The sequence below is a fragment of the Ovis aries genome, chromosome 3 (assembly GCF_016772045.2).
Source record: "Ovis aries strain OAR_USU_Benz2616 breed Rambouillet chromosome 3, ARS-UI_Ramb_v3.0, whole genome shotgun sequence".
NCBI classification, from domain to species: domain Eukaryota; kingdom Metazoa; phylum Chordata; class Mammalia; order Artiodactyla; family Bovidae; genus Ovis; species Ovis aries.
Window position 1 is genome coordinate 56,809,652 of NC_056056.1, and position 144,179 is coordinate 56,953,830.

Sequence of the window (144,179 nt, forward strand, 5' to 3'; positions counted from 1 at the left end):
TCCCTGGTTGGGGAACTTGGATCCCCACATGCCACATGGCAAGAGTTAAAAAGAAAATTACATTTTTGTGTGCCTGAGTTTGTGGGTTAGGATTCACTCACACAAAGACTAGATAAACCTTCTTTGTTTCAGTCTCCAGGTTAAGGATGGTCTCTCATTTCATTCTTTTCTCATCAAAAACATTCATCATAACTTTCATTAAATGCCTTAAAGAAAAAAAGTGTTTTTTCAAATATAGCATATTAATGTTTTCTCTTCTAAAACAGGATGTGTACACATCTATATACACTTCTTAGTGTGCTAGGGTATCATTTATCTCCTTTATACCACCATCTACAAAGACTATTTACCCAAACCCTCAGTATAGTTATTTGATAATTGAGTAGTAAATATTTATTTTAAAAATCTTATTCAGTTCAGTTCAGTCGCTCAGTCATGTCCAACTCTTAGAGACCCCATGGACTGCAGCATGCCAGGCCTCCTAGTCTATCACCAGCTCCCGGAGTTCATCCAAACTCATGTGCATCGAGTCAGTGATGCCATCCAGCCATCTCATCCTCTGTCATCCCCTTCTCCTCCTGCCCCCAATCCCTCCCAGCATCAGGGTCTTTTCCAATGAGTCAACTCTTTGCATGAGGTGGCCAAAGTATTGGAGTTTCAGCTTCAGCATCAGTCCTTTCAATGAACACTCAGGACTGATTTCTTTTAGAATGGACTGGTTGGAGCTCCTCGCAGTCCAAGGGACTCTCAAGAGTCTTCTCCAACATCACAGTTCAAAAGCGTCAATTCTTCAGCACTCAGCTTTCTTCACAGTCCAACTCTCAACATCCATACATGACCACTGGAAAACCATAGCCTTGATTAGACAGACTTTTGTTGGCAATGTAATATCTCTGCTTTTGAACATGCTATCTAGGTTGGTCATAACTTTCCTTCCAAGGAGTAAGCATCTTTTAATTTCATGGCTGCAATCACCATCTGCAGTGATTTTGGAGCCCAAAATTAAAGTCTGACACTGTTTCCACTGTTTCCTCTTCTATTTCCCAGGAAGTGATGGGACCAGATGCCATGATCTTCGTTTTCTTTTTTTTTTTAATCTTCGTTTTCTGAATGTTGAGCTTTAAGCCAACTTTGTCACTCTCTGCTTTCACTTTCATCAAGAGGGTTTTTAGTTCCTCTTCACTTTCTGCCATAAGGGTGGTGTCATCTGCATATCTGAGGTTATCGATATTTCTCCCAGCAATCTTGATTCCAGCTTGTGCTTCTTCTAGCCCAAGCAGGGTGACAATACAGCCTTGACATACTCCTTTTCTTATTTGGAACCAGTCTGTTGTTCCATGTCCAGTTCTATCTGTTGCTTCTTGACCTGCATATAGGTTTCTCAAGAGGCAGGTCAGGTGGTCTGGTATTCCCATCTCTTTCAGAATTTTCCACAGTTTTTGTGATCCACACAGTCAAAGGTTTTGGCATAGTCAATAAAGCAGAAATAGATGTTTTTCTGGAACTCTCTTGCTTTTTCCATGATCCAGCAGATGTTGGCAATTTGATCTCTGGTTCCTCTGCCTTTTCTAAAACCAGCTTGAACATCTGGAAGTTCTCGGTTCATGTATTTCTGAAGCCTGGCTTGGAGAATTTTGAGCATTATTTTACTAGTGTGTGAGATGAGTGCAATAGTGCAGTAGTTTCAGCATTCTTTGGCATTGCTTTTCTTTGGGATTGGAACGAAAACTGACCTTTTCTAGTCCTGTGGCCACTGCTGAGTTTTCCAAATTTGCTGGCATATTGAGTGCAGCACTTTCACAACATCATCTTTCAGGATTTGAAATAGCTCAACTGGGATTCCATCACCTCCACTAGCTTTGTTCATAGTGATGCTTCCTAAGGCCCACTTGACTTCACATTCCAGGATGTCTGGCTCTAGGTGAGTGATCACACCATCGTGATTATTTGGGTCGTGAAGATCTTTTTTGTACAGTTCTTCTGTGTATTCTTGTCACCTTTTCCTAATATCTTTTGCTTCTGTTAGGCCCATAACATTTCTGTCCTTTATTGAGCCCATCTTTGCATGAAATATTCCCTTGGTGTCTCTAATTTTCTTGAAGAGATCTCTAGTCTTTCCTATTCTGTTGTTTTCCTCTATTTCTTTGCACTGATCACTGACGAAGGCTTTCTTATCTCTCCTTGCTATTCTTTTGGAACTCTGCATTCAGATGGGAATATCTTTCCTTTTCTCCTTTTCTTTTCAATTATTACTACATAAATATGATTCACAACAAAGCAGTATAGCATATATCAGAATTACATTTCCTTTCTTGATCAAATGTTTTTCCTGTGATTAGTCATTGCTTCATATTTTCCTTACTTAGTGTTCTATCAATTCATTCTGAAGCTTTCAAGCCTCTCAATATGATCAAATTTATTATCATGTTTAATTACTTTCTGTTTTCATTTTTATTTTTTAACAACTTGTTGAGGTTTAAAGACAATAAACTGCACAATTTAAAACACTTAATTTGAGAAATTGTGGCCTATGTATATACACCTGTGAAATAATCACCACAGTCAAGGAAATGAACAACTTCATTCTGTTCTTTAGTAAACCCTCCTCCCCACTTTTGCTTAAATTTATGCTTCTTCCCCAAACAAACAGTGATCCTCTTTCTCTCACTATAGATTAGTCTGCCTTCAAAAAATTATATAAATGGAATCACATATTAAAAAAAAAAAAACACACAGGGTGGGGGCTTCCCTGGTGGTCCAGTGGCTAGGAATCAGGCAGCATAGGTTGATCCCTGGTCGAGGAACTAGGATCCCACATGTCCTGGAGAAACTAAGCCTGAGAGCTGCAATGGAATATCCTGTGTGCTGCAACTAAGACCCGATACATCCAAATTAATTAATTAAAAAACAACAGGGTGTGTAGCAACACATTCAGAGATGCATGTTAAATCAGCATTTGAAACGTCTTCCTAGATAACACAATCTACCCAGAATCAGTAGTTCTTCCAAATAACATTTCTGATACACAAATAGAGTGGAGAAGAAAGCTCAGTTAAATCAATTTGCTCTCTTTGGTAACGATAATGATCTGGACAGATTGCTACCATACACAGAAACTTCTCAGTGTGGACTGCTCTACCCACCCAAGAGTATTTTCTCTTGCATGCATGCGTATTAAGTCACTTCAGTCATGTCCTACTCTTTGTGACCCTATGTACTGCAGCCTTTCAGGTTCCCCTGATTCTTTAGGCAAGAATACTGGAGTGGGTTGCCATATCCTCCTCCAGAGGATCTTCCCAACCTAGGGATCGAACCTGCATCTCTTATGTCTCCTGCATTGGCAGGCTGGTTCTTTACCACTAGCGCCACTGACCCTCCATCTCACCCCATTTCACACCCACTCCAAGTTTCCCTTGTGCACCTGGTGCTTGAAACTTCATTATTTTTCCTTACCCTACATACAGCCCTGACTGGGCGATTATATAATAACCGTATATACTTATATATATAACTAGATATGATTACATATTATCTATATATAATTATTATTTTATTTTCTTTTTAGAGGATAGAAAGAAATATGAGATACAGGGCTAACCACTTGAATGTAATGAAAAATAGTTAGCTTTTATTGGGTGATTACTATGTGCTAGGTTTTCCATTTATTAACCCTTTTAATCCTCACAGTCCTATGAAAGAGGTGCCATTATGATTCCAATTTTTTAAAATAAGGACAATGAGGCACAGAGAGGTTAAGTAATTTGTGAAGCAAGGCCACACACACAGAAATCCAACTCCAGAGGCCATGCCAATAGTAAAGACTCTGGTTTACTGCCTCCCATCATGTGGGTCTCATTTACTGATATTTATATATCAGTTATTTACTCTGATTATAATACTACAAGTTAGACATCATCCTCATGAGAAATTTGTAGCCAACTATTAAATGGTAGCGGTGGAATTTTACTCTCAGAAAATTTTCCATCAGACTGCTAGAATGCAAGATCAATAAACGCAGATTTATTTTTTTTAACTTTTGCTCATGGCTGTTTCCCCAGCACTGAGAACATTGACTAGCACTTAGCAGGTACTGAATATACATGTGTTGAATAAATGAAGGCTTCCACTGCTATTAGTGCCAAGACAAGCAACAGCTGCTGTCAGGAGATCCGAATCCCTTACCCATGCAAACAGTCTTGGTTTCATTGTGCAAGATCCAGAGGTTTCTCACACCATTTGTGGCTCAGGCACTTCAACGTACATATGAGGGAGAGTTACACTGCAAGGAGATCCAACCAGTCAATCCTAAGGGAAAGCAACCCTGAACATTCATAGAAAGGACTGATCCTGAAGTTCCAATCCTTTGGCCACCTGATGATGCGAAGAACTGACTCATTGGAAAAGACCCTGATGCTGGGAAAGATTGAAGGTAGAAGGAGAAGGGGATGAAAGAGGACGAAATGGTTGGATGGCACACCAACTCGATGGACATGAGTTTGAGCAAGCTCTGGGGGTTGGTGATGGACAGAGAGGCCTGGTGTGCTGCAGTCTATGGGGTCAAAAAGAGTCAGACACAATTGAGCGACTGAACTGAATTATATGATATACATCTACTCATCTAATTGCCATTTTCTTCCAGAAAGGGTTTGAGGCAGTTTTCAGTCTTATAACCAAAGAGAAATTTAAAACTGTGGCCAAAAAAAAAAAAAAAAAAAAGATGAAGATGAAGACAAAGTAGAGCCAAGAATGGGGCTCAATAATTCCAGGCCTAAGAAACTCAGTGCTTGCTTTGTTGTTCAGTCGCTAAGTCGTGTCCGACTCTTTGCGACCCCAAGGATTGCAGCAGGCCAGTCTTCCCTGTTCTTCACTATCTCCCAAGGTTTGCTCAAATTCGTGTCCTTGAGTCAGTGATGCTATCTAACCATCTCATCCTCTGCCACCCTCTTCTCCTTTTACCTTCAATATTCCCCAGCATCAGGGGCTTTTCCAGTGAGTCAGCTCTTCACATCAGGTGGCCAAAGTACAGGAACTTCAGCTTCAGCATCAGTCCTTCCAATGAGTATTCAGGGTTGATTTCCCTTAGGATTGACTGGTTTGATCTCCTTGCAGCTCGAAGGATTCTCAAGATTCTTCTCCAGCATCAAAATTAGAAAGCACCAATTCTTCAGCACTCAGCCTTCTTTATGGTCCAACTCTCACATCCGGAAATGACTACTGGGAAAACCATAGCTTTGACCATATGGACTTTTATCTGCAAAATGATGTGTCTGTTTTTTAATATGCTGTCTAGGGTTGCCACAGCTTTTCTTCCAAGGAGCAAGTGTCTTTTAATTTCATGGCTGCAGTCACTTGCTGCAGTGATTTTTGGAGCCCAAGAAAAGAAAATCTGTTATTGCTTTCACTTTTTTCCCTTCTATTTGCTATGAAGTGTTGGGATCAGATGCCATAATATTAGTTTTTTGAATGTTGACTTTTAAGCCAGCTTTTTCACTCTCCTTTTCACCCTCACCAAGAAGCTCTTTATTTCCTCCAAATTGAAAAAACAAAACAAGAGGCTTTTTAATTCCTCTTCACTTTGTGCTTTCAGAGTGGTATCATCTGCATATCTGAGGTTATTGATATTTCTCCTGGCAATCTTGATTCCAGCTTGGTATTCATCCAGCCCAGCATTTAGCATGATGTACTCTGCATAGAGGTTACATAAGCAGGGTGGCATTATGCAGCCTTGATATACTCCTTTTCCAATTTTGAACCAATCAGTTGTTCCATGTAAGGTTCTAACTGTTGCTTCTTAACCCACATACAGGTTTCTCTGGAGACAGGTTAGGTGCTCTGGTATTCCTGTCTCTTAAAGAATTTTCCACAGTTTGCTGTGATCCACATAGTCAAAGGTTTTAACGTTATCAATGAAGCAGATGTAGATGTTTTTCTGGAATTCCCTTATTTTCTCTATGATCCAACAGATGTTGGCCATTTGATCTCTGGTTCCTCTGCCTTTTCTAAATCCAGCTTGTATATCTCAAAATTCTCAATTCATGTACTGTTGGCTTTGAAGACTTTGAGCATAACCTTACTAGCATGTGAAATGAGTGCAATTGTACAGAGTTTGAATATTCTTTGGCATTGCCTTTCTTTGAAATTGGAGTGAAAACTGACCTTTTACAGTCCTGTGGCCACTGCTGTTTTCCAAATATATCAGCAAATTTGGAAAACTCAGAAATCTCAATAAAAGCTTTAAATTGGGTGGTGGTTACAAGTTCAAGGTCTAGGGTCAGATAGACCTGCTAGTTACTAGGTCTGAGATCTGGGTCAACTTACTTGAAACTGCAGTTTGTACTCATTGCTATGGCTACTGAGAAAGTTTCTACTTGTCAGCCATCTTTGAGTCAGTCTTTTTAAATTTTTCTACCTGAAGGGAGTTCTGGAGTGGCTGAGCCTGTCACATGGCAGCAACCTGGCTGCCAGGGGCAAAGCATCTGGCCACCTTTCAGGTTCTACGTTGCTCCCTATTAAAGTACATACATTGGGAGATGTTTGTACATACATTGGAATACAACTAAATGACAGTTAGTATATATTATATATGGTGGTGGTGGTGGTGGTTTAGTTGCTAAGTCGTGTCTGACTCTTTGTGACCCCATGAACTGTAGCCCTCCGTCCAAACTCCTGTCCAAGGAATTCTCCAGGCAAGAATACTGGAGAATACTGGAGTGGGTAGTCATTTTTTTCTCCAGGGGATCTCCCCAACCCAAGGATTGAACCTGGGACTCCTGCATTGCAGGTGGATTCTTCACCAATTGAGCCACCAGGAAGCCCTCCATATATTTTATATACACACATGCACACATACATACATACATACGAAGGAAAAAATTAAGATGAAAAAGCTAAAAGTGGGTACCTCCGGTAGGATGGTAGGATTATGGGCAGTTTTTTTCCTATTTGTGCCTTTCTATCTATCCCAAATGTTTACAGAAGTCAATAGAACAGCCACTGGGCTGACTACACTCAAAAAACAGATAATAACAAGTGTTGACAAGGATGTGAAGAAATTGGAACCCTTATACACCATTATAGAGAATGCAAAATGTGCAGTCACTTTAGAAAACAGTCTAAGTTCCTCAGACGATTATAGAATGACCACAATACCCAGCAATTCCACCCCCAGGTATATTCCCTATAGGAATAGAAGTACGTGTCCACATACACACTTGCGCATTATGAATGGATAAGCAAAATGAGGCATATATCTATGGCGGACTATTATTCAGCCTTAAAAAAGAAAGAAATTTTGATACATGCTACATGAGTGAAATTTGATGACATGATAAATGAAACATCAGTCATAAAAGGATAAGTATTGTATGATTCTGCTTAAATGAGGTGCTAAGAAACAGGCAAAGTCACTGAGACAGAAAGTAGAATGGTGATTGTCAAGGGCTGGCAGGAGGGTAGAATGGGGCATTATTGTTTAACGGATACAGTTTCAACTGGGGAAGATAAAGAAAAGTCTGGACATAGGTAGTGGTGGTGGTTGCACAACAATGTGAAAGTACTTCAGATTTCATGCTTCTGAACTGTACACTTAGAAATGACTAAGACGGCAAATTTTATGTTTATGTCTATTTTATCATAATTTTAAAAATAATTACCAGAAGCTTTTAAAAGAAGTGGATATAAAAGAAATACTCTTTTATAAATGTAAGCAAATTATTTTATACACTTAAAATTCTACAATAATTTAAAAATGGTAAAATGGTAAATATTCATTACGTATACTTTATCACAATGAAGAAAAAACCAGACACGAATGTTCACAGCAGCACTATTCACAACAGTCAAAAAGTAGGAACAATCCAAATGTCCATTGACTGATAAAGGGATAAACAAAATATAGTCTATCCAGGGAGCTTCCATGGCCACCCAGTGGTTAAGAACCAATGCAAGGGCATTGGTTCGATCCCTGGTCAAGGAACTAAGACTCCACATGCCACTGCTGCCGCTGCTAAGTCACTTCAGTCGTGTCCGACTCTGTGCGGCCCCATGGACCGCAGCCCACCAGGCTCCCCCGTCCCTGAGATTCTCCAGGCAAGAACACTGGAGTGGGTTGCCATTTCCTTCTCCAATGCATGAAAGTGAAAAGTGAAAGTGAAGTCGCTCAGTTGTGTCCGACTCTTGACTGCAGCCTACCAGGCTCCTCCGTCCATGGGAGTTTCCAGGCAAGCGTACTGGAGTGGGTTGCCATTGCCTTCTCCGACAGGCCACTAGGTGCAGCCAAAAATATATAGATAGTATGTCCATACAACAAACTGTTATTCAGCAATAAAAAGGAACAATGTACTGATGCATGTCACAACGCTGATGAAGCTTGAAGATGTTATGCTTAAGACAAAAGCCATGTATGGCATAATTCCATATACATGAAACAACAGAATACACAAATCTATCTATAGGAAATGAAAGCGGTGCCTGGGGCTGAGGAACCTTTCTCCTGGGGAGTAAACGTAAATGACTACCCACCCCAGGATTCTCCAGTGGAGTTCTGCTGGCTATGTTTCTTTTGGAAATGATGAAAACTTTCTGATTATGGTGGTTGCCCAACTTTGTCAATCTATTAAAAGCCATGAGTTGTACAATCTAAACAGGAAAATTGGAGGGTATGTGAATTTTGTCTCAATACAAGTGTTACTAAAAACAGTAAATGGGGTGGGGGCGGTAGAAGCAATCTTAAAAGGCATGAGCAATTTTAAATAATTTTGAAATGCTGAAAGGTAGAGACACAGATTAAATAATAAAATCAACCAAAACAAAAATTAAAACATTCAAATCTAGGGCTGATCTCTGTTTGAGACGCCATATTCATAAAACAGCTTTTGGTTTCATAGGGCACTGGGAATTTGCCCGGTGTGAGGTTTCTGTGGTCTGAATGTTTGTGTCCCTCCCAGTTCATATGTTGAAATCCGAAACCCCAAGGTGATGATATTAGCAGGTAGGGGCCTTTGGGAGGTGACTGGATCGTGAGGATGGAGCCCTCATGAATCGGATTTAGTGCCATATAAAAGACATCCCACAGAGCCCCCTAGCCATATAAGTACACAGCAAGAAGACAGGTATCTATGAACCAGGAAGCAAGCCCTCAATAAACCCTGAGTCTGCTGGCTCAATGAACTTGTGCTTTCCAGCCTCCCAGAATGGTGAGACATAAATTTCCATTGTTGGGGCTTCCCTGGTGGTCCAATGGTTAAGAATCCATCTGCTAATGCAGGGGATATGGGTTTGATCCCTGGTCCGTGAGGATCCCACATGCTGCAAGGCAACTAAGCCCATGTGCCACAACTTCTGAAGCCTTAACTACCTGGGGCCCGTGCTGAACAACAAGAAAAGCCACCGCAATGAGAAGTCCCTGCTCTCAGAAACTAGAGAAAACCCACTGCAGCACCTAAGACCCAGCAAGGCCAAAAATAAATAAACATATAAATAAATACATTTTTTAAATTTCCATTGTTTATAAGCTACCCAGTTCAGTTCAGTTCAGTTGCTCAGTTGTGTCCGACTCTTTGCAACCCCATGAATCACAGCATGCCAGGCCTCCCTGTCCATCACCATCTCCCGGAATTCACTCAGACTCACGTCCATCGAGTCAGTGATGCCATCCAGCCATCTCATCCTCTGTCATCCCCTTCTCCTCCTGCCCCCAATCCCTCCCAGCATCAGAGTCTTTTCCAATGAGTCAACTCTTCACATGAGGTGGCCAAAGTACTGGAGTTTCAGCTTTAGCATCATTCCTTCCAAAGAAATCCCAGGGCTCATCTCCTTCAGAATGGACTGGTTGGATCTCCTTGCAGTCCAAGGGACTCTCAAGAGTCTTCTCCAATACCACAGTTCAAAAGCATCAATTCTTTGGCGCTCAGCTTTCTTCACAGTTCAACTCTCACATCGGTACATGACCACTGGAAAAACCATAGCCTTGACTAGATGGACCTTTGTTGGCAAAGTAATGTCTCTGCTTTTGAATATGCTATCCAGGTTGGTCATAACTTTCCTTCCAAGGAGTAAGCGTCTTTTAATTTCATGGCTGCAGTCACCATCTGCAGTGATTTTGGAGCCCCAAAAAATAAAGTCTGAAGCTACCCAGTATATAGCATTTTGTTCTAGCAGCCTGTAGGGACCAAGACAGAGGTCAAGTGTCATGCAACCATCCTAAGACTAGTCCCAGACTAAAGGCTTCCTGCTTAGGGACTTCCAAGAAAGCTGGCAGAAACAGCAGCTTCCCTAGGGAAGAGCATGCACTCAGGAGGCCTATGCTGGATTGGGACACTCATAATGTTTTAAAGATGCATGAAGTTTCATATCAAAATCTCATGTGCCTCCACCTTTCAAAAAAAAAAAAAAATCCATATACCCAGATGGGATGGAACAGGGTAGCAACCGCCTCCTGTGTAAGGCATGGCTCTCACATCTTCCAAAGTGTCCCACTGCCACTCTTACCTGACTCCTGGTGGCTACTTTCACTTGCTTTACCTGCCTGGCCCCAAGGTGCATCCCAACCCCTCAGTTAAGGTTTCTAATGGCAATGAGGGAAGGGAGTCAGCTTATCAACTCACCTCTTTGACTTGAGAGAGAAAAGAGAGAGGGGATAAATCTTCCTGTGGCTTCTTTTCTCCTTTAAAAACTGTTCAGCCAGAGCTCTAATACAGAATTGTTGCATTTGCATTCTAGTCATCTTTATGAGCCATCTTCTCATTTAGACCACGAAACCCTGAAATATCCTAAATATTCATATTTAAAACTCTACATATTTTCTAGGCAAATACCTGCCACACAGTGTTAATCACTCAGTCATGTCTGACTCTTTGCAACCCCACAGATTATAGCCCACCAGGTTCCATGGGATTCCCCAGGCCAGAATACTGGACTGGGTTGCCATTCCCTTCTCCAGAGGAGCTTCCTGATCCAGGGATCAAACCCAGGTCTCCTGCACTTCAAGCAGATTCTTTACTATCTGATATTTTTTAAGTCAAATTTTAAAAATGCTCCCCAATTCTTGGCTAAATCTGAACTGTGAATCAGTAAAGAAAAGGCTTAGTGGGGAGAGAGGCAAAGGACAAAATTCCTCCCTGGAGGGAAAACAAGTCTAGATTTCAAAACTACCGGGAACTGGGTTCCTTGAACCACCTTGGGCTTGAGTGTGCTACTGCAGCAGGACATCAGTGAGGTTTAGAGGGTACCAGGGCTTTCCTGGTGGTTCAGCTCATAAAGAAACTTCCTGCAATGCAGGAGACCTGGGTTCAATCCCTGGGTTAGGAAGATCCCCTGGAAAAGGGAATGGCAATCCATTCAAGTATTCTTGCCTGGAGAATTCCATGGACAGAGGAGCCTGGTGGGCTATATAGTCTGTGGGATCAATTGCAAACAGTCAAGACACCACGAAGCGACTGACATACTGAGACCCGCCCTGGTGGTGACCTGTGGTTGTTACACTTTGGTTTCAGTTTTAAGCACGTGGCTTAAAAGGGGACTTTCCTCATCAGAGCAGGAAGGTTTGACAGCGGGAACAGCCCCACAGCAAGGACACAGGGAGCTGAGTTCAAACAGCTGGGGAGCAATAAGCCTAAGATGCTCGATTGTCCACACAGCTGCCAGCAGCTGGAACCAGCCAGGGGCCCCTGAGATCGGAGACTCGGGACATGATGCAGACCAAACCCTGAGGCTTGTGAAAGCACGGAGCCTTTTATAGGGGGTGGAACAGGAAATGAAAGCTGACATTAGACTGAGCAGCTACGGGTAACACTGAAAGTTCAGGCCAAGTCCACGTGAAGAAAGATGCCCCAGGTGGCCTTTCTGTTGCAGGATAAAGGGATCATTGCATTAGACTCACCCAGAGCAATAGCTCACCCTCCCAGAGACACAAATTGCCACCCCCCTCCCCATCCTCACCTTAGGAAAAGAAGGAGAGGGATGTCTTTAAAAAAAAAAAATGAAAATAGACAATATATTGAAATTTTAAGTGATAAAAGTACACACTGCGGGCTTCCTTCATGGTCCAGTGGTTAAGAATCCGCCTTGCAATGCAAGGGACACTGGTTTGATTCCCCTTTCAGTCCCAGAAGATCCCACATGCTCCGGAGCAACCAAGCCCATGAACCACGACTACTAAGCCTGTGCTCTAGAGCTTGTGCCTTGCAACAAGAGAAGCACCTCAGGGAGAAGCCAGTGCACTGCCACAAAGCGTAGCCCCCACTTGCTGCAACTGTGGAAAGCCGACGTGCAGCAACAAAGACCCAGCACAGCCAAAAGCTCATAAAGAAATCTTTTTTTAAAAAAAGTACACACTGAAACGTCCCTCTCATTGTCCCAGTTCTTCTTCCCAAAAGAACTGTTTCTTTTGTTTCCTCCCAGAACTAGTTTACACATATACAAGACACATATATATATATGATTTATCTTAATATACTTAAATATATATATTTTTTTCTTAAAGTGTAGCTTATTATAACACAGTTCAGACTTGCTTTTTCACATCTCAGTGTGTCATAAAGAGTGTTCCTGATCAGGACAAATACAGCTCCTCTTCGATTTTATAGTTGCATAGGCTTCCTTTGTGTCGTTGCACCATCTCTTTTATTCACGTTGAACATTAAGATAATTTTCAGTCTTTGTTATTACTGACAGTGGTACAGTGAAAAAAACCTGTGCATAGGTAACTTCTTACGCATACAAAGAAAGATACATTCCCGGAAGGGAAAATTCTGGGAAAATTTTTGCTCCTTACTGTCAAATTTACCTACACAAAATCCATGCCAACTTTATCCCCCACTTGCAATTCAGAGCACATGTGCCAGGCAGGAATTGAGATGATTTCAACTGTGCTGAGAGCCTGCCCAGGCAGCTCAGCCCCAGGGGAACAGGGGATTCCTTCCTTCCTAAACTCTTCCTTTATGACTGGAATATTCGCAGACATCCAAAGCCAGATTGGGTCAGTCTCCCCAGCTCTGGCCTGTGAACCCCACAAGAGCTAAAATTGGGCCTTATCCACCTTCGCGGCTCCAGGGTTTGGTCCTGAGCAGGTGATCATTAAATGTTTATTAGATGAGTGAAGAAATAAATAAATTGGGCTCCTAGCTTCCATCTAGGAGGAAGAATTGGAAACTGCAGAATAAGGACTAAAGCCGTATTAACCTTAAGAGATTTCTTGACTCTACAACTTCCCCAGGTTTAAGGGTTTTGTCTTTGCATCTATATTCCCCTAGAGAGATAAACATTTAAATATCAAAACCCCTCTATTTGGCTGTTGCTGAGTCACATCCTTTATAATAAACTGGTGAAGACAAGTTAAGTGTTTCTCTGAGTTCTATGAGCCACTCTAACAAATTACTGAACCTGAAGTGGAGGGGTGGCTAAAAAAAACCCGATGTACAGGTTGGTCAGGTGTACACTTGGGAACCTGGGCCTTGCTACTGGCATCTGAAGTAGAGGCATGCTTGCAGGACTGAACCCTTAACTTATGGGATCTGACACTAACTCCAGTAAGTACTATCAGAATTGAATTGAATCGTTGGACACCCAGCTGGTGTCTGGAGAGCTGGAGAATTAATTGGCTATTGTGAGGAAAACACCCACACACTGATGTCAGAGAATCCTAAGGAAAAACAGCTCAGGCCACCCCAACTCCCTGACCAGAAAACCTGGCATGATCTTAGATGCCACACCACAATGCCCACCCTTACCGCAAACCCTGCACAAGACCTTGCCAAGTTGTCCTGATTCAACCTCCCAAATAGCTCTCATCCCCTGTCTCTACCTTTTATTCATAGATTTACTTATCCAGTTCAATATTTACCTTTTCTGTGCCAGGTTTTATGCCAGGGATTGAAAACCAAAGACTAATGAGACCTGGCCCCTGCCTTAGGAAGATTTAAGAACAAAAATACAACCATAAAGCAATGAGTTTCATGCAGAAACAAAGAAATGCTTAAGGCCTCATGTAGCCCAGAGCAGGAGGCCAGCTGGGAGTGGTGGGAATGTCAGTGAACGTTTCTTTTCTTTTTAAATTATTTATTTATTTATTTTTGGCTGTGCTGGGTCTTAGTTGTGGTATGCAGGATCTTTGTGGTTGCAGAATGAGGGATCTAGTTCCCTGACCAGGGATCAAATCCAGGCTCCCTCCATTGGAAGTGCAAAGTCTTAGCCACTAGACCACCAGGGAAGTCCCTCAGTAAACTTTTCTTAGTAAGATGATGCCTGCATTTTAAAGTTTAAAGGAGAACTGGCTATACCAAGAGAAGGGAAGGGGACATAGTGAGTAGAGTAGGCAGCTTTGAGAATGAACCAGAGGTAAAGGCAGCATGGACAAGAGATCATTAATGGATCTCTCCACCCATTCTCCTCCACCAGAAAATCTCTCTAAAGCTCAATTTGACTTCCTGTCTCCCCTTCCTGATCTGTGGCCTCCTCTCAGCCTCACCTCTGTTCATAAAGTTCTCAGGGTGCCCTTGACAGTATTTCCTGTCTCTGGACCTTCACCTCTGCTCTTCTGTCTGCCTGGAATTGCCTACCCTGCCTTGGTTGATGTGGCGAACCCCTCTCCACACTTCAGAGTGACTCAGCTGTGACTCAGACGTGACGTCTTACACACAGATCCCCTCCCACTCGAGCTCACCTCTGGGATGCACGTATTCAGGACTTCGAACCTCATTCATTCACAAGTTCTCCTTCCTGCTCCAACCGCGGGGCTATAAGACCTTCTGCACCCACTGGCTGGCCCACAGCAGTTCTTCAGCAAATGAGGAAAAAAACAAGGGCTTCTGACCAGTGAATATGCAGCTGATGACCCAGAAAGCAGAAGCTGCTGGAACATCCCTGAGACCATTTAGACCTAGAAGAAGTTTGATGTCAGGGGGAGGCGAGGGGGGTGTTGTGCTGACTAAAGGAGGCCTGAGTTGAGGCTGATACTTCGGTCTTCAGCCCTACCTCACCACCTAGCTCCAGACACAGACTGGTGCCTTCCTACAAAGGTTCTGATCTGTCTTCTCAGCCAGCCTGCCTTCTCTTTGTCCATGGATCCCTGTAGACTCTCATGTATAATCATGAGATGCCATGCCTTAGACACACTGCGTAATGGAGATTGTGTGGTTAATATAGTTATGAAACTTGTTCTGTTTTATGTAGCATACAAATGTATTTGCATTATGACTAAGACTAGTAAAATTATTTTGTTAAAAAAAAACCCCAATGAATTTTACTTAATTTCAAAAGCAAAGCTCTCTCAGTCCACAACTTTCAACAAAGTCAAGAGGGCCTTTCCTGGAAGTCCAGGGGTTAAGACACTGAGCTTCCACTGCAGGGGGCATGGGTTTGACCCCTGGTCAGGGAACTAAGATCCTGCACGCCAGGAGGTGCAGTCAAAAATAAATAAATACATAAAGTCAGGAAAAGAGCTCATCTGTTTTAACCTCCCACTTCCCCAGTCCTAATCACCAGGTGTGACAACTTTAAACAGTTGGATATGTGTCTTGGAGACTTTCTGACCCACACAAAGGTGTGTGCAATTTTACCCCTTCTCCCCACAAAAATATACACATATATATTTAAATAACTTGATGGAAATCTTTGTCAAAACACCTAATTCTATTTGACTTTTTTTAACAGCACATAGCCACATATCATATCAGACTGTCAGCAAACCATGGACTCCAGGCAAAGACAGCCCAGCACCTAAATAAAGCTTTACTGGCATACAGGCAAGCTCATTCGTTTACATATTGTTTGCGGCGGGCTTTGCACTACAGTTGCTGAGATGAACAGTTGCATCAGAGACTATGGCCCACAAAGCCTAAAACATTGCTATCTGGTCCTTTGCAGAAAAAGTGTGCAAGGAATTCTTTGGTGGTCCAGGGGTTAGGGCTCCATGCCACTGCAGAGAGCACTGGTTCTATTCCTGGTCAGGGAACTAAGATCCTGAAGCCATGCAGCATGGCTAATAATAATAATGATTATTAATAATAAAGGGTCTCTGAGTTGACAGACAGGAGTAATTGCCAAAGTCCTTGAGATCTTGTTTACATGAAAAAGAACCAGAACACTCACCAAAAAGCATCAAACCGCCCTCCAGAGGCCAGGATTAGGTGAAAACTCAGGGATATAAAACAATGAAAAAGAGATACTAGCAACTCTTGGAGATGATGGAACTCTGGCCTACTCTTGGAGATGATGGAACATAACAGAGCCCAAAAATAGAAGGAAACAAAAAGAAAGTTAACAATTACCAACCTCACACTAGACATGCAAGCTGAATACTCTATATACAGGCATGGTGTTCCAAATATTAAATAACCATATGGCATGGACATCAACCAATCAGAACAGACACAGACCTTGCTGTTGTTAGCTGTCTAGTCACTAAGTTGTGTCCAACTCTTTGTGACCCCATGGACTGAAGCAGGCCAGGCTTCCCTGTGCTTCACTATCTCAAGGAGTTTGCTCAAACTCATGTCCATTGAGTCAGTGATGCTATCCAACCATCTCATCCTCTGTCACCTCCTTCTGCTCCTGCCCTCAGTCTTTCCCAGCATCAGGGTCTTTTCCAGTCAGTTGGCTCTTCACATCAGGTGGCCAAAGTATTGGAGCTTCAGCTTCAGGAAAAGTCCTTCCAATGAATATTCGGGATTGATTTCCTTCAGAATTGTTGGTTTGATCTTGCAGTCCAAGAGACTCTTGAGAGTCTTCTCCAGCACCACAATTCAAAAGCATCAGTCCTTCAGCACTCAATCTTTTTTATGATCCAGCTCTCACATCTGCACATGACTACTGGAAAAATTATAGCTTTGACTGTACAGAACTTTGTCAGGAAAGTGATGTCTCTGCTTTTTAATATGCTGTCTAGGTTTGTCATAGCTTTTCTTCCAAGGAGCAAGCATCTTTTAATTTTGTGGCAGGCCTTATTCATCAATAACTGGTATCACTGACCAGTGTGAGCTGCTGAATATCACACTATCCATATTAACTCCAAATTTAATCCCCCCAGTAATATGCCACCTGACAGCCAAGAAAAGCAACCTTAAGGAAAAATATCAACCCACACAAAAACTCCTCTTCCTTCCAAGAAGCCTCAGGGATAATCCCTTCCCCTTGGACTGCCAATGAAGCAATGATCAGAAGTTGTGCACAGTTTCAGACTGTACTGGGGAATATAAATATATGTGTGTAGAGTTAAAGTTATACATTGTTATAGGTATTTCCCCACAGATGATATACTAACAGCCAATAAATGTATGAAAAGATGCTCAAAATCACTGGCAACAAAGACACAGTAAGGTGTAGCTTTACACTTACTAGGATAGCTCTAGTAAAAAGGTGCACAATGACAAGTGTTGGTAAGAATGTGTGGACACTGGAACCCTCATATACTGATGACAGGAACGTTAAATTTTGCAGCCACTCTGGAAAACAATTTGGTAGTTCCCCAAAAAGATAAACCTAGAACTACCTACCATAAATGACCTAGAAAGCCTACTCCTGTGTATATACTCAAGACACATAAAAATGTGTCCACACAACAACTTGTACACAAAGGTTCAGAGTAGCATTATTCAAGTAGCCAAAAGGTGGAAGCAACACAAACATCTAACAACGTGTGAATGGGTAAACAAAATGTGATATATCCACATAACAGAATATTATTCAGCCATAAAGAGAAACAAAATCCTGATAAATGCTACAACATGGATAAGACTTGAAAACACTGTGCTAAGTAAAAGAACAGACACAAAAGGCCCCACACATATTGTATGATTCAATTTCTATGAAATGTCCAGAATAGGCAAATCCAGGGACTGGAAGTAAATTACTGGTATCCAGGGGCTGAGGAGGAGAAGGCAATGGCACCCCACTCCACTACTCTTGCCTGGAAAATCCCATGGGCAGAGGAGCCTAGTAGGCTGCAGTCCATGGGATCTCGAAGGGTCAGACATGACTGAGCGACTTGACTTTCACTTTTCACTTTCATGCATTGGAGAAGGAAATGGCAACCCACTCCAGTGTTCTTGCCTGGAGAATCCCAGGGACGGGGGAGCCTGGTGGGCTGCCGTCTATGGGGTCTCACAGAGTTGGACACAACTGAAGCGACTTAGCAGCAGCAGCAGCAGGGGCTGAGGAGAGGGGGAATTTAGAGTGACCGCTAATAGACTCAGGGTGATGAACTATTCTAGAATTAGATGAGATGGTTGCACAATTCTGTGAATAAGTAAAAACTAGTAGGTTCACCCTTTAAAATGGTAAACTTCTTGGTATGTGAAGGAAATAGTTTAACAGCTACACATTGTTATATCAATAGACTTCATTGTGGATTCGCTGTAACTGTTCGTGCCAAAGATTTCCCTGTGCAAGAGAGAATTTTGGTACATTCCACCTGAACCTTCAGTCCAGCTAATCCTGCTAGTTCCTTTATGAAACCAAGCTCTGTGCTCAGCCCTGCTACTAAAGGGGCCTGATTTAGCCTCTGGTTCTCCCTCCTGTGGGCCCCACGTCACACACATCAGACCCAGCCCTCTGGCTTTCTTCCTGTACACACCGCCCTACTCAGCCAGGCTGCCACTCTAGTGGGGACAAAAGTTAGAGCCACTCCAGGATGGGAAATAACCTCATTAAAGAAAGAGACAGAGGGGCTTCCCTGGCAGCCCAGTGGATTAGACTGTGTGCTTCCAAACCGGGAGGCCTGGGTCTGTTCCCTGATCAAGGAACTAAGACCACACATGCCACGTGGCATAGCCAAAACAAATTTTTAAAAAATAAATAAATAAACATGATTTTAACATATGAACAAGGTCAATTAAAAAAAAAGAAAGAGAGACTAAGAGAGAGATTGAGGGGGGAGAGGGAGATGGAGAGGAGGAGGGAGGCAAGGAAGGAAGGTCCCAGGTTACTGGAAGCCAGATCTTGCTATGACTCATTTACTTATCTTATCTGCTGCATATTTCTTTTGTATTTTATCTTTCCTTCTCTCCCTTGAACCCATTCATCCATCCATTCTGCATGGTTCTTGTGGTCCAGGCACAGAACCAGGTCCTGAGGAAGCTGCGTGTGTTCTCTTTCAGGCTTGCTCCTCCCTTTGGTGAAGCATCTCCTCCTTCTCTCTTTCTCTTTTTGAACCTGCACCCCTGCATTAGAAGCACTGAGTCTTAACCACTCCCAACTCACATCCAGTGGCCATGTGGCCTCCATAGTGGTGTTTCTCTGTTCCTGGAATCTGTCAGCAATGCCTCAGCAACTCCTGACAACCTGAAGCCCATTCCTCCTGTCTTCCTATTTCAAGGCCCGTGTTCACTGGAGTCCAGATTCCTGCCTAAGAGACACCTCTTGCCCACAGTCTATTTATAGTGAAAGAAGCCAGGGGATGTTAGGCGCTCTCCAAGTCACCAACTCACCACCCTGTCCAAGGTCATTAGGGGAAGGACAATTAACCTTCAGTCTTCATCCAGACGGAGGATCGTCTGTAGTGAGGAAGAGGAGAGATGACTTCATAGGGGTACAGGATTGGATAAAAGGGTCATTCATTACAAGCTGAGAGCAAAGCGGAAGAAACAGACCAAGAGAGAGCACTTGGTTTGTGAAAGGTCAAGGTGAGTCCTACAATCCAAATGCATGGAACAGAGTTTGAGGCAACATGGCGGGGGTAACAGGATGTCCAACTACCTGGACAGTAGGCTTTTTTTGGCTGAGATGCAACGCTTGAAGATCTTATTTCCCTGACCAGGGACCGAACCTCGGGCCCCAACAATGAAAACTCTGAGTCCTAACCACTGGACTGCCAGGGAGCTCCCACAATAAGACTTTTTTTTTTTTGGCTGTGCTGAGTCATCACTGCTGCATCAGATTTTTCTCTAGTTTCTGTAAGCAGGGGCTACTCTCCAGCTGCAGTGCACAGGCATCTCATTGCAGTGGCTTCTCTTGTTGTAGAACACCGACTCCATGGCACATGGCCTTCAGGAGATGCAGCCCCTGGGCTCTAGAGCACAGGTTCAATAGTTGTGGCGCACGAACTTAGTCGCTCCAAGGCATGTTGGATCTTCCCAGATCAGAAATCAAACCCATGTCTCCTGCATTGGCAGGCAGATTCTCTACCATTGAGCCATCAGGGAAGCCCAGATTATTATTTTTTTAATTAATTTATTTATTTTGGGGAGCACGTGGGATCTTTGCTGCAGTGGGCAGGCTTCTCTCCAGTTATGGCATGTGGGATCTTAACTCCCTAACCAGAAATTGAACCCATGTCCCCTGTATTGGAAGGTGGATTCTTAACCACTGGACTACCAAGGAAGTTCCAGGATTATTAACTGCCATGTAGGTCTTCCTCTTCTGGGGCCAAGCCATGCCTAGTTTAATTATATGATGATAATAACAACAACCTGGTTAGATGGTTAGGTAACATCACTGTTAATCATAATTAACAGGAGTCTGAGCAAACTCCAGGAAATAGCGAAAGATAGAGAAGCCTGGAGTGCTGCAGGCTGGCATTCATTATTTAGGGTTTGAAGTAGCTCAGCTGGAATTCCATCACCTCCACTAGCTTTGTTCATAGTGATGCTTGCTAAGGCCCACTTGACTTCACACTCCAAGATACCTGGCTCTAGGTGAGTGATCATACCATCATGGTTTTCTGAGTCATTAAGATCCTTTTTGTGTAGTTCTGTGTATTCTTGCTACCTCTTCTTAATATCTTCTGCTTCTGTTAGGTCCATACCATTTCTGTCCTTTATTGTGCCCATCTTTGCATGAAATGTTCCCTTGGTAGCTCTAATTTTCTTGAAGAGAGCTCTAGTCCTGCCCATTCTATTTTTTTCTTCTACTTCTTTGCATTGTTCACTCAGGAAGGCTGTCTTATTTCTCCTTGCTATTCTTTGGAACTCTGCATTCAGATAGGCATATCTTTCCTTTTCTCCTTCACCTTTGCGTCTCTTCTTTTCTCAGCTATTTGTAAGGCCTCCTCAGACAGCCATTTTGCCTTTTTGCATTTATTTATGTTTTAAAATAAATATTCATATTTATTTCTTTGACTATACTGGATCTTGGGGCTTCCCAGGTGGCGCTAGTGGTAAAGAACCGGCCTGCAAATGCAGGAGACATAAGAGACGTGGGTTCAATCTCTGAGTCAGGAAGATCCCCTGGAAGAGGGCATGGCAACCTGCTTGAGTAGTTTTGCCTGGGAAATCCCATGGACATAGGACACTGCTGAGCTACATTCCATAGGGTCTCAAAGAGTCGGACACAACTGAGGTAACTTACCATGCACAGGTATACTGGGCCTTAGTTGTGGCATGTGAGATCGAATTCCCTGAGCAGGAATTGAAGCTGGGCCCTCAGTATTGGGAGCACTGAGTCTTAGCTACTTGACCACCAGGCAAGTCCCCCAGCATGGTAAATTTAATCCAGTTCTACATCCAGAGTTCTTAGGGCTGCATACGGAGTAAGACTGGGGTCTAGGTGTATTGAGGGGAGGGGTGGGATGAGGCACAGATCTGGATGTAGATCAGAGATGAGGCCAGTATGGATTTCCAAGCCTGGCTTTCTCATGAGTTCTGACGTGGTACTGCCTGGAAGAACAAGGGCAGGAGCCAAAAGTGGTGTTCAGAGTCCAAAGGGAAAACACAGGAGAGAGCAAGACGGAACAGTAACACCTTAAAAAAGGCCAAGCGCAAGGATGCGGGATTGTGGAGAGTGCAAGAAGTGATTTCAGGAACACATAGGCACAGTGGGTGGCCCTGGGCCAGAGACTCCTGGGGCCAGATTATTAAACAACGGCATGGCGAACAGCAACAAGAGAGCTCAGGCAACAACCCAGCTCCTAATGTGCTCCCCAGAATGAAGGTGTGCCCTGTGGGCTGCACAGCAGGAAGGGACGAGGCAGAAACCAAGTATCAGAGAGCAAGACAAGGACAAAGACATTCTGAACGGAGAGAGGAGAGAGTCTTGGAGAAATTCTCCTATGACCCTTGGAGCAGCTCAGATTTGGTTTTCTGCCCCCTGGGAAGAGGATCCTGATGACAGCACCTCACACACTGGTTCAGACATAGACTGGGTCCTCCCTCCCTCCTCTTTCAACCCCATGACCTGGGCTTGGGAAGGACTGGCTCAAGAGCTGGATGCAGGGAACTTTCCTGGCAGTCTGGTGGTTAAGACTCTGCGCTGCCAATGCAGGGGGGGAAGGTTCAATGCCTGGGTGGGGAACTATGATCCCACACGCTGTGCTTACTGAGCTATTACTGTAGCCCAAAGTGGTGCTAATCATGACTCTTTAGTTTGTTGTTGCTGTTTAATCACTAAGTCATATCTGACTCTTTGTGACCCCACAGATTGTAGCCCCTCAGGCTCCTCTGTGCGTGGGATTTCTCAGGCAAGAATACTGGAGTGGATTGCCATTTTCTTCTCCAGGAGATCTTCCCAAACCTGGAATCAAACCTTCAAATCTGTGTCTCCTGCATTGGCAGGTGGATTCTTACCACTGAGCTAGCGGGAAGGCCAACTCTTTAGTTACAGTTCATCTATCCAGACTTTCCATTCTTTCTTCCTTAAATGAAATTTCCCTTTTACAATTTTTATCAACTACAACCTCTACAAGAGCCTTTGTTTTAGGCAAAATGACAAGCATCTGTTAATAGGATCATTATACAGGGGAGAAAAAAAAGGTTAGGTTGGTTTTTTTTTTTCTATTCTTGGGAGGAAAAAAAAACATAGATATTTGTCAAGCACTTCAGGAGTGGGACCTTTGTATACTTGTTACTCTTTGTTAAAATTTGGTTTTTGTAGGTTTCAGTCACTGAGATTTGGGGGTTTGTTACTGCAGTGTAACTGACCTTTTCCTGATTGATCTAAGAGTACAGAGAAAGGGCATCAGGACAGGTTTCACAGAGATGCTTGGGAAGATGAAGCCAAGGAGCAGCAGAAAACAGAGAAGGGGACATTTTGGAGGTGGGTGGGGTGTAGAATCACAGAGCTACACAAGCCACTGAGGTGTGATGTGGCTGTTGTATAGGACGCAGAAAGGAAGTAGGGAGAGAGAGGCTTCAGGGAAACATAGTGGCCAGATGGCAACAAACTTTAAAAATACACTAAGAAGTTGCAGAAAATGAGGCTCCAACAGAGGTTTCACTGAGTTAAACCTTAGTAGGATATATATTGGAGAAGGCAATGGCACCCCACTCCAGTACTCTTGCCTGGAAAATCCCATGGACAGAGGAGCCTGGTAGGCTGCAGGCCATGGGGTTGCTAAGTCGGACACGACTGAGCGACTTGACTTTCACTTTTCACTTTCATGCATTGGAGAAGGAAATGGCAACCCACTCCAGTGTTCTTGCCTGGAGAATCCCAGGGATGCGGGAGCCTGGTGGGCTGCCGTCTGTGGGGTCACACAGAGTCGGACACGATTGCAGCAACTTAGCAGCAGCAGCAGGATTATATATATTAGGAAAACAACCAGCTGCAGAATAGAAAGAGAATAGAGTGGGAAGAAGAGCAAAGACCAGTTGGGAGGTAACTGCCAGTTGAAAGTAAAGAATCCACCTGCAGTGCAGGAGACATGGGTTTGATCTGTGGGTCTGGAATATCCCCTGGAGCAGGAAATGGCTACCCACTCCAGTATTCTTGCCTGAGAAACCCCATGGACAGAAGAGACTGGAGGGCTGTACTCCATATGATCTCAAAGAGTCAGACACTACTGAAGTGATTTCAGTTCAGTTCAGTTCAGTCGCTCAGTCGTGTCCGACTCTTTGCAAACCCATGAATCACAACACGCCAGGCCTCCGTCCACCACCAACTCCCGGAGTTCACTCAGACTCACGTCCATCGAGTCAGTGATGCCATCCAGCCATCTCATCCTCTGTCGTCCCCTTCTCCTCCTGCCCCCAATCCCTCCCAGCATCAGGGTCTTTTCCAATGAGTCAACTCTTCACATGAGGTAGCCAAAGTATTGGAATTTCAGCTTTAGCATCATTCCTTCCAAAGAAATCCCAGGGCTGATCTCCTTCAGAATGGACTGGTTGGATCTCCTTGCAGTCCAAGGGACTCTCAAGAGTCTTCTCCAACACCACACTTCAAAAGCATCAATTCTTCAGCGCTCAGCTTTCTTCACAGTCCAACTCTCACATCCATACATGACCACTGGAAAAACCATAGCCTTGACTAGATGGACCTTTGTTGGCAAAGTAACGTCTCTGATTTTCAATATGCTACCTAGGCTGGTCATAACTTTCCTTCCAAGGAGTAAGCATCTTTTAATTTCATGGCTGTAGTCACCATCTGCAGTGATTTTGGAGCCCCCCCCCCCCCAAAATAAAGTCTGACACTGTTTTCACTGTATCCCCATCTATTTCCCAGGAAGTGATGGGAACAGATGCCATGATCTTCGTTTTCTGAATGTTGAGCTTTAAGCCAACTTTGTCACTCTCCTCTTTCACTTTCATCAAGAGGCTTTTAGTTCCTCTTCACTTTCTGCCATAAGGGTGGTGTCATCTGCATATCTGAGGTTATTGATATTTCTCCCGGCAATCTTGATTCCAGCTTGTGCTTCTTCCAGCCCAGCATTTCTCATGATGTACTCTGCGTATAAGTTAAATAAGCAGTGATAATATACAGCCTTGACATACTCCTTTTCCTATTTGGAACCAGTCTGTTGTTCCATGTCCAGTTCTAACTGTTGCTTCCTGACCTGCATACAGGTTTTCCAAGAGGCAGGTTAGGTGGTCTGGTATTCCCATCTCTTTCAGAATTTTCTACAGTTTATTGTGATCCACATAGTCACAGGCTTTGGCATAGTCAATAAAGCAGAAATAGATGTTTTTCTGGAACTCCCTTGTTTTTTCCATGATCCAGCATATGTTGGCAATTTGATCTCTTGTTCCTCTGCCTTTTCTAAAACCAGCTTGAACATCTGGAAGTTCACAGTTCACTTATTGCTGAAGCCTGGCTTGGAGAATTTTGAGCATTAGTTTACTAGCATGTGAGATGAGTGCAATTGTGCGGTAGTTTGAGCATTCTCTGGCTTTTCCTTTCTTGGGGATTAGAATGAAAACGGACCTTTTCTAGTCCTGTGGCCACTGCTGAGTTTTCCAAATTTGCTGGCATATTGAATGCAGCAGTTTCACAGCATCATCTTTCAGGATTTGAAATAGCTCCACTGGAATTCCATTACTTCCACTAGCTTTGTTCGTAGTGATGCTTTCTAAGGCCCACTTGACTTCACATTCCAGGATGTCTGGCTCTAGGTGAATGATCACACCATCGTGATTACCTTGTTTGTGAAGATCTTTTTTGTAAAGCACAAATTTAGAGTAAACTGATGAAGGCCTAGATTAGAGAGTGACAACATTTCAAGCTTTTTTTACCAGGCAGTCTCTGTCAACACTACTCAGCTCTTCCATGGTAGCACAAAACTCACCAGAGACAATATGTAACAAATACAGATGGCCATGAGTTTCCTAGGTGGCGCTAGTGGCAAAGGATCCAGCTGCCAGTGCTGGAAACAGAAGAGAGGGCTGGAAAGGTCCCCTGGAGGAGGAAATGGCAACCCACTCCTGTATTCTTGCCTGGAAAGTCCCATGGACAGAGGAGCTGGTGGGCTACAGTCCAATGGGGCCTCAGAGCATTGGACACGACTAAGTGTGCATGCACACATACACACACAGACACACGGCCATGTTTCAATAAATCTTTATTTACAAAAAAGGAAGTGAAGTGAAAGTCACTCAGTCATGTCCGACTCTTTGTGACCCTGTGGACTACAGAGTCCATGGAATTCTCCAGGCCAGAATACTGGAGTGGGTAGCCTTTCCCTTCTCCAGGGGAGCCTCCTAACCCAGGGATTGAACCCAGATCTCCCACATTGCAGGTGAATTCTTTACCAGCTGAGCCACCATGGAAGCCAAGAAAAAGGAGTTGGGGACATATTTGGCCTGTGGGCCACCGTTTGCCTAGGCTTGACCTAAAGTAATAAGAGGACAGCTAGCATTGAGACCCACCATGTAGCAGGCAGTTTTCAAACATTATTGCTGATTCTCCCAAACTTGCAGAGAGGGATTATTAGCTCCATTATAAAATGTAGAAGGAAACTGAGGCTGAGAGATGCCCAAGGCTGGTGTATGGCAAAATCAGGATTCAAGGTCAAGTTCAACTCTAGAGCCCAGGTTCTCATCCCATGCCACCTAGAGGCAGTCAAGAAAGAATGGGTAGGGGATAAACAGGGCTTGTCATTTCTTTGTGCCTGAGAGACTTCATTCACTCAGTCATTCATTCATCCATTCATCCCTTCAATAGGTATTTTGCTTTATGCTGTTTGTGAGAGTTCCCTGGACTGCAAGGAGATCAAACCAGTCAATCCTAAAGGAAATCAGTCCTGAATATTCACTGGAAGGACTGATGCTGAAGCTGAAACTCCAATACTTTGGCCACCTGATGCCAAGAGCCAATGCACTGGGAAAGACACTGATGCTGGGAAAGATTGAGGGCAGGAGGAGAAGGGGACGACATAGGATGAGATGGTGGGATAGCATCACCAATTCAATGGACATGAATTTGAGCAAACTGTGGGAGATAGTGGAGGACAGAGAAGCCGGGTGGGCTGCAGTCCACGGGGTCACAAAAGAGTCAGACATGGCTTAGTGACTGAAAAACAACAAAACATTTGTGAAGTACTAGGGATTCAATGATGAATGGGAGGTGATTTCTGTCCTTGAGTATCAAAGAGCCTAGCATTTGAATCTATAACTAGACGTGAGTATGAAGAAAGGGAAGTGTGATTTATCAATAAGATCAAGGAGGTAAAACATTTAAGTCACTTTCATCCTGGGCTTCCACCAGGTTCTCCCGTCCCTGGGATTCTCCAGGCAAGAAACTGGAGTGGGTTGCCATTTCCTTCCCCAGTGCATGAAAGTGAAAAGAGAGAGTGAAGTCACTCAGTCATGTCTGACTCTTACCAACCCCATGGACTGCAGCCTACCAGGCTTCTCTGCCCATGGGATTTTCCAGGCAAAATTACTGGAGTGGGGTGCCATTGCCTTCTCCGCTAAGCATCCCTAGAGTCCTCTAATTCTTTGGGATCAGAAACACCCAATATTTTTATATTCTAGCATGAGCATGTAGGTGGTTTACCATGAAACTATCCAACCTTATGCTTCAGGGTCCCTGGCTCCCTAAGACCTTGTGTCTAATTTTGTATTTCTTTCTTAAGAGTCACCCCTCAGAAACAGGCAGGCCTCAGGCTCCAAAATCTGGATCTGTCTTTGAGTGAATGTTTCTCAGAGCCAGGTCTATGAAACTGTTTTTAGGAATTACCAGCAGCTAAAGATCCTGGTTTGGGCTCTCGGGGTTTCTCTCAAGGCAACTAAGAACCCGGGAGCTGCCCTCAATGTCACAGGTGTGGCCAGTTCAAAGTCATTCCTATTACATTCATTCTTCACTGAATATCAGCTGGTTCCAGGCTTCCCTAGTGACTCAGTGGTAAAGAATTTGCCGGCCAGTGCAGGAGACACAGGTTCAGTCCCTGATCCACGAAGATCCCCCTGGAGTAGGAAATGGCAGCCCATTCCAGTATTCTTGCCTGGAGAATCCCATGGACAGAGGAGCCTGGCGGGGTACAGTCCATGTAGTCACAAAGAATCAGACATGACTTAGCAACTGAACAACAACAACAACAAATAGTTGGTCCTTCTCCCTTTGCCTTTTAACTCAACCCGGGGCCACTAGGGGGTGGGGTGGGCAGCAAGCAGTGGTTTCTGCTGGCTCATCGTTTAGGAATTCGAGACACCCAGGAATTAAAAAATCCTCCCAACAACCTCTCAGTAGGCCACTGGGGCAGGAAAGTGCACAGGCAGTCCAAGCGGTGCTGGGGGTGGGGCTGAGGCTGTGCGGGAACTGAGGGCTACTAAAGCCAGGCTGCTGGCCATCACAGGGCTTACCAGGCCAGGGATATTTGTCCAGCATATCCACAGGTCCAGAGGAAATCAAACTCTGAAGAACTGGCTATTTTACACTCATCTGAGTCATTGTTGTTGTTGTTCAGTCGCCCAGTCATGTCCGACTCTCTGTGACCCCCTGGACTTGAGCATGCCAGGCCTCCCTGTCCCTCATCTGAGTCATAAGTGGCTCAAAACTAGAATGTTATTAATGTGAGAACAGGAGGCCTAATTGCAAAATAATTGGCTCTGATCGTTTGCTCAGAGTCCTCTCTCCTTACCAGGCCAGTCCCACAAAGCGTTCCTAATTACAGGCTGGGAACTGAGTGAGTGAAAATGATGCTGAGACTCTTCAAGGGCAGGTACTATGCTTGTGTTGCCCACCTTTACCTCTCCAGCAGCGGGTATAGCCCCTGACCCATGGGAGGTGCTCCATAAAGACTTGTATAAAAGAAAGTGGATGAGCTGTTATCAGAATATACACCCATTTCTCCTAAGATGAATTGGCTGTCCTTTGAACAACTCTCTAAATGAACAGCTCTGACCAATCAGAACATCTTTGTCCTTGGACAGTGTGGGAGACACACTATAATTTCTAACCTTGTGGTCACCCCTCTTCTGGATTCCTCACAAGCCTTTTGTTATGACTCATTGCCTGCTGAGCATTCACCTTATTAACTGTTACATTCCAGAGCTCTTTTCCAGAGCTTGTTTTAACTCCTTGATGGGTGTGGCGGGGGACAGGTGACACTCTTGAGAGGCCCGGCTGCCGGCGGCAGGGGCTGACTCATCCATTTGGTGTGGATTGCACTCACTTTGCTTTCAAAGGGTCACATTTTCTGACTTTCCTTACAGCTACTCATTCTCTTTAAGTCCCATTCTTCCCAAGATCTTCCTAGGTGAGGTCGTGAGGTTTTTAGTTAGCATATGATTTTTTGGCAAAGTTGAAGCAGAAAGGTTGTCATGAAGAATTCAGTGGTCTGTGGGGATAAACCATGATGTGAGAGGAGCAAGTGTGGGCCTGGGGATCAGGATGCATGGGCTTGTTTTGGACATATCAGTCATTTCACAAATTAGCACCCAAAACTCTCCGTCGTGGCCAAGTACAGGGCTGTGCTCCCTCCCTCCCAAGGGTGTCAAGCTGGTAAAAGGGAATAGTTTCATTGTAACCATGGAGAATTACAAAATGAATTGGGAGCACTTTGTGGGGCTAGTCTCCAACTGTGCATGATGGCCAGGATCCTCGTGGGTGTTCTTTCGAATTCAGATCCTTGGTCCCCACCACTCAGAAATTCTGATCCAGTAGGTCTGAGCAAGTGTTCATCTGCCCCCCCCCCCCCCCCCTGCCACCCCCTACACACACAAACGAAAGTGATTTTACTGAAAGTGGCCCTAGCACGCCTGAAGGAAGGGGACAGGAAATGGTTCACAAGGGCAGGGGTCTACTGTTGTTTTTTAGCTGCACAGCAGGGTGCAGCTTGTGAGATCTCGGCTCCTCCACCAGGAATTGAACCGGGGGCAGTGAAATTGCTGAATCCTAATCAGTAGGCCATCAGGGAACTTCCTCTTTGCCTGATTTTTAAAGGAGGAAGAAGTAGAAACTTACTCGGCACAGAGACACAAAATGGTGTGATGTTACCTTTACCTTTGATTTTGAGAAAATGAAGGCCAAGAGACACAGCTCTACCTAAACTGATTTTAGTTCTTCACCTGGGCTCCTCCTCTCTCCCACTTAGGCACAGACAGGAACAAACACTCACACGCATACATCCTATTCCCAAGCCTCTAAACACACTGGAGTCTCCTCCATTCCCCAAACCGTAAGAACTGCCCCTTTCACTCAGGACCCCTCCACTTATCACCTTCTAGTTCCCATTTCTTTCTTTTTAAAATATTTTATTTATTTGACTGTGCCAGGTCTTAGTTGCAGCATGTAAATTCTTAGTTGTGGCTTGTGGGATCTAGTTCCCTGACCAGGGATCAAACCAAGGCCTCCTGCATTGGGAGAAGAGTCTTAGCCACTGGACCATCAGGGAAGTCCCTCCCATTTATTTCAGTGAGAAGCTTCCTTAAACATTTAAAAAAAAAAAAAAGAAACAAACAAAAGGGCAGGAGGCAAAAGGGCCCTTCTGATTCCAAAACCAGTACATGTTCACTTTAGAAAATTTCAAAACTCAATGGAAAAGGCCCTTCTTAACCACACCATAAACTCTCAAGACACTGAACACTTAGCACAATGGCAATTCAATTCTTTCACTAGAATGTAAAGGCCTTGAGAATAACGACATGATTTTCTTTTTCATCCTTGTATCCTTAGTAGACACAGAAGAATCCCAATAAAGATGTATAAATTGAACAAATAACATAAATAATTTATATTATCCATCCAGTCTTTACCTATTTGCTTTACTAGAAAACAAAAATGACATTGTGCTATAAATACATCATTTAGAAGAGGATCAGTGTATATTTGAAGTCTGACTTTCTTATTGAAAACATACCACAAATATATTTCTAGCTGCTTCGAGTTTGGATAAACCATAATTTATTTAGGTTGTATTCAATCTTAAATATCCAAAAGAACATTGTGATAAATGTCCTTGTATCTATAATCTTTGCATGTATCAGTCATGATTTAAAGAGACCAAGTGGGTTCAAGTGGGATTGCTGTACCAAAGATTGGGCAAAACTCTACAGCTCTTTGAAATCCTGTTTTGGAATGGTAGTAATAATTTATGTGAATTTCTATTAATAAAATAAACAAGACTTAAAAAAAAAAAAAACCTGTGGTGGGGGGAGGACTTTATATCAGATAAAGTGGTCAGGAAAGGATTCCCTAAGGAGATGACTTTAGGTTAATGCTGTTCCGAGAAGAACAAGGTACAGACATTCCAGGGACAGGAAAGAAAGGAAACTTCTCTGCAGACAGATTGAGGACAACCTAAATAAATTATGGTTTATCCAAACTCAAAGCAGCTAGAAATATACTTGTGGTATGCTTTCAATCTGTCTAACATGAATTATATAGTGGAGGCAGACCCTGTCAGGACTTATACCTTGGTAGGAATTTGAGTGATTTTAAGAGATGAGGACATTGAAGGTAAACCATTTGAAGGGCTCTAAGCTGTGGAATGAAATTAAAAGACGCTTGCTCCTTGGAAGATAAGTTATGACCAACTTAGACAGCATATTAAAAAGCAGAGACATTACTTTGTAAACAAAGGTCCGTCTAGTCAAAGCTATGGTTTTCCAATAGCCATGTATGGATGGGAGAGTTGGACTATAAAGAAAGCTGAGCACAGAATTGATGCTTTTGAACTGTGGTGTTGGAGAAGACTCTTGAGAGTCCCCTGGACTAGGAGACACAATCAGTCAATCCTAAAGGAAATCAGTCCTGAATATTCATTGGAAGGATTGATGCTGAAGCTGAAACTCCAATACTTTGGCCACCTGATGCGAAGAACTGACTCACTGGAAAAGACCCTGATACTGGGAAAGATTGAAGGCTGGAGGAAAAGAGCACGACAGAAGATGAGATGGCTGGATGGCATCACCGACTCAACGGACATGAGTTTGAGTAAACTCCACGAGTTGGCGATAAACACGGAAGTCTGGCGTGCTGCAGTCCATGGGGTCGGCTGAGCGACTGAACTGAACTGAAGCTGTGGAATGGCTTCCCGAGTAGCCCAGGAGTAAAGAATCCGCCTGCCAATGCAGGAGACACGGGTTCAGTCCCTGGGTGAGAGGATTCCCTGGAGGAGGAAATGGCAACCTACTCCAATGTTCTTGCCTGGGAAATCCCATGGACAGAGGGACCTGGTGAGCTACAGTCCATGGGAGTCTCAGAGTCAGACCAATGACTTAGCGACCACAGCAACAATAAGCAGTAATATATGATCCATCTGTGACTCTGAACTATAGCTCTAGTAAGAAAATATATCATAATATAACAAAATTGGGACTTCTCTTGTAGTCCAAGGTTAAGACTCCACGTTTCCAATGCAGGGAGTGTGGACTCTATCCCTGGTCGGAGAACTAAGATTCTCATGTGACATGTGGCCAAGAATATATATATGTATATAACAATGTTTAGGCTTCCCTAGTGACTCAGAGTTTGGAAAAGGCAATGGCACCCCACTCCAGTACTCTTGCCTGGAAATTCTCATGGAGGGAGGAGCCTGGTAGGCTGCAGTCTGTGGAGTCACTAACAGTGGACATGACTGAGCAACTTCACTTTCACTTTTCCCTCTCATGCATCGGAGAAGGAAATAGCAACCCACTCCAGTGTTCTTGCCTAGAGAATCCCAGGGACGGGGGAGCCTGGTGGGCTGCCGTCTCTGGGGTCGCACAGAGTCGGACACAACTGAGCGACTTCACTTTCACTTTCGTGACTCAGTGTTAAAGAATCTGCCTGCCAATGCAGACCAGGGTTCGATCCCTGGGTGGGAAAGTGCCCCTGGAAGAAGAAATGGCAACACACTCCATTATTCTTGCCTGGGAAATCCCATGTACAGAGAAGCCCAGTCCTTGAGGTTGCAAGTCAGACATGACTTAGCATCTAAACAACAAGATAACAGTGTTTACCTCTGGCTGGTAAATTTCTAAGTGATCTTTAGTTTTTTCTCTTTACACTTTTCTGTATTGGCCAGAATTTCTCCAATGTGTACGTATTACTTTTATAGTTTCAGAAATTTAGTCAAAAAAGGAAAAATACAAACTAGAAGTGCAGGTGGTAAAGAATCTGCTTACAGTCTAGGATACCCAGTTCGATCCCTGGCTTGGGAAGATCCTCTTGGAGAAGGAAATGGCAACCCACTCCACTATTCTTGCCAGAAGAATTCCATGGACAGAGGAGCCCCTGGGCTACAGTCCATAGGGTTGCAAAGAGTTAGACTGAGCGACTAACACACACACAGAGTGGCACAAAAGAGAGAAAGGGGTATGAATTTGTGATCAAGAGACAAGTTTCACTCTGAGCCTCAAGGAGGGAGGGTAGCAGCCTGGAATGGTTTGGTTGCCATGGGAATGAAAAGGGATGAATATGACCAATGTTTAATGGGTAGAATCCACTGGTGACTGACTGGCCATGGGAGATAATGGGAAGTCTAGATGATGGCTGGACTTCATCTTGGGTGACTGACTAGGTTGATGGTGACTCTGCTTAATCCAACAAGGAATCCAGGAAGAGCGGAGACATGGGAGGGAAGATGAGAATAGTGTCACAGGCAATGAGACTGGCCTGCAGCATCAAAAGCCAAGCAATCAGATGAATCAGGTTATAACGCTGAGGAAAAGGAGCTACAATTATTTTAAGCTTAACTACGAAGCGAAAGAAACAACTGGGTGGTAATAAGAGGGAGTGTTGAGTTGGGGTGTTTCTCAGAAAGGGGAAGCAGACTAACCAAGGCTGACTACTTCAAAGTATACATGTCAAGGAAGTGGCTGAAGGAGCCTGATCTGAGATGGGGTGAAGTGGGATCCTAAGCAGAGGTGGGATTGAACTGGAAAAAGGACCTCTCAGTTCTTCCGGGATGGGAGTGAGAGCATGAGGCAATAGGATAGATATGTACAGATTCCTTTGGGGGTTCACAGTGGGAACGGGAAGGAGTTCTTCCTTTGTGAACTGCACTCCCCCTGTGAATTGGGTGAGGTTATCTACTGGGGTTATGGATAGGTAAGTAGTTGACACCAGCTGGTGAAGGTCTAAAGAAATCTGAGAATAACAAAGGGTGCTGATCAGATAAGAAGTGCTCAATGATACAGAGGTCAAACTGTAGCTGAATCCACTAGATTCTTCTAACAGATTCCCCCCTCCATTGCACAACCCCCGGCTCCAACTCCGTATCTTTCCAGCATATTTTACATTGTGCTCTGCATGCCAATCCAACATAGGTGGTGATGGTGTGCGGAATCGTGCAATTGATTCAGGATTGGGAGTTTACCATCTAAAGAGTTGAAGGTCATGAATGAGAAGAGTTTTAGCTGACAACAGGGAACGCACTGGTCAAGCAGAGAATGGGGAATTTCCCTGGTGTTCCAGTGGTTAAGAATCTGCCTTGCAATGCAAGGGACGGGTTTGATCCCTGGTCTAGGAAAATTCCACATGCCGTGGCTCCACTAAGCCTGTGCAACACAACTATTGAGCCGGCACTTCTAGTGCCTGTGCTCCTCAACAAGAGAAGCCACCACAATAAACCCAGGGACCACAACTAGAGTAGCCCCGCTCACCTCAACTAGAGAAAGCATATGCACAGCAACAAAGACTTGCCACAGCCAAAAAAATAAACAAATCTTTTGAAAAAAAGAAAAGAGAATGGGGTTAAAGGGGAAAAAAAAAAGTCAAGTGGAAATATCAAAAGATTGAGGGCCTGAAGCAGTAAAAGAATAGCTTTAATTCCAGGGTAAGAAAACCAGGTGAGAAGGAAATAGCAACCCACTCCAGTACACTTGGCTGGAAAATTCCATGGATGGAGGAGCCTGGTGGGCTATAGTCCATGGGGTCGCAAAGAGTCAGACACGACCGAGTGACTTCACTTTCACACTTAAGAAAACCAGAAAAGTAGGCTGTCACAATAAAACAGGAAGTTGTATACTCGAGTCTGGGTGTGGTTCAGAGAGAGGAATGGGTGGCTGAAGCACAGGTGCACGTGGTTAGATTGTTAGAAACCAAGGCATTGCAAGGCTGTGCTTGAAAATACTAGGGTAGCAGGGTCTTAAATGAAAACTGAAAAGTTGGAGGCCTCTACGATTCTTGTCTAGTGACTGCGAGGTCAGTGGAGAGCACAAAGCAGGGATGCAACAGATAGCACCAGCCTTCCACTCCTTTCCAGGCCTCTCCTTCCGCTCCTTTCCAGGCCTCTGGGAAGGCGGTGGAAAACTGTTGGCAGCAGGACCTCTGAAACACATGGGGGTTCAAATCCTGCCTAGGTGTGTGGCCAAGTCAATTCACTTTGTGCCTCACTGGTCTTAGGAGTAAAATGGAGATACAATAGCACTGACAAGTAAAGTGCTTATCACAAGGCCTGCCACGTGTACCAGAGCACTACTTGAATGTCAACATCATTGTCATTTCCTACTTGAACGAAGGGGTTGTAACAGTTTCTAAGGCACAGACTCTCAAACTGTTTGGTCTCAGAACCCCTTTTTGCTCTTAAAAATTATTGAAGACTCCAAATAACTGAAAAAAAACCCAAACATGTATCTACTGCCTATCTACTGCATTTTAATGAAAATTAAAACTAAGTAAAAACTTGATCATAACCCATTTCCTAGTATTTTTAAGAAAAAATAATTTTTCAAAGTAAAAAGTATTTTACATCTTTGCAAGCAATATCTTTAATGGCTGACTTAACTGAAGACAGCTGGATTCTCTCAGCTGCTTCTGCCTTCTATTGAGCTGTGCTGTTTCAAGTATTAATATATAAGAAAACCCAAGCAACTCACGGACCCTTTGAAAGGGTCTTAAAGACCCCGGACCACACTTTGAGAATGGTTACTTTAAGCTTTTATCCAACTTCATTTTTTAAATTTTGGCTGGGCTGGGTCTTTGCTGCAGCTAGTGGGCTTAGCTGCCCCGGGGCTCGTGTGATCTTTGGGATTCTTAACCACTGGACCACCAGGTAAGTTCCTTTCTTCCTGCTTTAAACCATTCATTCATTCACCTATTCAACATTACTGGATCCCAGCGACAGAAAAAAATCGTGTGACTGCCTGTCTTGGAGGAGATTAGCTAAGAAACAGATGAAAACTAAAAATTAGGCATAGCATAAGTGAGCATAGGGGAAGAACTTGCTGGAGTGGTGGGTCTGAGAGGCAAGAGAAGGCTTAAGAGAGTACAAGCAATTTGAATTTAGGCTTGAATTTTCTTGTGCTCATTTAAGCAGAGGGAACAGCACATGCCCACGACCAGAGGCAGGAATCAAGACAGTACAACAAAGCACAGGTTTAGTTAGCTACAATTTACACAGAAGTAGAATGTAATAATCTTTTACGTCTATAGACCTGTAAGTTGTGACAAAGGTATACAGAAAACACTAATAAAACCAAGACAATACGCCCATCACTCCAGTAAATTCTATGTATCCAATGCCCAACCCTCACTTTCTCAGCTGCAGGTAACTATTAATCTGATTTCTGTTTTTAGTTTGTTTTTATTTGATTTTTGGCCATGTCACACAGCTGGTAGGATCTCTCCAGGGACTGGACCTGGGCCATGGCAGTGAAAACCTGGAATCCTAACCACTAGGCCACCAGGATATTCCCGAAGTTTTTACTTTATAAAATTAATTATACACTCACAAGAAGTTACACAGAGAGCCCATATACCCTTACCCCAGCTCCATCCAATGGTAACATCTTACAAAACTACAGAACATATCAAACCAGGAAACTATTCTGGTTTCACCAAAGTTTACATGCATTAGCTTGCTTTAAGGAACATAATTGGGCTTCCCTGGTGGCTCAGACGGTTAAGAATCTACCTGCAATGCAGAAGACCTAGGTTCAATCCCTGGGTCAGGAAGATCCCCCGGAGAAGGGAATGGCTACTCACTCCAGTATTCTTCCCTGGGAAATCCCATGGAGAAAGGAACCTGGAGGGCTTCGGCCCACAGGGTCGCAGAGTCAGACAAGACTGAGTGACTAAACACCAGGAGGTGATACAGGTATGCTTATCTGGCACAGTGCCTGTAACTTAAATTCAAGAAATAATTTCACCATTTTTATTATAAAGGGAAATTTGTCTGACCACCCTGACTTGTAAGGTTACTATAATTTTTGAACATGCCTATCATGAATGTTTTGATGTATGTACATTGCTTCCCTGGTGGCTCAGATGGTAAAGAATCTACCTGCAATGCAAGAGACCCACGTTTGATTGCTGGATCAGGAAGATCCCCTTGAGAAGTGAATGTTACTCACGCCAGTATTTTTGTCTGGAGAATTCTATGGACAGAGGAGCCTGGTGGGCTAGTCCATGGGGTCACAAAGAGTCAGACACAACTGAGTGAGTAACGCTTTCACTTTCAAGGAACATGTGAGGATGTGCTGACTTCAGTCTTGTCTGACTCTCTGCGAGAGGTGAGAGGTGGGTTCTTTACCACTAGTGCCTCCTGCAAAGCCCCTAATACGGATTTAGAGATGGAAGGAGAACTCAAGGAAGTGCAGGAAAAGGACTGGAGAAGACATTTCTGAACAAACATCATTTGATGAACAACTTGGTATGAATGTTTACATTAATCCTTTGGCAAATGGAGTCTCCTATATGGCAGGAGAGCAAGCGGTTGTTTTAACTGAAGGGCTGACTCTAGTTGAACTGAGGAAATGTTTCGTCCAGTCATGAAAACCCTGAATAATCATAATATTCCTGCTTACTCTTAACAAAGAGAAAAAAAAATATTTTAATCTGATTCTTCATTTTCTTACTCTTGCCTGATTGAAAACAATAACTGTCAAACATCTGATATCCCTTTCAGGTTTAGACAGTCATCTGTATGCAATCCTTAATAGATTAGCTAACAATTTCCCAAACCGAAACAAACCCTTACTCCTTCCTGGAGTTTAGTTGTATTTCTGTCAGCTCTCCTACCTGCTCCAGCATTTTGTCTGACTATATTATTGATAGTGCCTTAATCTCTATCACATTATATTTACAGACATCGTTTACTTATCACAGGACTATGGGATGTTACTGTCTTTTCTTTTATAGCCCAAGGGTATTAATAGTTTGGTATACCTAAGATCACACACACAATACTCTAAAATGCGTAGAAAGTCACTGGCAGGAGACAATCATCAGATGGCTGGATGGCATCACTGACTCGATGGATGCGAGTGAACTCCCGGAGTTGGTGATGGACAGGGAGGCCTGGCACGCTTCGATTCATGGGGTCGCAAAGAGTCGGACATGACTGAGTGACTTAACTGAACTGAACTGATCCTTGATGGAAGCCCTATTTTTTTTTTTTTTCCCATGCCACAGGGCATGTGGGAAATTAGTTCCCCAACCAGGGATCGAACTATAGTCCCCAGGCTTGGAAGCATGGAGTCTTAACCACTGGACCACCGGGGAAGTCCCTGGAAGCCCTATTCTTTCTATCCCACCAAACCCCATTATGGCCTTGATGAACCTTTTCAAGCTGTTCGAGACTGGACTCAGGCAAAAGCTCCATACATGCGTTGTAAATAGTTCTGGTGACAAAGTCCTCATTTAAAGCGGTGTTTGTTTAAACCTTAGTTTGGCTGATCATTAATTACCACCAAACACACACAAGCCCTTGGGTAGAGCTGAGTGACGGAATATTTCCTTGCCTTTAAGACGAGCTTTTTATATCTTTGAAATCAAGATACCTCTTAAATCAGATTTAAGAAATACTGTAACAAACTGCTTTTATTGTGTCCCCTGCTAGTTTATATATACTTTAGCTCTTAATTCACCAAATACTTGCTGTTATTATTATCTGTAATCACGCCCATTTTTTTTAACACCCATTTTAAAGATGGGAAAGGCACAATAAGGCTCTCATCTTCTCCAGGTAACACAGCTAGTAATGGTGGAAAGGAATAAGAATAATCCCAAAGCAAGAAGTACTTTAGAATCCAATTTAGGTAGACTTAGCTAAAGGACACAGTTCTGGTTTTTGCATACACAGAGACACACACACAAAGGAATTTCAAATATAAAAGGGTAAATTAAAATAACAGTAAAAAACCAAACAAAAGACAAGGAAACCGGGACTCAGCAAGGTCAATGAGCTTGTCCAAGGTTATACAGAGGATATCAGATCCAGAATCCGTGGCAGATCTGTCTGGATTCCAAAGTGCGGCTTCTTTCCACCAAACCACGCTGCCAACAGACACGTGGTTAAGGGGATGCATACATATTTGATGAATAATGCCTGAAAACAAAGTTGACAAGGATGATGATAAAAATATAAAAGATAGATTAAAAACGGAAAAGTAGTTCAGGATCTGGAAAAAAAAAAAAAGAATTACACACACAGACACACACACCCCAATAGTTTTCAAAGCGGAGCACTCAGGCTGAGCCAAGATGCTGGAACAAACTGCGCGAGGGCCGCCGGGACACCGGGGCAGGCGGGAGCGGAGTCTTCCACCGGGATGGTTCCCAAGGAGCCAGACGGCCGTGGGGCACAGCAGCCAAGCCCAGCCGCCTCCCGCGCCCGTGTCCTCCCGATCGCGCGTCACCGGGCCGGGCAACGTGGGACAACACCCGGAGGTTAGCCGCCTTTCCTGCCGGGGCTCTGGTTTAAAAAGAAATACAAACACGTGTCCCCGGCCGGTGCGCAGCCTCCCGTCGGGGTTGAGAGCAGCAGGGCGCTTCCCGCGGTCGGCCCGACCACCAAGCTCCCGAAGGCGGGAGCCTCCCGCGGTCCCAGCTCGCTGCCGGGAAGCACCTGCCGTCGCGGTCGGCCCGGCCCAACGGCGAAGCGCCTAGGGCTCGGTTCCGCGTAGGCCCCAGGCGGGGCTCGGGGCCGCGCGGGCCGGCCGTACCGGCGAGCGCCGGCGCCCGGGCATTTCCTCTTCCTCCCTACGCGAGGCGCGGCGGCGCGGCGGTGGCCAGGCCGAGGCCGGGCTCGGGCGCCCGACCGCGGCCTGCCGGCGAGCGCGGCCAAACGCCGCGGCCCGAGTCGCCGCCGCCGCCGCCGCCTCCGCGGCGCCCCCGCCGCGCCCTCCGGCCGCGGGGCTCCGGGCAGCTGGGCCCAGCGCGGGCAGCGAGAGGCGGGGCCGGCGTGCGGGCGGCGGAAGGAGGCGGAGGAGGAGGAAGAGGAGGAGGAGGCGGCGGCCGGGAGCCGGGGAAGAGGGGCGGGGGGTGGGCCGGGGGAGGGGAGGAGCGGGGTTTGCGGAGCGCGGCGCCGCAGCCGGGAGCCGGCGGGCCCGAGAGTGACCGAGTCACGGCGGGCGCCGGCGGAGCCGCGGCGTCGGACCCGCCTCCTGGAGGAGCTCAGCCCCGGCCAGGCCCGGCCCCATTCCCGCCCCGCGCCGCCTCCCCGCCGCCGCCGCCGCCGCCGCCGCGGGAGCGCTCCCCTGCCCACCCCGCCCCCGCGGCCGAGCCCGGGAGTCGAGTGGGAGTCGGCCGGCCGGCGCGGGCAGCGCCGGGACCCCACAGGGGACACTGCAGCCGGAGCCCGGGAGGGGCCGCGCCGCCACCGTCTGAACTAGGATGTCCCGACATGAAGGTGAGAGGAGCCCCCGCCCCCACCCCCACCGCCCGGGCCTCGGCCTACCCCGCCCGGGCCGGGCGCCGCGGAGGGCGGCCGGGAAGCGGCGGAGACTTCGGCCGGGCCCGAGGCGGGCCCGACGGGCCGGGCCCGAGTGCGAGCGAGCGAGGGCGGAGAGCCGCGGCGCCGCCGCCGCCACGGCCGCGGCCCTGAGCTGGGCCTGGTGCCGGAGGCGGGGCGGCCGGGCCGGCCGGAGGGTTTGCACTGTCATGGGGCGGGGGAGGGGGAGGGGAGGCGGCGGGGCCCGTTACCGGCGGGAGCCCGGTCCTCGGGACTGATACCGGACGCCGCGGCCCGGACGCCCGGCCCCGGAGCCGCGGGGCCCCGGCGCGGCCTAGAGCTCCCACCGTCCCGGAAGGGCCCGGCGCGGCCGCCGAGTGGGGCCGCTGACGGCGGCAGGAGACCGAGGACCCGACCCGGGACTCGGCGGGTGAGTCCGGTCGCCGGGAGACGACGGGGAGTGCCCCTGCCTGCGGGCGACCGCGGGGCGGGCGGGAAGGCTCTGCGGTCGGGGAACGGGAAGCCCCCGTCGCCTGGAGCCCGCCCCGGCCTCGCGGCTAGGCCTCGGCGCGTCCCTGGGCTCGGGTAACCCAAGTTCCCGGGGCGGATCCGGCCCGGCCGGGCGAGCAAACTCACTGCTCGGTCACTGGGTCGGAAGGGGACTCGCTCCCGGCGGGCGGCGGGCCCCTTGCCCGGCATGCACGGTCTCCTGAACCAGGTTTTAGTAAATGACCGTGGTGAGGTCTGGTAGTGGTTAGGGGGCGTTTGGGACTTTGTTTTGTGATTTTAAAACATGGGGGTACAGTTGCAAATCAGCAGACTGTTCTAGTCCGATCCCAGAGCACAAAGAGAAAAATGTTTAGGGCCGAGGTCTAGGCGTTGAGCTGATAAAAAAATAAGTTAACTTTAATTTGCTGCCATATGGTTTAGAAAAGGGGGAGGGGGTTGTGTTTTCTTTGTTTCACTACCACAGGTCTTTAAATAAAAAGTCTTGACGAAACTTGGCGGAAAAGTTTATCCTGGTAAGGTTAATGCAAGATTGTAGAAGTGGCTTGAAGACATTTTGTACTCTTGATGTTAAAATCCTATATAGGTGATGTAGGAGTGGAGAAAGTTTAGTGAGTCAGATTCGTGCGTGTGCACCACAACGTTGCAGAGGTATTCTTAGGGAAATACAGGCCTTAGAATTTCAAGATTGAAAAACTCAGATTGATCAAAATTATATTTAGAGCAAGTTTCAGGATTTGCATTACTAATTACAATTAATTTGAGATTGACTCCAATAATATATTGTGTCCAAGGATTCTGTATTCTAAAATCACAAAACCGATAGGAAATATACTGTATTTTCTTCACTTACTGTGAACTAGTGTTGGACAGTTTGAAATAATAAGGTACATAGGCTCATAGAAATATTTAGAAGCTATGCCTATTCCCCTTCCCCCCTTTTTTTTACTTAATGAAACATTCCTGTCTTGTAATTAAAAATAAGTTGTAATTAAAATGGTAATCAAATTTTAATTTGGGATGTAAAGTTTATCTTAGACTGAAGTCGTGTGTACATTGACCACCTTCAGGACAAAATAAAAGTGAGCAATGGCTGTAGGCTCTCTTACTCATAAGAACTGGGAGAGTTAGAGTTACAGAATCATAGCAATGGAAGAAGGGTGTTTGAGACCCATTCTCCTTGCTTCAAGAAAAGATCTGGATAGTTGCAGACTGAGTTTTGTAATTGAATGGTATCCTGGGAAAATTCCTTTACCCTCAGGAATCCTTCAGAGAAATTAAAACCCCACAGTGTGAACATTCTTGAATGTAACACAAATTCTGTACTTTAAGCCTGTTTTCCCGTTTGGTCCTGTGGAAAGACATGTGGTCATGAAACTTATATTTACCTTTTAGTTACTTGAATATTACTGAACCCCTCAGCACAGGAATAGCGCACCTTTTCTGTAACTTAGAGCATGCCAGATGTTTCTGGAAAAAGGAACATTCCTACCATACATCAGTTGAAGATTTATAGTACAGTATTTGTCAAACAATTACTTTTTAAGGGTCTAACTAATGGCCTAAGGCAGGAATGACAATCTCTTTAAGAATCACACTTAATTTATTAGATATATGGTGTGTGGAATTTTAGTTGGGGCTGCCAGTTATTATCATTGGTTAGAATTTAACGTATCAACAAATGTAGAGATTGACACCCTCGTAGTGTAGTTCTTCTCTCATCCTTTCTTCTTTGGGCCAACTAATCCCATTTCTTTAGTGGTAGGATTTTTGAGCTCTTTTAATCATCTGTCCCCCTCCAAATTCTCTGTAGTTCCCTTTTCCTTTCAGTAGCATTACCTAGAACTGGCTGTAGTAGTCTGGGAAGAAATCTGAACTGTGCTACAGGCCTGTAATGTGCTTGCCCTGTGCTTCCGTTTCAGTGCTTCTGTGTGCCAGTGCTTTGTTACTTTGTCTTTGGGCCCACCCTAATGAGTTGCACTATATTGTATGTAAGGATGTAGCTTTGGACAACAGAACCCCAAGGTGGACATCTGTCAAGCTTTAGCCTGTACTTTGCAAAGCAGTGGACTACCTCAGAGAAACAAGGTGCAACTGGAAGCACAGAGAAATGTTCTAGGCTTGTTCTAGGGGTCAGCATGCTTTTTTTCTGTGAAGGGCGAGGGAGTAAATATCATAGGCTTGGTAAGCCTATGCCCCCTCTGCCGTTGTAGTGTAAAAGCAGACAACATGTAATGAATGAGCACAGCCGTGTTCCAATGAAAACTTTCTTTATGGGACTGACATTGAATTTCATATAATTTTTATGATTCTTCGTTTTTACCATTTAAAAATGTAAAAACCACTCTTTGCTTGAGGGCTGCACAAACACTGGAGGTGGCCACATTTGGCCCATTTTGGCCTGCAGGCTATCATTTGCCTACTTTAGCTCTGGACTTTAGTTTTAGAGTTGCTTGAACTGGAATTGTGGAGAGTTCAGAAAGGGCCTGCTCTGCTTGATATTCCATCATTTCCTTTGGGGTATGGGGAGTGCGTCCATGGTCTGAGCTGGTTCTGTACCTGTTTCCAGCAGTACTGTATAGACTGTGATCAGAGTTAGTGTTCCTGCGGCAGGAGAAACAGACTCCCCACCCACCTTTCCAGACACTGGAGTTGTGGTACTCTACATTGTCTCCTGCTTGCTGATCTTGACTTTCACAACCAGAATCCCAGGGTCTTTTAAAATTCACTTTGTAATGTTCTTGTCACATCAACAAACATTTTACAGTGTCAGTTCCTAGTCACTTTATGTTCAACCTACCAGCACCATCTAGTTCCACGTTATACACAGTGAAACCCATCGTTTTCTATTTCACTGGTAGAAGTTTTTTTTTCCCCCCTAATGTTTCACTACATGCCTTCTTCTTAAATGCATTTAGAGTATAAATATGTTATTCAGAGCTTAAAATCCATTTAATAGCTTTGCAAATGTTTTTAAAAACGTATCAAATTACTCTGTTTATTAGCTAAAATGAAATTATAAATGTTCTTGCATGAGTTGGAGGCTAATTGATTACCTAGTTAGGAATATGTTTTATTACCTTAAATCATTCACCCTTTTTTTCATTTGCTACTATGTTTAAGGCCCTGGGCTAGGTACCAAGGATGAATGAGGCAGGGAGAGCTCCTTAACTTAAGTCTGGTGGGGAAAACGGAAGACGCACGTGTGCACAGCTTCTGCAGCACAGTGCGAGACATGCCATAAGGAAGGGATAAACAAATTGACAACAATATAATTACCAACTTTTTTCTTACCAATTTTGCCCAGTTTCAGGGAGGGAATCTGTTGTGATTTCTAACTCCTTTTTCGTGAGTGCCTCCTAGCTTTTTTGTGGGCTGCTCTTCATTTTGGATAAATGCATTTCAGCTTTCAAATAGAGTTCCTATTTGAACTAATCTCTACTTGATTTATATTTCCCCTAAGTTTTTGAAGATTTCCATATGTAAGCAATGATAGTGAATAAATGGACTAGTGATCCTAACATGTTATTCTCAAAAGCATCTGAGACTGTTTATTTTCAAAATGTTAAGTACAACAGTAGGTAGGTCATTACTCTGGTTCTTGAAAGGTGTACCATTTTTTGAAGTTGTATCACTTTTTTGTTAGATTTCTATTCTCTACGAGTGCTGTCTAGTGCTATAAATGAACATGCAGACAGTCCCAGAGGGAATTGCAATAATTTTGTTTTCAGAATTTGGGGACTGGAAAGCCAGGATTGGCAATTAGCATGGGAGTTTTAACTTTGGCTTTTCTGTGACAAAGTAAATTCACTCTCACTGAAAAGTTCTTTGCTATCATGTTGGACAACTTACTTCACTAAGTGATCTGTTAAAAAGATTATGACATTCTTACTTGACTTTAAATTTCAGTGAACCATTTATTATATTTACTTTGACTTTCAATAAAGAATAGAACATAAATATTTTAATTTCTGGTGTCTGATTCCATGATTTTGTATAAAGTTGATTTTGAAGTCCATTTTCATCTGTTGACATCCATGTGTAAGTTAAAATATGGCAAAATATAACTTTCTTGTTTTATATTAGAAATTTAGTTTGAAAGGAATTTCTGTTAGTCTTAGAATTTTAAGTTTATTAACAGCAGTCATGTTTAAAGATTGAAAACTTTTTCGTAGTGAAAATTAGGAAGCTTCTGATGTGAATTGACCAAATTCCTTCACATTAGGTTTGCAACATTTCAAAAAAGAAATCCATGTCCTTATGAGTCTTAACTTAATTTTCAAAACATCAGCTTTATAACATCTAACACATATATTTACTGAGGTTTGGATTTTTTTAGAATGCAGTTTCCAAAAATTGTTTTTAGTGAAGATTAAGGTATCATTTAGGATATATTTTCCTAAAAATAGTATGTTTTAAGTTTCATCAGAAGTACTGCCGTGGGGCTTCTTTTCATGAATACGGAAACATTTCCTACACTTCATGTTCATAAAATTTTAAAGTAGTGCCATTCGTAATTAAAATCTTTGTTGATGAAAGTTTAATTTCACATTAATTTTAGCATTGTGCTAGGAGCCATGATGTTTTTCATTGCCTTAAAATGGTTGGGTATTCTTTTTAGCCACTGACAGTCCATGGGTTTGCAGAGTTGGACACAACTGAGCAGCTAACACCCACACACATACTTTTTAGTCACTAAAGTTATTCATTAAAATTGAGGAAAGAACCTGTAAGAGGTCTATAGATCAGAGCATTTTTTAAAATGTGGTAACTTTTATATATTATCTGTGCCCTGATTGATGATGGAGATGTTGAATAAGGCAGATGGTTTCCAGAGGAACACATTACCTATGTTCCATGGGAAGAAAGTGAGTGTTTTGTGTGAAAAGAGGGTTTCGGCAAGGGTGAGGACAAGAGACGAGGAGGGTGATGGCAGAAGAAGGTTAGGCAGGGTAGTCATGAATCTTGGGAATGAGCTGTAGCCACAGGAAGTCAGAAACGGAAAACTCTCATGCCTGATGAAATGTCCAAAGAACTGGGTACCAGGAGGTAAAAACAGGGTCATGTGAAACTAGCAAGAGATGAATTGCTTGTTAGGCACCTCCCCAGGTGCCATCCTTGCTGCTTTTCTAACTGCCCTCCCACATGTTTTTAACTGTCTTTCTGAATAGTACCAAAGCAGAGTGTGGGTCTATCTTGTTCACGTACATGGTCTGTTTATCTCTTCAGGGCCGTGGTACCAACCAGCAGTCCAGCAGACTTGGCCAGTAGCCATGCCACAAGAGGTATCAGGGAGAAAGTATGGATGGATTCTTGCAAATCCATCACTACTGTGCGAAAAATCCAACTGAAGTCAATCACAGGAGTGGGTCAGTCAAGTCACCTTCAGCATGGAGGGACAGACATTAAGTGGGTGAAGCCTCTTGACATCATGACTAATTAGGCTTGCACATTTTCTTCTGCTGGAATGTGTGTGTGTGTGTGTGTTTTCCTTCTCTTGCCAGTAGTCAGTGCCGCCGTCATGAACTTCAGATTTCTCTGTAGTCAGAGCATCTTCATTCAGAGAGCCACTTTAGAGCGCTAACTTGATGAGCTGACCGTTAGAACAGTTGCAGGTATATTAGACTGTAATTTTGGTTTTGACTTCTTCTACCTTTGTTCTGTAAGACTCTTGTCACTCTCCCCACCCACCCAACGAAGTTAAGTCCTTCCGATAGCACTCGTGCATCATTCTCCAGGCATTTTTTTTATGCTGTAATTGTTCACTTGTCTGGCTGCCCCACATAGGTATAGTGTTATATCTCTGTATGCTACCACCTAGCGTAATAGTGTCTGGCCTTTGGGAGGCCCAGTAAACATTTGGGAGTGACTGTTAGAGATGTTTAATAATTGTCTTAAAAAATGGTAAGACTGGAAAGTGCATCCCTGCTTTTGTACGGGGAGACTGGTTAGGAGGAAAAGAGTATAGGAAAGAGAACTTGGAACTTTCATAAAAGTAAGAGGGGATGAGTAAACTGTGTGTGCATAGAATGAAAATAACTTAGGGTAGCTGACTCCTTGGGGAATGGCCTGAGACTGGACACCAAGGTGCTGTTTTGTTCTCCCTCTGGCTCTGGTTTCAGATTAACTGGCTGTGAAGATCTGCATGTTAATTGGCACTGTGTGTGAGCTTCCTGCTTCATTCAGTCTTTCATTCAGAGAATATTTATGGCTACCTACTCAAGTACCACTCCAAGTCATCTCCAGAGCTGGCCACAAGTTGTTGACCCTTGCTGCAGGATGATAATATTCAGTGGCTTAGAAACACATGTTAGGGAATTACATTCTTTCCTGTTGCATAGGTTGTGGCTCTTTTCCAGTGTGCTCAAATTAGTCCTTGAAGTTTATATTTTATGACAGGGTAATTAAATCATGGAAGTGTTTTAATGTTTTGGCAATATTTGTACCCCTCTCCCTTTTTTTTAAACATTATTTTCATTCAGGCTTCACAGTCACTTCTAATTCTGCCAGCAGTACATTTTGTTCTCTAACAATATTATCCTTAAACTTAAGGTCTCAACACACATCTGCACACGTAAGTATCTTTTTGATACTTAGCAAAGAGAGCTCAAGGTATTAAACTTTTTATATTCCGTATAGTGTTTTGTTTTTTTTTTTGGTGTGTGGCATCCTTATGGTTATATAGCAACTGTTGGGGTGAGTAACTGGACCCTACTTCCTTCTGGTATTCTTCCTCAACCAGCATTCTCCTTTGGTGTTCTCTGTGGTTGTAGAGTTTTGACAGTGAGTGCAAAGAAATGAGAAACTTTCTAAATCAGGAGTTAAAGACACTGAAGTGAAATGGGCAGGGATTATATAAAGGAGTTGTTAGAAATGTGTCCCTTCTCTGTAAGAATGAAATACATGCTGGGAGGTGGGGGGTGGTGGGAACCAGGTAGTTTTCATAGTCAGAGATCATGTTCATTCTTATTAACACTGCTAGCAATTCCGATAGTTAATTGCAATTTGAAATGAATTTCATGTGTTTTATAGCTACAGATATGAGTATACATAGTAGTCACTGAGGGCTTCCCTGGTGGCCCAATGGTAAAGAATCCACCTGCCAGTGGAGAAGACCTGGGTTCTATCCCTGGGTGGGGAAGATTCCCCTGGACAAGGAAATGGCAACCTCCTCCAGTATTCTTGCTGGGAAATCCCACAGACAGAGGAACCTGGTGGGCTACAGTCCTTGGGGAGTTGCAAAAGAGTCAGATACAACTTAGCAACTAAACACACATGGACAGTGGTCGCTGAGGTGGAACCGATCTTCCTTCCCCTGGGGAAAATGGTGATTGGAACCTCAGGTTTCAATGGATGAGCACCTGGCCTGAGGTGACCCTGTATTAGGCCAGGATCAAAGAGCTTCACTCCGTGTCAGACATACTGTGTATCTGTATGCTTATTCATTGCTCCCTATCATTTTCTGCAACTTTTTAGAAACCACCCAAAGGGAAAAAGAGATCGCAAACCTTGCAGAATTGGGCTGCATGATCGCACTGTCTAACAGGCACCTAGTTTCAAGTCACATGTAATTCGAAATCCTCTGGGAGCCACAGTAACAAAACTGAGAAGGTGAAATTAATTTCAATAATTTAATGGTTTAGCTCAATATATACAAAATAACAGTTCAGCATGTAACCAGTATATAAATTGTTTATGAGATGTTTTTACATTCTTCTTTCTTTATAACACTGTAAAAATCTAGGATATATTCCACACTGAAACTTTTTAATTCAGATGCTAGATTTTTCATTTAAAAAATTACTTACTCTTAGCTGAGAAATACTTTAGACGTCCAGACAAATTGGAAGTCTGCTAATTCATATTTTGATCATAATACTCTCTTTTTGTAAGTACATGTTGATGCAGTATTGCCATCTACTTAACTGTCCATTCATGAACATTCTTGATTTCTGTTTCCTGAATTTCTCTCCTAAGAAGTTAGATTTTACCCTATTTTTTGACCTTAAAATTATTCTTAACCTACTTCAGCTACATAAAACCATCACAGTAGAAATCCACTTTATAAACAGCTACAAATGTATATAAATTCTAATTCCTTTGAGGGCTGTTCAGATTGATGAGGTGTAAGTAATTTGGGGTGGTTTTAATGTGAGTTTGAGGGGTTATTTTGAAGTCCCTGGAGTTGACGGATGTAGAATTTGCAAAAATTATTGCTAGTCCATTTCAGGTTTTATTATGGTGAAGTCATCATTTGAAAAAAGTGACCCCTAGGTTTGGTCATTTATTGTACCTGTATTTTGTTGGGCTTCCTGGTGGTTTAGATGATAAAGAATCCACCTGCAATGCAGGAGACGCAGGTTCAGTTCCTCTCCTGTTTCAGGAAGATCTCCTGGAGAAGGGAATGGCTACCCGCTTTGGTATTCTTGCCTGGGAAATCCCATGGACAGAGGATTCTAGTGGGCTATAGTCCGTGGGGTAGTAAAAGAGTCAAACACAACTGAGTGACTAACACTTTCACTGTATAGATTATATACCCAGTATCCATCTCCAAAAGGCTCCTGGCATCTAGCAGTAGAAAGACAGGTGGCTATGATTCTTCTTTAATTTTAAGGAAATTGATTAGGGAGCCAATGGAGAAGATAATCCTTAGTCCACTATCAAGGTTAGCTACCCACTGGTGGTGTCTCTCTTTTACCTATTTGGCTTATTGTTTTAGCCGGTTACAGCTAGATTTGCAAGTGAAAATAAGAGTGTTTGGAAGACAGTCTGTTAAAAATTAAAGACCTAATGCTTTTCTGTCTTGATTTTACTGGAGCAGCAGTTCCACGGAGCTGTCAGTTTTATGTTTTTGTTTTTCCTCAGTTCCCCTCCGGCCAGATCACTGAAACATCAGGAATCTGTGGCTCTCCCTTCCTCCCCACCTTCCACCCGATAGTGTAAAAATGCTAGTACTATTGTTTTGGGGTCTTCCCTGATGGCTCAGCAGTAAAGAATCTGCCTGCATTATAGGAGATACAGGAGACAAAGGTTCAGTTCCTGGGTCAGGAAGATCCCCTGGAGAAGGAAATGACAACCCACTCCAGTATTCTTGCCTGGAGAATTCCATGGACAGAGGAGCCTGGTGAGCTACAGTCCATGGGGTCGCAAAGAGTCAGACAGGACTGAGCAGCTGAGCACTCACATCCTATTGCTTTGGGGCACTGTCATCCAGTGCTTCTCAGCATGTGGTTCAGGACCAGCCTATCAGCATCACCTGGGAACTTACTCGAAATGCAGATTCTTAGACTCTACCCTAGAGCTACTGATCACAACTTCTGGGGATGGGGCCCAGCGGCCTGTGTTTTAACAGACTCCTACCTGGACCTGGTTATGTAATAAAAGGCATTGTTTGCATGAGGTGGTTATTGCTGGTGACAGGCACACAATGGTTGTGAGACCACTTTTCATGGTATGATACTAACCAAACGGAAATGGAGCTGATGACCTTGGCCTCATTCTCCTTCAATGTCATGCTGTTGTCACCTGAGAAGGTAGAAGAGGAGCATAACTCCCCACTCCAGACTAGTTCTTTTTATTTACTCAACACACATTTATATATTGAATATGTACTCGGGGCCAGGAATTATTCTGGCCACAAGGAAACCTTAGTGAACAAAATAGAGAAGCTTCCCGTTCCTCTGACACTCACACTCCGTTAGAAGGAACATGCCAAGGGTGTATGGCCTGTGACTTGGCCCACTGCCTGTCTTGGTAGATAAAGTTTTATTGGAGCACAGCCACATCTCCTCATTTCCATATTCTCAAAGTTGCTTTGTGCTACAATGCACAGTTGAGGAGTTATGACAGAGAAAGTTGAACATATTTACTCTGTGGCTCTTGACAGAAAAAGTTTGTGAATCCCTGAAAAAGACCATGAAATAGGTAATAGAGTGTTAGAAAGTGATAACTGTTACAAGAACCCAGACTGGGACTAGAGAATGGGGGCCTACTTTAGATAATGATGGTCAGGGAGGGCTTTTCTGAAGATGGAACTTTGAAAGAAAGAACTTGAATTAAGTGAAGGATATGAAAAAGAGGATACAGCAAGTCTAGGGGCCCTGAGACTTGGAATGTTCTGGGAACAGCAGTGAACTCCCTGTGGATGGAGGACCGTGGTTGAGGGGGAGAGTCAGGAAATGAAGTCGGGGTAACTAGCCCAGACACAGCATACTCTGCATTGTGGCCTGCGGTGAGGATGTTTGATTGTGTGTGCTTGGAGAAATACACTATAGAAGCCCTTCTTTAGAGGGATCTTTTTGGCCATATATGGCAGAGTCTGGAAGCTAAACACCTGATGTAGCACATTTCAGCATCTCTAAGAAACACTGCTTTTTGAACTTTCCCCAACACTCTTCACTTCAAGGATGGCCACCAAGTAGGAGACTGGCAGGGAGTAGACTGCAGAGCTGAGAAAACAAGAGCATGTTAGAGAGAGGTCTATCAGACAGTACTGAGAAGACCAGGGTCTCTAGAACAGATGCCCATATGTAAGTCCTGACTGCTGAGTCAGTGCGAGAGATCTGTTTTCTGTAAAAGAAGGATGCAACTGCTGCTTTGGCCTCTTTCCAAGGGTCTCTGTGAAGATTAAATACCAGGGCATGTAGGGATGTTTTCTAGTTGGATGAAGCACTGCATAAATATAAGATGGTGGTATTTTTTTTTTTATTATGGGAGATAAGATTAGAAATGAAGACGGGAACAAGGTAGATAGGGAAGGATTTGATTGTGACGCTAAGGTTAGTCTTTTCCTTTTTCTATAGAGATTATGGGATGGAAAAGGGGTCAAAGTTTGAAGCAAAGAAAGATCATGATGAGTAAGTTTCAGAAAGATTAGTGTGTGTGGAGTAGGTTGGTGCTTGTGGCAGGAACCATTCAGAGACTGGTGGTATGAGCTTGAAGTTGAAAGGACCTGAATTAGTCAGTGATGGTAGGAACAAAAAGAAAAAGAAAAAGAAATAAGCAACACGATTTGAGATAAAGTCTCATTGCAAGAGAACAAGGACTAATGTATAATTTCAAGATGACCAGTCAACATGCTGGAAGAATAGCAGGTTCTTAATATTAGTTAGGGAAGATAGGAAGGGAGAGGTGGGGAAAAGAGTAATTTTTAGCTTTTGACATTTTGGATTTAAGGTGATGGTAGGCCATTAGGTAGGCTTCCCTGGTGGCTCAGATGGTAAAGAATCTGCCTGCAATGCAGGAGACCCTGGTTCAATCCCTAGGTCAGGAAGATGCCCCGAGAAGGTAAGGTCATTAGGGAGAAATCAGGAGTTGAGAAACACTGCACTGGGGCTCAGAAGAGAGAAATCTTGGTTAGAAAAAAGAATCTTATAGCCCCCTACATTGAAGTCTGGGGATAGGCTAGATTTCTGAGGAAGAAAGTATGTCGAGAAGAGAGGCTCAGAGAGTGAACACAAGGTTGTTATGACCCCCTCAACCTCCCCTTAAGGTATAATTGCACTTGTCATGCAAGTATTGACTTACTTCTTTATTTAGATCTAGGCTTTTTTGAATAGGGATGAGAGGTAGAGTAGAAGAGGAGGCGGGAAGGGGAGAAACCACTACTAAGCAAATATCTGTTGTAGTAATAGTAATATTTACGGAGTGCTTACCATTTGCAAGGCCCTGTGCTCAGCATTTCACAAGTACCAACTCATTTAATTCTCATAACAGTTCTATAAGGTATATATTATTATTATCCCAGTGTAATGAATGAGGAAATTGAAGCACTGAGAAGTTCTTCATCACACAATCTGTAATGGAGCTGGAATTCAAATCCAGGCCTGGTTTCTCAACATTGTTGCGTTCAGTCGCTAAGTCATGTCCTACTTTTTACAACCCCATGGACTGCAGCATGCCAGGTTTCTCTGCCCTTCACCATGCCCCAGAGTTTACTCAAACTCATGTCCGTTGGGTCAGAGATGCCATCTAACCATCTCATCCTCTGTCCTCGCCTTCTTCTCCTGCTCTCAGTCCTTCCCAGCATCAAGGACTTTTAAGCTGTACTCTGTACCAGGCATTTTATAGACTGGTTCCTACAGCAGAGATCTCAGTTATGAGGCTTAGTAAAATTTCAAAACAGTCCAGCAAGATATGTTACCATATTCTGCAGATTTGAAATTTGAGTCTAAGTAAGAGAGGTTGACACAACTGAAGCAACTTAGCATGCACACATGCAAGAAAGGTTAGGTTTTTTGTCTTAGGTCATGCAGGGCTCAGTGGTAAAGAATCTGTCTGCCAGTGCAGGAGATGCAGGTTCAAACCCATGAGTCGGGAAGTTCCCCTGGCGGAGGAAACAGTAACTTACTCCAGTATTCTTGCCTGGGGAATCCCATGGACAGAGGAGCCTGTCAGGCTACAGTCCGTGGGGCTGCAAAGAGTCAGACACATCTGAGCAACTGAGTGCACACACATGCCAGGCAGTAAGTGGTAAAGACAAGACTTTTGCTGAGTTCTGTCACATCCAAACATCTGTGATCATTTTATTTCATTCAAGTCAGTACACTTTCTATACAGGACTAGATAACAAGTATGACTTTGCAGGCCACTTGCTCTCGACTACAACTACTCTACTCTGCTCTCCTGATTTGAAAGCAGCCTTAAGACTGAACGTAAACAGATTAAGCTTGGCTATGATCCAATAAATCTTTATTTGTGGATATTGAGATTTGAATTTCATGTGTTTTTCAGGCATCACTGAATATTCCTTTTAAAATTTTCTTCTCTAAACATTTTTAAATGCAAAAACTGTTCTTAGCTCACAGATTAGACAAAAACAGGTGGTAAGCCAGGTTTAGCCCATGGGCCATGGTTTTCTGACTTCTGCTTTCATCCATTCATTTAATAAATATGCACTGAATACCTTCTCTATGTGGAGATACTGTGTTGGGACTTGGGACAAAACACAAAGGGAATTCCAGTTCCAGGCTTCTAAGATGAGACGTGTAATTTGAATACAAAGTGTGAACTATAATCATATAGTTCATCATAGTATGAACTATAATAAATTTATACTTGCAAGGTTCAGTGAAAGAATCGATATGGGAGGCTGCTCAGTTTCATGGACGAATTCATGAACACATCCCAAAAGGGGTTATGTGTTTGAGTTGTCTCTGATGTTGGGGAGAGTATCCCATGGACAGAGAGATGAGCAGAAAGGATTTTCCTTTGAGGGGAAACCATAAGAAATTTAACATTATTGGAGCAAAAATGGAGGGGCTGATGCCAGGAAATGAACCTTGTCAATAGGGTAGATAAACAGGGTATATAAATTGGAGTGAGTTTTTAAGAAATTTCAAACCAGTATGAGTTTTGTGTTCTAGAAAGAGAGATTCTGAAGGATGGATTTGCAGAGGGCAGGGTGGGGAGACAAACAGGTAAGTTACCACTAGATAATTGCTGTAGTGAGTGCAAATTGGGTCACAAAGAGTTAGACACGACTGAGCGACTGCGCACGCATGTACACATGCAGAGGGGAGCTGCATTTCTGGAGGCAGAAGTCAGGAGTTCTGTTTTTCAGACATACTAGGTAAGAGATGTGTGTTAGGTGTTCAAGTGGAGACCTATTTGGTGAACAGTGAGGCACGGGGATTTTGGAACAGTGAAATGTCTAGGAAAACTCAGGGTTTGGGCTTGATTAGTTGGGCAGTGCTGTTTATCAGAATGCATATCTAGGACAAAGAAGCATGCTTTAAGGGTCAAAGTTGGAAGCAGGGGAAAGTGAAGTGACTTCCATTTCTAGCATGTTTTATTTGTGGTACCTGTGGGACAGCCAAGTAGAGATATCCAAGGACAGTTGAGCATGTGGATTTGGAATTCAGATGGAATAAGTCTGGGCTAAAATAAATCCATAGTAGTAGAGTTGATTGCTCAGGGATGGTTAGAACCTATAGATTACAATGGGGAGACTGATCATTAAATTTAAGGAGCAGGAGAGACTGGCTGAAGGGAGTACCTGGAGAGTAGAAGGAGAATCAGGAGAGAGTATTGTCATTGAAACTTAGGAAGGTGATTTTTCTGGAAGGAGGATGTGGTCAGTATTGCTGCAGAAAGGTCAAGAAGATAAGGAGTGAGTGTTCTTTGGCTGTGGCTGTTGGAGTGAGGAGGGTTGTAGAGCTTAATGAGCATAGGCTAGAGCCCAGATTGCAGGGTATTCAGTTCCAAATGAACACGAGAAGCTGGGAACACCGTTACAGACTTAGCTGTGAGGGAAGGAGAGATGTGTGTCGCGCAAGGGTAGATACTCCAGACTGATACTGAAGACTGGGAAAGTAGTTCCTCAGTAAATAATGCGCCAGGTCCTGGTGTTGAGACTGGAGATAGAGTAATGAAAGGTAAGAGGACGTTCTTATTGTAGAGCTTACATTTTAATGGGGAGAGGGTAGAGAAAAGAAACATATAATTTAATTTTGGTTAGTGATAAATATTCTGAAGAAAATAAAGCTGTCTGGAGGATTGACTATGATGGGAGGTGAATGGATGATCTGTGTGTTTATTTTTAAAAGAGTGGTCAAGAAAGCCTTCCACAAGAGGTAACACTTCTCTAAGCAGAGACTTCAGGTATAAAAGCTCTGGGGTCAGAATAAAGCAGGTAATGTGAGGAACAGGGTGGCTGGAGGTGACTCAGTGAGGAGAAGGAGGGCAAATGAGGTACAGGTGGAGCTTTGTAGGAGATGGGGAGGCACTGGGGTTTAGTCCTCTGAACTTAGAGCTAACAAGATACACGCCAGCCCGCTGTGTGAGAGGAGGGCCATTTACTGAGATGCAGAGGGGAGGTGCATTTCTGGAGGCAGAAGTCAGGAGTTCTTTTTCAGACATATTAGGTAGGAGATGTCTGTTGGATGTTCAAGTGGAGATGTGTGATGAATAAACTGGAGGTGGTTGAGTGAGTGTGAACAGACACATGCTCAGCAGTATCATTAGGGACCTTAAAACCAAGACTTGATGCCGTTCTGCTGCCCTCTCCAGTTTACTGTGGCTTGAGCCCCCAAACCTTTCATTATGTAAATGTCTGTGTGGGGGCCTGTGAACCTTGTTTTCCTCCCCAAAGTGCCACGAGAGAGGGAGCACAGAGGTGGCAAGCCCAGCGAGTCTCCTGCACCAGTGTTGCAGTGGTACTGGTCCAGGCCAAGAGAGCTCAGTGTGGGAATTAGGCCAGTTTGGCAGCTGGATAATGAATTAATTTATTTTAGTCTTTTTCTCTCCAATAAAATCAAGAGAAGATAGAATAATAGACCTTTTGGTCCAGAAGGAAATCAACCTCCTTTTTTTTCTTTTCCAAATAAAATTGCAGTCTAGAAAGGCTGAGTCATACTACTTGAGATCACAGAGCTAAAATTCAGATCTCATGACTCTTATTCCAGACTCCTTTTGTACTGTCTATACTACTGAAATGAAATTACCCCAAACTGTAGCATCGGAGGGTTTATTAGTTTATAGATACTTTGAGGCTAGATCTCTTCAGTGGATGAAATTTTCTGTTTACGCAAGTTTTTTCTAAGATGCTGCATAGTAGATTTATCAATGGGACTTTGGAGCCAGACTGCTGGTATTCAGACCCCAGCCTGGTCACTTACTTTACAAACTGTGACCATGGGTAAGTTGTAATAGTGCCAGGCATATGGCAAGCAGTTATTGAGCCATCATGATCATTTTCATCTTGGACATACAGAACAGTTGTCTACCACACTTCTAAGTTCTGTGCATATAATTTGAGTGTTAATGTTATACAGAATATATGAGAAGATACAGGAAGTAAGGTAAGATAAAAGAATATAAGGTAAAACAATGTCCCTGCCCTCAAGGAATTTGCATTATAATGGAGGAAGAAGTCTTACAATCCAGGAGGCATTATCTATTTAAAATGATTGGACAGTGAAAGCTATGAATGGTCTCTTCTAACATTCTGTGAATCTGAGTATTCAGAGGAAGGCAGAGGGACTAAGGAGAAGAGGTTTGAGCAAGTTTTGTGGGTAAGGGATTTGTCTGGATAGAGTAGAAGCAGACATTCTAGACCAATGGGATGGGCAGAAATGAGTATTTAATAAGGCCAAGGTAGGTAAACACAGGGGAGAATTTTTCAACAGTAAACAGTTTTGCTAGAGAAAAGGCCTGTGAGAGATAATAGTGATTAGGATACATTTGAGGATATATACCAAAACCAAGCATACCAAACTTACCACTTTTTTGCTTGGGCTTCTAAATTGGTATATCAAAATGTCACCATAGGCACTATCTTTCACTCAGGTGTATAAAGACTGTCATTGTCAATGTGGACAGGATGTTTGATATATTAGATGATGACGTCAGAGGAGTGCATCGCTGATGGAGTAGCTCACAGAGTGTTGATCCTAGGTTAGTGGCAACCTACAGTAAAGAGGGGCTTCCCTGGTGGCTCAGATGGCTAAGAATCTGCCTGCAATGCAAGAGACCCAGGTTCCATCCCTGGGTTGGAAGATCCTCTGGAAAAGGGAATGGCTACCCACTCTAGTATCCTTGCCTGGAGAATTCCATAAACAGAGGATCCTGGTGGGCTACCATCCATGGGGTCACAAAGAGTCGGACACAACTGAGCGACTAGCACTTTGAATTTTTCAGAGTAAAGAGAGGACTAGGAGGTGATTTCTGTATCTCTTTGCTGTTTTGAGTGTTGTTTTTTTTTTAATTGACTGAGATTTAACTCATTGGTAATGTATTCCCCTGTTCTATTTCCTAGGTTCAGCACATCAGCATTTTGCCATTTTTATATCAGTTTCCTACTCACTTCCTTTAGGAGGATTTGAACATTTTTGAAGAAAACTGAGACCTGTGTTTTATTTTACCCACAGATATTTCAGTATTTATCCCTAGTTGTTAGGGATGCACTATACAGGCACATAGGTGCCACCACATCATTGTCACTCCTCAAAGAGTTAGTAATTCTTTTATACAACACCCGATCCTTCAGTTTTCCCAGTTGACTCAGAAATGAGTTAGTTTGTTAAAATCAGTATCCAAAAAAGGTCTACATAGTTACATTTGGTTGTTATGTCCTTCAAAATTATAACAGTTTTCCCCCCCCTTTAAAAAGGCTGTTTATTTGTTGAAGAAACTGAATCATTTCTTTATGGTATTTCCTACATTCTGGTTTGCATTTTTATGATGTCATGTTAGCATATTTTTTCATTCCCCATATTTCTTTTAAGTGGTAATCAGTTCTAGAGGGTTGACTCAGATGTTTGCTTCATAGAATATTTTATAGGTGCTGATTATTTTATAATACTTACTCAGTTCAGTTAAGTTGCTCAGTCATGTCCGACTCTTTGCGACCCCATGAAATCGCAGCACGCCAGGCCTCCCTGTCCATCACCAACTCCTAGAGTTCTGTTAAGAGGACTGTAATGACTGGTTGTCTCAGTGGGTTCAAATGTCACATGTGCCTCCATTCACAGTTACTAATGTAAGCTGGTTTACATAGTGATTGCAGGGTGTCGATTTTTTCATTTTTATATTTCCTATGTTTATTCATTATAGTTTATAAAGAACTCTGATTCGCATACTTTCAAGAAATCACTATAGGACTTCTTTGGTGGTCCAGTGGCTAAGACTCCACATTCCCAATACAGGGGGCCCAGATTCAATCTCTGGTTGGGGACCTGGAACCTGCATGTCACAACTAAGACCTGGTCCAGCCAAATAAATAAACATTTTTTTAAAAGTATATAAAAACCATCAATGATTAAAGTTGTTTAAAAATCACTGTAATGCCTCAAAAGGAGAAATAAAATGAAGTAATTTATGTTTTTCAAGATGTAAATTCTCAGACATAATTGAATTACAGGAGGTAAAGAAGAGGTCAGATACTTGTACCTGCATATGCGTCACTGAAATGTGCGTGTGTGTGTATCAGTCGCTCAGTTATGTCCAACTCTTTGCCATCCCATGGACTTTTAGCCTGCAGCCAGGCTCCTTTGTCCATGGACTTCTCCAGGCAAGAATGCTGGAGTGGGTTGCCATTCCCTTCTCCAGCGAACTCACTGAATACCTAGCTTCAAATTGATCCATGGTAGACATGTTGTTAGAGATTCACGTTCAACAATGTTGCCATCAGTGTTTCTCTTGATCAACTCTTGGTGTCAAGTTTTAAACAGTTTACCCAAAGAGTTGTATTACTGGTGATTTCAGTGTGTGTATTAAAAATCTTACAAAAGATACTTTGTAAAATTCAGTTAGCTTCTATGTTTGGTCACACTCACTACACTGAGTGTCATTGGTTGAACCATCTGCCTCCTTGTCTCTGTTTATCAATAAACTTTTTATTTTGTAGTTATTTTAGATTTATAGAAAGATTGCAAGGATAGACTGCCCATGTATGCGTCACAGTTTTCCCAAGTGTTGGCGTGTCACCTTGACGCATTTTTGTCCTAAGAAACCAAATACTGTTACTCTGGAAACCATAAACTTGGTCAGATTTTACCAGTTTTTCCATGTACCTCTTGCTTTGGGCTTGAGTCTCTGTGTGGAGAGCAGTGGGCTCCTCCTCTGCCCTAGATCTGCGCAGGGCCAGCATATCCTCTCCACATGGCCTGCCCTCTGCTCTTCTGCCCACTGGTTGCTAGATCTTTCACTGTTCTGCCAATATACTGCATTTGTTTCTCCTTTTATTTTTAACGTATTGGGCTGCATCAGGCTGCATCAGGTCTTCCTTGCGGCATGTGGAATCATTTGTTGTGTGCGGACTCAATAGTTGCCCCAGGACATCCCTGACCACAGGTTGAACCCTTGTCCCCTGCATCGGAAGGCAGATTCTTAACCCTGGGACACCAGGGAAGTCCTCTCATTTTAAAACAGGACACCAGGAACTGAATGCAATTCTTCACATGTGGTCTGACAGAAGCGAAAGGTGGAAATGCTGCAGTTGTGTATCTCGCATGACTGTTAGTGTAGCCTACGCCTGTTTGTTTATTTCCTGCCTGTTTTGTTTTGTTTTGTTTTTAAGCAACTGCATCCCATATTGATCTAATACTGAAGTCGAAGTTCTGTTTAGCTAATTCACCCAAAGTTTGTTTTTATGTCATATGAATTGCTCTTTAATCCAACAGCAAGACTTTATGTGAATCCCTTTAAAAATTCATCTCAAAACAAATTCTTTATTTTGGCACATCCATTCGCCTCTTTGCATTTTTATTCTGCCCGCCAATGTTTTCACAGTTTCTTTTATGCAAAGCTTGTCAGTATGCTTTCTGTCATTTTCTAAAATGCTAATAAAAATATTGCATAGAGCAGGGTCAAGTCCAGAACCTACCATGGCACAAGATGGCAAGTGAAAAGAAGTTACAGCAAGCATTTGACTGTATGAGGATGCTAAAGAGTGCTGTTATCATAGAGTGCAGGCCTTGATTCAGTCTTCCATGTCAACTGGGGTGGTGTCTAAGCTAGAGAACTCTTGTAGAATGAGAACAAATGGATTTTTGGAGGGTCAGTTTTACCTTTGGAGAAGCCAGCTGTGATTCATAAGATTGTTAGCTTAGCTTTCATTTAACTGGACATGCCTGCTACTTCTACTCTAAGACTGCATGAGCCTTTCTTGAATTAGGCCTTTTTATGAATGAAATTGAGAATTTTGGAGGGCTTTAGAAGCACTTTTTAAAAATTACCAAGGATGTATTTGAATACTTCTTTTTCAATAGAGCCCAAGTCATATATCATTTCCCATTTTTCTTTTTCATGTTGGTCTTTTTCTTAATCTTTAAGAGCCCATTGTTTGTTGTATCTGTTGCAGATTATCTTGCTCCATCTGTTGTAATTGACTTTTTTCTGGCTGTTTTCCATTATTGAAGTTTTGTATGTACTTGCTTATCAAATTTACATTGTGCTTCCTTGCCCTGTGTATGGTTTCAGGTGTTCCCTGTATTGCTTAGAAAGTTCTCATACACCAAGAAGTAAAATAAAAAGATCCTCTTATAGTTTCTTCTAAGAAGTTTATAGCTTTTTAAAAAAATTGAAACATATTTGCCATATTTAAGATATACACCAACCAGTTAGATCTTTTCTTTGAGAAAGGGATTTTTATGCATGTGTGAGAAATGTGTCATGCATTCAGAAGTGTGCAGTATGTCTGTATTCACTAGAACGACAATAAGTAATATCCATCTATATTAAAACATAGACCATCTCACAGAAATATCCATAACCACTTATCTGTACCTTCTTCTTGGCTACCCTTTGCCTTCCTGTTTAGTTTTACCCCCAGTAAATCTCTTCCTATCTGAGCAGCGTAGCCTTTAGTTACGAAGCACAGGGTGACAGATTCAGAGTGCACTCTGTGAGGAATGGGCAGTTTGCACCATTGGATGCAAGCTCGTAGGAGAGCAGAAGCTGAGCTCCATCTGCCTTCTACCTGCCTGAGAGCTTCCCAGAGACCCTTTGCAGAAGTCAACTGGGCGAGATCACGAGTGAGCCTTGAAAGCCCAGGACCACCACACGGGGTATTTGGCTGGGCCTTCATGTGGACCAAGATAGATCTCCAGCAGATATGTGGTCAGAGGACAGCTGCTCCCCTTGGTCAACTCCCAGCTTTCAGGAGCAGGTCAGAGCAGAAGCGTGGGGGTGAAGCGAGGGTCCTCAGCTGAACCTCCCTCTTGAAGGGGAGAGCAGGAACTTAATCAGCCAACTCCAGGGGAGCAGCAGAGCCTGGACTAGACTCCCAAGGCATCTTCTGTCCTCATGTCAAAAAGCAAAAATATATGATTGTCTCTCTCTCTCTCTCTCTGTGTAGTTGATTCTTGTTATTCTTGATAGCTGTATTCTCTAAAGTTGCCGTGAACACTAAATTAGCAAACACTGAACCAGAGCTTCTAATGGCAGTATAGGGCTGGGTTCCTGTGAGCCTTTGGTCACACTTGGCATCAACAGATCAATACAAAACCTTGTTTTCTGTGTGTTTCTGTTGAAAGACACCTTACTTAATATTCAGTTGATTCTTAAACATAGAAGTCATAGCTAACAGCACTGTACCTCATGGCTAAACAGTTTATCTAACACATGTTGTCAGTTTTGTGGCGCTTAGAAACACTAGACAGCACTTCAGTGCTTCATCTGGGGCCATTTTAAACAGTGCAGTCACCTATAAACAGTACAGAAAGTTGAAATGCATGACAGTGCATAGCCCATGAAAAGGATGTTTGTTTACAGGATGAATTGAAGCAGGAAGGCAGAGCAGCCACTCGTCTGAGCTCAGCTAGGAATGTGCCGATTGGTAACTCAGATGTGCACAAGTGACTGTGAAAGCACTGCAAGTATTGCTGTGTACGTACGCATGCTTATATATATACACACGAAGCAGGGAGAATTATTCCAAGGTGTTAGATGTCAGGATAGTAACTTGGGGTGGTTGCTAGAGGGAGCATGAGGGAGACTTGTTCTGTTTCTTGATCTGGGTGTGGGTTACACAGGTTATGTTCACTCTGTGAAAACCAAGCTGTGTGTTTATGATTTGTGTAATTTCTGAATGGTGTTTCACTTCAGTAAACAGCGTAAAACAAACAATACTCTGGCCCCAGGATCTGGGTGATGACCACTCAGTGTGCATGCCTCTTGAGTGTTAGCACTCCGGTGTGGACAAGCTGTCCTCAGCTACAGCATGGCTGTCATTCTGGGGTTCCCACTTAACCGCCTTCCTGGTGATTTTAGTTGCTTCTCTCTTATTTCAGATCTCCTGTTTTCCTAGATTCGATTTCCCCCATTATTTCCTCCTCTTACTCTTCATTGTTTCTGAAGAAGGGTTCACTGGGAACAATTATTTTTAAAACTTAGCAAATTTGAAGATACTGTTGACACTATCGTTAACACCTCATACTTGAATGACAACTTTCCAAAGTATGTAATTTTAATGTGGAAGTTCTTTTCCTTTGGAAGTTTGATGACATTAGTGCATTACCTTTTACAGTCCAATGTCCCTGTTGCACATATCTGATTCTTGATCGTGTGTGACCTCTAGGCCCTCCTTCCGCATTAGCGTTTTTGTTTTGTTCAGCTAAATACTCAGGAGTGGAATTGCTGAATTGTATGATAGTTCTAATTTTAATTTTTTGAGGAATTTCCGTACTGTTTTCCATAGTGGCTGCACCGATTTACATTCTTACCAACAACATATGAGGATTCACTTTTCTCCCTATCCTCACCAGCACTTATTATTTGCTGTGTTATTTTTTCTCTTTTAATAATACTCATAGTGACAGGTTTGAGGTGATCTCATTATGGTTTCGGAGAAGGCAGTGGCACCCCACTCCAGTACTCTTGCCTGGAAAATCCCATGGACGGAGGAGCCTGGTAGGCTGCAGTCCATGGGGTCATTAAGAGTCGTACATGACTGAGTGACTTGACTTTCACTTTTCCTTTCATGCATTGGAGAAGGAAATGGCAACCCACTCCAGTGTTCTTGCCTGGAGAATCCCAGGGACAGGGGAGCCTGGTGGGCTGCAGTCTATGGGGTCGCACAGAGTCAGACACGACTGAAGTGACTTAGCAGCAGCAGCATTATGGTTTTGATTTCCATCTCTCTGATGATTAGTGATTTGAGTGTTTTTCTTCATGTCCCTGTTGGCCATCAGTATATCTTCTTTGGGAAAACATCTATTCAGGTTTCAATAAGGCTTTTTTTCTAAAAACAATGTTTTGATGTTGAGCTGTATGAGGTTTTGGTATATTTTGGATATTAACCCTTTGTTGGATATGTCATTTGCAAATATCTTCTCCCATTCCCTAGGCACCTTTTTTGTTTTAGTGATATTGAAAGAAAGTGAAGTTGCTCAGTCGTGTCCAACTCTTTGTGACCTCATGGGCTGTAGCCTACCAGTCTTCTCCGTCCATGGGATTTTCCAGGCAAGAGTACTGGAGTGGGTTGCCATTTCCTTCTCTAGGAGGTCTTCCTGACCCAGGGATTGAACCCAGGTATCTTGTATTATAGGCAGACGCTTTACCATCTGAGCCACCAGGGAAGTTCAGTGATATTGATACTTTTCTTTGTTGTGCAAAAAAGCTTTTTAATTTTGTATAGTCCCATTTGTTTACTTTTGCATTTGTTTCTCCTGCTTGATGAGACATAAGAAATAAGAAAAGACCAATAAGAAATAAGATTAAGACCAATGTCAAAGAGCTTACTGCCTGTGTTTTCTTGTAGAAGTTTTATGGCTTCAGGTCTTACATTTAAGTCTTTAATCCATTTTGAATTTATTTCTGTGTATAGTGTGAGAAAGTAATTTAATTCTTTTGCATGTAACTGTCCAGTTCTCCCAACACCATTTATTGAAGAAGCTGTCTTTTCTCCATTGTGTATCTTTGCCTGCTTTGTCATAGATTAATTTCCTGTATTTGTGTGGGCTCGTTTCTGAGCTCTCTATTCTGTTGCATTGATCTTTGTGTCTGTTTTTTGTGCTAGTACTATACTGTTTAGATTACTGTGGCTTTGTAGTACAGTCTGAAGTCAGGGAGCATGATTCATCCAGTTCTTTTCTTCCTCAAATTGTTTTGGTTATTCAGGGTAGTTTGTGTTTACATATATATTTTAGAATTATTTTCTCTGGGTCTATAGAAAATGCCAGTGGTATATTGATAGGGAATGCATTGAATCTGTAGATTGCCTTAGGTAATGTGGTCATTTTAGCAATATTAACTTTTCCAGTCTATAAACACAGTGTATCTTTCCATCTGTTTTTGGTATCTTGAGTTTATTCCATCAGCATGTAACAGTTTTCTGAGTACATGTCCTTTACCTCCTTAGTTAGAGTGATTTCTCGGTATTCTTTTAGATGTGGTTTTAAGTAGCACTGTATTCTTAATTTCTCTTTCTGATGATTGTTAGTGTATAGAAATGCCAGAGATTTTTTTGGTGTCCTGCAACTTTACAGATTCGCTGATGAGTTATAGTAGTTTTTCAGAGGTGTCTTTAGGCTCTTCTGTGTATAGTATCATGTCATCTGCAAGGAGTGACAGTTTTACTTCTTCCTTTCCAATTTGGAATACTATTTTTTAAATTATTTATTTATTTATTTATGGCTGTGCTGGGTCTTTGTTGCTGGGTGTGGACTTTTCTCCAGTTGCAGTGCACAGGTTTCTCATTGTGGTGGCTTCTTGTGTTGTGGAGCACAGGCTCTCGGCGTGGGGCTTTCAGTGATTGCAGCGTGCAGGCTCAGTAGTTGCAGCTCCCAAGCTCTAGAGCACAGGTTCAGTAGTTGTGGTGCATGGGCTTCGTTGCTTCTCAACATGTGGAATCTTCTCGGACTAGCAATCAAACCCATGTCCCCTGCATTGGTTCAGTTCAATCCCTCAGTCGTGTCTGACTCTTTGTGAGCCCATGGACTGCAGCACGCAAGACTTCCCTGTCCATCACCAACTCCCAGAGCTTACTCAGACTCATGTCCATCGAGTTGGTGGTGCCGTCCAACAATCTCATCCTCTTGTCCCCTTCTCCTCCTGCCTTCAGTCTTTCCCAGCATCAGGATCTTTTCCAGTGAGTCAGTTCTTCACATCAGGTGGCCAAAGTATTGGAATTTCAGCTTCAGCATCAGTCCTTCCAATGAATATTCAGGACTGATTTCCTTTAGGATTGACTGGTTGGATCTCCTTGCAGTCCAAGAGACTCTCAAGAGTCTTCTCCAACACCACAGTTCAAACGTATCAGTTCTTCGGTGCTCAGCTTTCTTTATAGTCCAACTCTCACATCCATACATGATTACTGGAGAAACCATAGCTTTGACTAGACTGACCTTTGTTGGCAAAGTAATGTCTCTGATTTTTAATATGCTGTCTACGTTGGTCATAGCTTTTCTTCCAAGGAGAAGTGTCTTCTAATTTCAGGGCCACAGTCAACATCTGCAGTGATTTGGGGGCCCACCAAAATAAAGTTTCATTGTTTCCCCATCTATTTGCCATGAAGTGATGGGACTGGATACCATGATCTTAGTTTTCTGAACGTTGAGTTTTAAGCCAACTTTTTCACTCTTCTCTTCCACTTTCATCAAGAGGCTCTTTAGTTCTTCTTCACTTTCTGCCATAAGGGTGGTGTCATCTGCATATCTGAGGTTATTGATATTTCTCCCAGCAGTCTTGATTCCAGCTTGTGCTTCATCCAGCCCAGCATTTCTCATGATGTACTCTGCATAGAAGTTAAATAAGCAGGATGACAATATTCAGCCTTGACATACTCCTTTTCTGATTTGGAACCAGTCTGTTGTTCCATGTCCAGTTCTAGCTGCATTGGAGGTGGATTCTTATTCACTGTACTGCCAGAGAAGTCCTGGAGTCCTTAGACTTCCAGTGCAGTACTGAATAAAAGTGATGAGAGTGGGTGAGAGTGGGCATTCTTGTCTTGTTCCTAATTTTAGAGGAAATGCTTTCCGCTTTTCACCATTGAGTATGATGCTTATATGGCCTTTATTATATTGATGTTTGTTCCCTATATACCCACTTTTTTGATTTTTTTTCATTATAAATGGATGTTGAGTTTTGTCAAAAGCTTTTTCAGTATCTATTGAGATGGTCATGCCATTTTTTTTCCAATTGATTAATTGATTTTTTCCACATTGATTAATTTGTGGATATTGAACGATCCTTGCAACGCTGGGATAAATCCTGTTTGATCATGGTGTATGATCCTTTTAATGCAGGAGTCCCCAGACCCTGGGCTGCAGACCAGTGGTCCACAGCCTAATAGGAACTGAGCCACAAGGGAGGAGGTGAGTGGCAGGTGAGCCAAGCACAGCTTCATCTGCCACTCCCCTTCACTCACATTACCACCTGCACCATCCCAGTTTCCCTTCCCCCAATCCATGGAAAAATTGTCTTCCATGGTCCCTGGTGCAAAAAAGATTGTAGACTGCTATTTTAATGTATTTTTGGATTAGATTCCTAATGTTTTGTTGAGGATTTTTGTTCATCAATAATATTGGTCTGTAATTTCCTTTTTTGTGTGATAATCTTTGTCGGGTTTTGGTGTCAGGGTGATGCTAAGGTTATAGAATGAATTCGAAAGTATTTCTTCCAATTATTATTATTATTTTTTTTTTTTTTGAGTAGGTTGAGAAAGATAGTTGTTAATGTTTGGTAGAAATCACCTATGAAGCTCTCTGGTCCTGGACTTGTTTGTTAGGAATTTTTCGATTACTGAATCAATTTCTTTACTGATGATTTGTCTATTCATATTTTCTGCTTCTTCCTGATTCAGTCTTTGCAGTTGTACATTTCTAGGAATTGGTCCATTTATTCTAAGTTGTCTATTTTTTGGTGTATAATTGTAATAATCTCTTATGATCCTTTGTATTTCTGTGGCATTACTTGTAACTTCTTTTTCATTTGTAATTTTATTGATTTAGGTTTTTTTTTCCTTGATGAGTCTGGCTAAAAGTTTAACAATTTTGTTTATCTTTTCAAAACAAGTAGCTCTTAGTTTCATTGATCTTTTTTCTGTTTTGGTTTTTCTTTTTCAGTCTCTCTCATTTATTTCTGCTTCCATCTTTATGATACCGTTTCTTCTACTAACTTGTCTTTTGTTTGTTCTTTTTCTGCTTCCTTTAAGTGTAAGGTTGCTTTCAGGCTATTGACGCTGGAGTTCCAGTTTTCTTCCCTTTAATGTTCTATTCTCTTTTCACCTTCTCCTTCTGAGAATAATTTAGTTACGATTTAACACAAACTCTTCTTTGTTCAGTAAACTGTGTATACTGCTATCTTGTCAACAGTGCCTTGAGTTCCCTAGGTTAGAGGCCCTGTTTTACCCTTTAATGAGTAAACTTCTTGTTTCCACTTGAAGTAGAGGATGTCTGAAAGGCAATGTACAAATTTAACTGCTTCTGGAAGAGCTTTTTACATCTTTCACCTTTAGACAGTTCTCTTCTCTAACCCAAGTTCCAGCAATACCTGATACTGCCAGTCCTGGACACTTTGTTGAATTTGTATTGAATATTGGGTGGTTTCTTTGCTTTCTCCTTTTTACCCTTTGCTTTTACCTTTTTATGAGGGTTCATCTTTTTCCAGCCTCCTGACTCAGTTGCCACTCATCCATCTGCTTTCCAGCTTCCAAATTTTTGTTGCTATTGTTTACTTTTACTCTCCTTATCCTTATGAAATTGTCTTTATAAGCAAGGTGAAAAGACAGCCTTCAGAATTGGAGAAAATAATAGTAAATGAAACAACTGACAAAGAATTAATCTCCAAAATATACAAGCAGCTCATGTAGCTCAGTACCAGAAAAATAAACAACCCAATCAAAAAATGTGCCAAAGAATTAAACAGACATTTCTCCAAAGAAAACATAACAGATGGCTAAGAAACAGATGAAAAGATGCTCAGCATCACTCATTATCAGAGAAATGCAAATCAAAACCACAGTGAGGTACCATCTCACACCGGTCAGAATGGCTGCTATCAAAAAGTCTACAATGAATGCTGGAGAGGGTGTGGAGAAGAGGGAACCCTCTTACACTGTTGGTGGGAATGCACACTAGTACAGCCACTATGGAGAACAGTGTGGAGATTCCTTTAAAAACTGGAATTAAACTGCCATACGACCCAGCAATCCCACAGCTGGGCATACACACTGAGAAAACCGGAGAGACATGTGTACCCTAGTGTTCATCGCAGCACTGTTTATAATAGCCAGGACATGGAAGCAACCTAGATGTCCATCAGCAGATGAATGGATAAGAAAGCTGTGGTACATATACACAATGGAATATTTCTCAGCTCTTGAAAAGAACACATTTGAGTCAGTTCTAATGAGGTGGATGAAACTGGAGCCTATTATACAGAGCAAAGTAAGTCAGAAAGTAAAACACCAGTACAGTATATTAATGCATACATATGGAATTTAGAAAGATGGTAACGATGACACCATGTGCACGATAGCAAAAGAGATACAGATAGAAAGAACAGACTTTTGGACTCTGTGGGAGAATGCAAGGGTGGGATGACTTGGGAGAATAGCATTGAAACACGTATATGGCCATATGTGAAACAGATCATCAGTCTAGGTTCGATGCATGAGACAGGGCGCTCAAAGCCAGTGCCCTAGGATGACCCAGAGGGATGGGTTGGGGGGGAGGTTTGGGACAGGGTGGGAGGGGGACACATGTACACCTGTGGCTGATTCAATGTATGGCAAAACCACCATAATATTGTAATTAGCCTCCAATTAAATGAATAAAAAATTCCAATACTAAATTTGATTTTCAGAAATGAACAAAATTAGGTCTTACCTTATCTGTTCTAGACCTTATTGTCACAAAATTACAGCTCAGTCTCAAATAGATTGTCCAGTGCACTGTGTGAAACCTTGAAATAAGGCTGTGGAATTCAGTGTGGAACTGAATTTTATTATTATTGTTTGTTTTGGCCGTGCTGCGCAGCTTGCAAGATCTTTGTTCCCCAATGAGGGATCACACCTGCACCCCCTACAGTGGAAGTGTGGATCCCTAAGCACTGGACCACCAGGAAATTGTCTTTATTTGATTTTAACAAATCACATTTAAATGATCACATGTGGCTAGTGGCTAGCATATACTGGACAGTTCAGGTCCAGAGCTGATGATCTTGGAGTTGGAATGTAAGTTCTAGTTGATGTATCTACTACATGGAAATTTTTTCTTTCTCCTTTTTTTTTATTCATTTATATCAGTATGGACACATGGATTTCTGTACTTGAAAGTGGGCATTATTTTTCTTTATTATTGATTTTGATGCTCAAATTGTCCCAGATTTGAACCATGGAAACCTCATTCAGGTTTCTTCTGTGTCCTTTGACATGTCTCCATCATTTTTCCTGGATCATTCATTCTAGAACTAGACATTATAGCCTCCTTATGAGCTTGCCCTGCTGTAATTCCTCTGGAGTCATCCTTTTCTCCAAGGACCTCTAGTTCCTCCATCCATCCAGTGGAGAATGCTATTTGGAAACCAGATCTGGTTGCCTGGTAGGCTTGTAGCTGCTGGACCAGCACAGCTTCTATGCTCTGTAAGCTGACAAGGGATTTTTACAGATTTTACAGAGCCTGGTGGCTGTTATATTGGGCAGTACAGATAAACAGATATTTCTGTCATTGCGAAAAAGAAAAAGATCGGGGTACTAGAATTTTAAGAGTTCAGAGACTCCTGCTTCCCTGGGCCTACCCCAGCACAGTTGGTACTTGGCGTCTGGGGATATAGCTGGTTGGTGATGAGAACGCCAGAGCGATTGATGCTAGAACCCCTCTGCTGGTGGAGGAATACTCTGTCTCCCTCTCGAACCTCCCATTGGCAGATGTAAACCAGGAGCCAGCTGCCAAGGGGATATGAACGTTGCAGACCCCAGACCCTAGACCATTGTTCCTCAGCCTCAGCACCATTACATCTTGGGCCAGGTGGCTGTCTCGTGCTTCATAGGATGTTTAGTAACATCCCTGGCCTTTACCCACTTGATTCTAGTACACACCCCACACCCAAATGTTTCCATATGTGGCCAGATATCCCCTGGGGGAGCAAAATGACCCCATCGAGGACAACCTCCTGGGCCAGCATTGTAGGAAACAATATAGAAGGGGAGGCTTGGAGCTGAGAAGCAGTAGTACTGACCAGCAGCCTATTCTACTTCACATAACTCTGGAATGTGAAGGAGGGGAAGAGAAGTTAACCCTCACGTGCTTGTTACAATCCTGCAATACAGAGATTGGTATGTGCTTTTTTTCTTCTGGTTAATGAGGAAAGCAAAGACCAGTTAAGTAGTTTCAGGCAGGATTCACATCCTTGCTGATAAAGTTATTTATTTACATCCTCTTGAAGTTTGCACTTGAGTTTTTAGCTTGTAAGGCTATGCCTTATTGCCATCCTTTTTAAGTGGAGGAACCGTTCTTTTGAGTGTTGTATTTTCAAGTCATTATGGGTATATTGTCATCTGGGTACATCTTCTGAATGTTGCCCTACCAGAGTCATGCTCAGAACCACGGCTAAAAATGTTCACAAGTGGAGGGAAGAAGAAACATGAATATTTGTGAGGGAGTTTTCTAGTGGTCCAGTGATAATGCTGTCTCACTGCCGAGGGCCTGGGTTCTATCCCTGGTCAGGGAACTAAAATGCCATGAGCAGCACGGCACAGCCAAAAAAAATCTATGGTAAAGCCAGTGTTTGGTTTTTTAGTTTTGGGTACTTTGAGTAATAGTTAACTTGGTTTCCTAGAGAGCTGCTTCAAACTGTGCAGGCACTGCTTATTGTTCTCATTTGCTTTTATGCTTAGTCCTTTTCTGTCTTCTGTTCCATACGGTTGTGTATCACTCTCCATAACAGAAAGACATGTCCTCTCTCAAAAGAAATCTCCCAAAGATCAGCCTAACAGTTTATAGTATCTTTCCTGTCTCATCACCGCCTCAGATCCAAAGTTAGGCTAGTGTGTGTTCTAAGCCAGGCATAAGCTGCTTCCCTTCTATTGCCAGAGCAGTCTCTGACTTTGCATTATGCCTAGTCCGCTCCAGAGTTTCCTATCTGTTATAGGTCCCTTGGGTTCAAAATCAGTGAAGGAACTAGAGCAGACATAATCATAACCTAACAGTTGAAGGCAGGATTTTTGAAGACCTATTAGGTTTGAAATTGGTCCACCAAGAACAGAGGAGGCAGTGACTTGATTCTTGTCTTAAGCTATGCATGGGTTTCTGAGAATGGATTTAGAGTAACTGCTCTGCGTGGAAGAAACGTGGAACAAAGGGACCTGAAGTTGTTCCTTGGCGTTTTGAGGACAAGGTGCTCAGGGCCTGCCTGCCATGAGCCTTGTGTCAGGGTGCTGCTGACGATGGGGCTCTGTTGGACCCTCTCACCAGAACAGGTCATCTTGTGTTGCTCTTATCTGTTGATGTGTTCCCAAAGTTCTCTGCCACTCACTCTTCATACTGTATTTTAATTGCCTGTTTACTTGTCTTCCCTTTTAAACTTCAGGCACTAAATGAGTACTGTAGGTGCTCAGAAACTTATGTTCATTGAGATAATGTTGTTATGGTAATTTAATGTGAAATTATCTCCTAATATCCATGGAGGACAAATCCTTTACACTCTAGTAGAGCTGACACATACAGACTGGGAATTTATCACAAATAAGTATGCAGACATTTCTAGCTCAAATAACCATTAAGTAGTATGTTTTCTGCTCCCTCCCTATTCATCTAGTGGTTTTCTAGTAATTCCTCAAGCTTACCCTAAAACAGTTGCAGAAAATCAGATTTAAAGGGTTTAAACTGTTTTACCCAAGGCGGGGGGCACAAATCCCATTAAGCATGTCTCACCCTTTAGTTGTGACATTCTTCTCTCTAGCAAATATGTGTAGTCTGTCTTTCCAGGAAAGGCAGAGAGTCCCCTACTGCTCCTTGTACTGTGTGTGACAGGAAGGCTTTCTGAATGGCAGCTTGCCTCGTTGTCACTGCCCTCTAGTAGGCTTTCCGTGTTGTCTGTGTGGGGTCCAGCATGCCCAGATGATGCACTGTGCTTGGGAGAAGTCATTCTGTGAACACTTGGCTTGAAACTCAGTGATGAGTTTATACTTCAGCAAAAATTAACACGTATGGGATACAGAATCCATCTCTGGGGCCAAAAAGACACTAGTTGTATTCTGTAATTGCACTGAGTCAACTGTTTTACCCATTTATACCTCAGTGTAAAACCAACCATCCTGACACCTTCTATGCTCCTGTACAAGTTGAGATGGGATGGTGGAGTTTTGTCTACATTAGGTTATGGTGGGTTTTTTCTTAATGAAACATTGAAAACATATAGAAAGTGCTGATGTGGACAGCTTCCACTTTGTGCTCTTTCTTGATTCCATTGTTTCTTTCCTTTTTCTCCCTACCTCCCAGATGTCATTGTTTCTTGGGAGTTGGTGTGTATCCTTTCCATCCACATTTCAGCATGCTTTCTACATAAGTATGTGTCCATACACTGTAACTATAGAGCATTGTGTTGTATAGTTTAAAACTTACATAAGTGCTTCCATGTGGTATATATCCTTTTACAGCCTGTTTTTGTACAGACTTAACACGTGATAATAGCAATTTGTTGGAGCACAATATTCTAGAATTTCATTATGCAATATTCTAGACTTTCGTTATGCAATGATGTCATGTGTGATAGGCTGTTGATTCCCTTGTCTGAAGATGTATATATGTGTATTTCCTTATACATTTGACAAAAACAAAATTAAAAATAAATTATATATTTGAGAATCATATTGATATTATGCTGTGATTTGAAAGAGTGAGGCCTGACATGTTTCTTGCTTACTGAAATTTTAAACAAAGGAGATAGTAATGTTTTCAAGTATTTACCAGTATATGACATGGGTTTTCAAAAAGTTAAGAGAATAGTACTCTAGAATAAGAACTTATAAATTAGTGACTTCAGGTAGAGCTGTGTTTGATTGATTATCAACCTCTGGAAATAAATAAGCAAATATCTATTAACACCTACCTTGAAAGTAATTCCTCAAGCTCAGAGTTTCATTTTAGAGAAGTTATATGATTGGTAGAATTAAGCTCTCTTAGAAAATAAAGAATTAAGAGAACAATAAACATAATATTAAATGTGTATCTCTGTGCCATAGTAAATAAAAAGTTCTGAAGACATCTACTTCTGAAACAGATACACAAATAACAGATTTACTGTTATCAGAGGCTCAGTTTGTCACTTCATGACTGTTTGCCTTTGGAGCAGGTCACTTAGTGCTTGTGGACCTCAGTTTACTCACATGTAAAAGAACAACTGTTCAGTGACAAGCCCTTTCCAGGTGCCTCAGGCATCAAGTTCAGTTAAACACTAATTGGTTAGTGAAAGATCAAAGCTAGGTGGAGATGATCTGAAGGAGAGTCTCCAGTGGCATTTTATACCCATTTAAAGGGTTTAATTTTTCAGACCGGCCTCAATCAGTTTGAAACGTAATATATTTTTTACAGGTGGTGCTAGTGGTAACGGAGAAGGCAATGGCATCCCACTCCAGTACTCTTGCCTGGAAAATCCCATGGACGGAGGAGCCTGGAAGGCTGCAGTCCATGGGTCACTGAGGGTCGGACACGACTGAGCAACTTCACTTTTCCCTTTCATGCATTGGAGAAGGAAATGGCAACCCACTCCAGTGTTCTTGCCTGGAGAATCCCAGGGACGGGGGAGCCTGGTGGGCTGCCATCTGTGGAGTTGCACAGAGTCGGACACGAGTGAAGTGACTTAGCAGTAGCAGCAGCACCTAGTGGTAAAGAACCCACCTGCTAATAAAGAAGACGTTAAGAGACTCAGGTTTCATCTCTAGGTTGGGAAGATCCCCTGGAGGAGGGCGTGGCAATCCACTCTGTGTTCCTGTCTGGGGAATCCCATGAACAGAGGAGCTTGGTGGGCTACAGTCCATAGGGTCACAAAGAAACGGCAGTGATTCTGATTAATGTGCATTGTTTCAAGCAACTTAAATAAAGATGCACACATATTTCAAACTACTGGAGGCTTTATTTTCAGCTTTTACATGTGAAATTGTCAACGCAAAATTGTGGCTGACAAAAAATGTGTTTCTGAAGAACAACCTCGTTGTTTATATGGCTGGCAGCCAAGTCTTCTGGGCCGATGCTGCCGAATGGGGGCTCATGCTTAGAAGTATTTGGCACAGCATTTTTACTGACTTAATTTTCTTTTCTTCTAGGGGAAACAAGTACCTGTTGTTCAATCCCTTCTTTCCCCCGACTACTTTCATCATTGAGTCATTCTTACATCAAAAAGTCTATTATGGACACACATTAATCCCTGTTTCCCTTCTCTCTTTTGAGCTCTTATCTAATTACTCTGGGAGAATGTCCCTTTTTCTTTTCATCCACTTCATTCATTCAGCAGATACCCACTGAATTCCTACATTGTCCCAGGCATTCCTTACACACCTCTTCTTCCTTCATTTTATGTGTGAGTCAGAAAATAGCTCTAATCATGGCTGAGTATAATAGTAGATTGAAGCTTCTCTATTTCCAGATAAGGGGTTCTGAAAGACTATTCCTTACTAAGCTTGCTCATGAGCACGTTCATTGTTACTAAGATGTGTTTCTGTTCCCAGGCCAGTATTGTATTTCTATGAAATAAGAGCATGGAACAGGTCTTTAAAACTAAGCAAAACATCCAGTTGTTCCAAAATGGAGCAAATTCTGCTGCACTAAAAACTTTTAGAAATGAATTAAACTTCCCTCTTTGACAGAATGCATAAGGAAGGAATGTCTTAAATACAGTGTCCAGTTCCTGCCTTTCTGTCTGGTTTGTTGGGCAGATATGAACTAGCTTTGAATCGTCCATAACCATGAAAGAAATTTTATCATAATTTCCAGCTACCTCATGACTTTGATGTGAAAATTAATGCAGTAATGAAGAAGATTCTCTGGGCTACCACTAGAGTATTAGCTCTGTGTGGCACAGGCCTTTATTCACTGCTATATTTTATACATAATGGAAGGATAGATGGATGCTCCTTGTTGTGACATGTCACCACACTCATGGAATTCCACTTGAAAACAATAAAGTAAAAGAAAGCTAAATCCCAGTACAGAAAAGGTTGTTTTAAATGCTCAGCCAGGTAAATGTATCACAGGTTCAAGCAAGTCTGCTAAGTGTTAAGAACACACTGCACAATCTATTTACCTCTTTTTCTCTGCCCCTGGAATCCCTTTAACTATAGGTCTTTTCTTGAATGGTGTATTTGTATGGGTCTGTCTACCCAATTTTCTCTCCTTTTGAGTTTCCCTTTGTCATAAGGCGTAGTTTTTTTTTTTTAATAAACATATATAGAGTTATGTGTATATTTAATTGGCAGGGGAAGATTCTGTTCCTAAGTCTAAAAATAAGTAGGGTTTTTGTGTGTTTTTGTCTTCAAAAAGAACTCCTTGAGTTACTTTACCTTTGCAATGCATGATTGAGTATATTTCCCCCTGTACTTCTTTAATAGAAGGGGAAAAGCTTTCTGCTCCTGAACTAGGCTCCCAGCTTGGGAAGCATTATAAAATTTGTCTTAGGTTCCAGCGGTTTTATTTCTAGTAATATCCCTTGATCATTGTCTTTAATTCTGGCTGCTAGTGCTTTTCACTGAGTTACCATAGTTCATTTCTTTATTTGCTTCTATGTTCAGTTAAGAACCTTTTCAAAAGATTGCATGATTTTTCAACCATCTAAATGCAAAGAACCTCTGGGAATATAACATATCACACACACACGCACAATATAACACACACACACACACACACATTCATTTTTTAAAAGGCACACTTATTTAAACATCCATAGGCCCTGAAGAGATACTTGACTAGAATAAAAGGAGGACCTTCACTCCAGATTGCATGGTATCTGGCAGTCAGGATAGCTTGTCAGTGGCAAATGCTGAATAATCCCAGGGCTTCAGATTAGGGGTACAGTCTCTTCCCGTTGTGTTCTTTCACTATTTATCTTGACAGGTGGCTTTCCCTTTATCAACCTTCTCTTCACACTGCCTCTCTGTTAAGGAAAAGCTATGTCAACCTCTGGGTGTTTCTTTTAAAAGATAAATAAATGTATGTGTAATGCACATGTTTATAAGTAATAGGCCTTTATTTTAGAACATTAGAAAAAGAGAAGACTTTATGTATTATTTCAGTGGCTTTTTGAATATCTGTTCCCACTAGAGGGGATTTTTTCCTTTAATTTTAGTTCATAGGTTTTATGTATTTATTTTACAGAACTGCTAAATATAAGTGTTGAGGATATGAATGTGTTTAGATACACCTTTTATAGTAGGGGTTATCAAATATACACCATTGTTTTTATGTAACTTTCACATATGGCAGTGTCGAAATTGAGGTTAAGCTATGTTTCCCAGCATTTTTTTTTTTGGCTGTGCAACGCAGCATGGTGGGATCTTAGTTCCCCAACCAGTGATCGAACTTGTGTATTCTGCATTGGGAGCATGGAGTCTTAACCACTGGAAAAGTCCTATTAGGTGAACTTGATCAGGTGGGGAATCACAAATATCCTACCATAACTTTAAGATGTGGCTTGTGCAGGTGTAGACATGGTGTGTGTGTCCGTGTTTGTATATAATGGAATATTACTCAGCCATGAAAAAGACTGAAGTAATGTCATTTGCAGCAACATGGATAGACCTAGAGATTATCATACTAAGTGGAGTACATCAGAGAAAGACAATATGATATTGTTTATATGTGGAATCTAAAACATGACACAGATGAACTTACCTGCAAAACAGAAATAGACTCGCAGAGACAGAGAACAGATTTGTAGTTGCCATTGGGGAGGGGGCTGGGGAAGGGAAGGATTGGGAGTTTGGGATTAGCAGGTGTAAACTGTTATATATAGGATGAATAAACAGCAAGGTCCTCCTGTACATCACAGAGAACTACACTCAATATCCTGTGATAAACCATACTGGAAAAGAATAGGAAAGACTATGCACACGTATAACTGAATCACTTTTCTATATAGCAGAAATTAATACAACAGTGTAAATCAACTGTACTTAAAGTAAAATGTTTTTTAAAAAGATGTAGTTTGTGCTTGTTTCCATTTTACGAAGTAATAATTGTCTGAATTTGTTTATGATGGTATGGCTAAAGCCAGATTATTCAAGGATGACTTACATATTTTATTATTTGGTTAACTCAGTTTTTGCAGGATGTATATTGTATAGAGTTCCCTGGAGAAGGAAATGGCAACCCACTGCAGTATTCTTGCCTGGAGAATGGCAGTACCACCATCTAGTTGCCTTCAGCTTTTTAACATTAAATAACTGTTAGCCCTTCAAGGAACTGGGGTTCAGGTTTCCCTGGTGGCTCAGTGATAAAGAATCCACCTGCCAACACAGGAGACACGGGTTCGGTCCTTGATCCAGGAGATCCCACATACTGGGGAGCAGCTAAGCCCATGTGCTGCAACTATTGCGCTTGCGCTCTAGAGCCTGGGAGCCGCGACTAGTGAGCCCTTATGCTGCAACTAGAAGAAGCCTGTGCACCTAGAACCTGTGCTCCGCAGCGAGAAAACCCGCTGCAGTGAGAACCCCGTGCCCTGCAACTAGAGAAAAAGCCTGCTCAGCAGTGAAGACTCGATACAGCCCCCCAAAGCACGAACAAAAACCACCGTTAAAGAAATGGAATTCTTTTTTTTTTAAACTACTAGTTTTGAGTCATTTTGAAAATGTATGTTTTCTGGGAATTCCCTGGCAGTCCAGGGTTAGAACCTGGTGGTTTCATTGCCATGGGCCTGGGTTCTATCACTGGTTGGGAAACTAACATCCTCCAAGCCTCCTGCCCCATCCCACCCCCACCCCCAAAGTATATTTTTTAACTTCTTAAACACTGAAAGACATTTAACAACTTTTGTGATTCAAGATCACTATTTTAAACAAAAATATATATTTCAGTCAGACCATTAAATGTTATGTTAGGTAAATTCTCAGCAGGGTTTCTCAAAATACAAGTAAAAGTAACTGTAATTATCCATGGTGGCAAGTATACTATATGGGATGTGTTTTGGTGATGAGTGTAATATGAATAAGAAGTCAGGGAAGTAAAAATATTTCCTTACATATAGTTTTCCTTATATCCTGCTACTTCTTCTCATTGTAATAGCTCTGCCAGTTTAACACGTCTAATTTGTCATCACAAGCTTTAGACAGTATCTGACTTGAGAGAAGATTCCATACCACCTCTCTCGATAGTAGCTCAGTACAGTTCATTCAGTCAGTCGCTCACTGGCATCTGACTCTTTGCAACCCTGTGGACTGCAGCACGCCAGGCTCAGAGTCTCTAAAAAGCATGGAAGAAGCATGCATAGGCTTGCTACAGTTTCTCAGTAGCAATCCTCTCTCTCTCTGCCCCCACCTGAAATGACTAAATCTCGTTTAGCTTAGAAAAGGACCCCAGATTTCTCACTCAGAACAGAATCTCTTTTAAGTATATCTGTCAGAAATCACTTGTATAACACAGACTAACAAAATTTGCTCCCTTCCTGTCTACCCTAACAGGGAAAATAAGCCAACTCTTCATTGCACAGTTCCTTGGTTAATAACAGTGTTCCACCTGTACCAAGAGGCTCAGGAAATCTGAAACAGAACATACATGTGGCATATGTAGAATGATCATTTCCTTGATAGGAAGAATGAAACTGCTTCTGGTGATATTGAAAAGAAATATTTACAACGCTGAAAACCAAAATTCCTATAGAAAAAGTATCATAATAGAAACAAGAGTTCAAATGTTGTCAATTAAAATATCACCTTAAGAGCCAAGGCTGTAGGACCACTAGATGATAGCACTGAGGTCTCCTGGATTTAAAAAATGTTAGGTTTCATTTGCTCTGTGCAGTATGCATGCATACTAACTCCCTTTGGTCATGTCCAACTCTTTGGGACCCCATGGACCATAGCCTGCCAAGGTCCTCTGTCCATGGGATTCCCAGGCAAGAATACTAGAGTGGGTTGCCATGCCCTCCTCCGGGGGATCTTCCCACCCCAGGAATCAAAGTCATGTCTCTTAATTCTCCACACAGACAGAAAGGTTAACGCCACCTGGGAAGCCTTTCTGTCAGATGGGGTGGACACTCCAAAAAGTTAGTGTTCAAACCTGAGCTTACCTTTCTGGCACCCTAAAGAGGTGTAGCTTAGTTCACACTACATTTTATTTGGCAAAGTTACTATATCCTGTTAAATTAAACTTTCATTTGTGAATCTAAATAAATAGGTACTTACCCCTTTTCAGTATCTTCAGTGTTGTGCATTGTCATGCTTGGAGGCTGCTTTGAATAGGCAAATTTTGAAGTAGTCCATCTTTTTGCTCATCATCCTTTTCAGTGAGCTTTCTTTGTCCATACTGTTTATCCTTTTTTACTTCTTTTCCTCCATGGCATGTATCTTCTAACTTGTTTTAGAACTTAGTTTGATTTTATGCCTGTCTTCACCCCCTGTTTTAGGCTATCATTCATTGTTGTGTTTTGTTTTTTTTTTTTCTAATATTTATTTATTTTGGCTGCACTGGGTCTACTTTACAGCTCGCAGAATCTCCCTTTTGGCAAGCAGGCATCTTAGTTGGGACATACCAGATCTAGTTCCTTGACCAGGGATGAACCAGATCCCCTGCATTGGGAGGTTGGAGTCTTACCTACTGGACCACCAGGGAAGTCCCTATTATCTTTTAATTCATTCCATAATGGACTGTCTGATGGGCCTTTGGGTTGTTAACAGCGTTTTTATTCAATTAAAAAAACCACTGTGAAAATTCTTTTACATTCTTCCGATGCTCCTGGGCAAAAGATGGCCCAGGGAATTGATTTGAATTGAATTGCAGAGACATAGTAATTGTACATGTTTAACTTGACTAGAATGTGAATAAAATTTGCAAAATGGTTTTGCTGACAGATGTCCCCAGCAGTGACATAGAAGCGTGTCTGTTGCTCCTAGTCTTCACTAGCACTTGATATCCAGAGGCTTCTAGGATTTTGCAGTCAGTCGATGTAAAATAATGGCTCATGGTGTTTTTATTTGCACTTCTTTGATGACTAATGAGATTGAACATCGTTTCATGTATCTATTGGTCAGTTTTGTTTGCTGTTCTTTATAGCGCCCATTGAAGTCTTTGCCCATTTCCCTATTGGATGTTGGTCATTTTCTTCCTGAAATGTTTGAGTTCCTTAGTGTATCCTGTATAGCTAACTCTTGTCTGTCGTGTATGTTTTATTTGTCGTCAGATTCCGGGCCTTGTCTTTTCCATCACTCTAGGATATTAAATGGGAACACACTCCGGTATTCTTGCCTTGAGAATTCCATGGATGGAGGAGCCCGTTGGGCTACAGTCCACGGGGTCGCTAAGAGTCGGACACAACTGAGCGACTTCACTTTTACTTCACTTTCAGGATATCAAAAGTGAAGGAAAAGTCATAATTTTTATGTGGTTGAATGTGTCCCTTTATTGGGCCCTGTGTGTGTGTGTTAAGAAAATGGTTTCTTACTCTGGGTTTATAAAAATATTCCCCTATATTGTCTTCAGAGATTTTTCTCACTTCTCTTTCACACTTGTCTTTAAACCATCTGGATTTGATTCCTGTGTGTGGAATCTGTGGATGGAATTGATTCCTGTGTGTGGAATCTGTGGGTGAGATCCAACTCTGTTGTCCCCGTATATGGCAGGGAGATCACCTGTCTTAGTACCATTTACTGTCTACTCCCTCTTTTCCTCACTGATCTCTAGTGACCTTACTGTTGTGACACAGATTTCAACATGTCTGCATCTGTTTGTGTGTGTGTTAGTCACTCAGTCATATCCAGCTCTGTGACCCCTTGGACTGTAGCCTGTCAGGCTCCTCTGTGCATGGGGTTTTCCAGGCAAAAATACTGGTTCAGTTCAGTTCAGTCACTCATTCATATCCAACTCTTTCCGACCCCGTGGACTGCAGCACACCAGGCTTCCCTGTCTATCACCAATTCTCGGAGCTTGCTCAAACTCATGTCCATTGAGTCGGTGATGCCATCCAACCATCTCGTCCTCTGTCATCCCCTTCTCCTCTTGCCTTTAATCTTTCCCAGCATCATGATCTCTTCCAATCAGTCAGCTGGCCAAAGTATTGGAGGTTCAGCTTCAGCATCAGTCCTTCCAGTGAATATTCAGGACTGATTACCTCTAGGATTGACTGGTTCATAGGAAGCATCACTACAAACAAAGCTAGTGGAGGTGATAGAATTCCAATTGAGCCATTTTAAATCCTAAAAGATGATGCTGTGAAAGCGCTGCACTAAATATGCCAGCAAATTTGGAAAACTCAGCAGTGGCTACAGGACTGGAAAAGGTCAGTGGAATTCATTCCAATGCCAAAAAAAGGCAATGCCAAATAATGTTGAAACTACTGCATAATTGCACTCATCTCGCATGCGAGCAAAGTAATGCTCAAAATTCTTCAAGCCAGGCTTCAACAGTACGTGAACCGTGAACTTCCAGATGTTCACGCTGGATTTAGAAAAGGCAGAGGAACCAGAGATCAAATTGCCAACATCCATTGGATCATTGAAAAAGCAAGAGAGTTCCAGAAAAGCATCTACGTCTGCTTTATTAACTACACCAAAGCCTTTGACTGTGTGGATCACAACAAACTGTGGAAAATTCTTCAAGAGGTGGGAATACCAGACCACCGGACCTGCCTCCTGAGAAATCTGTATGCAGGTCAAGAAGCAACAGTTAGAACTGGACATGGAACAACAGAACGGTTCCAAACTGGGAAAGGAGTACATCAAGGGTGTGTATTGTCACCTTGTTTATTTAACTCATATGCAGAGTACATCATGTGAAATGCCGGGCTGGATGAAGCACAAGCTGGAATCAAGACTGCCGGGAGAAATATCAATAACCTCAGATATGCAGATGACACCACCCTTATGGCAGAAAGCGAAGAACTAAAGATTCTCTTGATGAAAGTGAAAGAGGAGAGTGAAAAGTTGGCTTAAAACTCAACATTCAGAAAACTAAGATCATGGCATCTGGTCCCATCATTTCATGGCAAATAGATGGGGAAACAGTGACAGACTTTATTTTCTTGGGCTCCAAAATCACTGCAGATGGTGACTGCAGCCATGAAATTTAAAGACACTTGCTCTGTGGAAGAAAAGCTGACCAGCTTAGACAGCATATTAAAAAGCATAGACTTTGCCAACAAAGGTCCGTCTAGTCAAAGCTATGGTTTTTCCAGTAGTCATGTATGGATGTGAGGGTTGGACCATAAAGAAAGCTGAACGCCAAAGAATTGGTGCTTTTGAACTGTGGTGTTGGAGAAGACTCTTGAGAGTCTCTTGGACTTTGAGAAAATCCAACCAGTCAATCCTAAAGAATACTGGCATGGGTTGCCATTCCTGCCTCCAGGGGATCTTCCCTACCCAGGGGTCAAATCTGGGTCTCCTGCATTGCAGGCAGATTCTTTACCATTTGAGCACCAGTTTAAGGGTTTTCTGTTCTGTTGCTTTGGTCAGTTTGTCTGTCTCTAAGCCAGTATCCTACTATCTAAATTACCGTAGCTTTATAATAGCTCTTGCTATGTTAAGCAAATCCCTCCATCTTGTTACCTCTTCAGGAATGGCTTGGCTATTTTTGACCCTTTGCAAATTGTGTAAAGATTTGAGTCAGTTTATGTTCCACAAAAAATTCTTTTGTGATTGTCTTTTTATTAGAATTGTACTAAATCCACTGATCAGTTTGGGGAGAATTGGTATTTTATTATGTTGAACCTTCTAGTCAGTGAACCTGGTGTTTTTATTTTTTAAAATCTATTTAATGTCTTTGAACACATTTTTACTAATTTATTTCATAAAGGGCTGCGTATCTTTGGTTAGGTTTATTCATAGGCACTTTTCAGAAATACTACTACAAATGATGTAATTTTTTTATTGTGGTAAAATAAGCACAACGTAAACTCTGTCGTTTTAACCCATTAGCATATAGTTAAGTGCGTGGAATTAGTACTTTCACATTGTTGTGCAGCTATCACCACTATCCATCTCCAGAATTTTTTCATTATCCCAGACTGAAACCCAATAAACAGTACTCCCTCTCTCCCCTTCCACCCAGTCTCTGCTAACTACTGTTCTGCTCTGGGTTTGGGAGGGGCTTGTTTCGTTCTTTGTGAATTTGACTAATCTGGGTACCTCATATGGGAGGAGGACACGGCAACCCACTCCAGTACTCTTGCCTGGAGAAATCCATGAACAGAGAAGCCTGGCGTGCTACAGTCCACGGGATCGCAAAGAGTCAGACACGACTGAAGCAACTTAGCACACAGCACATGAGTACCTCATATCAGTAGACTCAAATGGCATTTTTAAAATATACTTGTCTTTTTTGGAATGAAAAATCAATCAGTATTTTATTGGTGTTTATGTTTGGCTACCTTGCTTAAAATACTTAATTCTGATAATTTAGCAGGAGTTTTCTATATAAACAGGCATATCACATGTAAATAAAAGGCTTTCTTGCTATTATACCTGCCCATTAAGTTTCAAATTTTGCATATTGAGATATTTGGTACATTTTCAAATATGTTGGTTGCCTCTTTTTAAGCTCCTCTTTTATTGTTTTAAACTGTTAGTATTTGATATTCAGTTCTGCTATCAACTCTTTGCCATTCTGATTCTGCTGCTTATTCTTACAAACTTCTTTCTGGTGGTATCTAAGCTTTTGTTGGTATTTTGTGCATGAACTGTCATTCCTTGAAATTTTATTTGTCTGATGCTTGGTGCCGGTGCTTATTTAGGACTATTCTAAATTCTTGACCTAGAACCATTTGGAAGTCTGAATTTGGATTTTTCACTTATGTGAAATCTGGACTGGTTTGTACTGATAGTTATAACTTTTTAGGGTGGTGGTGGTGGTGGTGGTGTTTTGTGCAGAGGGGATTTCAAGGGGCAAGTTTTGTAATCCCCTAAGGATTGCTAGCTCACACATATAGTGAGGGTGTATTAGGGTCTCACCTTTATGAGGAATTGCCTGTTCAGACCCCACCGTGGCAAGCCTGGCAGGTCTTTGCTACCTGTGCTTTGTCATGCAGTGCTGTGAACACGTAAGCTCAGACTTTCCCAAGTAGCTGCCCACCTCCCTGAGTGAGGCCAGTTACTCACTCCTTTTCACTCGACTGTTGCCCTCTTGCTAGTTCATCAAAACATTTTAAAAGTTTTCTTACATTTTGTTAAACATTTTAAGTTACTTCCATGAGAAGTGTAAATCGAGGGAACAGAAATTCCTATATTATTTTACATTGTTGTTTTCAGTCATTTTGGAAAAGAAATCTGGGGTTGTATGTGCATCTTTTTATTTATAAAAATGAAATGAAGAGTGGCCTTTTACAGCTGCTAATTAATGATATTTCTTTTTTTATAGGTGTCAGCTGTGATGCATGTTTAAAAGGAAATTTTCGAGGTCGCAGATACAAGTGTTTAATTTGCTACGATTACGATCTTTGTGCATCTTGTTATGAAAGTGGTGCAACAACAACAAGGCATACAACTGACCACCCAATGCAGTGCATATTAACAAGGGTAGATTTTGGTACGTATTTAAAGTTTAGTGAATTATCGTTTAGAACTTTGTATACGAGTATGAAGAAGTAAAGGCAAAACGTTCTAAAACGATCCCCATTGCATAATGAGGCTCCAAATTCATTAAAAATAACACAAATCTTACTTTTTATTCTAAGTAATTTTTTCTCTTATAGTTTGCTTATGAAAGCCATTCAGAAATAAATACACCTGGCAAAGTGTGAAATGAAACAGTGCCTCGGTAAAGAAGGAGTGAAGTTTAAATTGACTGTTCTTGCTAACAGTACAGAAATCTCATACTGTAGTGATCAGGAAGCAGATTATTTGTACAGTTGATTAGAAGGCACTGTCAGTGCATAAGAAAACCTTTAAATGTTTCATGCTATAATTTCTTACCTAGTCAACACTTGTTATTATCTGTCTGACTGTAGACATTTTAGTGGATGTGAAGTGGTAGTGTCTCGTAGTTTTGACTTGCATTTCTCTGACGGCCAGTGATGCTGCTGACCGTCTTTTCTAGTGCTGATTAGCCACCTGCATATCTGCTTTGGAGAAATGTCTGTTCAAATCCTTTGCCCAACTTTTAATTGGGTAATACGTCTTTTATTATTGAGTTTTCATAGTTCTTTGTGTATTCTGTATACAAGTTCCTTACAGGTGAATGATTTGCAGAAATTCTGTCCCATTCTTTGGGTTGTCTTTTCATTTTCTTGCTGATATGTTTTGAAGCACATAAGTTTTGGTTTTGATAATGTCAAGTTTATCTGTTTTTTTTTCCTTTGCTGTGCTTCTAATGTCATATATAGGAAACCATCACCTAATCCAAGATCATGAAGATGTAAAAATATGTTGTAAAAAAAGTTTTCCTCTAAGGTTTTATAATTTTAGTACCAACATTTAGATCTTTGGTCCATTTTGATTTAATTTTTGTGTGTGGAATGAGGTAGAAGTCCAGCTTCATTTCTCGCATATGACTACCAATTGTCACAGTGTCATTTATTGAGAAGATCCTCTCCCCAGTGAATTGTCTTGGCATTTCTGTTGCAGATCAGCTGACTAGAGGGAAGGGGATAATGGGGTGATGCTAGTCAAAGAGTACAAAGTTTTCTTATGCAAGATGAGTAAGTTCTAGAGATCTAATGTATAGCATGGTCATCATCAGTTCAGTTCAGTCACGTCCAACTCTTTGTGACCCCATGGACTGCAGCACGCCAGGCTTCCCTGTCCATCACCAACTCCTGGAGTTTACTCAGACTCATGTCCATTGTGTCAGTGATGCCATACAACCATCTCATCCTCTGTCATCACCTTCTCCTCTCACCTTTAATCTTTCCCAGCATCAGGGTCTTTTCCAGTGAGTCAGTTCTTCACATCAGATGGCCAAAGTATTGGAGTTTCAGCTTCAGCATCAGTCTTTCCAATGGATATTCAGGACTCATTTCCTTTAGGATTGACTGGTTTGATCTCCTTGCAGTCCAAGAGACTATCAAGAGTTTTCTCCAACACCACAGTTCAGAAGCATTAGTTCTTCGGTGCTTGGCTTTCTTTATAGTCCAGCTCTCACATCCATACATGACTACTGGAAAAACCATAGCTTTGACTAGACGGACCTTTGTTGGCAAAGTAATGTCTATGCTTTTTAATATGCTGTCTAGGTTGGTCATACCTTTCCTTCCAAGGAGTAAGCGTCTTTTAATTTCATGGCTGCAGTCACCATCTGCAGTGATTTTGGAGCCCAAGAAAATAAAGTCTGACGCTGTTTCCCCATCTATTTCCCATGTAATGATGAGACCAGATGCCATGATCTTAGTTTTCTGAATGTTGAGTTTTAAGCCAACTTTTCACTCTCCTCTTTCACTTTCATCAAGAGGATCTTTAGTTCTTCTTCGCTTTCTGCCATAAGGGTGGTGTCATCTGCATATCCGAGGTTATTGATATTTCTCCCGGCAGTCTTGATTCCAGCTTGTGCTTCATCCAGCCCGGCATTTCACATGATGTTTCTCTGCATATGAGTTAAATAAACAAGGTGACAATACACACCCTTGATGTACTCCTTTCCCAGTTTGGAACCGTTCTGTTGTTCCATGTCCAGTTCTAACTGTTGCTTCTTGACCTGCATACAGATTTCTCAGGAGGCAGGTCCGGTGGTCTGGTATTCCCACCTCTTGAAGAATTTTCCACAGTTTGTTGTGATCCACACAGTCAAAGGCTTTGGTGTAGTTAATAAAGCAGACGTAGATGCTTTTCTGGAACTCTCTTGCTTTTTCAATGATCCAATGGATGTTGGCAATTTGATCTCTGGTTCCTCTGCCTTTTCTAAATCCAGCGTGAACATCTGGAAGTTCACGGTTCACGTACTGTTGAAGCCTGGCTTGAAGAATTTTGAGCATTACTTTGCTCGCATGCGAGATGAGTGCAATTATGCAGTAGTTTCAACATTATTTGGCATTGCCTTTTTTTGGCATTGGAATGAATTCCACTGACCTTTTCCAGTCCTGTAGCCACTGCTGAGTTTTCCAAATTTGCTGGCATATTTAGTGCAGCGCTTTCACAGCATCATCTTTTAGGATTTGAAATAGCTCAACTGGAATTCTATCACCTCCACTAGCTTTCTTTGTAGGGATGCTTCCTAAGGCCCATTTGACTTCGCATTCCAGGATATCTGGCTCTAGGTGAGTGATCACACCATCATGGTTATCTGGATCATGAAGACCCTTTTTGTATAGTTCTTCTGTGTATTCTTACCATCTCTTCTTAATATCTTCTTCTGTTAGGTCCATACCACTTCTGTCCTTAATTGTGCCTGGTGGCTCAGATGGTAAAGCGTCTGCCCACAATGTGGGAGACCTGGATTTAATCCCTGGGTCAGGGAGATCTCCTGGAGAAGGAAATGGCAACCCACTCCAGTATTCTTGCCTGTAAAATCCTGTGGACAGACGAGCCTGGTGGGCTACAGTCCATGGGGTTGCAGAGAGTCGGACACGACTGAGCAACTTCACTTTCATTTGCATGAAATGTTCCCTTGGTATCTCTAATTTTCTTGAAGAGATGTCTAGTGTTTCCCATTCTATGATTTTCCTCCATTTCTTTGCATTGATCACTGAGGAAGGCTTTCTTATCTCTCCTTGCTATTCTTTGGAACTCTGCATTCGGATGGATATATCTTTCCTTTTCTCCTTTGCCTTAAGCTTCTTTTTTCTCAGCTATTTGTAAGGCCTCCTCAGACAACCATTTTGCCTTTTTGCATTTTTTTTTTTCCCTTGGGGATGGTCTTGATTACTGCCTCTTGTACAGTGTCATGAACTTCCTTCCATAATTCTTCAGGCACTCTATCTATCAGATCTAATCCTTTGAATCTATTTGTCACTTCCACTGTATAATCATAAGGGATTTGATTTAGGTCATACCTGAATGATCTAGTGGTTTTCCCTGCTTTCTTCAATTTAAGTCTGAATTTGACAATAAGGAGTTCATGATCTGAGCCACAATCAGCTCCCGGTCTTGTTTTTACTAACTGTATAGAGCTTCTCCATCTTTGGCTGCAAAGAATATAGTCAGTCTGATTTTGGTGTTGACCATCTGGTGACGTCCATGTGTAGAGTCTTCTCTAGTGTTGCTGGAAAAGGGATCATAGTTGTATGGTGTATGGTGTTGTATGGTGATCATCGTTAACAATATTGTGTACTGGAAATTTTTGAAGAGGATAGATCTCAAATCTTCACATATACATACACACATAATGGTAACTGTGTAGACGTGATGGAAATGTTAATTAGTTTGATTGTGGTGATCTTTTCACACTATACACATATGTCAACATATCATTATATACAATAAATATATACAGTTTTTATTTGTCAAAGTATATCAGTAAAGCTGTTAGAAAATCAACTGACCATAAACGTCACTTTTAATTTCTGGAGTCTCAGTCTGTTCCATTGATTTGTATGTCTGCATGCCAATACTGTAGTGTCTCAGTTACATAGTAAGCTTTGGAATCATAAAGTATGAATCTTCCATCTTCGTTCATTTTCAAGCTTACTGTGGGTATTGTTAATCCCTTGAATTTTGTGTGAATTTTAGAATTGGCTTGTCAAATTTATACAAAGAAACCAACTGGGATTTTGATAGGAGTTGTTTTGTATCTGTAGATCAGTTTGGAAAGCAATGATAGTAAGTCTGCTACCCTGTTAAAGCAGGATGCCTTTCTATTTATTTAGGTCATTTTTCGTTTCTTTCAACAAAAATTTATAGTTATCAAAGGATAAGTTTTACACTTCTGTTATTAAATGTATTTTTAAATGTTTTATTCTTTTTGCAATTGTAAATGAAATTTAAAAAAAGTTTTCTTTGGGATTGCCCACTCCCAGTTACAGAGAAACAATTTATTTCTGTCATAGATCTTTTATTTAAAAAAAAAAAAAAAAAACTAACAGAAGTTTGGTAACATGTCTACCTTCTATATACATGAGTGATGCCCAGGAAAACAGTAACTCCCTGAAATGGCCCAAGCCTTCATCTTAAATACCATCTCTAGCTAAAGACAAAAGAAGATTTGGGGAGCTGGGTGGGGAGGAGGCCAGTTATGGGAGGTAAACAAGGGTAACTTTGTTTTTGCAGAGTTAAGTTGTTATGTAAATTCAGGTCTTTGCCTCTCCTTTGGTAGGTGTTTCTAGAGGTTTAGTGCTGAACCTCTTCTCTTCCTGCTACAGATGGAGGTTTATCTCATAATGTAAATATCTCTTACAAAAGGTAACTTCTCAGTTTTTAGAGCTTCTCTTGTATCTGCTGTTTTGTTTGTTTTTATTTTTATTGAAGTACAGCTGATTTGCAATGTTGCGTTTAGTTTCAGGTATACATCGATGTGAATCTGCTACGCACATACCTATGTCCACTCTTTAGATCCTTCTCCTGTATAGGTCATTACAGAGTATTGAGTATTGAGTTCCCTGGGCTATACAGTAGGTCCTTATTAGTTATCTATTTTATATACAGTAGCGTGTATATTAATCCTAGTCTTCCAGTCCCCCACCCCAGGTATAGATCTTGTATCCTGTAATGTCACTGAGCTGGTTTATGAGTTCTGCTAGTTTTTTAGTGGATTCAGTAGGATTTTTTATATACAGGATCCTGTCATCTGCTAATAGAGAGTTTTGCTTCTTTCTTTCCATCTGGATGCCTTTCATTTCATCTTCTTGCCTACTGTGATTATCTAATCTCTACTAAAATATTGAATAGAAATGGCCAGAGTGGCAATTCTTGTCTTGTTCCTGGTCTTAGGGGAAAGCATCCACCCTTTCACCAGTAAGTATGATGTCAGCTTGGGGATTTTGTAGGTGCCCTTTATCAGGTAAGGAAGTTCTGTTATTTCTTCTTCTTTTTTTTTGTAAGTACGTTTATCTTCACCTACCCCAAATTCACCTGACAAGTCTTATACATATAATAAATGGTCAGTATATACATAATGGGTTTAAGTATTTTTAAGGTAATCAAGATCTCCCAAAGAATGAAGAAATCTGTCATGTAATAAACATTTTCTTTCATTTTCTCGTCTCACAGAAATGATCCTATCCTCTTATATTAGGTATTTGTTTCATGTTAAATAATGAGATGTTTGTAATGAAGTGATATACTAAAAGAATAGGTGTATGTGGTCATCATGTCTGACTCTTTGCACCCCCATGGACTGTAGCCTGTCAGGCTTCTCTGTCCATGGGGTTTTTCAGGCAAGAATATTGGAGTGGGTTGCTATCTCCATTTCCAGGGGATCTTCCTGACTCCGGGATTGAACCCAGGGAGAATCCCATGGGCAGAGGAGCCTGGTGGGCTGCAGTCAGTGGGGTTGCAAAAGTGTCAGATATGACTGAGCTACATTTTTCTGTATTTTTAAAAAATTGGTAATTATTTCTCAATGCAGTTCCACTCTGTTTTTCAGATTTGTACTATGGTGGGGAAGCCTTCTCCGTAGAACAGCCACAGTCTTTTACTTGTCCCTATTGTGGAAAAATGGGCTATACGGAGACATCTCTTCAAGAACATGTTACTTCTGAACACGCAGAAACATCAACAGAAGTGGTAAGTGAAGCAGCTTTGTGTCTAAATCATCTGGTAAAGTACATTGTTTCTAACACAAGATAGAGCCCTGTCACTATGTTCTGCCTCCTGTTAAGTGTACTGATACTGTTTGCATGATAATTGTTGAAATTATCTCTCAACAGCAACTTTTACACATCCTGGGAAGGTGCATGTATACAAGATAGTGCCCCCTTCTTGTCCCCACTAGCCTTTCTTTCCCTGTTGCAGCTAAAAGCAAATGTGGCATCTTAACCAAATTCAGGCGCCTTTAGTAAATGCATGGTGAAAAGGCTTAAAAAACCCTGACTTGAAACGCACATCTCTGTCTCTTTTTTAAAAAAATTTACTTATGTATTTATTTATGGCTGTGTTGTGTCTTTGTGGCTGCGCGGGCCTTTCTCTAGCTCCCGCGAGCAGGGCTGCTCTCTAGTTGGGGTGCTTGGACTTGTCAGTGCAGTGGCTGCTCTTGCTGTGGAGCACGGGCCCGAGGGCTCGCAGGCTTCAGTAGCTGCCATGCATGAGCCTGATAGTTGGCGGCTCCTGGGCTCTAGAGCACAGGGCCAGTCGTTGTAGAGCACGGACTTAGTTGCTCCGTGGCACGTGGGATTTCCCAGTCCAGGGATCAAACCCGTGTCTCCTGCACTGGCAGGTGGATTCTTCACCACTGAGTCACCAGGGAAGCCCAGCACATGGCTTTTTATAGTATTCTTGCTACCTGGTTGATTTCTCTTCTGTAAGGAAACATTCATAAGAAAATTTTAAAATCTTTAGTCACATATGAAGTAGTAATCCACTGTCACATCTCACTGTAACATGTCATTGGCCTTACTTGGTTTTCATCAGACCATATCTCTTGCTTCTTAGGTCAAAGCTTTGAGCCCCTAGAAGTTCTTCCTACTTTGGTCTTTGCCAGTGGCCAGGGACTCAGAAAAACACATTGAGTCTTGCCTTGAAAACATTGTAGATAGTTTACCTAACGTCTGAGTCAGCATATTTCCAACTTCAAGAAATGATGCATCACCCACAAAGAGTCCGCTTCCTTCATTTCCCATTGGTACCAGTAGATAGAGTGAACCAGGAGAGCTGGGCATATGGGATGGGACTTGGAGAGCTTGGGCACAAACAGCTGCACACTGCTTCAGCGCAGAAGCCCCTGAACGTACTCAGAACAAATTAAGTGAAAATTAAAGGTGGAACCAGATGTTTGAGCTCAGCAAGAGCCCCTCTGAGTTGTAGAGTCCCTACTTAGCCACTGTCATATTCCATCTCTGCTACAGCCCTGCAGTTACAGCTGTGAGGTTCACTCTTATTGCCACGTACAGTTAATTTGATGTTAAAGTTGTTATAAGGTTTATAGTCCAAACAGTCGGTAAATTTCCATTATGTAGTTCTCAAATCAAATTTTCCTAACAGCTCATAAGTGCTCTCATTGACACCTTGTGGAACCTCAGAACACTATTGTCACATTTGACTTAATTTGTTCTTTTTATTCTGCAAAGGTGATTTTGCTTCCTTCTAGAACAGTCCTAGATAACAGTGGGGAGAGTGATGATTTTGACTGCGTGTCTGCCCTGTTTGCGTGGAAAAGTTGGAATAATTTCTCTTTGGTTTAAATTCTGTTATATTTGAATATTTATTTATCATAATAAGGCAGGGTTTCCCAGTTGTAAACCAGGCATTCTTAAAATCATTGTATTAGCCAATAGACCCTAGTATAGTACTGTACTTTCATCACCCCACTGGGATAGGACAGTGTGTCCATTTTCCATATCTAAAATTGGACAGTTCAGTGAAAATTCAAGTCCTCTCCATGAATGAAAAACTAATTGTTCATTTTTTAAAATGAGAAATAACCACCAGCAGCTTTGCCTTTATTTTTCCAGAAAGTAAATACAATTTATTTGTAGTCCTTTGTACCTACCTGATACATGTAGTTTGAAAATTAAATGCCATCTACACATTGCTTTTGTGATCTGTCTCTCATAAGTTGTGTTCAGTTATATGCCTTGCTTTAGTTCCCCAACTTTGGGAACATAGCTCAAGGCAGTGGCCATACTATTTTTTTCATATTCGTATTTGTGGAATACTATAAGGATTTCTCCCTCCTCATCAGCTCTTAGTCTGCATGAACACTGCATCTACCTCTGTTCCCATTCATAGAATACCAGACATTTCAAAGTGAAAAGTAGCCAGCAGACGAGAACCTTTGGTGCGAGCGAGCTTGATTCTTTGAACCAAGTAGGTCGTGTCCCAGATCCAGGGCTGCATTCAGCAGGTATGCCACATGTGGCATGCTGCCGGGGTCTGTGCTTAGGGATCACTGCTGATAACATGCCAGTTAAGTGTGTTGAATGCCTCTAGGTATATACGTGAAGCATGTTATAAGCTCTGATGTGCTACAGATATATGTAAATATCCACCTGATTTTACTGTATGTCCCCTCTCAGCACCCTCCCTTCCTCTGTTTTGCCAAGTCATGGTAAATCAGACATCTTTGAATTCTGGAGTTCAGTAGCAGTGACTCATGTCATTCTGGTAGGTAAGGAATTAAGAGTCACGTAATAACTGTATCTCCTTTTCTATTCCTGCTTATATTTTTCTTTCTAAATGCTCAGTGTGCTGTCCTTCGTTGCCCCTGCATTTACTGCACCGATCCTCTGTGCTACCAGCTTGTACCGTCCTCTGGGACCTCATTCCTCTAACCATCGCCCCTTTGGAACATTTAGGGGCAGGAGGGTATATCACTGCAGATGTTACTGTCATCATTAGGGAGTCTTCACTGATGCCTGGCATAGCTAATATGAAAGTCTATGGAAGGTTAATAGCTTTGTAGTCCTCATCTGTATTTTTGCCTCATTTGTTTCAACTTGGGACTCTAATGCCCTCACCTAAGATTCGCCTCCCTTCTTAAGGTTAATTTCCGATTACTTGAGCTTTTGATGTGAGGATATGGAGGATTCTTCAAAACTAGATATCATGAAAAACAACACCTGACGTAGAATGCATAGTGAAGCTGATTAAAATTTTACAAGCGGATTGGGTATAATCTCAAGAGTCTTTTTATAAACACCAAATCTGATAAACAGTGTGATTTTTGAAGTTAAGGGCAAGTTCTTAAAAACCCTTACAGTTATGAGGTCAGGTAGATTGGGACAACTACCTAGTTTTTGGTTGTGGGAAGAAGTAAGAAAGGAAGTAGTATGCACTTATCAAAATCTATCAGCTGGTAGTAGAAGTGAGCACTAGAGGTCAAATGGGAGTGCAAACGTGAAGGATCTGCTGAGGAGGTGGCCAAGGAGTGTGCAAGAAACGTGGTAGGAAAGCCTTGAACATAAAAACATTAAGCGTGATTCCTGATGATTTTCTTAAGTTTCACATTTGCTCAATAGCACTGCAGCTTATTAGAAAGCCTTCAGGGATTTTTATTGTTGTTTTTTAAGTGAAATGTACCTTTACCTCTAATTAGTGATATATAATTAATATTTCAGTTCTTTGTTTAATAAATTCTTGCAATTTTATATTAAGAATGTTCCATTTTAAAAGGTAAAAGCACTTTTGGGTTCACCAAAGTTGTCTTCTCACATCTAGAAATCTGTGTTGCAGCATATTGCGCTGTTCATAGGCACATCAGTTCTCTAGTATTCCCTGCTGCAAGCGTTTCTCTTTCTGATTTTCATTTGGCTTACTCTTTGTTTTCTTCATCTCCAGAAAGGAGCATAGGGCAGTCTCCTGCTTTGAGGTGTTCTTCATCCATGCAAGTGATACAGCCCCTCCCATTTTAGTGAAGACCTAGATGTTTTTGTAATAATAGCATGGTTGTATTGTGTTCCATTTACACCAATTTGATAAAAAATAATAATAATAAAGGGGAAAGAATGATTTTAGAAATTTTCCATAATCAGACTTTAGACAATTTTATTCTTTTGTGGAAACATAATGACTTAAAAGGTCTTTTAAATCTTTTTTAAGTGAGTCAGAATAATCGGTTTTAGCTGATAATTTATTTAATATTTAAACAATTGAATGTCAATTAAAAGGAATCATAGAGCACAGAATAGAAATTACCCTCATCATTGTGGTATTTTGTGTATAAACAGTTAGATGCATTTGATTCCTAAATTAAACAGGCAGGAAAATATTAGATGAAGTAAACTGCAAACCAGAATAATGTGACAGATATGGTTTATACATCAGGGCTATGAGAAGTTACATATTCTTTAGTTTTATATGGGACTTTTAAATTTTGACCATCAATGTAGTATCTATTTCATTGAAAGACCATTTTAATATGTAAACATATAGAGCTGATAACTTCCCAACACAGGTGTTTCCTCATTAGAACCAGTAATAGTGATGTAAGCCATAATTTTTACAAACCTGCTGATACAACCTTGTACATTTTCTTAAATATTATAATTGACTATTTACTCTTATAAGCAGGTAATCAAGAAAAATAAGCATTTAAAAGCCAAATACACTTTGTTTTAAAAATAGGCTTTGACTGACTGTTACTGCTTGTGTAGTCTGCTTTTCTGTGAACTAACAATGGTATTTTATTGAATTAACATAGGACTTGAAAAATACCTCTGCTGCAGGCAGCTATCTTGCTGCTGCTCAACTGCACTTAGATTACAGAAGACTGGTATTTGTGTTTTTCATTACTTTTGATGCAGAACACTTTCTATTTTATAAATTACTTTTTTCTATCTCTAGTATTTGGCTAACTTTGCACATTTTTAATAATAGTTATTTTGAGCACATTTACTTGTTTAAAATCAGACAGTAGTAATATTCTCGCTTATTAAGGGTGGTATCTTTTTGCCTTTTCATACTGTTCATGGACTTCTCAAGGCAAAAAATTTGGAAAACTGCTCAGCAGTGGCCACAGGACTGGGAAAGGTTAGTTTTCATTCCAGTCCCAACGACGGGCAATGCCAGAGACTGTTCAAACTACCACACAATTGCACTTATCTCACATGCTAGCAAAGTAATGCTTAAAATTCTGCAAGCTAGGCTTCAGCAGCTAGCTGAACCACAAACCCCTAGATGTTCAAGCTAGATTTAGAAAAGGCAGAGGAACCAGAAATCAAATTGCCAGCATCTGTTGGATCATGGAAAAAGCAAGAGAATTCCAGAAAAACATATGCTTCTGCTTCATTGACTATGCTAAAGACTTTGACTGTGTGGATCACAATAAACTATGGACAGTTCTTCAAGAGACAGGAATACCAGGGACAGGAACACCAGACCACCTTACCTGCCTCCTGAGAAAGCTGTATGCAGGTCTTCTTGCAATGGTTAGAACCAGACATGAAACACGGACTGGTTCCAAAAGGAGTACATCAAGGCTGTATATTGTCACCCTACTTATTTATTTAACTTTTATGCAGAGTACATCATGTGAAATGCCGGGCTGGATGAGGCACAGGCTGGTATCAAGATTGCCAGGAGAAACAGCAGTAACGTCAGATATGCAGATGACAGCAACCTTATGGCGGAAAGCAACGAGGAACGGAAGAACCTCTTGATGAAAGTGAAAAAGGAGAGTGAAAAGGCTGGCTTAAAATTCGACATTCAAAAACAAAGATCATGGCATCTGGTCCCATCACTTCATAGCAAATAGGTGGGCAAATAGTGGAAACAGTGTCAGACTATTTTCTTGGGCTCCAGAATCGCTGCAGATGGTGACTATAGCCATGAAATTAAAAGACGTTTGCTCCTTGAAAGAAAAGCTGTGGTCAGCTAGACAGCATATTAAAAAGCAGAGACATTACTTTGCCAACAAACATCGATCTAGTCAAGGCTATGGTTTTTCCAATAGTCACGTATGGATGTGAGAGTTGGACCATAAAGAAGACTGAACGTCGAAGAATTCATGCTTTTGGACTGTGGAGGAGAGTCTTGAGAGTCCTTTGGACTGCAAGGAGATCAAACCAGTCAATCCTAAAGGAAATCAACCCTGAATATTCATTGGAAGGACTGATGCTGAAGCTGAAAATCCAATACTTTGGTCACCTGATGCGAAGAACTGACTCATTAGAAAAGACCATGATGTTGGGAAAGATTGAAGGCGAGAAGAGAAGGGGACAACAGAGGACCAGATGGTTGGATGGAATCACTAACTCAATGGACATGAGTTTGAGCAAGCTCCAGGAGATGGTGAAGGACTGGAAGCCTGGTGTGCTGCCATATATGGGGTCTCAGAGTCAGACACAACTGAGCGACTGAACAACAACAAAGGGTGATATAGCCATTGTTCCCAGTAGATTTTTGAGTTGATAGGAGGGAAGGAAATGTTAGGAGGCACGTTTGGGATTCTAGGTTGTTCTAGGATACTTCTGTTTATATGGGTGTCATGATATTTTAAAAGATGTTTCTATGAAAAATTAGTTCCTTTAGGTGATGTGAAAACCAGAAGGGGAGTCTTTTAAAATATTATGAGAATCAGATGATGATAGCTTTTCCAAGAAAGTGTCATGCCTAGTATTTCAGAATACGTGGTTACCATGGGTAGGTTTTTTTGCTCTGTGTTGATATAAACTCCCATAGGGGAGATGAGTAGGCTGTTTGCAGAATGGGAAAAGCACCCAGTATGAAGGGGAGTGCTGGGAAGAGACCAGTGCATGTAGAGACATTAGTTTTGAGGTTTTCTTTGGCCACTGATTTGATTTCTTCTTTGTCCTGTAAAACACTGATTCAGTATCCAAACAGCTAATTTCAAGGTAGTGCATAGTAATGGAGCTTCTTTTCGGAAGGCATGCAGAAAAATGTGTAGAAAGTGTGGTTTAAATTAAAGATGGGAGCCCCCTGACAGCTGTTGGCAAATTGTAAGGTAGCTTGGAAGTTCTTAAGCACTTTTCCCCACCTTGTCTCTTATTCTCCTGGTACCCCTTCTTTTCCCAGTGTGCTCCTCAGGTTAAAAAAAAAAAAAGAAAACTGGTTAAGAAAATTATTTAAGATGCCAGTCTTGGTATTCACAGCTGAGGTGGTTTTTTTCTAGGAAATCCTACCAGACTCAGCCTCACTTGACATCATTAAGCTCTGGAGAAGAGGAGCCTACAGAGCTGCTGTCATTGTCAGACTCTAATTTAAACTCATTATAAGCAATATAAACCCTACCTAACTTAGGTAGAGTCATTTGTGAGTTTTCACTAAAATTGTCTCTGACTTTGGGTCCAGCATTCCCTGTACCTATCCCCCTGTGGCTTGAAGGTGCTTACCAACACCACCTAACAACACGAGATGCCCCTTTCCTTTTCTTTCTCTAAGCCTGCAGGTGAAATATGTAGCTTACCCCAGGATGGATGAAAACAGTAAAGCTTTGTTGTTGCTTAGTCGCTAAGTCATGTCCGACTCTGTGACCCCATGGACTATAGCCCATCAGGTTCCTCTCTCCAGGAATTTTCGAGGCAAGAGTACCAGAGTGGGTTGCCATTTCCTTCGTCAGGGATCTTTCCAACCCAGGGATCAAACTCAAGTCTCCTGCATAGGCAGGTGAATTCTTTATCACTGAGCCACCGAGGAAGCAACAATCAAACTTTCATTGGGGTTTTTCTTCTAAGTGGTCTTGGACATAATTGCCCACATTCAGAGTGACTTGTGAACAGGATAAAGAAATGGGACTGCTCTGACCACTTTGGAATTATTTTTCATTATGGCTAAATTGATGTTTTTTCAAACATCATTATGAGTTCCCAACACATCAGTATACACATGGAATTCTAATTTATGTCAGGAAACATGTTTGAAACCAAAACTTTATTTAGTACTTTTAAACCATAGATAAAAATGTAAAGGAAAACTGAAATTTTTATGTTTAACAAAAACTCCCTAACATTCTAAATGCTGCTCTTTGGAAGCAGGCAACAGTCCCAACCCAAGCATTAAAATGGGAAAATGGAACTGAGGAGAAAAATAAATTCAGTACGAAGTAGCTCATACTTAATTATAAGTTAATTTGAGTGTTCCAGTGCAACAACAGAAAGCAAAATTATAATTGAGTTAAATAGTGTGCTCCCTCAGCTCTTGAAAGAACCTGTACTGTGTTGGACAGATGGCCAAGGTGCACGTGGCTACAAGCTAGATGCTTCTAAGAAGAGCCCAGAGGTTTATTGCCCATGTAGCACAGATTTTCCACTTTTTGTATCTTCTCAAAGCAAAACTTCACCCTTCAGCCTTATTTTCATTATATCTACAGTTCTGATCAGATAAACTACTTTTAAGTTGGCAAGAGAGCCGAAACCCTGGAGTTACCAGTTAGCCTTAGCAACTGTTAGCTCAGTAGAATGCCACTTCTGTTTTTTGTATGAGGATTAAAATGTAATGCATGTAAGGGGTTTTGTGTGTCATCGTTTTAAATTCTAATAGCTTCTCCAGGATCATCACTTTTCAGTAAAAGAAACTTTGTTAAAAACACCCCCACTGGGGACTTCCCTGGTGGTCCAGTGGTTAAGACTCTGTGCTCCCAGTGAGGGAACCAGAGTTCAATTCCTGGTTGGGAAACTAAATCCCACATGTATCAGTGAAGATCCTGCACAATCAAATAAATAAAAACAAAACCAGAAACACTCCCATTATACTGCAGATGACTGGAAAATCTGCCTTACAGAATAAACGTAGGTTATTTCTAGAGGTGAATTCAAGAGCCCCTTAAAAAGGAAAACACGAATTGTGTCCCAGACATGCTGCTCAAGTGCTTAGTCGTGTCCGACTTTTTGCGATCCCATGGACTGTAGCCTGCCGGGCTCCTCTGTCCATGGGGATTCTCCAGGCAAAGATACTGGAGTGGATTGTCGTGCTCTTCTCCAGGGGATCTTCCCAGCCCAGGGATCGAATCTCCGTCTCTTATATCTCCTGCATTGGCAGACAGGTTCTTTACCACTATCACCACCTGGGAAGCCCCAGACATAAATTGTACCTAAATATTTACTCAGTAAATACTTAATTAGTTAATCCATGTAGCAAAACTATACAATATAACAAATATAGCCAGTCAGAACTTTAACTTTACCCCGTTATCTGGACTTCACAGCATAAGTCCTTTACTTAATGGAAATTAGGACCCAGTTGAAAAGAGCAGCACAGAAAGAAGTGTGGTTATTGTGCTTCAGGAGTTGCCCCTATCTTAAATGACACACACAAGGCTTTACTTAAATGTTTTATTTGAATTTACTACATAATCTGTCTCTATATATTTTGTTTAAAAAAAGGAAGACCCAGACCAACTTTTAAAAGAGGCTAATTTTGGAAATGTCCTTTAGACACCTGGTTTGGAACTCAGAGCATGATAAGCATATAAGTTGGCAGAACACATCAAGTGGGGAACTTTGTTTTTTGTTTTTTATCATGAAGTGAACTTTGATTTCAAAGCTAGCTTGGGAAGGCCTGAGTAACCTGATGCTAGAAAGTTAGTGTAGTATTAACACAGGAGAATTATGTGTTCTTTCTTGTCTGATTACTGGAAGGAAAAAACACATTCACATAAAGAAATAAGCAGAGCTTTTCTGGAGACAGTAGAGTTATGGCAGCAGACAGCTTCTCACTGCACTTTGATTTTCCTTTAGAACTTGTCAATCCTCAGGGACAAGGGTATTGTGATCTTTTCAATCATGATTAACTTCATAAGTTGACTCACAGCTGTAATAAAGGAATGAAGAATGGAAAAGGAGTTTTCAGGAAATCACAGGGAAACACGGAGCAGGGGCTGTAGAAGGCCTTGTGTATGAGAAAAAGTGGGGGTGCCTGAGCAAAAGTTAATTGAGTTGTCAGCTCTAATTGAGGAAACCAATAGAACACAGTATTTACTTTACTCCACTCTTTGCCCCCAGACGGATAATGTTAGAAGGAAGGCTGTTCTAGGTCATGCCTGCATCAGTTATTAAGGACAGTTTGGAGAGGGAAGCATTTGCTGGTCTTACTCAAGACCCTATATGTCCTTGTAGTTCTCAGTGTGTCTCTGCAAGCATTAACCAGGAGCATTGCTTCTAATACATCATGTGAAGTAGCACTTTTTGAAGTCGTCAGATTCTGGGAATATAAAGCACGATGGCTGTCAGCGTGAAAGTGAAGTTGCTCAGTCGTGTCCAATTCTTTGGGACCCCATGGATTGCAGCCTAAGCAGCTCCTCTGTCCAGGGGATTTTCCAGGCGAGAATATTGGAGTGGGTTGCCATTTCCTTCTCCAGGAGATCTTCCTGACCCAGGGATCAAACCCAGGTCTCCGGCATTGCAGGCAGACGCTGTACCGTCTGAGCCACCAGGGAAGTCTGTCAGCGTGGTAAACTTAAAACAGGGCCTCTACACGCACCGTATGGCATGTCTAAAAAGCAAACTGGCTTTTCTGACACAACTGGAGAAAAATGCCAAAAGGAGTCAGGATTTTGTGAATTGAGGTAGCCCTTGAGAATGGGTGTTATTTCAAAAAGTGGACAGAATGGAAAGGAATGGCATTACTCAGAGGGAGGAGACATGAACCAGGATTCAGTGACAGAAACAGCATGGTAGGTGGAGAGGATAGAGAGTATCGATTGTTGTGGACTTGGGTGGGAAACAAAATCAAATGTGCCAGATGGGGCCAGATAGTAGAGAACCTTTAAAACCAGAGTATTTGTCCACCAAGGAATGACCTTGCTCTCCACCCTCATGCCATCTCAGCTCTCAATTCGGAAGGGAAGGATAGTAGGGTTTGAGTGATTCTGTAGTTCTTTTGAAACATGATGAACTTAAACATAGTGATTATGTGGATGAACATGAATCCAGAAAGGGTAGAATTTACCCTGAAGCATTTGCTTCCTGTTATAGGAGCATAATCATCATAGAAATGATGCTTCAGACATCCAGTGTCATCAGAAAGTAATAGTAGATGGTGATATAGGGAAATCACAGCCTTTGAACCTGTATTCTCAAAAGGAAAATGTTTCTCATGGATCTAAAATTAGAACAGAAAAAGAAATCAAGCTTGTGATCCAGAAACCTAGTCAAGAAGTGCTGATTGCCAAGGCGGTTATTTCACTTAAGGCATTTGCTGTTGAGAAGGAGGATGGTGTCCCAGGATCTGAGATGAAGGGCAGAGGCAAGGGGTCTGCGAAGATGGTGCATCAAAGTGGATCATCCTGCTGGTGGAGAAGGAGCCTGGCTCCTCAGCAGCTGCTGAGTGATTTGGTGAAAGACCAGTTTTTCTAATGCTGCAGTCTAGGTTCCAGGTTATATGCTGGATCATAAGCAGTTTTTTTAAATGCATTTTTCTGTAGCAGTAAACAAAACCGGCAAAAAAACATATTGTGAAGTCTATCCGAAAAGGGGGAGGGAGAGAGGAAGAGAACTCACCACATCATAGGAACTTAACTCTTCCTCTCTTGTTTTAAAGCACTGAACAGAGCCAGACAGAGAATACCATCTGAAGGGGGTGTTCCAATTCAGGAAAGAGGCTGGGGGAAATCCAAACTTGCTTTAGACTGGTTGCTAATTGTAGTGGGGGCTGGCTTAAAAGCAAGCTGATTTTTTTTTTTTTTTTTTTTTTTAATGCACATAACCTGTCATAGGGAAAAGGTTTTGTAAGTTCAGTAGTGACTTACAGCATTTTACCTAATGACTTCAGGAGGTGTGTTCTAGACACTGGTCACACAGGTGACCACCCATGTTAAGGATTTGCACTGACTGGTTGCTCGCTGGCCATCATGCCCTGGGACCATATGAAGAATGGAAACTCCATTATGTTTTTGGCATGGGGTCTTACCTCAGCACATTGGTAAAGGCTCCCACAGGTGCTGCACATAAAAAGCAGGACTGATGGTGACTCAGTGGCAGGATGAAGCAGAAGGAGAAGACTCGAGGGAAAGCAAAGACTGAGAATATCAAGGACATTGTGAATAAGGAGGTAGGGGGGTAGCAGGGGACAACATTTGGTGTTTCACACAACAGGGTAAGTATTATTTTGCAATACCATTGTATATTTAAGCAGTGTTTACCAAGCTTTCTAATTATAAACTAACTGGGATCCTTCTCAAAAATACAGATTCTCAAACCTGGAATCACTTTCTAGGCAGGGGTCTAGGAAACTCTGTTTTTAACAAATGCTCCAGATGAATGATATCCTTAGCCAAGTTTAGGAAACACTTAGGCCAATTCAGTCAGCCTTAATAATGTCAACAAATTGTTGTGATTTTAGTATAGTTGATTTATAGTGTTAATTGTCATAATTTTGAGTTAATGTAAATTAATGGACTTTTCTTGTCCTAGTGATAGGTACTGTTGTATCATGTGGCAGTAGAATTATGATAAATATCAGTGTTGACAGACTCATAATTTTAGCGTCAGTAGCTTATCCTTTGTGTGGAATTTGCCTGTCTTGTAAAACATATTAGGTGCTGTCTTGGGAAGTAAAGATGCACTCAGAGATACGCTGCATTTGTGCCCTTGGGTGCACAGTGGCATCTGCCCCTTTCCATTCTCACCTCGTCTCTGTTCCTCCTGCCCCACATCACTCTTGTTTTTCCCTCTTCCTCTTGAGCCCTGCATTGTCTCAGAAAGTACAACCTTGAGTTACCAAAGCTTTTATCCTGAAACATGAGTTCACTTGCTCAATATAAAATGTAAAAAATTGCATGGTGGCCTCTGGTCCCATCAACACTTCATTTTCCCTTCCAGGTCCTCATTTGAGTTAACTTCCTGTGACCCAAGGGTGGCAGCATCTTCCACTTGGTTCTCATCTAGTCTCCTGATTCTCCTGTGCCAGCTGCCGAGCTAGGTGGCCCTTCCACCCCAGTGATTCTTTACCCCCGATTACTAGGAAGTGTTTGTTTCTGTTTTCTCTCTGGATGGAGCGGTCTGTATACCTTCATCCTGCCTTATCCCTATGGTAAAATCTAAAAGATTCTAAGTCACAGAACTGAAATTCTCAGACAGTAGTATATAGAAGGATCTTGATTTTTCTTTCTGTTTTACATCTCTAACTCAAGGGTACTTTTTTCTAGTTTGCAGGAGATTATCAGTCTTACTAGAACATTCCTAGTATGTTTCGTATCTGTGCTTCCCCATTCTGTCTTCCTTCCAGGAATGCATGTTCTCAAGGAGACTTTTCTCAGCTCAGTCCATTTACTTGCATCATTAGAGAACTGCAGCTTCTGTAGCTGTCTCCTTTGTGCAGTTCAGGTTATTTGTAGATTTTATCCAAAGACTAATCTGAAGGGAAGTACCTTAGAAGGAAGATGCCTTCCTTTATTTTCTTTTTGGATAACAATCTTATACATGCAACTGGAGATTGTTTTTGCTTGTCTAAACCATGTCGGTGTTTTTGCTTTTAACAAATCTGGTCACAGTTCCCACAAAGAAAGAAATCACACTGTCCTGCATTTCTCAAAGAGTTTACAATCTATAGACAAGGCAGAAACATGTGAAAAGTAAAATAAGTATATCAGACTCTACCCCACAGTGTCACACAGCACAGGAAGCTACACAGTAAAGGCCAACTTTCTGGTAAGAAGAGAGTTGATTATCTATAAACGTAAACAGATCCAGTTGCTTTTCTGTCTGACACAGAAAAAAATGACCATCTTTCTGGCATCTTCTGGGAAAAGCATAAGCATGTCTATGTGCTTCTTTCTCTCCTTTGCCTCAGAGGTACGTCCCATCGTGACCTCTCTCCTTCTTTTGCACACTGTCGTGCTTCAGTGTTTTTTTTTCCTGAGCATCTTTAGTCTTCTTGATGCTGTTTCTCAGAGTCCTGAGGCAGATCATCAGGACAGCTGACTGTTTGCATATTAGGAGGAACTGGATCACCACAGTCTCCGGGACTTCCAGTTTCTAGCCATTAGAGACAGGGATTTGTGTTCGCTCAGGCTCTAGGATCAGACTAGTTTGTCTTCCCCCCATATCCCAGTGCTGTCTGTCCAGGCCTCACCTTTCTCCTGCTACCTCCTCTCCGTGTCTCTCCTTTGCCACTCTACAGTGAGCCTGCAGTAAGGTTAATCAGGTGCCTGGTTTTACTCCCAGTGAAAGAACTTGAGCACATGACATATGCAGTGGCAAAGTTGAATCTCGTATCCTACCCTCATCTCCCCTGTCCCTGGAGGGGCACAGGCCAAAACCTTCCACCATCCAGGTCCTGGGGCTCCCTTTGGTTGTACTCCTTAGCTCAGACTTTTCTTCTTGGCTCTGTTCGTTGAGATTGAAGTTCATACTTCAGGGCTTGGCTCCCACTTTTAGGTTATCATCTGTCCAGCTGGATTTCTGAAAAAGTAAGGGCTTCAACCCTGAAAATTCCATGTTCTTTCTGTCCTTCCCTTCTCCTGCCTCGTATTTCACCACCTCTGTTGAAACTACTGTTTCAGAAACCACACTCCCAACCTCTCAAGCCTCCTCTGCTCTGATCACAAGCTTTTGTCCTGCCTCCCATCCCTCTGGGAGATAAAGTTCTAAAAATTATCTCTACCCCCTTTCCCCTCTTAGAAGTCCCATTCATTAATTAATAGAGCATATTTGCCTATTATCAGTTGTCATTGTCTGTCTTACTGTACCACATTCAGGGTGGTTAAGTTTGTACAGTTGCATTTTTAATAAGAGCTGTGCTGTCTTGTTCGGTGATTGGCCCTCGAGTCTAGGTTACTTTAGGGAAAATTATGTCTCAGCGTTTGCCAGTCAGTCAGGACTTAGACATGAACGTGCACTAAATGGCACACTGAAAAGCTTTTTTATGAAAAATAGTTTGCTAGACCACGCAGACGAATTTGCCAGAGCTCCGATTTGACTGGTGTGTTTAGAAGTGTTGTCTGACCCCGACAAATGGTCTACTTCAGTGGAAAGTCACCACATTCAGGCCTGTGGCTCTTGTTCAGCCTCCACGCTGTACACTAGTTCAGGATCTGCTGTATTTTTGCCTGGTTAAAACATGGTCAAGGTAAAAATTACAATGAAGTATTCATCCAGAAAGATCCCTGATCAATGTTCATCGATAAGTAAATCTGCTTTCTCTGCTTTCATTTCAGATTTGTCCAATATGTGCAGCGTTGCCTGGAGGCGATCCTAATCATGTCACGGATGACTTTGCAGCTCATCTTACACTTGAACACAGAGCCCCTAGAGATTTAATATCCTTTGAGATGCAACAAGGGGAAAAGTTGTTTGCAACATTTGTCATTGTGATGACTTTTAAGGGCAGTATTCATAAGGAAAAAACTAACCTCCGAATTATCTCAGTTGATTTGACATTTTCCTAAAAGTGATACAGCGTTGAGGTGCAATTTCTTATTTCTCTTTTTCCGCGCTGTGACAATTAGTGAAAAGTGCTCAGTAAGTGAAATTCACTTGCTTATTATCTTCAGTTCTTTGCCATCAGGATTATTATTTTTTTTAAGACAGTTTGACCAGGTTACAAGTCTTCAGGAGGGTGTTTTCATACAGAAGTGGAAAATGCTAATCCAAATTAAAATATGGTTAGTGCATTAACTGTATGGATGATGTACTTGCTCGCCATCTGTGTTCTCTGTTGCCATAGTCTCTTATAGGCTGGGTGGTGGGCAGGTGTGCCCCGTGGGGCTTCTTGCCCATCTGAGTAGGACAGCATAAGGTCAGATCCAGTTCTAAATTTCTTTCCCACTTTGATTTCTGCTTCTCCTCCCAAGCCAGTCTCATGATGGTTCCTGACAGTATTCTCTATACTCTGCAGGAGATTACTGGCCCACCAGAGTACATTGATTTGTAGACTTGGTGCTTCTGGTTTCAAGTTATGAATTGTCTTTCTAAAACTATCGCGTATTAACTTAGGGCTGTGTGCTCTTGGGAAGGTTTTAGTGTTCATTGCAGTCTGAAGCAATCAAAAACTAATCACAAGCTTTCTCCCTGCCAGACTCCATTCTGATACCTTTGCTTGCCTCCTGGCAATCATAAGACAACCTTAGACTTGGTGTTCCTGTCCTTCAGCTCTCAGCCCTTAATCGCAGAATGTAATTTTCTTATCAGAAATTTGACCCTTTAGAGTTTGGGGGAAGATAAGTGAAAATTAATGGAAAGCTTCCCTGGTTGCTCAGATGGTAAAGAATCCGCCTGCAGTGCAGGAGACCAGGGTTCAATCCCTGGATCAGGAAGATCCCTTGGAGAAGGGAAATGGCAGCCCACTCCAGTATTCTTGCCTGGAGAATCTCACAGAGGAGCCTAGCAGGCTGCAGTCCATGAGGTGGTAGTAGTTGGACATGACTGAGCAACTAACACTTCCACTTTCAAGTGGAAACTAATGAGAAGATAAAGCTATGGAACCTTCCTGAGAAATGAGAAGATCAGCCTGGTCTGAGCCAGTCTGGGGCAAGTACTGAATGAACAGAAGAGCCCACTCTTCCTCCCTCCTAAGTGCAGGGGATGCTAAAAGCAAAATGAAGAAAGTGGTGCTTGCTTATTTTTTGTTTCCCCCAAGAACATGAAAATCTAAATGGGCCAAGAATACTTTTAGCCTGTTAGTTACTTCCCATTTTGTATAAAAGAATTCTGTAACAATACCCAGAAGAGTTATACTTGATCCATTCTTCACTCCATCTTCATGGAGTAGCTAGGCAAAAAAGTTTTAAAAACCATGCCATTATCCTGCACTTCTCCAGCAGGTTCAAGGACCTCTAGTGAAATCAGCATCCATTCAGTAGAATGTCCCATGTCATCCACATCCATTTTTTGTAGATGTGTATGAGTCTCTCATTACCAAGAAAAAATAAATTATGTAAAATATGAGAATAAGAGAAGTCATGTGCTGCATTTTAGATTACTAGCAACTATTATCTTTAAATTCTAAAAAGTAAAGTGGTGGCATAGCAGTTTTCCTGAAAATGTAACTAATTTGTCAAGTTCTTCAAGTGCCACTATGTGATAATTTTGTTTGACATGAGAGAGTGACTTGTTTCTAAGCCTCTTTGTAACTAGGCTTTTTTTTTTTTTTTTTGGTACGTTGATAGAACTCTTCCTAAAGTGTACTTTTTATTTTTTTAAATTTTTTATTTATTTGGCAGGGCTTCCCTGATAGCTCAGTTGGAAAAGAATTCGCCTGCAATACAGGAGACCCCGGTTGTGTCAGGCTCAGTGGTTGCAGTGTGGGTTTAGTTGTTCTGAGGCATGTGGAATCTTAGTTCCCAAACCAAATATCGAACCTGTGTCCCCTCCACTCCGAGGCAGATTCTTAACCACTGGACCACCAGGGAAATCCCTAAAGTGTACTTTTTATACTTTTCCAAATAAAGTGTGATGGTCATAACATCACTTTCTGTAGAGCCCAAGCCTGTGTCATGAATCCCATGCAAGAATGTGCATTGTGGCTGCCCACCCTGTCCCCGCATGACTCCTGAACTGGGAATCCAGCACAAAAGTTAGCCTGCATTATGTAGCTGTTCTGTTGGCTGCTTTTTGGTTTGTGTTTTGTTTGGGGAATTTTTTTTTTAGTTGGTGTAAAGTTGATTTACAATGTTGTGTTAGTTTCTGCTGAATAACAAAGTAAATCAGTTATACATATATCCCCTCTTTTTTTAGAATTCTCTTCCTATATATTGGCAGCTTCAAAAGAAAATCTCTTCCGTTATAACATGTGGCTCCCCCGGCCCCCCTCTCCCCTCCCTCCTCCTTGTACACTCCACTTGCCTGTGTAGAGACACAGTGTTGTCCTCACAGGTTTTGGCTGCTGTTTGCTCCTCAGGACTTTCTTCAGTTTAACTCACACACATGTGTAAGATGGTTTGACTTCTTGATAAATGTTCTGTTAACTCTGTGTGTCCACTTAACACAAGAAATTCAAATCTGGTTTTCTGCTTAACAGCAGTATTAGGGGGAAAAAAAAAGAAAAACACATTGACAGATTAAAACTGATAGTTGAAAGGAATCTTTGGCTCCTGAATTTAAATTATTTGTACTACTCCTTTCTCGTTACAGATGGTCACTGAGATTTGATTAGCCTGTATATTAGCACAACTCTCACCAGATATAAAAACTGATGGTTATTATTTGTGGTTACTGTGATATGAACATATATGGCTAAGGGAATATTTCCCTCTGGGTATCTGACCAGGTGGTACCTTTCACCTTGTCAGGTGATATTAACTCTGGCCCTTGTAGCTGGAACCTAGGAAGAGACTTCTTCCCATCTGGAGAAACTTTTTTTTCTCCTTGAAAACATACACACATATACAATATAGACACACAGTATATACATACATTGCTTTATATTCCAGTGTCCATTTTTAGAGTTAATAGCCTTCATAGACATAGTTGTGCCATTTGTATTCTAAATGTGCTGTTTTAAAATGCTTACAATTTGGGAAATCTGCGTGCTTATCTTGCAAGGGCTCAAGTGCCTTCTTTTATATATGTATTTTATTCTTACTATGAAATACCCGAGTCCTTTTCTTAACCTTGGAGTTATGATGAGTCGAGCGGCGTCCGACATGTACGTAGAATGTTTCACCCTGGCCGGGGGTTAGGAGGTCCTCGTGCGCGCAGATCAAACATGCACTTTACTAGCAGTTCTACTGGTGGACTTTCTTCTTCTCAGAGTTCATATTCTCCAAGCAATAGGGAAGCCATGGATCCCATAGCTGGTAAGTTAGTTTCACGTCCTTAAGGGAAATGGCCAGGGATGGGGGGCTTCCTTTCAATTGGGGGAGTAGGATTTATGTTTCAGTCTCATCACCCTCCTGTGTTCCTTGACAAAATTCCCTGAAATTCGATAAGTGTAAAATATGTTTAAAGTAGACCATGTAGGGAATTCCCTGGTGGTCCAGTGGTTAGGATTCGGTACTCTCACTTCTGAGGGCCCAGGTTCGATCCCTGGTCAGGAAACTAAGATTCTGCAAGCCACATAGCAAAAAAATAAAAATATTTTTAAAGTCGAGTAGAACACGTAAAGTAGTTCATATTATTCTGGCATTTCTTTAAGTACTTAGAGGTTTAAAATGATAAGGAACGTCTGTGTTCTATTTGTGACCTCCAATGAAACCCAAGAAAATCATAGAAGATTTCAGAGTTGAAAGACCTCCAGAATTCTGTGGTTCAACCTCCTTCGTAAGCACACAGATAAGAAAACTAATTGACAGGACTAAAGAAATAAGCTCTCTCATGGAATGAAGTCAAGTAGGAATGTTTTGTACTTGTCTTAATTTGAGAATTATATTGTTATGAAACATTCATGTTCTAATAGCTTGGGAAAGTCTTACTTTAAAAAATCATTTGAACAGGTAATTTGTACCTGGATCTAATGCATGGCCAACCTGGATAGCAGAGCACTAAATTTGACAGCCAAAATGTCAGAAGTTGTTGTAGCCTAAGACCCTGAAAGACATGACCAGGCATTAAGAGTCCAGGAGCCTGGGCAAGACCAAAATGTGTGCACACAGTGGGATTTGCACCTGAAACATGGCGAATGTAAATCTGTCACCAAAAGTAGGAACAGTGTTACTCATAGAATCTTCTCTAAATTATGAGCTATTCAGTGTAAAATCTAATTCCAGATGTGCTTTGGGCATTTGGATGTACAAGAAGCCCCAGAAAAACTTGAGTTTGGGGGATTTTAAAAAACACTGCTTCATCCTAAAGGAATATATTTACGTGCTGTCTTTGGTAGTAGGCTCTAAACATTAAGTGATTTCTGGGGGCAAAATTCAAATATGAGACATTTTCTCTATTCAGTTTTTTTCTGTCAGTGAAAATTATGTTAGTGATGGACTGTATGAAAAAACGGTGTTAAGAACCTCAGGGATTAAACAACTGTGAGCAGTAAGGCAGAAACCTGCCCTGGAAATGAGTTTTAATGATGAAAAGCTTTGCCAGCCTGAGAATGTCCAAAAGGCAGCCATCAACTCCACACAAGCCACTGGGAGAAGGCAGGTGCTGCACCTCCCTTAGCTGAGAGGCTCCCAGTGAGCACAGCCTTGTGCAAACAGGAGTCTAAATAAAACAGGCTATGCAGTTGAGAGCCAGTCAGCCTCAGCGGTCATCACTGGAGCAGTGCCCTGCGACTCAGAGAGCAGCCCCAGAAGGTGCGAGAGAAAGGAGGCAGGGCAACCACAGTGAGAAACAATGCCGATCTCTCTCTCTGGTTTAATTCTGAGAGGCATTCAATCATTACATCAGTGTTGGAGTGCCCGCTATGTGTCAGGCATGGTTCTAAGAACCAGGAAAGTCATGAGCAGTAGACTTACTCCCTGCTTTCATGGAGGTCATATTGAGAAGGCTTATATTATGCTTGGACCAGTGGATGAAACACCTTAAATACTAAATACCGAGAGAAAGGATAACTAAATCAACCCGTTATGCAAACAACTGAAAAACCAATTTGCTGTTTCACTTAGAAAGAATTATATGTGTGCTAATAGTCATACGTATGTTTACATTTCCCTCACACAACTCCCGCCTCCAGAAGGCATCCTAAAACGTAGTAAGCTCCAAGCTGAGACTGTATGTTGCCCCAGGTTACCTTCCCGTTGATGATCGCTTTGAATGTTCGTCTGGTAAAAGGATGATGGTAGCATTTTGTTTTCTCCTACTGCAGTGGACATTAATGTCTTCATTTCCTCTGACAGAGCTTTTATCTCAGTTATCGGGAGTGAGACGTTCTGCAGGAGGACAGCTGAACTCCTCTGGCCCTTCCGCTTCTCAGTTACAACAATTGCAGATGCAGCTGCAGCTCGAACGGCAGCATGCCCAGGCGGCACGGCAACAACTGGAGACCGCACGCAACGCAACCCGGCGCACTAACACAAGCAGTGTCACCACTACAATCACGCAATCCACGGCAACAACCAACACAGCTAACACAGAAAGCAGTCAGCAAACGATCCAGAACTCCCAGTTTCTTTTAACAAGGTAGTTCATTCATTAATGTGACTTGGAGAAGTATTTTGTTAACACTGCAGTCTGAGATGACCTTTGCTCTTTTGTCCTTATGTGTGTTCTTAAAGCCTCGACCTTTGCTCAGACCTTTAAAACTCACAGAAATCGAATCAAAATCTGTGTTCAGTATTGCCTCAAAACTAAGAAAAATAATTGTTTGCTTTAAATAAACTGGGCTTCCCAGGTAGCACTAATGGTGATAGCCCAGCTAAAGAATCCATCTGCAATGCAGGAGACCCTGGTTTGATTCCTGGGTTGGGAAGATCCCCTGGAAAAGGAAATGGCAACCCACTCCAGTATTCTTGCCTGAAGAATTCCATGGACGGAGGAGCTTGGCAGGCTTTACATTCCGTGTGGTCGCAAGGAGTCAGACACAACTGAGCAACTTTCACTTAGATCAACTATGAGTGCTGATAACCTTGTTCTAACAGTATCTCATCATCTGATAGGAATTTCCTTTCCCACATTGCCCATAAAACGTAAACACAGTATCATTACATATATGGGACGTATTAGGTATAGTTACTGTCATAATTAACATTGCTTTCTTTTTATAGCCGGTTTCAGTCTGCTCTGACATATCCCAAAGTACAAGCAAGATTTTATAGTGTGGTGGTTTTCTTCTGAGAAATTCTGAAGAAGTGAAATTTAAATGTTTGTGGTTAACATATACAAAGTAGCTGTTTTAAAAAATGGTTTAGCACAGTGTAAAAAATACTTAGAACACACAGTAAATGGCTCTGCTGGATGGAATAGAGTTCATATTTGTTCTTGAAAGCTACCATTAGCAACTGAATATGTTCCTCTGCTGAGACCTCATGGGCATTTTATGTGACTTTTAAAAATAAAAGAATTTTAGAAAGAGCAGTGATGAGTAGACACAGGGTCAGCAGATAATGAGCCTGGTTCTAATTTGGACTTTTAATGGAACAGATAGGAATATAAAGTAAAAACTGTAAAAGGAAGAAAATTAGTGGAATATAGCAGTTGCCTCCAAAAAGTAATGTGACGGATATTAGAAAAAAGCATTATTTCCATTTATCTCTCTCTTGTCTCATGCTTTTAAACATCTCTTGTTAGTACAGTGGTACATGTGTATAGTTGTAAATAACATATTGTGGATGCAGAATAAAAAATACTTGCCAATTCCTGCAAATAGGACCCCTGTCAAGAGCCCCAGCTTTTACCAGTTTGGACCTTAGGCAAGTCACTTTACTTCTCCAGACTATAATTAAATTCTATCTTAATATCCCTTGAGTTTTGCCTCATTTGAGTGAGAATTGTTTCGAGGATTAAATGGGAGCACTGGTATGTGTATGCTTTAGTTCAATGTCTGGCATATAACAAGAGCCCAATTAACAGTACTTATTATCTATCATTTGTTACGGCTCTAAGGAGGAAATTTCAAGTGAGAAGTTTACCTTTGGATTATTTCTGCAAAGTGAGTAACTATGCCTGATTATTACCAGAAAACGTTGCTTCAGCATAGAGCAATCACAGAGCCACAGATGGATCCATCCTTCTGCCATGTAACTTACCAGTAGGGACTGACAGACTGCAGGCTTCCAGCTTACTGGGCTGGGTTCCGGCCTCAGAAAGGAACCCTACCAGTGTGTTGTCTGATGCAGGTTCGCTGGCCTGTGGGTGGAATGAATGTCCTGTCCCACTGCCCTTCAGAAGAGACATCTTCCACCTCTTTTCCACTCTGGTTTTATTTTGTTTTTGGAGCTCCAGCCTCAGTGAGCTTGATCTGGAACTTTTCTCTGTGCAGTTATTCTGCACCACCCCCACACCAGCAACCAGGAACAATAGGGTGGCCTCTGAGTGCTCTCCTTAGATCCTGGTGGTAGCTTCTGAAAGGCCCCCTTCTGTCATCTGATACTGTACATTGCATAGTACCTAGCAATTGATAGACCACTCTCTACATCTTTCATTGTGTCATTAAATTCTGACTCATAAGGTTTATCTAAGGCAGCATTTCCTCCAAAATATTCCCTGGGACTTTGTATAGTCTAAGAAATATAAATAGTTATTTATGTTCAAGTTTTGTTCCTGGGAAATAAGCTTGGGCAAAACTAAGTAACAAAAATAGTTTATCTACAGATGAGCGTCTTCCAACTGCAAATACATAAATGTGCACACTGAGAATCTTCAAGCCCAGGAGAATGGCTGTGACATTTCCAAGTGGAAATCCTTGTCACTGGCCCACAGCTGTAATGTGATACATGCCTTGTCTTGGTCTGTTTGACTGGGGGCAAGTCCTGCTCCCACTGTCTTGGAATTGATGGTGCAACAGTTTCTTTGGGATCCACCAATGGTGGACCTTTCAGAAACCAACTGTAAGTGCCTGTGTCAGATCCCAGTCTCTTGGCAATGGAGCCAGCTAGTTTTGCTCACTCCAGGCTGAAGCTTCTTACAAGCTTTGCAGTTACTTCCAGATCCCAGATGAAGACTGGCCCACCAGGAAATCTAGCCTTAGTGCTGTTTTTATCTCCCTCGCCCCTTCAGGAGTGAAATATATTCTCAGTTATTTCTGAAAAATCAAAACTGTAATATAAGAATTACATGATTTCCAAAAGTTTGGGGGGCCTTAGCCTGCATGTTTCTAGTTTGCCTGTTTGCTATGTAAATAGTTGTCTCTGCATCTTTTCTCTTTATAATGGGTTTCACTTCAGTTTATTTTTCTTCTTAAGGCTTTTTCCAAAACTGAGAATGTGGAATGTACTTCATTTCTTAGCAGTTTCAAAGTTTTGATTTTGAATATGTAGCCTATTGCTCAGTCTCCTCTTCCAGTATATACTCTCTTGTATCCTGAATTTGGTTTTAATTATAAATGTCATCAGTCATTTCCTTTGGTGTGTGGATCTAATGTCGTTACTTTCCAGAGCCTTCTGTGTTCTTGCAGTTCTGAAATTTAGATCTTTTGTTTTCTGAGCCATTAATCTAATGGTTGAGTGGTTTGAACTTGATAGCTGTGAGATTTTTGAGCGTTACTTAATCTCTTCAGTTTCTTTTTCCCATAAATTGATAATAATGAAACCTAATTTGTAGGATTAAAAGAGATTATCCATACAAAACACACTTAAAGCCCATATTGTCCGTCACATCTCCTCCATTGCTACTTTGAGATGCCCCCGTGCCTTCCAGCCCAGGTGGGACTGTGGAGACCAGGTGCTGGGTGCAGGTGAGCATGGGCTCCAGGTGCACCTGCTGCCCCTGGGGGTCACGCGTGCCTGCTGGACCTCCCTTCGCTGTTACCGTCTTCCTGTTTGATACTTTTCCTACCCCAGTGCTTCAATCAGTTTCCCTTTCTTTCTTGGACACTGAAAAATGTAGATAAATAAAATTAGCAATGAAACTAACCAGGATATTGCGTAAGTCATTTAACAGGTTGGTAATCCGAACATGCTAATATCTGTCCTGTCTCTGTGTTGCTGAACCAGGTTTCCCAGCGTGACACAGGTCTCAGAAGCGTGTGTGTCAGTTGAGCGTAGTGGGCCGTTTTAAGTCTCAGGTCAGCCTTGTTGCAGGCTCCTTGGTAGGAGAGCATAGGTGCACACACGCATGCTCATGCGTGTGTCTGTTTGTACATGTGTGTTTGCCCTCTCATGCTCCTGGCCGTGTCTTTATTTTGGAAGAATTAGGTAGAAATAATAGAGAAAGGCCAAGAGAACTAGGATTTATTTTCAGTTGACTAGTTGCTATAGATTTTGTTTTTAGGACCAGTGTTGCTACTTTTCCTCTTTTTACTACCAACTGGTGAAATTCTGGTTAAGGAAATTACTACTTCCCCAAGCATCTAATCTGTTAGAAATTTTGTTTTCCTAGATTTTTCACCTCAGTTTTCTCTATAGGGAGTATGAGAAATCCCAATGTGTTTTTTCTCATTGAAGCTAATTAAAGCATAGATTTGCACCTCAGGGTAACAGTATTGTTATCAGTGTGGGTAATTCACAGCCACATAATTAAGGAGCTAAATTAGAGCAAGGTGTTCCAATATGTCTTAGACTCTGTGGCGCTCCGCATAACGTAGGACATTGTAGAAACTGACCATGCCATTGTTCCTTGACTTTTTACCAATGAGATCTTTTCTTTTTAATTTACGCAGGTTGAATGATCCTAAAATGTCTGAAACAGAGCGCCAGTCCATGGAAAGTGAGCGCGCAGACCGCAGCCTCTTTGTCCAAGAGCTCCTTCTGTCCACTTTAGTGCGCGAAGAGAGCTCGTCCTCAGACGAGGATGAACGGGGGGAAATGGCAGATTTTGGTGCTATGGGCTGTGTAGATATTATGCCTTTAGATGTTGCTTTAGAAAACCTAAATTTAAAAGAGAGTAATAAAGGAAATGAGCCTCCACCACCTCCTCTTTGATGACATCCCAATTCGCAGACAATGTCCTCTGTGCTGTATTTGCCAATGAAAGTGGACAACAACTATCTTGGGTTTGTTTGGTGATTGTAATTTCAGGTCTGTCACTCTTGTTACATTGTGTACATTCAAAAAGGAAGAGAGAAAAATATATATGATAATCATTTCCACTTAACTAATTTTTACTTCTAGCAGGTAAATGTAGGTAGCAGTGCAGGGGTGATCTCTGCTTCCTGCACCCTGACATGCAGAAGGCTCTCGTAATACTCCACATTCAAACTGAAGAGGAAAATGGAAATCTCTAATGAAGCTGCTGTGTGTATTTATGAATATTAATGAATAAAAACTGCTTGGATGGTTTACCTTAACTACTGCATGAGGTTTTTTGCAGCGTGCATGAGTTTTAGTGACCTTGTTATTTAAGAAATTTAAATACAAGGAGTAAAACTTAAAACAAACATAAAAGCCCAAAGCTTTCCCAAACATTATTCAATGGTTACGAGGCAAAAGAGTTCCTTGACAAAGTAGCTTTTGAATAATGTCTGCCTGAATCACCTTTCTTTGTGTGCCTCCTACGCACAAGCCAGCTCTGCAGTGGAACCTGGGGTCGTAGCCGGTGTCGCTCCGCCCTGTGTGACTGTCCCGTCGCCCTGTCAGTCATCTTCCGTGTGGAGCTCAGCCTGTCTAACTCATCCATAGAAGATACACCAGTACAGCTGCTGTGGGAATCTGCTGCAGGCGTCTGTGTGTCCTGAAAACAAGTCTTGTTCTCTTTGTTTAAAAAGTTCTTTTTGTGGTTGTTGAAAATTTTTTTCAATTGTTAAATATGTTCTATTCAGGTGTAGATGAATTTCATTTATTCACTGTTCAACAAAGTTAACCTGGATTATGTTGTCTTTGTTTTTGAAAATCTCACCTTCTCGATCATATGTTGCGTTATTTATGTATTTGCTTCATAGTTTTGCTGAGACAGATCAGTATCAGGGGAGCTTTGAGGATTTGCCTTCCCAGACTTTGTCAATATATTACAACCAAATTCTTAATGCTAAGTTTAGCACCTTTTTATTTATTGGGTTTTTTTTTCAAGCATAAAAAGTAAAGCCTTTTAATTGAATCATGCCACCTATATGCCTATATTATTAATCCTATGTGTAAAAAAAAAAATTGTACAGCGTTTTTGGGTTTGTTTTGGGGTTTGAAGGGGCCGGGATATTTTTTTATTTTCTGTTCCAGTTTTTGTGCATAGACTTTCACAATAGCTCCAAGGCAGGGACAGTGGGTTTGGGGGTCGGGGAGGGGGCAGTTTTTGGAATGTAAATTTAGGACTTTTAAAAAAGGTGCGCACAGCTTCTGATAAATTTATAACTAGACTTAACCTAATCATGTCTTGTTCCAGTGCTCTCTCTCCTCCGAGCCCTTCCCTCTGTCTCCCCTCTCTCCTCCTATCTGTGTTTCTCTGTTTCTTCAACAAGCATACAGACTCGAGCACCCTCCGGTGTTCTCCTGAGAACTGTGAAGTCCATGCTCATTCAGATGTAACCAAAAAAGATGTCACCCCACATTTCTTTAAAAAAAAAACAAAAAAACTGTGGCTTCTCCTCCTCTGAAACTTCAGCCTCCAACAGTTTCCAGACACCCTAGCTTTGTTTTCTTTAGTCTCTGCGATGGAAAATGTTTTAAAGGAAATTCTACATAGGCTTCTGGTTACACTAGAAGTCCAGCCCAGTAGGGTTTTTTTTTTTGTTTGTTTGTTTTTTTCAAATCAGTTGTTAAGACGTTTCCAAAACCAGTTTTCAAGCTGTGGTCTTTTCACACACATCTTCTGCACATACGTCACACATTTCAATAAAGCATTTTCAAGACTGTTGGCCACTTGGATTTCTTTGGTGTTGGTAAACTAGCCTAACCATTATTCAGAGATTATATATCTCTAACCTAGTTTTTTGTTTCTGTTTTTTTGTTCTTTTCATGTTTGACTTTGGAGGTCCTGATTTTGTATGAATGCATTACTTTGGATGTGAGAAATAGAAATTGTCAATTATGTGCTTTCCCTTTTCTGCACAAATTCTGGGAAAATGTAAGATCCTTCCTTTTTTTAAACATGGTTTGAGGGAATAGCTGTAAGTCCCGTCAGGGCAGTTTAATTTAACTTAGATGATCAATTTGACACTTCAGAAGACCTAAAGGTTCATAAAATTCCATCTCATACAGAATACTGTATATTATTTTTTACCAGATATTTTACAAATACCTCACCTCATCCTGTATGTAATCAATAATAATGTATTAGGGTAGAAAGACACAGATTATCAATATAAAAAATATATTTAAGCCCTTCAAATTCTTGTGTCCTTTTCTTTAGTTTCTTAATTAACATCGTATTATTGGAATTACTGAATAAAAATAATTGCAAAGACTGATGTAGAGGAGAGAAAATCAATATACCATTGTTTATCTTGGCTACGGCTTCAGGTTTCTAAGAACTAGATCCTGAGTTTTGAGAGGATTTGGTTTGGTTGAGTTTTGAGTGAGTTGTCTAGTATGTAAGTTTCTAAGTGTTCTGCAGTGCTTGTCTTTACTTCCTGTATGGAAGTAATTTAAATCTTTCTGCTCAAGACATTCTGTAAGAAATTTAACATCATGACTCAGAATACCTTTCCTCCCCTACCCCCCAAAAAAAACTAGTGAAGAGGAAGACCTGAAGGGGATGTTGAAACTATATTTTTTTCTATTTCTGCTATACTGTCTTTTAAGAATCCAGAAGTAATTCCTGTTAAATTGTAACTGGGGGTAGGGTTTCGTGGGCTTCCCACTCCTGGATATTTAGTCACGGAGAACAACGGAATTTTGGAATTTGGCTGAAATAGTAGAATCTACCTCTACCTCAGGTTTTCATTCATTTAGTTTTCTGAAATACTGAAGCTCTCTTGAACAAATAGAAATGCCTGTGCTTTTATAACCGCGGTCATAGGATACGCGTTCTATGATTGGTTACAGTGAAATATTTGGATTTGTATTCAGATTGTATCTGTCTTTTGTTTATTTTCTCTTTGAACCACAGAGTTGAAGCCTAGGTTATATAGTAGATTCTTATTTCATTTATAATTAGACTCACGCAATATAAGAGAAGGCCCCTTTCCCTATGAACAATCCACAAAGAAATGTAGTTTAGGAAAGCAGATTCCATTACTAGACCAACAGAAACAATACAAAAATCCATCCATTCCGTTATCCTCCCCCCAGTTTTTTCCCTCTCAATACTTGAATTTTCAATGACATACAAAGAGATTTTATAATAAGCCTCTTTCTGGTCTGTGGGCCATAGTTAAAAGTAAGCAGTTCACAGAGTTCTCTTGATGGCCCCTCATAGCAAGTGACCCACTTCACTTGTGCATTTTACTCCATGGGTCTTGAGCCTCACAGACTTCAAAATCTCAGCTCTTTTTAAGGCTATATAAGGAAAGGTGGTCAAGAAGAAAGATAGTGGGAGGAGGTGGTTGGCGAAAGGGGGGTCTTCTGAATGAAGTCCCAGCCACTGAAAGTGTCCAATAAAACAGGTAAGTGGACTGTAACTGGAGTCTCATGTGGTTAGTGCAGTAATGGGTAAAAAACTATCCACGTGTAACAGTGGGTGCTAGAAGCTGTTTAACAAGTGTATCTGTTCTGTAGCATAAAGCCCCACATCAGGGTTTAGTAACTACATGAGAGAGCTGCCATGTCTCCCTTACTTGCAGACACAGTTTTGGAGGTACAAGCAAAATTGATTTCACATGCAATAAGTAAAATGCCAGGTATGAAACTTTCCCAGAATTATATGCTAAAGTTGGTGTTAATTCTGGCACAAGGGTCAGGCTTTTCCATGCTCTTATTTTCAGGGGGCAGGGAATTGGGGAACCTTTGCCGTGTGGCTTGCAGGATCTTAGTTCCCCAACCAGGAATTGAACCTGGGCCCCAGCAGTGAAAGCAGTGAGGCCTAACCACTGAACCGCCAGGGAACTCCCTCACTGCTCTTTTTTGAAGTTCCACTAGGCACTTAAAAACTCAAAATAGCTCTCTCCCTGAGGCATGGTTAACTGAAGCCCTAGGTCCAGGCTAAGCTGGAGAGAGGTTTAAGTTGGAACATAAGATGGAACAGCAGTCTGCAGACTTGCTGGTCATTTATAACAATGTTATGAGATTCGTTGGCTTTTAAATATGGCCTTAAATTCATCACAGTATCCCAAAGTGAAGTTCAGATGACTTTGTTTCTCAGAATAGTATAAAAATCTAATTCCTTGTGCCCATTGACCTCAGCCATACCTAAGCAATGCTTTGTCTTTGTTTCTGATTAGTACTCTAATTTTCAACCCATCTCTGTCAAGTAATTCTTCTATAAATAAATACATGAGCTTGGGAAGTTACTTCTTTAAGGAACCCTACAGCAAGCCTAGATAACTTGGTTAGCAGATTCAAATATGAGAGACTATTCATCTCAGGCTGGTCCAGAACATAACATCTTAGTTGCTATCAAGTGGGTGCCTTGGCTAGCCTCCTCAAATTACAAAGAACAATGCTCTTCTCAAGGTTTCAGGTTTCATAGCGTCCATAGACCTTTACAGCAGTAGTAAAAGAGATGATTCAAAAAAAGAAACCCTTGAGTATGATTTTGTATCCCTGGTTAGCTGTTCTTGATATACAGATTGTGCACAAAAGTTGAATGTGTGTGTCTGACCTGAAGCCCTATGGGCCAGGTGTGCACACACCCTCCTAGAGTTGCTTTCCTTAGGCCTAGACTGATGAGTTCTAGTCTGAAGAATTCACTGATCCCTTACGAACCGCCAGGAACCTAGTACTTTTGCTTTGCAGACAGTGGGTGTGGCCTGCTCTGTGTGCGTAAACCACCATCACCCCTGTCTTCTCATTCATACATACTTTCTGAGCTCTCAGTGGGTCCAGAGCCTTGGTCTAAGCCTAAGCATAATTTACAACTTGTAGTTTTTACAGACGTTCCCTCTGTAAGTGGATTCTTCAGGAGTGATCCTACAAGAGTTTTCCTCTATTGGGAATGTTTTCAAAAATCACCAAGCCTGTTGCATTTGGTAGAAAAGGTGACCAGTCTGATCTGGTGAGTGTGCTACTCTTGGAAATCTTGTCAGATTGGAGTGAGTGTGTTTAGAATCCTGCTTTAGACACGAAATACTAGTCTGCATTTGAAAGCAAAAGTGTTAGTCACTTCAACCCTGTCTGACTCTCAGAGACCCTGTGAACTGTATGTAGCTCACTAGATACCTCTGTCCTTGGAATTCCCCAGGCAAGAATACTGGAGTGGGTTGTCATTCCCTTCTCCAGGGGATCTTCCCAACCCAGGGATCAAACCTGGGTCTCCTGCATTGCAGGCAGATTCTTTACTGTCTGAGTCACCAGGGAAGCCTTTTGATAGCAAAGCTGCACAAAAACAGTTGGGACATCCTATTCTGTAAGCTTGGATGAAGTCCCAGCTCTCTCCTTTTAGATCTTCTGACTGTAGATAAGAGATTTAAACACTTGAGATAGAAGCAGAATATTCTTAAGGTAAGATTTTGCAGTACTCCTAAATCAGCAAGTGTGCCAGACCATCTAGGAAGCAGGCTTCAGCCACACTTTCTTCGAGGTGAAGATTACATAGATGTTTTACACCCTAGTCACATAAGCTGTTTTAGCCAAGCACGACTATTTTGTGACCATATGGATTGTAGTTCTTTACCACTAATGCCACCTGGGAAGCCCCAACAGGACACCTAGTTTCACCAGTGAAAAACAACATTTTAGGATATACAGCATGCTAATGAAAGTTTGCTACTTCGAAAAAAAGAGCTTGAGTGAACCCAAATGAATGGCAGCGACCATGTTACGTTGTAACAGGCTCCCAGACTAATTTACACTGAATCCTTATATGGATTATCTTTATAACATCATCACTTGGTCACCCAGCTTATCTGTGTTCTGATTTGAATACATTTTGGGGTATGTATATATAAACAAACGTGTTATGCACAGCACTTTTCATTCATGGTGGAGCTTCAGTGACTGTGTTGCTTGCATCTTAGAAGTTATGCTCAACAGACATGTGGTAGCAGTCTTAACTGTTCTATAGGGAACTTTTGTAGTTTAAAATGCCCCGATGGATCTCTTATTCTTGGCCCTCTCTGCTTCCTCTCCTATCTCCTCTGTCTTCCATCTGTGTGTGTGTTTTGTTAGTGTTTCTAGTGACACCTGAGGTTTTAGCTCCATTTGCCTGCAGAATTCTCAAGGACCCATCCAAGTTCCCTTAAGACCCATTGCTGATGGCACCTGGGATGACCATGAAGACTGCTGAGCCAGAGAGGGGAAGGTGGGGCCTCTGCTCAGTGCAGACAAGGACCTTGGAATAGTTACCTGCTCACAGCCTCATAGGACAAGTGAGACTACAGAGACGGAACTGGGGAGGAGACCCCAGAACTTTATCTGCACTGCACGAGTCCCACCGCCAGAGAGAAGGTTCAAAGCTTGCTACCCATCAATTTTTCCCCCCGGTTTTCGTTGCTGAGCAAGAGCTTTCTCCAGTTGCAGCAAGTGGGAGCTACTCTTCCTTGCAGCGTACAGGCTTGTCATCGCAGTGGCTCCTCTTGTTGCAGAGCATGGACTCTAGACGCATGGGCTTCGGTAGTTGCAGCACGCAGGCTTAGTAGTCATGGTACACAAGCTTAGTGGCTTTGCAGCATTTAGGGTCTTCCCAGACCAAGGGTCGAACCCAGGTCCCATCTGATTAAACCATAACCCACTGCATAGATTTCTAGGTGTTTGTCCGGTGGCCATGGTGCCAGACACTCTTTTCACCCTGCCCAATCTCAAATTGCCTTCCAGGCACCCAAGGATTGGCTAAGATTTGTTAAAAGTTGCAACAAAGATTTCACAATTTACTATGCTGTTATAAGGTAGACATTGTTATAGAGCATTTCACCTAGAATTTAGGGCAGTTTTGATAAAGTATTTGGAAAATGCTCAGCTTTTAGAGGGTTTCCCTTGTGGCTCAGTTGGTAAAGAATCCTCCTGCAATACAGGAGACCTGGGTTTGATCCCTCAGTTGGGAAGATCTGCTGGAGAAGGGAAAGGCTACCCACTCCGGTATTCTGGCCTGGAGAATTCCGTGGACTTTATAGTCCATGGGGTCACAAAGAGTTGGACACTTTTCAGCTTTTAGATGTTTATAAATTCTTTAACTGCCATAACAGATGGTAGTTAAGAAAAAGAATGGAATAAGATTGGTGGAAAGGAGACGTGTGGAAAAGATTGCAGTGAGCCATAAGAATGTATATGAATGTTCAGGGGACTAGGGTTCAGGACTCTCCTGGTGGTACAGTGCACAAGAATCCATCTGCCAATGCAGGGATCATGGGTTTGATCCCTGCTCCGGGAAGATTCCATGTGCCTTGGAGCAACCAAAGCCCACAAGCCTCAACTACTAAAGCCACATGCTGAAGCCTGTGCACCTCAACAAGAGAAGCCATGCAATGAGAAACCTGTGCATTGCAATGAAGAGTAGCCTCTACTCACCACAACTAGAGAAAGCCCATGCACAGCAACAAAGACCCAGCACAGCCAAAATTAAATAATTTTTTAAAAGAGAAGAAATTAGGGTTCAATTCATCACCTGAAGTTTCCCTCTCCCACTTCAAAAGTACCCAAGTCAGGGAATTACCTGGCGGTCCAGGGGTTAAGACACAGTGCTTTCATTGTGAGGGTCCAGTTTCCATCCCTGGTCAGGGAACCAAGATCCCACAGGTTGCATGGTTCGGCCAAAGGGAAAAAACTACCAAATCTATGACTGGACTAAAAGACAAGTCCTGGGCAATCATTGGTCAAGAGTCTGAAATTTGGGGGGATTCCTTGGATTAATGATGTCACTCACCTCAAGGGTGTGGGGAGATGATGGTGTTCCTTAATCAAAGGCTAGAACTTGAAATTCACCGCATGGATTAAAAGATGCATGCTTTCAAATTAAGAGCAGTAGATAGAGCTTGAAAGGGAGTTGAGTTAAAAGTGAAGTTTAAACCCGGAGAATGGACCTGTGGGATTAAAGTTCAGAGTTGGAAAGGTCCGATTGCCCTCTGAATGCAGGAGTTCCCGTGGAAACACACCTTAAAAATGACAGGGAGAAGATAAAGTGCGGTGGGTACAAGCGCAGATGTGGGTTTCAGTTCTAGATCCACCACTTACAGGCTGTGTGATCTTGGTTGAGATAATTAACCTTAAACTGTGCCAGTTTCCTCACTATTAAATGAAACTAATAATATTAAATAATGTGCTCAGTCAGTGCCTGGCACAAAATAATCATTCAATGAATGTAGGCGATCAGTCAGGTGACAGAGAACAATGTGAAGATTCCCCTGGGCACATACCCCAGACAGAGGAAAACACGCGCTTCTGCAAAGGCAGCACATCGATTAACGCTTCTAAGAGATTCTAGCAACCATCTCCACTGAAGCTCAGTGACCTATAAAAGCCACAAAACCTCAAGAGTCTTTAACTGAAGAGTTTGCAATCAGAGGATGGAGGTATCCCTCTAGGTCAGGTGACCACAGGTCTAAAGAATAAGATTAACCAAGACCCTCCTAAACACCCTGCCTCCTGTCCATTGACTCAGTGTGTTGAGCCCTCCTAAGTGCTGGGCACTGTTCAGGCACTTAGTTTACAGAGCACAAAGCAGAGTTGTCCCCAGCGTACCGAATAGCATGGTCTGCTTACTTTTTTTCTTTGGTCATACACGGTGTCTGTGAGATCTTATTTCCTGGACCAGGGATCTAACCCGTGCCCCCTGCAGTAGAAGCTCAGAATCTTAACCACTGGTCCACCAGGGAGGTCCCCAGTCTGCTTTCTCTTCAGTTGCTTAGGGCAAAATCGGCTGGAATCGTTTTCTTCTCTTTGTTTCCTTGTATTTCACATCCATTTATTTATTTTTTCAAGTGCCTACCAGGGCACTCCAGGTGCCACGAGGCTGCCATAACAAAATACCACAAACTGGGTAGCTTAAAGTAACAGAAATGTATAGTCTCACACTTCTTCCTGAAACCAGGGGTCACAAAACCAGTGTCAGCCACCACACTCCCTCTGGAGGTGCTCTGGCCCCTTCCTTGCCTCTTCCAGCCCTGGTGGTTCCAGGCATTCCTTGGCTTGGAATTCCAGTCTCTGCCTCCGTCTTCACATCGCCTTCACCCCGTGTGTCTCCACAGCCATTTCGTCTGTAAATCCTGCTGACTCTGATTCCACAGCTTGCCCAGGAACTGACCCTTCCTCACCATCTCCACGGCTGCCTGGGCCCAGGTCACCACCATCTCCCGCGAGGCCATTGCCGTGGTATCCCCACTAGCATCCCCATCTCCTCAGGATCAGTCCTCAACGCAGCGGCTGAGCCACCTTGTTAGAACCAGGGGAGATGTGGTCCCTTCGCCCCTCAAATCCCCCCAAGGCACCCTTCTCTCTGAGAATGAAGGCAGCGTCTTGCCATGGCCCCAGGGCGCTGCAAGGTGTGGTTAGCGTCACTCTTCTGTGCTCATCTTTGCTGCTCTTTTTCCTCCCTGGCCTCAGACTTGCAGGCCACCTCGGTGTCCTCAGGGGACTTTGCCTTCTTAGTTCCTTCTCTTGGAGGGTCCGCCTTCCCTCACTTCCTCCTCTTTGTCTGTGAGACCTTTCCTGATCCTTCAGTTAAAAACAGCGATTCCCGCACCCCAGATTCCCCCAGTCCCTGCCCGGCTTCATTGTTTCCCCAACACTCCTCTCACCATCTGACTCCCCCTCATATGCACACATATACACACACACATATACACATACACATATGCACACATGCACACACCTAAACACACATATATTAGCTTAGTACAAAAGTGATCACAGTTTTGGACCATGAGTTTTAAAATCTTTATAACTAGGCTCAAATACATCTTTATGGATCAAAATAGGAACCATTAAAATCAACACATTTTTGCCAATGAGAAGTAAGTTTGCTTATTCCTATAGAGTAAAAATCTATGCTTTGGTATTCAACGAACTCTTGGAAAGCATTTTCTGCCTCCTACTAGTTATGGAAGCATTTTCCCTGCCAAAAGTTTTCCAGATGCTTGAAGAAGCGATAGCCGGTTGGCAAGAGGTCAGGTGAATACGGCAGACGAGGCAAAACTTTGTAGCCCGGTTCATTCATCGTTTGAAGCCTTGGCTGTGTCACATGCAGTCGGGCGCTGTCATAGAGAGAGCTGGGCAGACCACCAAACAGCGACCATGACATTTTTTTGGTGAAAGTTTGGCTTTGGGAAGTGCTTTGAAACTTCTCGCTCCATCCACTAAGCTGGTCGTCACCAACTGTAAAAATCCTCTTTTCATCGCATGTCACAATCAAACCAAGAAATGATACATTGTTGTTGGGTAGAATAAGCAAAGATAACACTTCAAAACAACATTTTTTTTAATTTGCTGTCAGCTCAGGAGGCACCCACTTATCAAGCTTTCTCACCTTTCCAATTGCTTCAAATGCCAAACAACCACAGAATGGTCAACACTGAGTTCTTTGGCAACTTCTGCAGTTGTAGGAGGGTCAGCTTCAACGATAGCTCTTGACTGGTCATTGTCAACTTCCGATGGGTGGCCACGGCACTCCTCATCTTCAAGGCTCTCATCTCCTTTGCAAAACCTCTTGAACCACCACTGCACTGTACGTTTGTTAGCAGTTCCTGGGCCAAATGCATTGTTGATGTTGTGAGTTGTCTCCACTGCTTTACGACCCATTTTGAACTCAAATAATAAAATTGTTTTAATTAGATTTTTGTCTAACATCATTTCCCTGGTCTAAAATAAATATTAAAAAACAGCAAGTAATAAGTCATTAGTGAAAAAAACATAAAGCAAGAAATGCACATTAAAATGATGTATAACATAGCCACATTTATTTAAGAACATATTCCAATATCAAACAGGAAAATTCAACAATGCGAGGCCGCAATTACTTTTGCTCCAACATAATATATACATGAATTTGGGTAAACTCCGGGAGTTGGTGATGGACAGGGAGGCCTGGCGTGCTGCAGTTCATGGGGTCACAAAGAGTCAGACATGACTGAGCGACAGAACTGAGCTGAACTGAACTGAATACATATATACGCAGATACATTCATACACACATACACACATAAACAGACACACTCACATACATAAACATATACCCATATACATACACGTGTATAACACACATATATACACACACACACATACCCCTGTGCACATACATAAACATATATACATGCACACACATGAGTCCCAGCTTTCTGTCAGTATTATTTGTCACTAAATCCCTGCATGTACAATGATGCTCGGCACACAGTAGTTGCTCCATAAATATTTATGGGATGAAAGGATGACAATTGAGGGCCACATGCTATTAAGAGTGATTTTTATTATTTTAAAGGTTCACACCAATATAAAATACTCAGTTATTGTGGATAAGAGTTTGGTAGTTTCTCAAAAGATTAAACATAGTTACCATTGCTGTTGTTCAGTCACTCGGTTGTGTCTGATTCTTTTGCAACCCCATGGACTGTAGCCCACCAAGCTACTCTGTCCATGGATTTCCCAGGCAAGAATACTGGAGTGGGTTGCCATTTCCTTCTCCATATGACCCATCAGTTCCACTCCTAGGTATATACTCAAGAAAATTAAAAACATTTGTTCACACAAAAACGTATACATGAGTGTTCAGAGCAGCATTACTCATAACAACAAGGAAGTAGGGGCAACCCAAATGTCCTTTAAGTGATGAGTGGATGAATAAAACAGGATATATCTGTGCAGTAGAGTATCATTTGACCGTAAAGAAGAATGATGTTCTGACACACGCAACAACTTAGATGGGCCTTGAAAACTTTAAGGTAAATGGAAGAAGCTAGACACAAAAGGCCATATGTTGTATGATTCCATTTAAATGAAATGACCAGAATAGACAAATCCACAGAGACAGAAAGTGGATGAGTGGTCACCAGAGGCCAGGGAGACAGGAGGATGGAGAGTGACAGCTAATGAGTGCAGTTTATTTTGTTTTCTTTTGTTATTAATGTTTGTTTATTTGGCTGCATCGGGTCTTATTTGTGGCTTGTGGGCTGTCTGATCTTTGCAGCGGCATGCGAAGACTTGGTTGTAGCATGTGGGCTCTAGTTTCCTGACCAGGGACCGAACCTGGGCCCTCTGCATTGGGAGCACAGAGTCCTAGCCACTGGACCATCAAGGAAGTCCTCAGTTTTTGAAGTGAAGAGAATGTTCAGAATTAGGTAGTGGTGACAGTCGCACAATTCTGTGAATATACTAAAGCACTTAAACGTATATTTTAAGATGGTAAATTGCATGTGAACCTTCTCTAAATATGTATATGTATATACCTGTGTTAGATATTCTTTTATCCCTATATTACAGATGATGAAACCAAGTGCCCAGCAGAAGCTCTGCCCTGGTGCCCCTCAACTATACTCCAACTTGTGTCTTACAGGATCATCCTGCAGTAACTTAGGTCAACAGGAGGTGAGTTGCCTAGAGAGTTGCTGCCCTAAGGCCCTTTCCAACCTGTTATTGTTATTTAGTCCCTAAGTTGTGTCCAACTCTTTGCGACCCCCAGCCTTCTCTGTGCATGGGATCTTCCAGGCAGAGTACTGGAGTGGGTCACCATTTTCTTCTCCAGGGGATCTTCCTGACCCAGCAATCAAACCTTGCATCTACTCCTGGCAGGCCAGTTCTTTACCCCTGAGCTACCTGGCCCTCTCTACCATTCAGGAGCCTGCTGTGAGACCATTTCTCATCCACGCCCTGGTTCCCACTTGTCTCTTTGGCTTTCAGAAGGATGCGTCTGCAGCCCCTGAGTCAGTTCATGAAACTGCTTGGCTCAAGTTGAGTCTGGGCTTCTGCACAGCAGAGCAGCCCACCGCCCCTGCCATCTGTCACTCAAACCATCAGCTTGGGGTTGTCCTGTGGGGACACCAGTTGCTGACACCATGCTGATTTTGCTTTTTCTGTCCGTGTATGTAACATTTGATCTAAATCCACATGGGCTCAGTACCTCCTTGCAGCCCATGGAAGTGTGGCCGGCCAGCCTGGCAGCTGAAGCGGTGATTCTCATTGCCCTGTCAGCTACCATACTGCTGCCTGGGGAATGCTTGACACTGAAAAGCAGGGATGAAACAAATTTCCCCAGGCTCCACCACTGCAGGAGCCGAGAAACTGACCGGGTGGTCTGACTCGAATTAGACAAAGGAAAATTCATCTGGCATGATAGCTAATGAGACATGCATGCATGCTAAGTCACTTGAGTCGTATCCAACTCTTTGAGACCCTATGGACTGTAGCCTGCCAGGCTCCTCTGTCCATGGGATTCCCCAGGCAAGAGTACTAGAGTGGGTTGCCATGCCCTCCTCCACGGGCTCTTCCCGACCCAGGGATCGAACCTGGGTCTCCCACATTGCAGGCAGATTCTTTACCGTGTGAGGCACCAACGCTATTGCCTTTCAAATTGCCCCTGATGTTTCCAGAGGCTGGAGGTCATCACCATGAGGAACACTAAGGTCATGACACATCACCTAGGCCTTCTTCATTTGCCAGCCTGACCTTTCAGCTGCCTCTTCCGTCCTCGAGATGGACAGGCTTGCCCCATTCCTGTGAAGCTGAGGCAGCAGATCTTGCAAAGTTTCTGCTTGTCCGTGGTGGAAGGGATCAATTCCGCAGCCAAGGAAGGGATGGAGGTGGTGGCAGGCCTGCAGGGCCATTGTGAATGGACTCCATTATGACAAAGAGGCAAGGAGGGCTGGGACGTGCCCTGTCAGACAATGAATTCACAACATCTTTCCTCTGAGCCTGACTCTCCTGCTCTGTGAGATCCGGGGACGAATAGCTTCCTCACAGAGACCAGCTGTGTCAATGAGCAGGCATCAAGTCTGTGAAGTCACCTGGCAGTTTCACAGCAAGAAGCACCAACAATGGGTCCAGTGAGGAGAGGTCTGGGGCAAATGCATGCTTCCATGACCCCACCCATGGAGAAGTCTGTCCTTCCGGGTCTAAGAGCAGACAGGCACTGTCTGGCGAGAGATTTTTTTATATATATATATTTATTTACATTTGGCTGCGCTAGGTCTTTGCTGCCTGTGTGGGTCTTCTCTAGTTCTGGCGAGCAGGGACTACTCCCTAGTGGTCGTGCGCAGGCTTCTGATCGCACCGACTTCTATTGCAGAGCACGGTCCCTAGGGCTCTGCAGTTGTGGTGCAGGGGCTTAGTTGCCCATTACATGTGGGATCTTCTCCAGCCAGGGATCGAACCCGTGTCCCCTGCACTGGCAGACAGATTCTTAACCACTGGACCACCAGGGAAGCCCTGGTGAGAGATTTCTAAACAGTCTCAAAATCAGCTCTGAGCCAAGTTTTGCATCATTTGAGCAACTCTTATCCTTTTACTCAACTCTGTGGTCCAGTCAAGCCAGAAAGAACCAAGCAGAGTGACTTCCCTGATGGGCCAGTGGTAAAGAATCTGTCTGCCAATATAGGGCACAGGTTTGATCCCTGCTCCAGGAAGATCCCACATGCCAAGGTGCAACTAAGCCCCTGAGCCACAACTACTGAAGTCACACTCCTAGAGCTCCATGCTCCGCAACAAGAGAGGCCACCGTAATGAGAAGCCTGGGCACCACAACAGAGTCGCCCCCACTCGCCACAACTAGAGAACGCCTGCACGCAGCAGCAAAGGCCCAGCGCAACCAAAACTAACTCTAAATAAATAAAGGAATTTTAAAAAGAACCAAGCAGAACATTTTTCAAGGAGCCTTGAAAAGAGGGTGGCCTCATATTGAATATGGATTCTGCAGAGGTGTCTCCCTATTTAGAGAGAAAAGAACTAAGCTTGCCAGCACCATGCATGTGTGCTAAGTTGCATCAGTCGTGTCTGACTTTTTGCAGCCCTATGAACTGTAGCCCGCCAGGCTCCTCCGTCCATGGGATTCTCCAGGTAAGAATACTGTCATGAGTTGCCCTGCCCTCGTTCAGGGGATCTTCCCCACCCAGGGATTGAGCCTGCGTTTCTTACACCTCCTGCACTGGGGTGTAAGAGGTGTAGGTGGTGTAGGGGTGTAGGTGGATTCTTTACCACTGGTGGCAGCTAATGTTTATTGCGTCCTTAGTTTGTGCTCAGTTGCCTCAGTCGTGTTCAACTCTTTGAAACCCCGTGGACTGTAGCCTGCCCGGCTCCTCTGTCCATGGAATTATCCAGGTAAGAATACTGAAGTGGGATGCCATTTCCTTCTCCTTTAAACCAGGAATTTAGATGTATAAATTCATCATCTCATTTAATTCACTATCATTACCCCATTTTACAAAGAACCTAACCCTGAGACCCAGAAAGGTTACATAACCTGCCCCAGGTCACACTGGCCTGTGGGATGGGGTATGTTCCAGCAGCGTGAGGTTGGATGTTCTTCAGGCAGAGACAGAATCTGGAGAGCCAACCTCCAGTCAAGAGATAAGGGTGAAGTTCAGGATGTGGCCACTTGGGGGCAGTGCATAAACACCTAATGGAGAAGCCACCCACTGCCCAACCCTCCTGAAGACCTCCAGGGGGTCCCTTTGCACACTTCCTTTACAAATTTCCGGAGCAATAGTGGGAATCTTTCCTCCTACGCAAGGGCTCTGGCAACAGTGGGCCGGGAAGGACTACAAAGCAATAGAGAATAAGTGGCAGCATTTACCACCTGAACCCCGGGGGGTTGCAATAATCCCTGCAAGCACCAAGGCTGATGTGGCAGCCAGCAATGGATCAGGGCAGAAGGGAGCTATGGAGACGGTGACAGAAACATTTTGGCCACGGACAAAACAGTTGGTTAGCCAGCAAGAGCAGTACTCAAACTGAGAAATCCAGGATGACGATGATGAAATCACATGCATGCTCAGTCGTGCGCAAATCTTTGTGACCCCATGGACTGTAGCCCACCAGGCTCCTCTGTCCATGGGATTGCCCAGGCAAGAATACTGTAGTGGGTTGCCATTTCCTCCTCCAGGGGGTGTTCCTGACCCAAGAATCAAACCTTCATCTCCTGCGTCTCCTGCACTGCGGTTGTATTCTTTACCGCTGAGCCACCAGAGAATCCCTGATAAAGGCACACCCTCTTGCCTATTTCTACACAGAGCCAGTTTTTGAACCCAGAATCCATCGACTAAAGAAAAGGCTGGAGGGAACCCTGACGGTCCAGCAGTTAGAACTTGGCATTTTCATTGCCGTAGGGTTCAGTCCCTAGTCAGGGAACTAAGATCTTGCAAGCACTGCAGCATGGCCAAAAAATAAAAATTAAAATATAAAAAAAGAGACTGGAACTCCAGGCAGATGGCCCTGGTGATGAATGGCAACTGAATATGGTAATGATTCCTTTTGGCCTTCTCCCAGCTGGGACCTATGGCTATTAACCTGGGTAATTAAGCATTGGGAAATACCTAGCATTTGGAGAAAATCTGCCCACAGATTCCCAGTTGACTTTGATAGCCTGAGATCCATGGCCCCTAAAGGACAGGAGCCTGTAGGGCAAGGGAGTAAATGGGAGTCAATGGAGTTCTAGCCAATGTCCGCTTTGGAGCAGGTCCACTGAGGCTGGTAGAACCCCACGGGCATTTTTCCCTTGTCCCTGCTGTGTGTTGGAAATACACTTGGTAGTGTATTAACTCTTGGCTTAATCCCAAGAGTTCTTTTAATTATAGTGATCTGAATGAGGATATAATGGCCTCTCAATGTGGTTTTAATTTACTTTTCCAAATTGACTAATGACATGCAACATCTTTCACATGCTTATTAGACACTCATATATCTTCTCTGGTGAAATGTTTATTTTGCCCATCCATATATTGATTGGTTTGTTTGTCTTCTTACTGGGTTCGGTTTCCGATATATTCTGGAAACAAGTCCTTACCACATATAATTTGTGTAAATAATTTCTTCCAGTCTGTGGTTTATCTGTTCATTCTCTTAATAGTTTCTTTCACAGCGTGAAGGTTTTTGTTTTGATGACATTCCATTTCTATTGATTTTAAATTCACAAAATATAAAATTAACCATTTTCATTATTTCCACAGTTGCTGCACCATTTTACAATTGCAGCAACAATGCACAGTGTTCTAACTTCTCCACATTCTCACTGAAACTTGTTATTTTCCATTAAAAAAAAAGTATCCATTCTAATTAATGTGAAGTGGTATCTCATACTGGGTTTGGTTTACATTTCCCTTATGACTAGTAATACTGAGCATCTTTCTACATGCTTACTGGCTAACTATATATCTTATTGGAGAGATGTCAAGGTAAGCCCTTTGCCCATTTTTAAACTTGGTATATGATTATGAATATTTATATGTAATATTTTCTCTTATTCTGTGGGTTGTCTTTTCATCTTCTTGAGAGTGTCCTTTGATGTACAAAAGTTTTTAATGTTGTCTCTGTAATCCATTTGACTTAACTTTAAAATATAAGGCATGAAGTTCATTTTTTTTGCATATGCATATAGAATTATTCCAGTATCATTTGCTGGAAATATTATCCTTCCTCCACTAAACCAACGTCAAAAATCCAATCTCCATTTTTCTCTCTATCCTATTTCATTGGTCTGTGTATCTCAGTGTCACCAGCAGCACACTGTCTGGGTTATTTAGGGCTTCCCCTGTGGCTCAGCTGGTAGAGAATCCGCCTGCAATGCAGAAGACCTGGCTTCCATCCCTGGGCTGGGAAGATCCCCTGGAGAAGGGAAAGGCTACCCATTCCAGTATTCTGGCCTAGAGAATTCCATGGACTGCATAGTCTATGAGATTGCAAAGAGTCAGACGCGACTGAGCAACTTTCACTTTTCATTTTCCCTGGGTTATTTTAGCTTCTTTTTTTTTTTTTTTGTCTTCACCACAGAGCATGTGGGATCTTACTTCTCATGTGGGATCTTACTTCTCATGTGGGATCTTACTTCTCATGTGGGATCTTACTTCGCTGACCAGAGATCAAATGCATGCACACCCCCTGCACTGGAATCGCAGAGTCTTAACCAGTGAAGCACCAGGGAAGTCCCTATTTTAAGCTTCAAAATGGGTACTGTAATTCTGTCCATTTCATTATTGTTTTTCAACATTGTGCTAGCTATTTTTTGCCTTTATTTATTAACTTTAGAATATCATGTCTATGTCTATAAAAATTCTTCTTGGATTTTTTCTTGAATTGAGTTTTAATGAATTTGTTGTTGTTGTTGTTGTTTAGTCACCCAGTTGTGTTCAACTTTTTGCAACACCCCTGGACTGCAGCATGCCAGGTCTCTCCTTTCAGTTCAGTTCAGTTCAGTCGCTCAGTCGTGTCCGACTTTTTGTAACCCCAGGAACCGCAGCATGCCAGGCCTCCCTGTCCATCACCAACTCCCAGAGTTCACCCAAACTCATGTGCATCGAGTCGGTGATGTCATCCAGCCATCTCATCCTCTGTCATCCCCTTCTCCTTCTGCCCCCAGTCCCTCACAGCATCAGGGTCTTTTCCAGTGAGTCAACTCTTCACATAAGGTGCCCAAAGTATTGGAGTTTCAGCCTCAGCATCAGTCCTTCCAATGAACACCCAGGACTGGTCTCCTTTAGGATGGATTGGTTGGATCTCCTTGCAGTCCACGGGACTCTCAAGAGTCTTCTTCAACACCACAGTTCAAAAGCATCAATTCTTCAGTGCTCAGCTTTCTTCACAGTCCAACTCTCACATCCATACATGTCCACTGGAAAAACTATAGCCTTGACTAGACGGACCTTTGTTGGCAAAGTAGTATCTCTGCTTTTCAATATGCTATCTAGGTTGGTCATAACTTTCCTTCCAAGGAGTAAGCATCTTTTAATTTCATGGCTGCAATCACCATCTGTGGTGATTTTGGAGCCCAAAAAAATAAAGTCTGACACTGTTTCCATTGTTTCCCTATCTATTTCCCAGGAGGTGATGGGACCAGATGCCATGATCTTCATTTTCTGATTGTTGAGCTTTAAGCCAACTTTTTCACTCTCTTCTTTCACTTTCATCAAGAGGCTTTTTAGTTCCTCTTCACCTTCTGCCATAAGGGTAGTGTCATCTCCATATCTGAGGTTATTGATATTTCTTCTGGCAATCTTGATTCCAGCTTGTGCTTCTTCCAGCCCAGCATTTCTCATGATGTACTCTGCATAGAAGTTAAATAAGCAGGGTGACAATATACAGCTTTGACGTACTCCTTTTCCTGTTTGGAACCAGTCTGTTGTTCCATGTCCAGTTCTAACTGTTGCTTCCTGACCTGCATATAGGTTTCTCAAGAGGCAGGTCAGGTGGTCTGTATTCCCATCTCTTGAAGAATTTTCCACAGTTTGTTGTGATCCACACAGTCAAAAGCTTTGGCATAGTCAATAAAGCAGAAATAGATGTTTTTCTGGAATCTTGCTTTTTTGATGATCCAGCGGATGTTGGCAATTTGATCTCTGGTTCCTCTGCCTTTTCTAAAACCAGCTTGAACATCTGGAAGTTCATGGTTCGAATCACTAGACCATTCAAGTATGACCTAAATCAAATCCCTTATGATTATACAGTGGAAGTGAGAAATAGACTTAAGGGATTAGATCTGAAAGACAGAATGCCTGAAGAACTATGGACGGAGGTTTGTGACATTGTACAGGAGATAGGGATCAAGACCATCCCCATGGAAAAGAAATGCAAAAAAGCAAAATGGCTGTCTCAGGAGGCCTTACAAATAGCTGTGAAAAGAAGAGAAGCAAAAAGCAAAAGAGAAAAGATATAAGCATCTGAACGCAGAGTTCCAAAGAAAAACAAGGAGAGATAAGAAAGCCTTCCTCAGCGACCAATGCAAAGAAATAGAGGAAAACAACAGAATGAGAAAGACTAGAGATCTCTTCAAAAAAATTAGAGATACCAAGGGAACATTTCATGCAAAGATGGGCTCGATAAAGGACAGAAATGGTATGGACCTAACAGAAGCAGAAAATATTAAGAAGAGGTGGCAAGAATACACAGAAGAACTGTACAAAAAACATCTTCATGACCAAGATAATCACGATGGTGTGATCACTCACCTAGAGCCAGACATCCTGGAATGTGAAGTCAAGTAGGCCTTAGGAAGCATCACTATGAACAAAGCTAGTGGAGGTGATGGAATTCCAGTTGAGCTATTTCAAATCCTGAAAGATGATGCTGTGAAAGTGCTGCACTCAATATGCCAGCAAATTTGGAAAACTCAGCAGTGGCCACAGGACTGGAAAAGGTCCGTTTTCATTCCAATCCCAAGAAAGGCAATGCCAAAGAATGCTCAAACTACCACACAATTGCACTCATCTCACATGCTAGTAAAGTAATGGTCTCTCCCTTACCATCTCCCAAAGTTTGCCCAAGTTCATGTCCGTTGTATCGGTGATGTCATCCAGCCATCTCATCCTCTGACACCCTCTTCTTCTGCCTTCCATCTTTCCCAGCATCAGAGACTTTTCCAATGAGTCAGCTGTTTGCATCAGGTGACCAAAATACTGAAGCTTTAGCTTCAGCATCGGTCCTTCCAACAAGTGTTCAGGGTTGATTTCAAGATTGACTGGTTTGATCTCCTTGCTGTCCAAGGGACTCTGAGGAGTCTTCTCCAGCATCACAGTTAGAAGGCATCAATTCTTAGGCACTCTGCCTTTTTTATGGTCCATACGTGATCCTACGTGACCACTGGGAAGACCATAGCCTGAACTATATGGATCTTTGTCAGCAGGGTAATGGATGTCTCTGCTTTTCAGCACACTGTCTAGGCTTGTCATAGCTTTCCTGCCAAGAAGCAATCATCTTCTGGTTTCAGGCTGCAGTCACCATCCGCAGTGATTTTAGAGGCCAAGAAGAGGAAATCTGTCACCACTTCCACCTTTTCCCCTTCTATGTGCCATGAAGTATGGGACCGGATGCCATGATATTAGTTTTTATAATGTTTAGTTTTAAGCTGGCTCTTTCACTCTCCTCCTTCACCCTCATCAAGAGGCTGTTTAGTTCCTCTTCACTTTCTGCTGTTAGAGTGGTGTCATATCTGAGATTGTTGATGTTTCTTTCACCTATCTTGATTCCAGCTTGCAACTCATCCAGCCTGGCATTTCTCATGATGTACTCAGTGTATAGATTAAACAAACAGCAGACAGCCCTGTCATACTCCTTTCTCAATCTTGAACCAATCAGTTGTTCCATACAGGGTTCTAACTCCTGCTTCTTGACCCACATACAAGTTTCTCAGGAGACAGGTAGACGGTCTGGTATTCCCATCTCTTTAAAAGCTTTCCACGGTTTATTATGATCCACACAGTCAAAGGCTTAAAGAATTTAGGGAGAATTATTAACAGCCAACTCACAAACATGGTATGCCCTTCTATTTAGGTCTTCTTTGATGGCTTTCATTGGTGTTATAGTTTTCAGCATACCAATCCTGTACATATATTAGATTATGCCTAAGTATTGTATATTTTTAATATTAAAAATGGTATTGATTTTTAAAAATATTTATTCATTTGCGTTTGGTTTTAGTTGTGGCATGCAGAATCTTTTTTACATCATGCAGGACATGAGGGATCTTAGTCCCCTGACCAAGGACCTGCATCTCCTGCACCGAAAGTCAGATTCTTAACCACTGGACCACCAGAGAAGTCCTGGGATTGATCTTGTTTAAAATTTGAGTTTCCCCTTGCACATTGGTAACAAATAAGAATATAGATTCGCGTGTGTGTGTTGTCCTTGTATCCTGTGACTTTGCTAAATTCACTTATTAGTTCAAGAAGTTTCTTCTGTGGAAACCCTTAGATTTTCTATGTAGACAATCACATCATCTAACCATAGGAAGCTTTATCTCTTTTTTTCCAGTCGATGCCTTTTATGTCTTTGTAAAGCTGTTTCCATTCATAACATCTCTAACACCAAATTTGTGCATTTTTCCATATCAACAACCAGCTCTCACACCAGCTGGGTGTCCTACAATTCAATTCAATTCTGACACTATCTGCTTTAAGTCAGCACAGACCCCACAGGGTAAGGGCTCAGTCCCACAAGACTGTCCCCCTTGCCCTACCCCAGCCACAGATGTCAGTCATAAGTCCCAGCATTGTTACCTGTACTTCTGACAAACCAGCTATAAATCATGGGTTTCCATGGCCCCCTTATCAGGTTCACGTTTTGCTAGAATGGCTCACAGAACTCAGGAAAATACTGCACTTATTGTTATGAATTTATTATAAAGGATACAACCCAGGAACAGCCAAGTGGAAGAGATGCACAGGGTGAGAGGTGGTGGAAAGTCTCAGAGCTTCCGTACCTTCCCCAAGTGCACCACCTTCCCAGCACCTCCATATTTTCATCAACCTGGAAAGCCATGATTTTGTGGTTCTGTGGAGTTTTCTTTTTTTGCACTGTGTTGGTTCTTCCTTGTGGTGCACAGGGTGTTCATCGCCCTGCATGGGCTTTCTCTGATTGTGGCGCACATGAGTGTCTCTTGTTGCAGAGCATGAGCTCGAGAGCACACAAGCTCAGTAGTTGTGGTGCACAGGCTCTCTAGTTGTTGTGTGTGGGTTTAGTTGCCCCACGATGGTGCAGGAGAAGACTCTTGTGAGTCCCTTGGACAGCAAGGAGATCACAAGGAAATCAACCCTGAATTTCCATTGGAAGGACTGATGCTGAACCTCCTATACTTTGGCCACTTGATATGAAGAGCTAGCTCACTGGAAAAGACCCTGATGCCGGGAAAGATTGAGGGCAAGAGGAGAAGGGGGCAACAGAGGACGAGATGGTTGAATGACATCACTGACTCGATGGACATGAGTTTGAGCAAACTCCAGGAGATAGTGAAGGACAGGGAAGCCTGGTGTGCTTCAGTTCATGGGGTTGCAAAGAGTCAAACATGACCTAACACCTGAACAATGAATGTGTGGGATCTTAGCTTCCCAACCAGGAAATGAACCTGCATCCCCTAGAACCTGCATTGAAAGGTGGATTCTTAATCACTGGACCACCAGTGAAGTCCAGCTGAGGTTTTGTTATGTAGGCATGATTAACTGAATCATTGGCTATCATGATTAGCTCAGTCTCCAGCCTCTTCTTCTTCCCCAGAGACTGGGAGGATAGGGCTGAAAGTCCTAATCCACTAATCATGCCTCTGTCTTCCTGTGGCCAACAGCCACCCTGAAGCCATCTAGGGGCTGCCAAGAGTTGCCTTGAAAGAAAAAAAGGTTGCTGTCTCTCTTACTGGGAAAATCCCTGGAATCCGAGAACTCTCTATCAGGAACCAAAGACCAAATACATATTTCTTATTGGTTACACAACAACTCTGACTTCCACCTTGCAGGCACCCCCTGGCTCTCTCACTTGCTTGTTCTAGGGAAAGCCAGATGCCATATTGTGAGCTGCCCTGTGGAGAGGACTCCAATGCAAAGAATTACAGTAAACCTCTAGCCAACAGCCAGTGGAGACCTGAGACCTGCAGGACAACAGCCTGGAAGCAACTTCTTGAGAGTCTGAAGCAGCTGGTTCAACCATAGCCAAGTAGTGAATGAATCCTTGAGCTCATCTCCATCTCAACAGCAGCAGGGTGGGGCTGAGAGAGGATAATGACAGAGTCCGGCCCTCAAGAGGGAACCGTGGGCTTCACTGTAAGGAAGAGTGGTCTCCACACCAAGCAAGAAAGGGGGACTGGGAGTTGGTTGGGACTTGGGCCTCAACCATGCCCCATAGTGAGGGGTCAGCACACTAAAGACCTGGCGCGATGCTTTTGGAGGACCAGGAGGTTGCAGCAGTCAAGCTTTGGGGTCAGGACAGTCCTACAGTGGCCCCAGAGGGACAGGGAGGGGAACTCAGTGACCCTGGGAAGTCAGATGGAGGAGGATGGCCTGTCCACAGGCCCTGAAGGTCTGCAGCGCAGTGCTCATGGGCAAAGGATAAAGGTGGTGAAAGCTGCACAGGACCTGTGGGGCCTGAGTGATGGGCTGTGTCCTGAGCCAATAGTTTGGAGTCATAACCAAAACTAGCACCAGTTCTGACACCTGGGCCTGGGGAGATGGGGCCCCAAGTGGGTTGGGAGAGACAGAAGCAGGGACTGAGGTGGGAGCCATTGGACCCCATGACTCACCTGCTTTCACTGACAGCTGAGCTGAATTTCAAATTTTTATTTAATAAATATTTGTTTAGAATATACTGTGGGGATGTCGCTGGTGGGCCAGGGGCTAAGACTCCTTGTTCCCAATTCAGGGGGCCCCGGTTCAATCCCTGGTCAGGGAACTAAATCCCACACGCCACAACTAAGAGTTCACAGGCTTCAACCAAAGACCCCCCACTCCACAGCAAGACAGAAGATCCTGTGTGCCACAGCTAAGACCCTACACAGCCAAATAAAAATATTGTTTAAAAAATCCCTTTATAAGATGTAGTGTATATCAGTCAGAACTTTATACCTATTAACTCATTTAATCTTCATCACAATCCTCTGCCGAAGGAATGGTTATTGGTTCTGCTTCACAGGTTAGAATTCTAAAGCACAGAAAGATGAAGTATTTTGCCCAAATTCACCCAGGTGAGGAATTCAAATACTACAGCCTCCAGAGTCCTTGCTCTTGATCACCTGGAGAGAAAATAATGACCTTCCAAACTGGAAGTATCTCTTGCTCTGCCAGAGGTTGCAAGTAACAAAAGAGCCATAAAAATATTAGAACAATGCAGAGTATAAACAGAAAAGGAAAATCAGCCCAGGTTTGGATGTAGTTATGTGGGCATGAAGTCTACAGCTAGTTTTAAACACTCTGTATCGTAAGCAGGTCTTTGGAAATGAAATTAGCCAATCAGAAACAAGATAGCCCAGCTCAGGATGTCATGAGACTGGGGAATCAGGGAAGGAAAGCACTTGGATGGGGAGGAAGAAGGGTTAGGAGTGGTCCCGAGTGGTCCAGAGTAGCTCCTGGGGTCCCCAGAGTGGAAAGCAGTGAGGGGCATGTGCCAGGGGCTCTGAGGAGACCCTCGGTCCCAGGGATGGGAAGCTTTGGTACTTAGAAATATTCCAGGCCAGCTGCTGGGCAAAAGTAGAGCTGCCCTTGGCAATGGATTTGAGCTGGCAGGATGCAGACAGCATCTAGCCCAGGAGAACTCTTCTCCATGCTCCCAGACTGCTGATGGGTCTGGGGTTGGCAAGAGAGGGCAAACTCTATTGGAGTCCCTCATCCAGTTCTCTTAATGAGCCCCATAGGAGCTCCAGCTGTCAATCATACTGGCTCCCAGCCCAACCTTTATCTTATGGAAGAGGCTGATGAGCAGAGATGCTGGGCATAGCTGCAGCAGGTCTGGCCAGGGGGAGTTGACTAAAGATCTCGCCGAGAGGACAGTTAGGGCCCCTGAACATTCAGACTATTTTCTTTCCTTCAAATTTTCAAGAAGGCCTTGGAACTTCCCTGGTGGCCCAGTGGTTAAAACTCTGTGCTTCCAATGCAAGAGGCATTGGGTTTGATCCTTGGTTGGGGAACTAAGATCCCATGCCCCATATGGTGAGGCCAAAAAATTAAAAAAAAAACAACTTTTTTTAACGTCCAAGAAAGCAGAGACTGCTTTCCTCTTCAGTATTCCTGCTGAGTGTCGGGTTTCTGGGGGAGAGAGTAAAGCTTGGGGGCCTAATTCAGATCAGGTGCTGCTCTTTCAGAATGAGCAAAGAGAATCTGGGAAGAGGAGTGAAGCCATCAGCAGAGAGGCTGGAGGAAACACGGAGCATAGTTTTGTTGAGTTAGGAACCTAAGCCCACAGAAACCTAAGCAGGCCTTAGCTGAGTTCTGTGGATCAGGGTCCATCACAGACTCCAGTCAGAATGTGAGTCAGGTTATGGTCTCATCTGAAGGCTTGTCTATAGAAAGAGTCTGTTGCAAGCTAACCCATGTGGCTATTGATAGGATTCAGTTCCTCAGGGTTGGCTGGACTGAGTTCATCTCTGACTGTTGCCAGTCACCCCCAGTTCCACGTCAAGTGTGTCTTTCCTTAGATCAATTCAAGCAAGATGGAAGTCACATTCTTTTTCAGCCTAAGCTGGGGAGAGACATCCCATTGCATTTGCCCATTTCTCTGTTAGAATCAGGGCTTTCCTAGTGGCTCAGAGAGTAAAGAATCTTCCTGCAATTCAAGAGTCTTGTGTTCGATCCCTAGGTTGGGAAGATCCCCTGGAGAAGGGAATGGCAACCCACTCTAGTATTCTTGCCTGTACAGTTCCATGAACAGAGGATCCCAGCAGGCTACAGTCTATGAGGTGGCAAAGAGTCAAACGTGACTGAGCGACTAACACTTATTAGAATCAAGGGACTGTGTCTAGCCCATGTTCCATGGGAAGTTATTACCCAAAGATATACATGCAGGAGGGGGATCATTGGGAGCCATTTCGGAAGCTGCCTACCAAGCAAGCAGTCTTAGAATTCTCTTCTGAGGGTTTGTAAACACCACGCTTGCCAACTCCTCCCCCTTGCAGCCTTCAGAGATGTTGGTGGACTTCAGCTGTCTTCTATTCTCACGCCACGCCTTCTTCCTGACTGAACTCAACAGTCTCATTACCACTGCAGACTCTGGGGTTCACTCCATTAGAAGTACTCAGAGGTACCAAGGTGGCTCAATGACAAGACACTATATACTAAAAATACAAAGAATAATAGAGTGAATAGTCATGTATTCATCACCTAGTTTAAGAAATGAAACAATATTAATTCAGGGCTTCCCTGATGACTTAGTGGTAAAGAATCCACTGGTCCAGCAGGATGCCACACGCCATGGATTCACTAAGCCTGTGTGTGTGTGTTAGTTGCTCAGTTGGGTCTGACTCTTTGTGACCCCAGGGACAATAGCCCACCAGGCTCCTCTGTCCATGGAATTCTCCAGGCAAGAACACTGGAGTGGGTTGCCATTCCCTTCTCCAGGGGATCTTCCCATGCAGGGATCGGACCTGGGTTTCCTACATTGCAGGCAGGTTCTTTACTGACTGAGCCACCAGGGAAGCCCAGCTAATCCCATTTGCCACAACTGTTGAGCCAGTGCTCCAGAGCCCAGAACTGCAACTGCTGAAGCCTGCTTTGCAACGAGAGAAACCACCGCAGTGAGAAGCCTGCGTACTGCAGTGAAGAATAGCCTCCCGTCCCCACCTTGCTCACTCTCCACAACTAAAGAAAAGCCCACACAGCAACCAAGACCCAGCACAGCCAAAAATAAGTAAATAAATAAAATTATTATTTTTTAAATGTTAATTCAGTTGAAGCTCCTGGGTCCCCCTCCCCCATTTATATCCCTTTCCTTTCTATTGTATTTATTTGCTGTGCCAGGTCTTAACTGAGGCATGCAAGATCTTCAGTTTTCATTGTAGCAAGCAGGATCTTTTCTTTCAGTTGTGGCGTGTGGGATCTAGATTCCTGACCAGGTATCAAACCCAAGCCCCCTGTATTGGGAGCTCCAAGTCTTAGCTACTAGACCACCAGGGAGGTCCCTTCAGCCTACCTCTGAGAAGCAGCTGCTGTTCTCAGTTTGGTGCTGGGTTAGTATTTAGTGTTTCTTCCTACTCCTACTTATTTATCTTTGCTGTTGTTCTTCACGCTTTAGTCTTTATGCAAACGTAATCATGTATGTTTTTCTGCAAGTCACTTGTTTTGCTCACATTATATTTGTGAGATTTATCCATATTAATACATGCAGCTCTAGTTTGTTCATCTCCATTGCTTCCCAGTATTCCACTGTATACATGCACCATAATGTATGCTTTTAAATGAATGTTGTTTCCAATGAGTTCTCTTATGAACAAAGCATGGTGGATGTTCTTATACTTGTCTGTTAGGACATCTGTGGAAGAGTTTCTCTAGAGTATATATACCAAGAGTAGAAGGTGAGATATGTGCAACTGAATTTTTCTAGATAATAACTAGCTCTCTGAAGTGGCTCTCCCAATTTATGCTCCAACTGCTAACGCGTAAGGGTTTAACTTGCTCATGTCCTCAACACGTGAAATATCAGGTATTGAAGTGTTTGCCACCCTGATAGGTGTGAAATTGGAATCTAATTCTGCTGCC

The 144,179-nt window shown here is 42.5% G+C and overlaps 1 protein-coding gene and 2 non-coding genes across 4 annotated transcripts; 2 read left to right on the top strand and 1 right to left on the bottom strand.

The window, feature by feature from the left end:
- Nucleotides 1–39,043: 39,043 nt before the first annotated feature.
- Nucleotides 39,044–117,931, top strand: KCMF1 (potassium channel modulatory factor 1). 2 transcript variants are annotated; one of them, XM_042246027.2, is made up of 7 exons: nt 39,044–39,174; nt 84,616–84,783; nt 90,709–90,848; nt 105,829–105,930; nt 109,233–109,407; nt 111,388–111,670; nt 115,806–117,931. In XM_042246027.2, the coding sequence occupies exons 1-7, from the start codon at nt 39,057–39,059 to the stop codon at nt 116,065–116,067; spliced, it is 1,248 nt and encodes a 415-aa protein (XP_042101961.1). In that variant the 5' UTR covers nt 39,044–39,056; the 3' UTR covers nt 116,068–117,931. The 2 variants fall into 2 exon arrangements, with proteins under 2 accessions (XP_042101961.1, XP_027822526.1); XM_027966725.3 differs by lacking the exon at nt 39,044–39,174 and adding an exon at nt 39,925–40,135.
- Nucleotides 109,576–109,648, top strand: TRNAE-CUC (transfer RNA glutamic acid (anticodon CUC)). The gene has a single exon. It is a non-coding gene; the product is annotated as a tRNA-Glu (tRNA).
- Nucleotides 117,932–128,259: 10,328 nt separating the features above from the next.
- TRNAG-CCC (transfer RNA glycine (anticodon CCC)) lies at nt 128,260–128,332 on the bottom strand. The gene has a single exon. It is a non-coding gene; the product is annotated as a tRNA-Gly (tRNA).
- Nucleotides 128,333–144,179: the final 15,847 nt, after the last annotated feature.

Coding starts and splice junctions, on each gene's coding strand:
- KCMF1 (XM_042246027.2), top strand. CDS start 39,057: ATGGTTCCCAAGGAGCCAGACGGCCGTGGGGCACAGCAGCCAAGCCCA. Junction 39,175..84,615: donor ACGTGGGACAACACCCGGAG/GTTAGCCGCCTT, acceptor CTTTTTTTATAG/GTGTCAGCTGTGATGCATGT. Junction 84,784..90,708: donor ATTAACAAGGGTAGATTTTG/GTACGTATTTAA, acceptor TCTGTTTTTCAG/ATTTGTACTATGGTGGGGAA.